The sequence below is a fragment of the Spea bombifrons genome, chromosome 1, assembly GCF_027358695.1.
Source record: "Spea bombifrons isolate aSpeBom1 chromosome 1, aSpeBom1.2.pri, whole genome shotgun sequence".
Taxonomy (NCBI): domain Eukaryota; kingdom Metazoa; phylum Chordata; class Amphibia; order Anura; family Pelobatidae; genus Spea; species Spea bombifrons.
The window spans coordinates 47,996,503-48,140,681 of NC_071087.1; the positions used below are offsets into that span (position 1 = coordinate 47,996,503).

At 40.3% G+C, this 144,179-nt stretch overlaps 4 protein-coding genes across 6 annotated transcripts in view; 2 read left to right on the top strand and 2 right to left on the bottom strand.

Annotated features, from left to right (window-relative positions):
- Positions 1 to 296, bottom strand: part of CISD2 (CDGSH iron sulfur domain 2) — a 4,851-nt gene extending 4,555 nt beyond the window's left edge. The window contains exon 1 of the mRNA XM_053461559.1: positions 87 to 296. Within this exon, the coding sequence (XP_053317534.1) occupies positions 87 to 189 (103 nt within the window). The 5' untranslated portion in view covers positions 190 to 296. The remainder of the gene's footprint in view (positions 1 to 86) is intronic.
- Positions 297 to 17,698: 17,402 nt separating this feature from the next.
- On the top strand, positions 17,699 to 28,795 carry UBE2D3 (ubiquitin conjugating enzyme E2 D3). Its single transcript, XM_053461558.1, has 8 exons — positions 17,699 to 17,784; positions 17,922 to 18,120; positions 24,403 to 24,466; positions 25,168 to 25,199; positions 25,555 to 25,632; positions 25,775 to 25,880; positions 26,494 to 26,587; positions 27,921 to 28,795. The coding sequence occupies exons 2-8, from the start codon at positions 18,097 to 18,099 to the stop codon at positions 27,964 to 27,966; spliced, it is 444 nt and encodes a 147-aa protein (XP_053317533.1). The 5' UTR covers positions 17,699 to 17,784; positions 17,922 to 18,096; the 3' UTR covers positions 27,967 to 28,795.
- Positions 28,796 to 32,266: 3,471 nt separating this feature from the next.
- On the top strand, positions 32,267 to 65,416 carry MANBA (mannosidase beta). Of its 2 annotated transcripts, XM_053461539.1 has the most exons (17): positions 32,267 to 32,674; positions 40,884 to 40,978; positions 42,992 to 43,097; positions 43,623 to 43,790; positions 43,997 to 44,120; positions 44,351 to 44,523; positions 50,715 to 50,822; positions 51,254 to 51,405; positions 52,485 to 52,602; positions 52,788 to 52,874; positions 54,197 to 54,364; positions 54,537 to 54,755; positions 57,433 to 57,597; positions 58,844 to 58,988; positions 60,294 to 60,436; positions 64,120 to 64,377; positions 65,170 to 65,416. In XM_053461539.1, exons 1-17 carry the CDS (start codon positions 32,396 to 32,398, stop codon positions 65,392 to 65,394), a joined length of 2,733 nt encoding a protein of 910 aa, XP_053317514.1. In that variant the 5' UTR covers positions 32,267 to 32,395; the 3' UTR covers positions 65,395 to 65,416. The 2 variants fall into 2 exon arrangements, with proteins under 2 accessions (XP_053317514.1, XP_053317515.1); XM_053461540.1 differs by lacking the exon at positions 40,884 to 40,978.
- Positions 65,417 to 66,807: 1,391 nt separating this feature from the next.
- On the bottom strand, positions 66,808 to 115,573 carry NFKB1 (nuclear factor kappa B subunit 1). 2 transcript variants are annotated; one of them, XM_053461537.1, is made up of 24 exons: positions 115,200 to 115,573; positions 108,550 to 108,586; positions 105,583 to 105,664; positions 103,025 to 103,065; positions 101,215 to 101,313; positions 84,611 to 84,759; positions 82,946 to 83,100; positions 82,413 to 82,571; positions 81,908 to 82,012; positions 80,956 to 81,047; positions 78,697 to 78,835; positions 77,930 to 78,067; positions 75,525 to 75,614; positions 75,258 to 75,419; positions 74,201 to 74,342; positions 73,785 to 73,899; positions 72,688 to 72,889; positions 72,020 to 72,189; positions 71,176 to 71,278; positions 70,077 to 70,201; positions 69,722 to 69,788; positions 68,944 to 69,116; positions 67,825 to 67,981; positions 66,808 to 67,233 (listed from the first exon to the last, which is right to left on the bottom strand). In XM_053461537.1, the coding sequence occupies exons 1-24, from the start codon at positions 115,202 to 115,204 to the stop codon at positions 67,073 to 67,075; spliced, it is 2,868 nt and encodes a 955-aa protein (XP_053317512.1). In that variant the 5' UTR covers positions 115,205 to 115,573; the 3' UTR covers positions 66,808 to 67,072. The 2 variants fall into 2 exon arrangements, with proteins under 2 accessions (XP_053317512.1, XP_053317513.1); XM_053461538.1 differs by having other exon boundaries at positions 115,147 to 115,573.
- Between the last annotated feature and the right edge of the window lie 28,606 nt (positions 115,574 to 144,179).

The following is a 144,179-nucleotide window of genomic DNA, read 5'->3' on the forward strand; positions in this document are numbered from 1 at the left end:
CACGGAACAACATGAGAACACGCAAAGAAGCAATAAAGCAGTATATTGCAGGCCTGAGCAGTGCCACCCACACGCCTGCTACCTACCTGTCAGTCTGATGAAGCCAGCGATGCTGTCCGGTATGGGCAGCCGCTTCAGGTAAGCCGGTAGCTGCACTTTTATAACACGGGCTACTTGCTCCAACACCATGGCTTCTTCGTAGCGACACCAGCCTCAATGGAAGAGCTGTGTGGAAAGAACTCTTCTTCCTGGAGGCGCCAAGCGCTCCAGTGACCTCTTCGGACCTCCTCCTGACAGCGCCGCTCCTCCTTCTCTCTCATTCCAAGCGACGGTACCCATTGCTTGCTGGGTAAGAGCGAGCAGCACCCGGTGGCCGTGAGGAGGAATGCTGGCGGTGTAATACTGTATCTCCTGTAGACAAGCATCAAAGTTTTCTATAGAAACAGCAGAGAATGTAATTGTGCAAATGAAAAGTTATTTGTGTTCTAAATCCTCTACTCTGCTACAAAAAATACAATATGTAGGTCAAGAAGTCTTGAAAAACGCCCTACCGCCTAAAACAAACATCCATCTTTGGCCAAGTATTAGGGATATGAGGTAAACGTGCACAAACAAAATGCATACAAATACATACAAGTGATGACATCAGTCTACACTCACTGGCCACTTTATTAGGTACACTTGCTTGTTAACACAAATAGCTAATCAGCCAATAACATGACAACAACTCAATGCATTTAGGCATATAGACATGGTAAAGACAACTTGCTGAAGTTTAACCCCTTCAATCCCAGGGGTTTTTGGTACCTCAAAGCCCAGAGCAATTTTGCCATTTTTGGGGTATGTCGGTTTAGCGATTATTCTCTGTTCCTGTGAATAGTGTACCCATGTAAACTATATATTGTTTTTTCAAGGAAAGATAGAGCTTTCGTTTGATACCATAGTTGGATGATTAGCTGAAAATTTAGAATGAGAAATTTAGTAAAAGCTAGCGAAGATTAGAAAAATAAACTAATTTTTTTTTACATTTTCCCTTTGAATCCTCACAAAATTAGGTAAAGTGATGCAAAATCCCCTCCAAGTTTATCAATTCAGGTGTCCTGATTTCAGAAATACCGATTTATATAGATTTTCCAGACTTTCCCAGCACCAGGGAGCATACTATTAGGTGTACAATTTTGTATAATTTTTATGCCTATGGCTTAACAGGTTTGGGGGTTGTGAACGGGGGCAGGAGTGTTATACTGGCTAGATGTTATGCTAGGGCAATAGGATGTAAGGTTTTTTTAAGAATTTTTTTTATTATCTTTTTTTATATATTTTTTTTACATTTTTTTTTATTTTAATTTTTTTACATTTTTTTGTATTTTTTATATATTTTTTTTACACAGTAATGGTAAGAGGTCCTCCTAGGGACCTCCTGAACATGCCAGTGATGTCACAGTGACATCACAGCTCACATTATAATTTTTTTTAGTATTATTTATATTATTATTTTAATGATTTATTTAATATTATTTTTTAAATGAATTAACTTTTTTTTTTTCCAGCTTTTCCGTTTCAGGACGGGAGGGGGAGTAAGAGAGATGGTTTCTCGCTCCCCTCCCCGCGATGCCCCTGCACCGATCACACTGTGATCTCTATGCAGGTCCTCACAGACCTGCATAGAGATCGTAGCGTCTCTGTGCCTCATCGGAGGGCAGGATATCCCCGCAGGGGATATCCTGTCCTCCGATGACCTTCCGGGTCATCGTTACGTCAGCAGTCGGGCAGTTTACCGGTCACTGCGCGATCGGGCAGTTTACCGGTCACAGCTTACCGGCTTTCATGCCGGAAGCTGTTACAGGCGATCGGACAGCAGAAAGCCGGCAAAGCCGGCTTCTGCTGTCAGTGGGATGTGTCCCTGACGCTGCACGAAGGGCTGGACGTACCGGGACGTACCGGAAACGTAGGGGTTTCTTTGTGGGCGTTTTTTGGACGTCCCGGTACGTCTATAGGGGAACGAAGGGGTTAAACCGAGCATTAGAATGGGGAAGAAAGGGGATTTCAGTGACTTTGAACATGGCATAGTTCTTGGTGCCAGATGGGCTAGACTGAGCATTTCAGAAACTGCTGATCTACTGGGATTTTCACGCACAACCCTCCCTAGGGTTTACAGAGAATGGTCCCAAAAAGGGAAAATATCCAGTGAGAGGCAGTTGTGTGGACGAAAATGCCTTGTTGATGTCAGAGGTCAGATGAGAATGGGCAGACTGATTCAACATGACAGAAACGCAACAATAACTCAAATAACCACTCGTTATAACCAAGGTACGCAGAATACAATATATGAACACACAGCAGGTCAAACCTTAAAAGCAGATGGGCTAAAGCGGCAGGAGACCACACCGGGTACCACTCCTGTCAATTAAGAACAGGAAACTGAGGCTACAATTCGCACAGGCTCACTAAAATTGGACAATAGAAGACTCAAAGAACGTTGCCTGGTCTGATGAGTTGTGATAGTCAGATGGAAGGGTCAAACATTGAAGTAAGGAACATGAGAGCATGGATCCATCCTGCCTTGTATCAATGGTTCGGGCTGGTGGTGGGGGTATAATGGTGTGGGGGACATTTTCTGGGCCCCCTAGAACCATTTGAGCATCATTTAAACGCGAATATTGTTGCTGACCATGTCCATCCCTTTATGACCACATGGTATCCATCTTCTGATGGCTACTTCCAGCAGGATAATGCACCATGTAACAAAGCTCACATCATCTCAAACTGGTTTCTTGGACATGACAATGAGTTCTCTGTACTCCAACAGGATGTGGTGAAACAGGAGATTCTCATCATGGATGTGCATCCGACAAATCTGCAGCAACCGCGTGATGCCATCATGTCCATATGGACCAAAATCTCTGAGGAATGTTTCCAGCACCTTGTAGAAAGTGTGCCACGGAGAATGAAGGCAGTTCTGAAGGCAAAAGGGGGTTCAACCCGGTACTAGCAAGGTGTACCTAATTAAGTGGCCAGTGAGTGTATATTATTGTTATAATGTGATCTCTGTTTTGTTCCACTGATTCAAATTGAACTTTTTCATCTAAATTTGCAGTAGCAAATGTTTTGATTCCAAAATCAAAGGGCAGTGTACATGTATATGTGTGTGTGTGTGTGTGTGTAAGGGCAGTGTACAAGTATGTGTGTGTGTGTATAAGGCCAAAGGTGGTAAGGTCTAGGGATTGTGGTGGGAAAGCCATGCAAATTACCACTCCTTGTTCTTCCTTGCGCTACAGAAATGCTTGGCATAACTTCCGATGGTGTGGCCAGTTAAGGTTTACCTGGTCTTTCTTTGGGTGAGAGTGATTTGATTTCAGAAAATCTTTTCAGTATGCGCTGTACTGCCCCCTTACAAATTTAGCAATAATTTGGTAGCACTTGGAGACAATAAAGGGGACACCACTAAGTGGTGAAACCAAGAACAGGAACCAGTGCTGGCTGAGGGCATCACATAAATCAATACTAAAGGGGGAGCTGGGTGGTGGGATAAATATACAATGTGGGGCTGGCTGGGTGCATAACACAAGAGTCTGGGGGCATTAGGGTGACCAATCGGCCATGCTTTTCAGGACACATATTATTTTTACGTATTGTTGACCAGCCCAAATAAAATGCTGCCCTGCAGTATGGGGGATGTATAGACTCATGGAAGAGAACCAATCAGTCACATATACATCTCTCATGCTACAGGGCAGCATTTTATCTGGGCTGGTGGTTAATACACAAGGGAGGGCAGCTGGGGCCACTACATAAATCAATACTAAAGGGAGTGGAAGGCTGGGGGCATAAATACACATAGTGCTGGCTAGGGTCAATACACAAGGGGGCAAAAACACAAAAGGGGGGTCAACAACAAAGCAGAGTAGAAAATACATTTTAAAAAAAATCTGTAGTTTAGCCCGTCTGGATGTGGGTGTCAGAGTCTGTTCTGGTGTGTGTGTGTTTGAGTATCGGCGTGGCAGAGCCTGTCTTGGTGTGTGTTTGGGTGTTGGTATGGTAGAGCCAGTCCTGTGTGTGTGTGTTTGGGTGCTTGTATGGCAGAGCCTGCCCTGGTGTGTGTGTGTGTGTGTGTGTTTGGGCGTCGGTGTGGCAGAGCCTGTCCTGGTGTGTGTTGTTTTGGTCATCTGTTTCCTGGAACTTAACTTTCTGTAGGAATAAATTGACATACAGTATTTAATTTTTACTTATCCAGAGATAAAACACCCTCCTGATGTACGCCCAATATAGTAACACATGTAGCATAATTAATGATCATGCATTAACATAAACAAATATTCAAAAGTGTACATCCCATAATAAATAAAGGAGATACTTGCAGATGTTAAAAGAAACCAGTAACAAATATAAAGAAATATATAAAGATCCATATGAATTTAATCCCCAAAAGAATATATATTAATAAAATACCAGAGTATGTGCAATCAGTGTATGTAATTGGCACTTGCAGAGATTTAACCAGTGCAGTTGCATATAAAAACAGTCAGTGTTAATACTCCAAACAAATAGTGTGAATTAAGTGAAAACGAACAACCGGATCGTCAAAAAAATTGCCGATTGAAACAGAAAAATCGGCTGACGTTTGTCAGCATAAAGTGTGGTAAAGTGTGGATGCGCAAGAACATAATCTCTGATAGGGCAGTGATAGAGCAGTGCGAGTGTAATTAAAAGATGTGCTCCCATTGCCAAGTGCAAATATCATCTGGTCACTATTTATTATCTTAAAAACCCAGAAAAGTAGTAAAGAGACAATATCTAACGTGAGTGAATAAATAAATGTATAATATATACCGTGAATAAAACTAAATAAAACGAATAAACGTCACTGGTTCTTATAATATGGATAAAGGACTCAAATATTTACTAAAACCAAGAATGGAAAGGTCATCATAAATTATACAGTGATATATCATAATGTGAAACAGTTAAATAAGGTGCAAAATAGGTGTAAAAACAACCAATTCTAAAACAGGTAGTAAAGTGCATAAATAAAAGAGGTACTAAAGGTGCAACAAATTCAGTAATGAATTTTATTAAAAACAGTGAAAATAGAAAGAAGAGAAAGTTTCCACAAAATACTTTAAAGTGATACGGTGCTATTAAAGTGTTGATGCGATCATGTGAAATATAAGGGTCTAAAACAACATCAGCACATGTAGTCCAGTGCATATAGTGGATTTGTGTTTTGAAAATCTGTCTTTAAAACGCTGTATAGTTTGTCCAATGTATACTAAACCACAAGGACATTTTAAAATGTGTACCACAAACGTAGAATTATAAGTAACATGATATTTTTTACCATCATGAGGGTGAAAAAAAGTGCTTCCCAGGGATCATTGAATGGCAAGAGACACAATTGTAGCAGGGTACATTGCTTTTGTGTATTCGTGTGTCAATGGATTTGGTAATAGAGATGTCAGCCTTGACTAGTTTGTCACGCAAGGACAGGCATCTTTTATATGCCATCATCGGGGGATGACTAAATTCTGGGATATTTGGAAAACTCTCAGAGAGAATATGCCAATGTTTGGGAAGGACTTAAAAGAGATTCTCTTTCCTGGTCATTCACTAATAATAACTGTGATTTTACAACTTCCTCTGGATATCATATGTCAGGCTCAGTATACACATTATTAGTAGTTATACTGTACCACCATCAGGCTCAGTCTATATGTTTGATGTTTTTTGTAGTATATGTTTCTTTTTTTTTTTTTTTTTTTTTTGTGTGTGTTTCTGAGGATAATAAGTAACATAAGTAATAGAGTACTTTTTTTGTACTGTATAATTCACTCTCACTCAATGTTTTTTCTTTTCTTTTATGTAATTTAAATGTTTGTATTATGAAACGCAAATAAAGAATAATTAAATAAAAAAAAAAAAAAAAAAAGATTTTCTTTCCTGGTCATTCACTAATAATAACTGTGATTTTACAACTTCCTCTGGATATCATATGTCAGGCTCAGTATACACATTATTAGTAGTTATACTGTACCACCATCAGGCTCAGTCTATATTGATGGGAGTTATGCAGTATCTCCCTCAGTGTCAAAATGTGAATAAATCACTGGGTTTGAGGAAATTTGTTTTACTAATATCTTTTTAACTCTCTGCAGTTATAATATAACAAATTTCCTTGTTATTTATTTCTCTACCTTCCTCAAAATAACCTCTATAAAGATATAGTGAGGTACAATTTTCTGTTCTTGCCACGGGCGCATAAGGAGCTAGCTGTGGCGTTGACCCTCTCGATTAGAAAGGTAAGTGGGAGGTATTTCAAATCCTCAAAGTGTGCTTTAACCCCTTAAGGACTGAGGATGTAGGGCATACATCACCAAAAATCTGGTCCTTAAGGACCAAGGACATATCCCCGACATCATGGGGTTTTGGCACCAGCAGGGTTAAATCGTTGAACCGAGATCTGGCTGTCAAATCTGCAGCTGGGGCCAAAATTTGATGGTATTCAGGCATTTCCATCTGGCAACATCATCACTGACATCGCTGGGGAATCCCCGTGATACTGCAAGGACTCTCTGGGTCTATAGAGACTCTATTCAGCTCCCCTGCCTGTAAGTCACTGACTGATTGCACAATAAAAACAATGACATTTATGTAAAAAAGATAAATATATATATATATATATATATTTATGTATATATACACGTATACATTTTTTTAAATATCCCATCAGAGCTACCTCTATCTGAAATACACTTTGCTGACTACTGACTACTGAATTAGGGGCAGCTAAACTAACTTGGGAGGCATTCTTGAACATAAAATAGTGTTTTTTCTGCAGTCACTTTTTTCTGGGCAAGAAAATGGTGGTATTTTAACACTTTCCATCCACCACCAAACTTTCCCAAACTTTGTCGACATTCACCGGCTGCCAGAGAGGAGGATCCAGGTGTATAATTGATTTGTGGAAAGGGAAATATGGCACAAGCAGGGTGTTTGAGCCTTGGGGACCAAGATACCAATGCAGAAATAGCAGAACAGCACTCCAATATTTCTGGTACTCGAACTGGGCTCCACCAGCACCCCAAATATCACAAATAAAGTTGCTCAGCACTCCAGTATTAAAGTGAGGTCAGTAGCGTACCTAGCGGGGGGCGAGGGGGGCGGTCCGCACCGGGTGCCGCTCATCAGGGGGGTGCCAACTTGCCGGCACCCGGCACCCCTCCAGAGACGGACAGTAATGTCCGCCGCTGGAGGAGCAGGCTCGCAAGGGAGCGGTATCGGAGGTCTTTAACAGACCTCCGGCTCCCTTGAGTGATTTTCTCCCTTGAACCCAGCTTAAAATCACTCAAGGGAGCCGGAGGTCTGTTAAAGACCTCCGATATCGCTCCCTTGCGATCCACGCGGCAACAGCTGCTATGCGCCGGGGTCTGTTGTCAGATCCCGGCGCACAACACTGAAGCCACGTCCACAGCTGTCAGTGCCCTCTGACCCGGAAGAAGACAGAGAAGACAGAAGAACTGAAGAAGAGCAGCGAAGAGGAGGCAAAGAAGCTGAAAGAAGAAAAGAGGAAAGGTAGGAAAGCATAGAGTGAGAGTGACAGTGTGTGTGGATTGGTATATGTGTGTGCATTGGTATATGTGTGTGCATTGGTATATGTGTGTGCATTGGTATATGCGTGTGGATTGGTATGTGTGTGGATTGGTGTGTGTGGATTGGTATATGTGTGTGGATTGGTATGTGTGTGGATTGGTGTGTGTGGATTGGTATGTGTGTGGATTGGTGTGTGTGGATTGATATATGTGTGTGGATTGATATATGTGTGTGGATTGATATATGTGTGTGGATTGGTATATGTGTGTGGATTGGCATATGTGTGTGGATTGGTATATGTGTGTGGATTGGTATATGTGTGTGGATTGGTATATGTGTGTGGATTGGTATGTGTGTGGATTGGTATGTGTGTGTGGATTGGTATATGTGTGTGGATTGGTATGTGTGTGGATTAGTATATGTGTGGATTGGTATATGTGTGTGGCTTGGTATATGTGTGGATTGGTATATGTGTGGATTGGTATATGTGTGGATTGGCATGTGTGGATTAGTGTATGTGTGGATTGCTATATGTGTGGATTGGTGTATGTGTGGATTGGTGTATGTGTGGATTAGTATATGTGTGTGTGGATTGGTATATTTGTGGATTGGTATATGTGTGGATTGGTATATGTGTGGATTGGTATATGTGTGGATTGGTGTATGTGTGGATTGGTGTATGTGTGTGGATTGGTATATGTGTGGATTGGTATATGTGTGGATTGGTGTATGTGTGGATTGGTATATGTGTGGATTGGTATATGTGTGTGGATTGGTATGTGTGTGTATTGGTATATGTGTGGATTGGTATATGTGTGTGGATTGGTATATGTGTGTGGATTGGTATGTGTGTGTGGATTGGTATATGTGTGGATTGGTATATGTGTGAGTGATGGGTGTTATGATGTACCATTTCCAATGTATTTTTCATTATATAATTCTGCTCTAAAGTACATCATAACTCCCATCACTCTATACTGTTCCATACAGTGGCAGAACTGGGAGACAGGGGCCTTGCACCCCCACCGCAGGACTCTTGAAAGGTAAGTGAACTTCAAAGAGGGAGAGGGTAGATAGTTAGGAGGGGTAGATAGGGAGAAGGGAGTGAGACAGGGGATAGGGGGTAGATAGGGAGAAGGGAGTGAGACGGGGTAGATAGGGCAATCATACTCCTATCATGCCAAGTCTGCAAGTACATCCTGGAATCTGGGTATGCCTGGGCATGATAGGAATGTGATTGCTGTTAACAATCATATATATATATATATATATGTATATAGTGATAAGTGTTATGCTGTACCACCATCAATGTCTGCCTCAGTATATAATGATAACAGTAATGCTGTACCACCTTCAGTGTCTGTGCTGGTATATAACGGTAGAAGCTATGCAGTTTTAAAGTGTGTGTGTGTGGGGGGTGCCACATACAGGATCCGCCCCAGGTGCCAAATACTCTAGGTACGCCCCTGAGTGAGGTGTATTTAATTCAGCAACAAGGGGCTTAGTGCTCAGTGCTGAGCAAACTTTCTGCACCCGTTTGAAGTCATGACGCTCCTGGTACGTCAATTGTTGTAAACCGTTTGTTTTCACGTGACGTGCGCGGACTAATTAATATACTCATTCACAGATACTGATTCATTCCCTCATTCACAGATACTGATTCATTCCCTCATTCACAGATACGTATTCATTCCTTCATTCACAGATACTTCCACAGGGGCGGAATGGAGCCCGGCTCACTAATCACAGTGTGATTAGTAAAAAAAAAAAAAAAATGTTAAAAAAATTATATATTTTTATATATATATATATATATATATATAGGTTTTTTTATGAGCAATTTGCGCCATAGCTTCACAAAAATGTTGGCATTATAAATGCCCATAGGGTGCCTACTTTTAAAAAAAGTATGATTTGATGGGGTAAATTGAATTGGTCAGCTTCAAAGATTTCCCAAATATGGGACGTGGGCACAGACTGACCAGATGTCTAAATGGCAAAAAAATACACACCTCACAAAGGTGGCCTTTTACCTCCCAAACAACCTAAGTGCAACGTGTGTACAACGTGTGTGGAAAAAATACAAAAAAGATTTACTACCATAAAGTTTGACTAAGGCTGGTGGTAGAATTAGTGCATGGAAAGGGTTAAAATACCAGCATTTGAAATACCTTGGCAAAATGACCAGATTTGGGGAAAAATGGCTTTGAAATAGCAAAATGCTACTGGTACTTATTGTCCCATAATGTGCAGAAAAAAGCAAAACAACATAAAAAACATTGGGTATTTCTAAACTCATGACAAATAGACGAATCCATTCAGCAGGTTTTTTTAATTCGTTTTTGCAGATAAGTAAAATATATTTTTTCAAGTCCTTTTTTTTAACAAAAAATCACCATATTTTATCATTTTTTATAGTAAATTAGATGATATGATAAAAATAATGGTATCTAAAGAAAGCCCTGCTTGTCCTGAAAAAAATATATGTGTGTGGGTGCACAAAACGAGAAAGAAGAAAATTACAGCTAAACAGCAACACTGAAAATTGTTAAAAGTGCCTTTGTCCCAAAATGTACTACGAGTAAGAAACAGTCTTGTCATTAGGAGGTTAAAGTGACTCTGATTAATCGCAAATAAAGTTCAGCTGTTCTAGTAGGATTTATCTGACATTTGCTTAGTTGCATCTCAGAGCAGAAGCCATGGTCCACAGAGAGCTTCCAAAGCATCAGAGGGATCTCATTGTTGATCAGTCAGGAGAAGGGTACAACAGAATTTCCAAAGCATTAGATATACCATGGAACACAGTGAAGACAGTCATCATCAAGTGGAGAAAATATGGCACAACAGAGACATTACCAAGAACTGGACGTCCCTCCAAAATTGATGAAAAGACGAGAAGAAAACCGGACACTGAGGCTTACAAGAGGCCTAATGCAACATTAAAGGAACTGCAGGAATTTCTGGCAAGTACTGGCTGTGTGCTACATGTGACAACAATCTCCCATATTCTTCAAATGAATGGGGTAAGGTGGCAAGACGGAAGCCTTTTCTTACAAAGAAAAACATCCAAGCCCGGCTGAAGTTTGCCAAAACAAACATCAAGTCCCCCAAAAGCACGGGGGGAAATGTGTTATGGTCTGATGAAGCCAAGGCTGAACTTTTTGGCCATAATTCCAAAAGGCGCAAAAACAACAAAGCACATCACCCAAAGAACACCATACCCACAGTGAAGCATGGTGGTGGCAGCATCATGCTTTGGGGCTGTTTTTCTTCAGCTGGAGCCTGAACAGCAGGCAGCAGGCCTAACACCAGGCAATTTTGGCACAAAACCTTAAGGCGTCTATTAGGAAGCTGAAGATGAAGTTCACCTTTCAGCACGACAACGACCCAAAGCACACATCCAAATGCACAAAAGCATGGCTTCACCATTAGATTAACGTTTTGGAATGACACAGCCAGAGCCCAGACCTGAATCCAATTGAACATCTGTGGGGTGATCTGAAGAGGGCTGTGCACAGGAGATGTGGCAATTTTACTAGTAAATATTAATTCATGTAAACTATTTTTTCATATTTAATAAAAACTATGATTAAGAAAAATATTTTTTGTTGTTTTTATTTCCAACCTGCCCCCCCCGGTATGCACATCTGCCCCCAGGCTTGCCACTCTGCCTCCAGAAATGCCTTTTAATCCCCTATATGCCACTCTGCCTCCAGAGGTGCCTTATACCCCTATATGCCACTCTGGCATATAGGGGGTTAAAAGGCATATCATGGGACAGAGTGGCATATAAGGGGGTATAAAGCATTTCTGGAGGCACATAGGGGGTTAAAGGGCGTTTCTGGAGCCATACAACACCCCCCCGACTTACCAGTGCTTCTGACTCTTTGGTGTCTGGTGGGGGCAACAGGTGTCCCGCCGGAACATCTATGAGCACCGGAAGGTCATGTGACGCCGGTGCCGTGTCATAGAAGCTACGGCGGAAGTATAAGCAGTAGCGGGGGTTGTCTGCGTTCATCGAGAGGAATTCTCCTCTCTGGCAGCCGGGGAAGGTATGCACGATGCGCGTAGACATCCTCACCAGCGCTAGGTGATAGACGCCCGGTGTAAGTGCCAGCAGCAGCTGAGGTTACCAGACAGGAGGATCCAGGTCCCCTGCAGCACTGCGAGGTTCTGGATCTTAGTCTCATAGTCAGACCTCATTTGAGGTCTGATTAGAAGACGACCTCAATTATAAGACGAGGGGTATTTTTCAGACCGTTTGCTCTGAAAAAACCTTGTCTTATAAACGAGCAAATTCGGTAGTTTAAGGGTGTGCACACTTATGCAACCAGGTTACTGTGAGGCCCCCCCCCTCAAAGATTTCAGTGTGTTTTGCAATTTAATTGTTCACGTTATAGGTCACATTAAAGGTGGAAAAAGTTCTGACATGATTTATCTATAACATCACAAGAACCTGGCATGTTAACAGGCGTGTGCAGACTTTTTATATCTACTGTAAAGACCTTGTTGTTCCATTTGCAACGAAAAAAAAAAAGTTTTAAAAAGCAAATTTAGTTTATTATTTATTGAATAAGCTGTACTTTTATTTCAAGAAAGATACTTTCATATACACTGCATTTTATGCTCTTGGTGTAACAAAATTATTTAAAATTTGTAAAACTACTCCACTCTGGGTTTTTTTTTTATTTTTTTCCAGAAAAAAAACCCTGTTTTCTTCTTGTTCTTTTTTTCCATGGCTTCAAAATTTCCAGAAATGTTACATCTCTAGTGTTCACCGAAGTACTAGTTAAGATTTAGTGCAGGTTTATTGAGAACAGCACAGATTCCTATACACACAATTAGATCAAGAGTATAATCCCATCAACAGCCCGGTGCCTCCATACAGTTCTATGGCCAGCAATGCCCAACCAACAAAGATTCATTCAGGGTGATTCTGAGGTAGCAGCGTCAATCCCAGGTTCCTGAGGATTCAAGGCCCAGGGTCCAAGGATGTTAAGTTCCAAAAGGTGACTTGATCTGTCGTTGGGACCCTGAGTGACAGCACTGGAAGCATCCTGCAGAATAGTCTGCACTGTAGCCAGACCAAAAGGAAGGAGCTGAAGCAGTTTTGCCTTGAAGAATGGTCAAATTTGCAGTGACTAGATGTGCCAAGTTTATATAGATATACCCCAAGTATTGACTTTGGAGCGGGGGGGGATTGCTATGCACGCTCATGTCTTCTAAAAAATATTTTGCATCTTCATAGTTTAGGCATGCTGTGTAAATCAAATGATACAAACCCCCAACAAATCCTATTTAATTCAAGGTTGTAATGCAACAAAAAAAGAAAAATGCCAAGGGGTTGAATACTTTTGCAGGGCACCGTATAACCAAGATGCCTTGAAGTCTTAAATGAGCTGTGACCACAGCAAGCAACTTTATGGCGATCCTCAGTGGTGAAATGAGGCTGAATGAGAGACTGAAATTGCAGATGAAGAACCTCACGGAATGGCCATGCTGGGGAAGCACTGATGAGAAGAGTGTATCAGCAAGTAAAAATAAGCATACTTCAAATCTATGGATTCCATGAAGTTGAAGGTGCATAATGTCTTTGGAGGGGATTTTACAGTCTGCATATTGAATGTAATATGCTTGAGATGTCTGTTCAGGAACTTTAAGTCTATGATGAGACATAAATCTCCTGTAGGCTCTGGCACCAGAAAGATCAGGGACAGACCCTAAGCCTCTTTTTTGGACAGCAACCAGAATCAGAGCTTTCATCTCTTGGAACAGGTTGATACCGTATGCCACCACCCGTGGGTTATCTCCATAAAAGAGCGCTGTGGTCGGGTTGATTGTGTACGGGCTACGAGGGGTTAAAGTCCGTGGGCAGGGCATGACGCACATGGATAGGGTAGGACGGGAGGGAGAACAAACACCACAAATATATAAAGGAAACACACAAATCAAACATTGATATAAGCGGCACTTATTAACCCCGGATGGTCATAATAACTACTATCGACGGCACTTATTAACCCCGGGCCGTCACAGATTGGTAGGAAAAAAGGAAGTTAAAAAGCTGAGAGTTGGATCAAAAAATTAAAGAAAGGGAAAACCACCCTAAAAACTGTATACATTCAAATTCTGGGGCCTGATGAAGTGACCAACATGTAAACACAACAAAGCAAGAAATCGGTGCACACCCAGAAGATACTGTTTAAAAGTTCCTATCCGAGGCATAAATATTGGGGATTCTGTCACACACTATGTCCAAATATTGATTAGCCCGCCACTACCGTATTTGCTCATTTATAAGACGACCCCCCAAAATCTAAATATTAATTTAGGAAAAAAAGAAAAAGCCTGAATGTAAGACGACCCTATAGGCAGTGTTCCCTCGAAGCTGTGCGCGCACATAGCTTTTTTAGAGAGCGCACATGTCCAAAAATTGTGCGCACAATAGTTTTTCCCAAAAAAAGAAAACAATAATAATTTTTTTGAAACTTTATGCGGCGCAGATATTTTGCGCACAAAATGTTTGCTCTGTGAAACTTTTTGCACAAGAGAAATTTTCTGTGCACGCCAACTAAGAAAAATTAGATGGAACATTGCCTATAGGTAAAAAGTTTTACCAGTAAATGTTAATTAATGTAAACTATTATGAAATAAAAGTTATCATTGAGAAAAATATTTTGTTTTTATTTCCTTTTATTTTCCAACCTGTCCCCCCAGTTATGCACATCTGCCTCCAGGCTTGCCACTCTGCCCCAGAAATGCCTCATACCCCCTATATGCCACTGTGCCCCATGATATGCCTTTTAACCCTCTATATGCCACTGTGCCCCATGATTTACCTTTTGACCCCCTATGTGCCACTCTGCCTCCAGAAATGCCTTATACCCCTATATGCCGCTCTGGCATTTAGGGGGTTAAAGGCATATTATGGGGCAGAGTGGCATATAGGGAGGCATAAGGCATTTCAGGAGGCAGAGTGGCGGATAGAGGGTTAAAAGGCATTTCTGGAGGCAGAGTGGCATTTAGGGAGGTATAAGGCATTTCAGGAGGCAGAGTGGCATTAAGGGGGTTAAAAGAATTCCCCACACCGGAACTCTCCTCACTGACAGCCGGGGAAGGTCTGCGCGATGGACGCAGACAACCCCCGCTGCTAACCGCACCTCCTTCCGGCTGCAGAGGAAATTGACGTCTACACGCTGCCCCGGCTACACACCGGGGAATCAGAGGCGCCGATAAGTGGGGGGCATAGGACAGAAGGCTACAGGTCCCCTGCAGCGCTGCGGGAGATCTGGATTTTAGTCTCACAGTCAGACCTATTTGAGGTCTAATTATAAGACGACACCGATTATAAGACGAGGGGTATTTTTCAGAGCATTTGCTCTATTATAAAACCTTGTCTTATAATCGAGCAAATACGGTATGTCAAAGAATCCCAATTTTGGCAAATCCTATCATTTTTTTACTTGGCTATATTGCTTAGCAAGGAGCTGAATCAGTGGGACTGCACAGTTTTTAACCCACTAACACGTGTAATTTAAAGACTTTATGGACACCATTAACCCCTTCAGTCTTCTATGGCTGTACATATACTGTACTCAAAAGCTGTGCTTGGAAGCCCTTTAGGTACGTCCTGACTTTATTGCAGTGGAAGATCAGGCTTTTGACCCCCCGTCAGAAGCCAGCATTGCTAGCTTCCTTCTGATCGATTGTTTGTAATGGCTTCCAGCAGCATTGGTAAGCCGTTACCTAAAGATTGCCTGATTGCAGGATTGATCAATCCATTCCGGAAGACGTCACTGATGACATCAACTGGAAGGTTACAGGAGGCCAGGATATGCCCCTTCTGGCTGATCACATGTATTGCAAGCCCCAATGCAAGTCAATTAATACTTGCTTGGTGACCACAGAGTGATCAGTGCAGGAGGGTCGCAGGGAAGAGAGTGAGAAATAATGTTTCTCTCTATTCTCACAAGTAGAAAAGGTAAAAAAGGATTTTTTAAAATGTATTTAATAAATAAATAATAAAAGAATAAACAATAAAGTGAGCTAAATGATGTCATTGTGACATCACTGGCATACATGTCTGAGAGGGCCCAAAAGAGATCATATGGCACTAAAAAAATAATTTAAAAAAAAAACTATTTCTAGCCCTACATGTAAAAAGTATAATCCCTGTGCCGTTTACTACCACTAAACTTGTTAAGCCATAATTATTATAAATTATAAATACTACACTATAGGGTACTATGTAAAGGATGGTTGTGGCCCTCTAGAACATAAATAATATGTATGTGGGATATGTCTGAAATCAGGTGATGTTGCCGAACATAAATCCGTTGTTCAACAGGGGAACCTAAAATGTATGAGATTCTAGGTAAATCAATTTTTATTGTTTTCAGTATAAGAGAAACTACTGGAAAAATGTATGAGATTCTACGCATCACCAGTATATGTCTGTGGAAATTAAACCATTTATTTAATGTTTGGCCTGTTTCTTACTTAGGTCACACATTTTTTTCAGACTGAAGCTGTGCTTCTTCTGCTGTGAAGAAAAGAATGACAAGTGCTCCCGCGGAGACCAGTGGGCTTAAGGCTACAGGGAGACCAGGTCTTCTGAGGCTGCACTCCACCAAAGAGGATATGCAACCTCTTCTTTCCATCCTAGACAGAGGGCAAGGGAGGGCCAGATCTTCTAGGGTCATCTCAGAATAAGAGACCCACTTTAGTCTTCGAGGGGGAATGATGGCCAAAAGGTTCAAAGAGTGATACAAGTTTAGAACATCAGAGACCAATACGATGCACAAAGAAATGTCAGCGAAAGTAAAAGACCGTTATGAACAATATAAGGTTTGGGATACTACTTATGGGTTTTTTTTAGAAATATGAAACGTAAATGTACAATCGCCCACATTGGCTCCATGTGTTATCTACATGCATCGGCAGCTACCTGTGTATGACACATTAACTAAACTTAGTTTCCTATTTAGTTCAGAATAATAAGGATCTTTGTACTATTACCACCTATATCATGGAACGAGATGAACATTTGGCTTAAACTAGGTATCTATTAATACTATTATTAAAAAACATACTGAGCTTCCTGGGTAAACTGCTTATGGCTTGTCTTCTAAATATAACTACAGCAAAACCATGAAAATCACCTTGGTCTCTCACAAATTTAGCCCTGATCTCCAGCACTATAAGGATTAAGGCAAATGCACCAAGGGGATGTATTGCTTTGTCATGATGTTGCTTGTATACAAGACAGTAAGAAATGTTGCTGTGGGTGTTTCAAATCCATGGTTTGGTCACTGAGCATACCGGAAAATACAGGTTCGGCCTCCTCGGCAACCCAGAGCATAACCTATTCATACTGAGAGGGCACTTTAGCCCTACCTTCTGTACATGATGACTTTTAGTAATATTGCAGGCCTAAGCACTGCTATCCACCAATCATAGCAAGTGAATAGCCATGATCTAAGCCCGCCCCTTTTCCCAGGGCCGCGCATTCAAATTCACAATAACGCTCCGCCCCTTGCGCTTCTCGACGTTTCTACCCCCCCTCATCATTACGTATAGAGAAACATATTGGCGCCCCCAAGCGGCCATCGCAGCTGTATTCGATCTCGACTCGTGCCGCCTGCTACAGTGTGCGCGGGAAAACGAAGGCGCGCGCCTACCCTATGTAGAATAAGAAGTGGTCTCGTGTAATGGCGGCAGTTTGGTGAAAGTAAACCGATTAGTGTTGGCCTCGTATGTTATAGCCTACGTGCTACCATATTTAGCATTTATTTTTATTAACCAGGTCATCGTTCTTCCGCCACGTCACGAAACAAGGTGACGCACCGCCGCGCCTCATTGCATAACACAAGTCTCCGCCATGAAATAGTTTAGCATAAGGGAGCGAAAGAGGATCCGCCGCTTCCGCTCGTACACCTAGTGAGTGACCTCAACCACCGCATATTGCTATTGCTTCATTGTACGCGCTGCACCGAAGTATCTGACCGCCTTCCCAGCCCTCGTGCATGCGCACGCTTGCCCCCCACACACCATTTTTAGCGCCCTACGTGCCCACAGTGCATGCAACGTTGGTTGGGAGGAGTCAACGTGTGGAGGAAGAGCGAGCGGGAGGGAAAAAAAGCGCGTGCCACAGGCAGAGCAGTGGCAGAGCTTGTGACGTAGTGTGGCGCGTGACAGGTTAGCCCGTGGGTTGCGAGGAGCGGGACGCAGCGTGCGACAAGGGGGGGAGGGGCGAAGAGTAGGCGCCCGGCGGGTCTCTAAGTGTTTCTAGTATCGTTAGACACTGACTCTTTTTAGCGCTCGGTTTTTTTCAGGCCGCCTCCTGTCACCCTCAGTGGCCTGTGTGGGCGTCTCCAGCTTGTAGCGTGTCCCGGATATTGTACAGGGGGCCTCAATCACCTCCTCTTCCCTCCTCCTCTTCCTTACCTCCCTCCTCCTCCGCCCAGCTCACCCGAACACCCGCCCGGCACCGGCAGCAGCGACAGCATCATGGCGCTGAAACGGATCCACAAGGTGAGCAACGCCGCGCTCTTTGTCAGGCTGTTTAATGAGTACGCCGCACATTTCGTTACGATATACGCGTGTCTGGTGATGTATTTAAAGTTCTCCGTATACTAGGCGAGGCAGAGCCAGGGCCTCATGCCTGCCCCGACGCCTGGGTGCCATATACAGGCTCAGTTGCCATATACAGGCTCAGTTGCCTCCTAATAGCGATACGTGTTCTTGCTGTTCGTGTAATGTCTGCCACACATTAATCTACGTTCCTCATTCACACGGACTAACACACATCCCCCCGCGGACGAGGTACGTGGGGTAGGTCTGTGCCATCGCCTTCCGTATCCCATCCGTTGATATTAACCGGTGATATCAGATCCCGGGTGAGTGTGGCTCCGGGTGTAGTACAGGTGGGTGCTACGGCGGTGTGATAATGCTGTGTGTATATACGGCGCTCCCCTCCCCCGGCTTCTCCTGCAGTATAAGATGGCGGCGCTTTCTTTCTGTGTTCATGTAATCCATATCCTCGCACGCATATTGTGTTCAAGCACGCCATTCTTACGGCCGCCGTGTGACTGGCCAGTGTGTGCGACCGCCAGGTGTTTTCATAACCGGTTTCTCGGTGTTACACAAGCCTTGGGTGTTGCCTGCGCGGTTGTGACACACTGGACGGGGAGCCCATTCTCTATATACATGGGTCTGGCCTCTTCCCGGTGACATGCCCCGCGTCTATTAACGTATCGCGCTGAACGTGTCATCCGTGTCCGTAACGCTGCACAGAGGCCTCTCTTTGTGTCCCCAGCCTACCGCTAGCTTCCCGTTTCATGTAACATTATAAGGCTGGCTTTCGATTTCTCATTTGATTGGGCCCAGAGCCAGATCACACGTAAATGTACTCGGCGATGGTGCAGGAGAGATCCCGCTGAAGCCGAGCCATCGCGCATTTTCCTCTTACGTTTAAAGGCCTCTGCCGTGGCTGCCTTCCACCTTCTTCCACTCATTGTGCTCTGGGCGTCCATGTTACAGCATTCTGGCATCGATGGCACGAGAGGCGTTTAGTGGATGACTCCCCGGAAAGCTTTGTTTAATGTATAAATATTTTATGGGAGGCTGCTCTGGAACTGTTTACTCGGAGGTGCCAAGTGACAGGATCTGCGGCTGGAGAATAGCAGAATTCCCATTAAAACCCATTCTCTATGTTCTAGATTGTAAGCTGCAGTTCTGTGATGTGTAAGTGTTCCTCTTTATAAACACAGCCCCTGTGCCCATTGGGTGCACCATATTTTTAGGCAAGGCTTTAAGGAACAGTTCACAATGGCTGCTATTCATTAAAGGGAGCGTTGACAGGAGAGGATTCTACTCCCTGCATTGACTTATGAAAGTCCAACTCTGAGCTTCTGCTGCAGTGTGTTCTTGGCCCCATATAATGTGTAGTTAAATCAATGGCATGCCTTCGCTCTCCCCTTCTTGCTGTAGAAACCTGTCTGTTGACCCTTCATGAGAGATAGTGACATGAGGAAACTGAAACCACAACTCTTTACTGAATAAACCCCAATGCATGCAGTGGGCTGGTGATAAATATGTAGCTTCCTTGAATCTGGATAAAATGACTGTGTATTCGTTCATCTTTTTTCTGGATCAGCGAAGATTGTCAACAATTGGTCTAGTCCCCCTGTTAGGGCTTTTTATTTTTCCTTCCTCTCATAAGAGCCATAGTTAAATTATACACTTATGTTCTACCAAGGCCTTATCTGTCTCCTTAGCTGTAGCGGCTCCGCTGCTTGACAAGCTATCAGACCCTAGACGTTGGGTTGACTGTAGTGGATGTAACTAAAGGATCCTATTTACGTACCCTTATTAAAAAAAAACCCCCCCCCAAAAAAACTCTTGCTTAGTGCTTGATCCACAACATTCAAATGCGTAGAATCGAGCCCTAACGTGTCCGGCTTCCTTTACATGAGTTCTTGTCCACAGGTAACATGATGGCGTCTTCACTATTCTGTTGGCCCCCCACAACAATCCTTTGTTTACTTTTATAAGTATTGTCAAAAGTACACATTGGGGGGAAAACTGTCAGCTTTTGCTCAGTTTAGAGGCAACTGATAACTAAAATGACATTCCAACCATCGGCTTAACTCTTAGCCTTGTTGGTCTTTGTCCTCAGATTAGTTTTCGTGTCTTTTATTTTGTGAGTCTGTTGTACATTCTAGCTTTCATATTGAACTTTCTTGATTCTCTATATAGTTGAGCGGCACTAATCTTGATAGCTTTTGAACTTGCTCCACATGACACATCGCTCCACATTTTTTCCCCTCGATGGCAGGACTGGTGACATCGCTCAGATCACCAGCTCTGGAATCTGTTTCCTTATAGTGCACTTGTGTTTCATTTCAGCAAGATCCCAATGAATTCTTTATCGGTGCTTCCTAAAGTTTGTTCTGATAGTCTATGAAGATTTAACCTTAATGCTTCCAGCACTCATGCCTGCGACTAAAGCTTTTCAGGATTGCTCTTCAGTGTTCTGTACACAGAATGAACCCTGTTAATACGCTTCTCATCCAAGTTACTCATATTTACTTGGCCCACTACTCACCCCTGTATGTAAGTCTGGACGTGGATTAGGGGAAACTGTACTGTTTGCTGTCTTTTAGGCCGGTGCCAGCAAAGGCCTGTTAGCATCTTTACAGATCTCCCTAGGTCTTTGTTTACATAGGCACTTATCTTCTAGACATTTTAGGTCAATACTGTGCTATATTGTGTATAATCACTTCCTGTTTTTATGGAAGAGGGGGGTAACATTAGCCCCAATACAAACGCTACAGCTTTCCTGGAATTCTTTCTACATTCAGCATGCATATTAAGTATTATACAATATTTTGGTACATTTAGATCACACCTGATTACACAGCTTTAAGTGATAGCCTGTGGGGTTAATCGGCATAATCTAAGATGAGATTACTCTTTACTGGACAGTGTGATGGACCACACCATACACAAAGCCACCTTAGTTGAATGTCCCCACTTTGGGAAACTGACATCAAGAAGTTCCCTCGATAAATTAAAGCTTCTGTGTGGATTTTTTCACTGCAACACGGCTCTTCAAGAATACAGGTGGTGCAAGAGTCTTGTTTTACCCTGTTAATTGTGGTTCTTTTTCCTGGTAGGTGACTAAGTGCTCTGATCAATACATCTACAGTATCCTACTAAGGACCATTAAGTGTTGTCCCATACAATTCTGCGTAAGCTTTTTATAAAGATTTCTGAATGGCTACATGTGACGCAACATACCCTAAATTCCCTACTCATGATTATTTGTGATGTCCCGTATGCTTCAAAGTTCTGCAGAGCCTAATTGATCTTGGTTCGTCAACGCTGACTACCAGTGTGTTTGGGGGGGGTGTATGATTTAAAGACATACCTTTCTACAAAGCTGTCTTATTGACCTGTTTCAGGCTCAGTCACCTGCACCCAAATATAGATGTTTAACAAGTGTGGTGAGTTACTTATGTTCAGCAGGAGCTGCTTAATGACAGGTTTTAGAAGCCTTGTCCTACAAGTAGTCACTGAGTGGATCATCTCCCTCGCCTGCGTGATTAATTCATAGGTTTGTTCCAGCACTAAGCTACTAGTTTCACACTTTCCTACGTCCCAACATAAAAGGGTTTACGTACTTGACCCTTTGTATGCAGGTGTAATAGTATTTTAGGTGTTGTAAGAAATAGATTCCTATGTCTGTGGCTTTTTTGGAAGGGAGGGGTTTATTGTCGAACTGGACAACACTATTTGTTCCTTAAAACTGCGTTGGACAACTAAACTAGACAATTCCAAGCGCAGTAACAATGCTGTCAGTGTGTCTCCCACGTGGCTTCCCTCTCTGGATCTCCAAGAGGTCTTTTCTCTAATGGGAGAGTGGTTTCAACGCCCTTGCCTCTGGTATTCATCATGAAGGTCCAGCACTGGTCCAACAAGAATGTCTGATCTGACTCTATATAACGCATACTATACATTGTCCAGGGTCACTGAAGATCTTCCTGCAGCAGGGGCTTAATGGCACCCATGCCTTCATAATAGTAAAGCGTTATATTCCACTCTCCCTTTATTGGGTTGAAGAAATTGGATTGTCACCTTTCTGTTTCCTTCCTGACAAAATGATTCTTTCCACCTCTAAAAGAGGAAGTAAACTCGATGCATGAATGCCATTTGCTGTACCTAGAGAAATAAAAAAAAAAAGTGAATGTTCCTGGCTCTTGACTGGTAGCTCATGCGACCTATGCAAAAGTTTTTTTTGTCTCGCTTCCTTGCAAGATGTGCATGTTGTATTCAAGACAAACTATCTTTTTAAGGTATCCACGAGATTAGGTTTAAGTAATTCCCTGATACAATCTTATTATAGTGTGTAATATATATCATTTATAATGGAATTGCTTTCTTCTGCTGTGTATGAGGTTCCAACGTTCTCCAGGTGAGGTGATCCCTGTAATAATGGGACCTGCCGTACATGCATACCCAAATTAATGTATGCAATGGAGTCCAGAGCGTGTATGGAAAATGTACTTAAAGCAAAGCACTATTTTAACTTGGTTTTTGTACTTATTAATCCATGCATCTACTGCCCTGCGATCATTGGGTCATTTCCACCACAAAATCCGCAGAAGACGAACTGACATGCTAGCACCATGGTTGTGCTGCAACTGTGTCCTTGCTCACAAGTGTCCTTAGAGTGGGGTATGGAGTTTTCTATGGCTGCATAGGTTTACACTGGGGTGCACCTTAGTAGCTCATTTTGTTTCTGTAAGATGTAGGGCTAGGTGTTAGGTCCTGGAGCTATGGTCATTTTTCTACAGATGGCGCCTTAAGGTAAACATCTTGCAAGCCGTGTTTAGTAATTTGTATCTGTCAGCTATAATGTCAAACAAGGCTGGCCTTTCATAAGTGAGTGGCAGCTTGCATGTTGGTTTGGCGTGCACACAAATACAATGGTATAAGTTATAAAAACCGAGGAGAAAAAAACAGGCACGTTGGGGGGCACGTTGGCTTAGTGTTAAAACTAAAATCATAGCAAATAAACTAGTCGCTTTCCCCAGGTTCTACATGTTGTCCATGGGATTAATGTATGCATCTAATATGTATTTCATGGCAACAGCCATCTTAACATCTAATTCTATTATCTGATATTTTTTACTTACTAAACTGTCATTTTCCCCAAAATACTCGCTTTTTAAAGTACTTATCTTGTGTTCTAATATTGCACTGTATTTGCAAAAAAGTCTCGTTAAAAGCTGTACGATGGAACTATAAAAAACTATTCTTACCTGCCTCATTCTTCAAGGTTTAGTTGCCGCTTTTGTCTTAGTCCATGTGAATATTTATAAAATGACTATAAGCCTCAATGTAGACAGTGTGCACCATGTAGGTCTAAACATTGGAGAAGATGGGCGGGTTTTTTTTTCCTGTAGTCCAGGAAAACATCCATTAAATGAGGAGCACTTGGTCATATCCCATGCTTTAATGTTCCAGCCATTTGTCTGGACAGTGCATTGATGAACCCTTTCAAACCCCTATACATGTGAGCTACTTTTAACTTCAGATAGATGATGTTTTGTTGATTAGACCCAGACTGTTTGTAGCAGGACTTAAGCAGGCAATACAACACATCATTGGAAAAGGCCGTCCATGTGCTGGTCTTATAGTTGGAAGAGGGAATTTAATGAGACCAAGGACTGAGTAAAGTCTGAGTCTTTATATCAGGAAAATAGGCAGGCTAGATGATTCTTCTTTGCCCTCAAACTCTGTTTCTATGACCCCTCAGAAAGCCTTGGTCGGTGTAGAGGTTTGCCCAGACCACACACACACACACACACACACACACACACACACACACACACACACACACACACACACACACACACACACACACACACACACACACACACACACCCCATATCATTAAGTTTACCCTCCAGAGATTGCTGGAGTTTTGGCAAAATTCTGTACTCATTAGTAGGGCATAATTACTATGCCAGCTACAACAGTGTCTCATAAAATATTAGTTGTATGTGTATATACGGTATCTGCAAGTTGGTGGGTTTTGGTTTTCAGCTCCTCAGCAATGCTCTGTGCCTGTGTTGAGAAATGTAGATGTCTCCAGCACCGGTTAGTTCAAAGTGCGGCTAAACATTAAAAAAATGTATGTATAAACTATTGCTATGCCATGAGCTAAAATATATGAATATCTTAAAGAAACATTATGCGCACAAATACAATATATACTGAGAAATTCAATTTCTCCTGTCTTTCCAGGAACTGAATGATTTGGCTCGTGACCCCCCTGCACAGTGTTCCGCAGGCCCGGTTGGAGATGATAGTAAGTAATTTTACATTTTGTCAAACAGTCCAATTGCGACTTTAAAACTCTGTATAGGAGTCAACTCTAATTGTGCAGTAAAAACCTGACACCACAAGACAAATCATGACGTAAGTGTTGAGGCATACACTACTGATATGTAAACAACCAGTGCATGTGAAAATGCTCAAGGAGATGTGGCTTCCTGCAACCACCAGGGGTTGTCAGATGATTTGCACCATAGATTGGCTGCTTGAAGCAGCCAATCAGTGGTGGGAAAGCACTCCTATTGAAATCAATGGAAGCCGTTTTCCGTCTGGAGCATTTTCCCTGACGGTGCAGTATCTGCGAGTGAGAGGAAGAATATCGTGTGTCAGCTGGTCTGTGCAGCAAGATAGAGGAAACGGGCAAATAAACATGGAAAAATCTGCATTAAAGGTGTACCTTTTAATGGTCCTTACTAGTGAAAGTAAGCACATGCCGGTTTCAAGAGTGTCTATTGCAACCACAAAACCACCCCTAACATTATGTAGCTGGCTTATTTATAAATATGTTAAAGGAACAGTTAGTACATGTTGGAAGCCAAAGCTTACAACATTCTAGGAGGCTTGGGGGGTCTACAATTCGAATTACAACCTACGTAGAAGTGCTGTAGAACACATTTATAAACTTAATGTGGAACACTTCATTCCTTTATGGTAATTACTGGTCTTTCTCTGCAGTGTTTCATTGGCAAGCAACAATTATGGGACCTGTAAGTATTGATATTTCTTCTGGCTGTTAATAGGAAAATGTGGCTAGTGTGCAGTAATTCTCGTTTTTGGTTAGGTTTAACTTAGTTGACATTCTACTGATTTGCATTTCTAATGTCGCTCAAGCATTTGCATGCCTCTGTGGGACTGTGTACCTGTTAATGATTGCTGGAGCGTCCCTTTAACGACAAACGATCCATTCTTTCCCGCTGCACCTTTCTATAAAAATTCATCACACTATCACTCTGGCTTTTAGCAGTGTTGGTATAGTGTCATAAATTACCCAGAGTCCAAGTGTTTAACTTTAATTTGAATGTTACAATTTTAAACGTATTATCCATGTGTTTTTTTTAACAGAATGACAGTCCATATCAAGGCGGCGTGTTTTTCCTGACTATTCATTTCCCAACAGACTACCCATTCAAACCTCCAAAAGTACGTAAATGTCCTTTAAGACCCTCATATTTCGCAGCTTTTTAATGTAATATCTGTTTTTCTAGATACATTTAGCAATAAAACAATGATTCATAAGTTGTTACTTGGCTGCAACAATGAACCTGTGTTATCCCCTTTCCAGGTTGCGTTTACAACAAGAATCTACCATCCAAATATTAACAGCAATGGAAGCATTTGTCTTGATATTCTCAGATCACAATGGTCCCCAGCTTTAACTATTTCTAAAGGTGAGTGAAGACTTTCGCCAAAGCGCTACAAAAGAGTTGTGTGCAGATGCACCATTGTTACAGAACCTAACAAATATCAAACTGGATGGCTCATAGCCGGAAGAGACGTCTTGAATGTAACTTTGGTTTTTGAGGCATCAGATTGGTATTCAGTCAGCCTGGTATGTCAAACTCCTGTCCAGGGGATGGTTCCCATTGATAAATGAAACAAGTGGTTTCACAGCTTGCTGCACTCAACACATTTTCTCCTAGTTGCGAGTTTCCATACTGCACTTGGCTGTGATCATAAGTGCTGTACCAGCAGAGTTTAGTGTGTAGGTAAAACACTGAGGGGTTTACTCACTAAAGGGAGAGTTGTGATTTCAATACTATTCATCAGTAAGGGCCCAAACTGCCCAGTTTCACCAGCAAAAAGGGCTGAGCTGGTCCCTTATAATGTGTAATTTAATGGGTGGGGAGACTGGGGGTCGCGATATCCTGTATCACACGCACCCTAAAATTCACTAATTATGAATTTGTGCCATTCTTCTGTGGAAGTTCTTCTCCACTCTTGGCGCTGTTTGCCAGTGCAAATAGATCTACTAGTTGCCTAACGATCCTATTTCTCTTCTAGTCCTTTTGTCAATTTGCTCACTGTTATGTGACCCAAACCCAGATGACCCTCTAGTGCCAGAGATTGCACGGATCTACAAAACAGATAGGGAAAAGTGAGTATGGTTTGTCAAACTGTGTTTTGTGGACAACACAAACTGATAATGGCTCCTGTTGTAAAAATGTATAATCTGTACATGTAGGCTGCGGTCCTTAAGGCTGGGCAGCATAATTAAGTCGTACTCTGTGAACCCTTCCAAGGCTGTTATGTAATTCGGTTCAGTAGGCTAGTAAGATAATGAACAAGTATGTTATACTATAGGGTAATAGACCTTATGGAGCTTTAAGTGTCTGCAGTCATTTGAGTTGTGTATGGGCTTAGACACAGCCTTTTGTACAGGCTTTTTTTGGTTAATGAATGTTTACTATTAGACCTATAGCAGTGATAGTTGCCAGCAGATTCTGTAGCGCTTTTACCAATGGGTGGTAGGAATTACATTTTTTTTTTTTGTACATGTTAACTTGAAAGGTAAATAGTAACAGATGTCTTATGATCTGTTTAATTCATGTTTGCACATCGTGGGTTGTGTATTGTAATTTTCCTGTGGCTTTAAACCAGGGCATGTATGTTTTATGTAAAACGCTACAATCCTGTGACAAGGATTGAGTGAAAACTGCCCTGTCAAGAGTCTCGTGTTAATAAAATGAAGATTGCAAGCAGTTATTATTATCCTTTATTTATATAGCGCCAACAGTTTACACAGCGCTTAATACAATATATAAATTGAAGGGATGTGACAAGACAAGAATTGACAGACTAAGACAAACCGATACATTTGGTGGAGAGAGCCCTGCTCGCAAGCTTACAATCTAGAGGGAAATGGGGTGACAAACATGAGGCATAGAGAAAGGGTGAGAGGTATTGTGGTGGTTGTATCGATGACAGGGAAGTTCTAGCAGCTAAGATCGTAAGCTTCTCTGAAGAAGTGGGTTTTGAGATGTTTCTTGAATGTTGGGAGGGAGGGTGAATGCTGAAGGTTCCTTGGGAGTAGATTCCAGAGATATGGGGCAGCTCGAGTGAAATCTTGTAGACGGGAAAAGGAAGAGGTGATGAGGGAGGAGGAGAGCCTTAGCCCATGGGAGGAACGTAGGGATCGAGTAGGAGAGTATTTGCTAATGAGGTCAGAAATGTACGGAGGAGCAGTATTATGGATGGCCTTATGTCAGTACCAGTTGTGATTGTACTTAATGGGACGCAATTTACAATTGATTTTTGATAGTCAAAGAACCAGGGATCGTATAAAACACTTTGATTAACTCTTGGGAAGGCAAGTGTTAAGGTCTTGTTGCATTTTGGCATTCATGAAAACAGAATTGGGGTTGGCCTAAAATATTGTACACTTTTAGACACCAAATCATTACTAATGCTATTTGTGTTTCCGTTTGTAGGTACAACAGAATAGCCCGGGAATGGACTCAGAAGTATGCCATGTGATGCTACTTTCAAGTCTGAATAACCTGCATTATAGCTGGAATAAACTTTAAATTACTGTTTCCCCTCCCTTTCAGACCTCATCTAATTACCTTTCCCTCCCTTCCTATTTCGTATTTTCTTTTTGTGCTGCCCCCTTCATGCACATGCTCACATTGGAAGAAGTTTAGTTCAGCAATGGACAAACTGCTCTAGACTGTCAAGTAGTTGCCAGAATACAATTGCCCGAGAATCTTAATATTTTCAAAAGGAGCATGTGTTTGTGTGTGTGTGTGTGTGTGGCCAACATCTTCACGTTAAATTGGTTATACAACTAATCCCATCTTACATTTTTCTCAGAAATTGTGAAGATTAGAGCCTTTGTTGGGGGTAGGGGGGGAAAGGTGTTAGGCAGGAAAAGCTCATTTGTCTAGCATCGTAGGATGCAGAAATGGATATTTTGGTCAAACCTTCCAGTGTTAGACATTTGAGATTTCATGATGTACTTTATGCTCATAACTCATGTTTTGGGTGGAGAGTTGGTGTTAAAAAAATTAAAAAAATGTATAGGAGCAGAACAGAATGTGATGTATTTTATGCATGTCAATAAACATGACAAATTAAAATTGGAAGGTGACACCCGTTGAATACCAAGATAGGATCAAAAGTTTTTTGTAATTTTTTTTTCATTTGAGAATTTTTTTTTTATTTTAATGGACAGAGCTATTAGTTCATCTATCTTCTATAAAACTTTAATATAGCACTGAATAAATGATGCAAGCTTCAATGGATGACTGATAAACTAATAGCTCTGTTAGATTTTTTTTTTCTTCAATAAAGTTGCATAAACCAATTTGTTAGCTGCCTGACTTAATCAATGTTTGCAACATTATTTCTTTGTAAATTCAACAGATCTTGTGTGTATATAAAGTTTGGAATTTTGTTCTGTTTGAAGTCAAATGATGGTGTAAAGTTCAAGCGAACAAACTTTTTTTTTTTCCTTTTTTCTTATGTTCACTTAAAGTTGATAATCAGCTTAGTATATGCAGAATTCAGCAAGTGCCCTTAGAGGGCTGAGATTCCAGCATCTAGTATTGGCATTGGGGCTGGGAGTTATCCATAACGAAGATTGGGTCAGTTAAAAAAAAATTGGGTATCTGTAGTGTCTTATGTCATTTTGCTAAAATTTTGGACGTTCAGCTCCATTCATTCATGAGCAACTTCAGCCATCAGCACACAACCTTACAAATGTGACGGTGGCAATTTCAGGGCTGATGGGTTTAAAGTCCTCTTGGGCATAATAATCTACACGACCCAGTCCTGCTTAGCATGTGGGAGTGTTGTCGTGAAGCTTGTTTAAAGTGATCTACTTTTTTTTTTAATGTGGGATGTTCATTAGATTTGAAAGGATCATTTGCTCTGCTGTTTACAAAATACGTATTTTAGTGCAAACAACAAAGTTTAGTCTCTAGGTGACTTATGAATGAATAAAAAGCAGTACTGTCGTTATCATTTCACAATAAAAAGCTGTCTGTGCCATTTAGTTATTCCCTTTTTGTTCCCGATGTGGACACTAGCCTTATTGATGCTTACCCATTTGTACTTGGATCTGATCACTACATTTGCAATAAGGTATGGTAGATTTCTATTATATCAATTACCTTCCAACATGGTCCTGTTTTTCCATTAGTTAACAGGTGATTAGTTTTCATGTAAGCATTAAGGTGTTTCAGGTGAAAACCTGCAGTTAACAGGGCATGACTTTTATAACCCACCAGTTTTGTCCATCATAAATATAGAGAACACTTGAGAAATGTTCAAGTACTCTTGGGCCATCGCATCTTTCTGAAAAGAATACTGGCTTTCAGTAGAATGGCGAGCAGTTAGAATGTAGTTAGTTGAGTGAGATGTTCTTTTGTTTGGTTCCACACATTTAAGGCTGTTTCTATCATACTATAAAGTGTTTAAGATCGGCATAAAGGCATTCACAATTTGTTGTTTGGCGTGGCGCATGATTTTGTTTCTTCTCCTTTTTCTACTTAAGTCTAATTTTAAACACATGAAATAAAACATTAAAATTGAGGTTTATCAGTCTGTAAATATTTAAATCATTGGGTTATTTTTTTAATGTAACCCCCTTTCATCTTATAGCATTAAACATACTATATACCCATTGAATGCCTTGTGTTAATTGACAAAGCTTTAGTCTAATCTCTGTTGCATGAGGTCAATTTTACATTTAGTGGATGACTTAGGCCTGTAAATATAATGGCAAATAAACATCAGACCTATGTGGGGTGAAGCAGCATGTTTGTGATCTTCCATATGAGTATGTCCAATAGATTCATGCTGGGTCTGAGAGTAAACGGAGCTGCTGTGGAAGAAGGTATGTAAAGGATCCCTGGCGTCGGCATGGAGTCTAAGCACAGACCACAGAAATGTGAAACCGCCTACTAACGAAACTGGAAAAGACCACCTGCAGTGGTTGGGTTGAAAATGCATATCCTCAGATAAGATAGTTGAGGATGGTAAAGGGACAGTGAAATTGCCCTTATTACACCCTCTATATATGAAGTCTTCTACAATGAAAATCAATTAAAAAAAATTTCCTTGGCCCAAAGGAGACTGGCAAGCTGCAGTAGTGCCCTTTCCAACTTTTCTCGGCACATGCTGCTTCAAGCAATTGGCAGGAACGTGCTCTCCTGTAATGGCAGCACTTACCACATACTTGCAGTGAGCACTGAAGAGACCATCATTGGAAATAGTTGTGTGGAAAAAAAAAGTATACCCTCTGGATTCCATGGTTTTATGTATGTGGACATCATCTGTTCCTTAGCAGGTCTAAACATGAGGTAAAGTCAACCACAGATGAACAACACATGACGTTACACTCGTAATTTATTCAACAAAAAGAATGAGAACATGAAGAAGCCAGGTGTGAAAAAACGAAGTACACCAAAAAAGCTAAAGGTGTTTGTTCTTGCCGAAATCGGTGTTTTCAGAAATAAAGAACTGCCTTGACTATTATCCTGGCTGATGTTCCTACTTTTTCCTTATTTGTGATTGAGGGTGATATATTTGTATCCAGTGAGTACCTACTCTTCTGTTTCCCATGTCTGTCACAGAGCTTTTTTTTTTTGTATATTGTTGCCGCTTACATAGTGGAGTCCACGTTATAAGCAGCTCCGGTGATCCTTTGCTATTTTTGAAAAAATAAAGTACACGCTTACAGCATCCATAGGAATTAAGTAAGATGCTAAGCATCAGGTGCTATTAATCAAATGACTGAAGTTTTAGCAGTTTGCTGGTCTGGAGTATTGAGATGTGTGTTCTACAATGCCAAAGAGAAAAAACATCAGCAATGATCTTGAAGAAGCCATTGTTGTCCCTGGGAAGGGTTATAAGTCCTTTTCCAAACAATTTAAAGTCCATCATTCTACAGTGAGAATGATTATTTAAAAGTGTCAAACATTAAACAGTTGCCAATCATCTCAGGAGCGGACGCCCCAGCAAATGCAGCCCAAGGTGAGATTGTGCATGTTAAATATTAAAGTTAATGACAGTACAATTTAAAAAAAAAGACTGAACAGGTATGGGTTGGAAGGGTTGCTAGGTGAAGGTCTCTTCTCTCTTCCATGGCAGCATGGCTTAGGTTTGCAAAGATGCATCTGAACAAACCACAAGACTTCTGGAACATTGTCTTTTGGACGGACGAGACCAAAGTGGAGATGTTTGGCCATAATGCACAGCGCCATGTTGGGTGAAAACCAAACACAGCATGTGAACAGTCAAGCACAGTGGTGGAGGGGTGTTGATTTAGGGTTGTTTTGTAGCCACAGGACCTGGGAACCTTGCAGTCATTGAGTTAAACATGAACTCCTAAATACTAAAGAGCTGTGCACGAACAAATGCCCGCAAACCTCAATGAACTTAAGCAACATTGTAAAGAAGAGTGGGACAAAATTCCTCCACAACAATGCAAGAGACTGATAAAGTCATACAAAAACCATTACTTCAAGTTATTGCTGCTGAAGGTGGTTCTACAAGCTTTTGAATCATAAGGTGTACTCAGTTTTTCACACATGGTTTCCATGGTGACTGCGCCAAATCAAGAAGCCAAGTATGAGTAATTATTACGTTTTATTTGTGAGTTTTCTGGAAAGGTTTTGCACATCATTAGTTAAGGCTAATTAAGCTTCCTGCAAAGTAATCTACAGCCAATCAGATACTCCTGTAAGCGGTTGCTACGTTACTAAACAGCAGCGGAGAGTTCCTTTTCTGTTTTCCTTGATACGAATGGTTGAACGAGCTCCTCCTGGTGCCACACGGGGCCGGGCACAGATGAGGAAGTGAACGCTGACAGGAAAGATCCGTGTAACGCGAAGTGGGCGGGAGATCGTCCTCGGTCCTTGAGACCGATGGCAGGATTGCTGCGCTTTAGTTCAGGGGCCGTATGAATGCAGAGCGGATGGGGGCGGATTACATGGCGATGTACCGGTGCTCCATGTTACTCGGCCCGGTGCGGGGGTCCGCGGTGCTGTGGTGGTGGTTGCTGCTGCTCGTGGGTCTGGTGCCTTTGTGCACCGGGGTGTCCAACACGAGCAACACTGCCTTCCAAGCGTTCAGTCTGAGCGGGAAGTGGGACATCCGAAACTCGGAGAACTCCGTCAGACTGCAAGGGGATGTTCCGGGCTGCGTGCATACCGCGTTATCCGCCCGGAGGATCATCAAGGTACGGTGTGTTCAGTCATTACCATGCCTCCTTACGGCGCCCCGCAGCATAGAATGAAAGTATATTACGGTCCGTTCGTATACACGGCGCTGTTTACAACTCGGGACCGGGAAGTGTTGTTTGAGTCTGATCATGGCATTGGCATCTATCCTAAGATGTCCCCTGATGTGTCTCTATTGAAAGAGCTCCGAATGTTTGGAGGGTATTGGGGTACCAGGGAGTACCCTGATAGTAATGTGTATAGGAACAGCAGGAAGTGTGTTTTATGCATTATATATCTTCTCAATAGGTTACTCCTGTCAGAATTCTAGGCACAGCCCATTGCCTCCTTACTGCACCCGCTGCAAACCCCAAGAATTGCTCTTAAGGGTTGGTTCACTGTTCCTGACAGACTTGCTAAGAATACCTATGGTACCTAAGTGTTCTTTAACAAATGGGGGGAAAGCATTGACCTCGGGTAGAAGCTGCCGCTGACTTAATAAAGTCAAAGTTTAAATGTAAAAAAAAGGTACTTGGCTTAGAGAGAAGCTGTAGCTTCCTTGTACTGCTCTCATTACCGTTGGCTGCTTCAAGCACTTTGCTTGATTGAGTGGCAGGAAAACACTTCCATTGAAATGAATGACCGTACCTGGAAAGCATTGTTTGAATATAAAAAAAAAAAAAAAAGACTTTGAGGAGAAGCTACAGCTCCCCTGCTTTGTGGTCTGCCGATGTTTGAAGCAGCCAATCACTGGCAAGAAAGCATTCCCGTTGAATCATCGGGGTCGTTTTGTTAGATTTTTGATAAGTCTGGCGTTTCTCAATCTCCTTTTATCTTTCTTGATCCACTGCCAAACCCTCTTGCTTTGGTGATACACATACCATAGAGGTATAGAGCAGGGGAAGAAAAACAGGCCTAGAACTTTAAAGTCCAGCGCTGCTATGCTCTTCTACTCATACAGGAGTCCTACCGGGGGCCGCTTGGCAAATTACTGAATATAATAAACGTACGTACACTGTGCCTGATTTGTAAACTTTAAAACACTGGCCGGAGCTTCACTTTCCTATGGTGGTGTTGTGTTGCCCATGCCCTTCCAATGGCTTCCCTTGGTGGCTAGGTTTCAATAGGTTCGCATGTCAGAAGAAGAATTGCGAAGGAGTTGGATGCGGGGTTATCTACAAGAAAAGTAAAGCAATTTGCTCCCTTTTGTGTGAGATGCATTGCCTTGCAAAACTATTCAGGCCCTTGCCACTTCTCTCATATTACTGAATTACAAATGATACGTTGATATTTTATTGTAAAGCACTGAAACACAAAAATCAAATGTAAAATGAGTTACCAAAAATGGTATTTAACCTTTTATACTATATACACTGCTCAAAATAATAAAGGGAACACTAAGATTACACATCCTAGATCTGAATGAACAAATCGTATGACATACTTGCGTCTTTACATAGTTGAATGTGCTGACAGCAAAATCACACAAAAATCCTCAATGGAAATCAACTTTATCAACCCATGGAGGTCTGGATATGGAGTCACACTCAAAATCAAAATGGAAAACCACACTACAGGCTGATCCAACTTTGATGTAATGTCCTTAAAACAAGTCACAATCCTTAAAACAGGCTCAGTAGTGTGTGTGGCCTCCACGTGCCCATATGACCTCCCTACAATGCCTGGGCATGCTCCTGATGAGGTTGTGGATGGTCTCCTGAGGGATGTTCTCCCAGACCTGGACTAAAGCATCCGCCAACTCCTGGACAGTCTGTGGAGCAACGTGGCGTTGGTGGATGGAACAAAACATGATGTCCCAGATGTGCTCAATCGGATTCAGGTCTGGGGAACGGGCGGGCCAGTCCATAGCATCAATGCCTTCCTCTTGCAGGAACTCCAGCCGCATGAGGTCTAGCATTGTCTTGCATTAGGAGGAACCCAGGGCCAACCGCACCAGCATATGGTCTCACAAGGGGTCTGAGGATCTCATTTCGATACCTAATGGCAGTCAGGCTACCTCTGGCAAGCACATGGAGGGCTGTGAGGCCCCCCCAAAGAAATGCCACCTCACACCATTACTGACCCACCGCCAAACTGGTCATGCTGGAGGATGTTGCAGGCAGCAGAACGTTCTCCACGGCGTCTCCAGACTCTGTCACGTCTGTCACATGTGCTCAGTGTGAACCGGCTTTCATCTGTAAAGAGCACAGGGCGCCAGTGGCGAAAATGCCAATCCTGGTGTTCTCTGGCAAATGCCAAACGTCCTGCACGGTGTTGGGCTGTAAGCCCAACCCCCACCTGTGGACGGCGGGCCCTCATACCACCCTCATGGTGTCTGACCGTTTGAGTGGACACGTGCACATTTGTGGCCTGCTGGAGGTCATTTTGCAGGGCTCTGGCAGTGCTCCTCCTGCTCCTCCTTGCACAAAGGCGGAGGTAGCGGTCCTGCTGCTGGGTTGTTGTCCTCCTACGGCCTCCTCCACGTCTCCTGATGTACTGGCCTGTCTCCTGGTAGCGCCTCCATGCTCTGGACACTACGCTGACAGACACAGCAAACCTTCTTGCCACAGCTCACATTGATGTGCCATCCTGGATGAGCTGCACTACCTGAGCCACTTGTGTGGGTTGTAGACTCCGTCTCATGCTATCACTAGAGTGAAAGCACCGCATTCAAAAGTGACCAAAACATCAGCCAGGAAGCATAGGAACTGAGAAGTGGTCTGTGGTCACCACCTGCAGAACCACTCCTTTATTGGGGCTGTCTTGCTAATTGCCTATAATTTCCACCTGTTGTCTGTTCCATTTGCACAACAGCATGTGAAATTGATTGTCCATCAGTGTTGCTTCCTGAATGGACAGTCTGATTTCACAGAAGTGTGATTGACTTCAAGTTACATTGTGTTGTTTAAGTGTTCCCTTTATTATTTTGAGCAGTGTATATATAATATATATATATATATATATATATATATATATATATATATATATATATATATATATATCTCCTTTTACTGCAATTATACCTTTAAAGGTAAACGCCCATGTTTTTTGTTAATAGCAATTCATTTTCAAAAATATTGTGCTGTTTTTTCAAACTATCTTTCATAATATAAGGTTTTCCCCCCATTTGAATGATTCTAGTAGATTGGGCTAAGATAACAGAGCTAACACAAACACCCTGAATCCTCATCATACTGCCTATGCTATTTGGGGGTATGGAGCCAATAGCGCATGAATTGCCCCCACCCAGGGCCAGTTCTAATTCTCCAAACAAAGCTAAACTGCTCCTAGAGGCAGGGCTCAATGGTACGGTAGTAGTACGGGAACACAGGATAAGACTCTTCGCAAAGTAGGTAGGTGTGTGTGTTAGTGTGAATGTGGGTGTTGAGAGTAAGTGTGTGTTAGTGTCTGTTTATTAGGGAGGGAGAGGGGCCAGAATTTGCCAGCCCTCCCTTGATTTTCTTGGGGTGAATATGTTTGCTTTGCACACAGTGTTGTAGTGATTTTGGCCTATGTTTAGCAGGTTTTTCAGGTTGGCTGGATGTCACTTCTGGACAGCAATTTTAAATAGTGCCACAGATTCCCAGTAGGATTGAGACCAAAACATTTCACTGGACCACTCTAGAACCTTTATGTTCTTGGCCTCCTCCACTTTTGTTAATGTGAATATTGGGTCTATTTTCCATGTTGCTATTCAACCATTACATTTTTCGGTTGTATTATTATCAGAGGTAAATATATTTGCCCTTAACTTGGATTTGGATTCTTAGAGGGGATGTTATGAGTTTCTAGACCTTATTCAGAGCCCTGTCCAATGTGCGGCCCACGGGCCAAATGTGGCTCGTCGGACTTCGAGGTGGGACCGGACTGGCTCCCATCATTCAAAACGGCCACAAGATGGCTGCTTTGAACTTCGCGTCCAGGCGGCCGCTTTCAAAGCAGCCGTCGTGCGGCTGTAAGACCGCCTCCGCCGTCTGCCTAACGAGGTTAAAGCGTGCACACATTGTGCCGCCCAGTGGCAGCAGTGCCTCAGCTCTTCGCCCTGCCCCTTTTAAGATGTGATGTTGAAGGGGGGCGGGCTCACAGAAGAGTTCCTCCTGACAGCGAGAGGGTCTTCACGTCGGAGGACAGCAGGGGAAAACCCCCCCCCCACAAATTTAAGTATTACCAAAAGAATAGGGGTTATAGGAATGTGGACCCATATTCAAGGGAGGGGGGAGAAATTCCTTTGGGACAAAAATTAAATAATACAAAAGGGAGGTGGCTGGGTTGTGGCATTACAAAATCGATAGGGGGGTGGCTGGGGGTAATACACATGGCAGTGGGGGCATCACATTAGCCAATACAGAAAGGGTGGGGGCATCAATACACAATGGAGGGGATTGGCTGGGGCATCACATAAATCAATATACAAAGGTGTGGGGGCATAAATGCACAAAGAGGGGCAATACACAAGGTTGTGGGGGGGCACATTTATCAATACTAAATATAAAAGTTCACTGCTTTTTTCATTATCGCCAAATTGACCCCGTATTAATATGCGTTACGAAGCTAAAAGGCCATATTTTTCCCTTAACTTGAATGAGTGCGGCCTACGCACACATACATTTCTGATGAAGTGGCCCACTGCAGAAAAAACTTGGACACCCCTGCCCTAGAGGTTAGAAGGAATAGAATAGCTCCTTGATATATAACAGACCAGGGACCTTCAATAAATATATATCATGAGCTAACACAGAGTAGCCTTCAAGTAACAGACACTCCATCTAAATGAGGTGGTGGAGCATGTATCTCTGGAGTGATCACATTCACCATATTTTCTTATTTTTTTTTTATATACATTTATATGAAATCATCAAAATGGTATCTGAAGAAAGCCCTTCTTAAACCGAATATATATATATATATATGTACAGTAATCCTTAAGCCCTAGAATGCAACTTTTGTTTAAAATATATTTTCATAGTAGTTCTCAAAATTGATCAAGTTTTTTTTTTTCTGTTGCTGATCAACGTTCTAATATTACATGAACATGACCTTCGTGTGTTTTTATCTTTTATCGCCCCAGCCTTGTTAGCTAATTTTATCTCTGTGTCTCACACATACTTAGAAAGCTTGATGTCACAAGTTCCTGAGTCTCTTTCAAGGCTTAATCCGAGTAATCGGTTTCTTTGAGGCTTTAGTGAAAAGATGAATTAATTTTTTGTTAGTTTTTGGTGGAGGATCAATTCTAAATATTTCTTTGCAAACTCCAAGTTTAAAATTTTCCATTCTAATAATTTGTCATAAAAGAAAAATACGGTATACACCACGGTTCAAAAGAATGGGGCGAATGAGCCATTTCCTTGTTTTTGAAAGAAAAGCACATTCTGTCCATTAAAATAACATGAAATGGATCAGAAATGTTAGTTAATGTTCTAAATGTAGCTTGAAATGGCTGATTTTAATGGAAAATCTTCATAGGCGTATATAGGCTCTTTATCTCTCTCAGCACTCCTGTGTTCCAATGGCACATTGTGTTCGCTAATCCAAGTTGAGCCCTATAGATGTAGTTAGACAAGAGACATAATATAGTTATGTGATTACATTCTCTTCTAGGAAAAAGGCCGACGAGCTTGAAGCCCTACTTTAACCCCTTGATGACAATTGCCGGTCCGGGCACGTCACGGAAAATCAAGTCGTTAACGACAATTGACCAAATGTGGCCTTTTAGTTCCCCCAAAAAATGACAAACCCATGCATGTGGGGTATCACTGTACTCAGGAGATGTTGCTGAACACATATTGGGGTGTCGTGTAACAGCGGCATACACCAGGAGCTGTAAATTCATACATAAAGTAGGTGTGTGTGGGAAAAATACACACACAAAAATACTAGTGCAAACTTTGAAAAAATGCTGGTGGTAAAATGTGTGCATGCAAAGAGTTAAAATGCCAGCATTTAAAATACCCTGTGGTGTCTAGTTTTCAAAAATATATGGTTTTGTTGGGCACACTGAAATGGCCCGGCTCAAAGATGTACCAAATAGGGCATGGGCAGTGGATCCCCAAATGCCAAAGTTCAACATTGAAAAATGTGCATGCCCCAAATGTGGCCCTTTTGCCCCCAAACAGCCAGGCAAAATCATTCATGTGAGGTATCGCTGTACTCAGGAGATGTTGCTGAACACATATTGGGGTGTTTTATGATAGTGACATATACCAGAACCTGTTTATTCATACCTGAAGTAAAATGTGTGTGAAAAAACAAATGCAAAAAAATGACTACCACAAAGTTTGACAAAGACTGATGGTAGAATAAGTGCTTGGAAAGAGTTAAAATACTAGCATTTGGAATACCCTCGGCTGTCTAGTTTTCAAAAAGATATGACTTGATGGGGTAAATTGCATTGGCCGGGTTCAAAGATACCCGAAATGGCACATGGGGGGAAGAATTACCAGATTTGGAAAAAATGGCTTTGAAATAGCAAAACGCTACCTGTACTTATTGCCCCATAATGTGTAGAAAAAAGCAAAAAAACATAAAAACATTGGGTATTTCTAAACTCAGGACAAATAGTAGAATCTATTTAGCGGGTTTTTTTATTACCTTTTATAGATGAGTAAAAGATTTTTCAACTAAAAGTTAGAAACAGTCATTTTTTTCTAAATGTTTCACCATATTTTATACTTTTTTTAATAGTAAATAATATGATACAATCAAAACAGTCATCTAAAGAAAGCCCTTCTTGTCCTGAAAAAACAATATCTAATGTGTGTGGGTTCAGTAAACGGGAAAGAAGAAAATTACAGCTAAACACGAGCAGCGCAGAAATGTTAAAACGGCTATTTTCACAAAGGGTACAAAAAGTGAAATCAGCCTTTGTCACGAAGGGGTTAAAAGGACACTCCAGTGTAGTTTGTAAATAGTTTAGTATGCATCCATGAAATCTATTAAAATAAAATGAGTTACCTAACTTTAGTAGAGGTAACATTCATCTCTACAGGATGAATGGACAAAAATTCCCACAGAAACACTCGAAAATATTGTGGAAAGCCTTCCCGGAACAGTGGAAGCTGTTGTTGCTGCAAATGGGGCACCAACTACATATTAATGTCTATGTATTTACATAAAGTGTATATAGTTAGTTTTAATAAACCTGTTCAAAAAAGAATATTATAATGCCTATATGATAGCTGTTGGCCACTATTGAAGAAGAGAGCTGGTACCAACTTTGAATCAGACATTATGAACGTAAATGATCTGTCTTCACGTTTATGGATAGTTGATAAATCTTTAGATTGCCGCCACATTTTGGATATCGGGAATAATCTGAGAAAAAAACTGAATAAAATACAGAATAAAGTTTTAGAATTGTAGAAGTGTTATCGTGGAATATAGAGAATTTTAAATATCAAACATTGGAGAGGACTGGGTATAGAATGTTTAAGGGACGTTGTAAAGGATTGAGAGATCAATCCCTTTTACAATTACAAATTACGATTAGAATTGTTGTTGCCTAACAAGGACATTTTTTACATACGGTACTTAAAATTTGTCAATAAACATCAACTTTCTTTACCCAACCATACCCGACCATCAAAATATCTGAAATTGAAAAAAAAAAAAAAAGGTATTATGACAAACGACCTCAGGGCATTAAAAACATGGGAAAGAAGTCTAAACAAGATTCCGGTGGAGGATATGTAAGCAAATTGATATTATGTCAGGGACCCTGTAGCCTTTTTTCACTTGACTCGGTACTTCTACATTTAGATTGGCCAAATATGTAATTTTTTGCTAAGCACTGTATAAGTGCAAAAGTTCCTACTTGCCATGAAATAACAGCTCAGAGAGCATTATCGATGTAAAATGGAACGAGGTATAAAACAAAGAGGATCTTGGATAGATTAATTAAGAAATTCGAACTTTGTTCCTCGTTTCAATCGTAAATTATATTTTAACCTGATGAAATAAATGATTTTTTTTTTATCAGACTCTAATTTGGGGACATGCATTTAAATGAAATCATTCATTTCCATGATAAAATCAGGCTACACTTGCATCGCCCCTTTTCTACTACAGAACCTAGCATGGTAAGTAGTGACTTCTTGTAATCTAAATGGTAATTAGGGGTATTCTGTGTTACAGAAAATAATTATATTATGAGAAGATCTCTACACCTGAAGTATGATATTATAGTACATTATAATGTTTACTTTATACCCAGTGTTTATTTTTCTTCTATAGGATCCTTACATCCGATTTAATGATATAGCATATAGATGGATCACTCATGATGAATGGATATACAGCAAGGCATTTACACTCCCTCCAAAAATAAGGTATAATAATAAATATATATATATATATATATATATATATATATATTATTTATTTATTTTTTACAATGCAGTGGAACATATGTGGATTTTTGTCATTTCAACTAAAAAATGAGTATTAAATAAGTTGCAAAGCATTCTTTAATAGTTGGGTGGCATGGGGCACTGGAGTGTCACTTTAAATTAGTATAATATGTCTCTCAGTATCAAAAAAAATATGAAATGACTATTCAAGCCTGAAGCCTGATATGTAAGAACCTGTAGTTACTAAAAACTCAGAGTTCTTTTTAATCTAGAAGGGTTAAGTCCCTCGTTTTGAGAAAACAAGCTTTTTAAAATGTTACTAAACCAGGTTTAGCAGATTGGAGTAGAATTCCTCTTACATATTAACAGCACATCTCCTTCTACATGAAGTTGAGGGATACTTTCACACAAAATAAGAAGGGATCCAAGATTTCCAAAGTGTCTGATTTGTAATTACAAATGAAGACTGACACGGCAAAAACAAAATAACTACTACAGACTGGAGACACGTTCTCACATGGTGTAGGTGCATCCCATCTTATCTAGGTAAAAGCCAGTTTGCTCAAAGTCCTCTCACTATTGCCTGCTTCTTTCAGTAATGCAGGAATAGAAGACAACATCGAAATGTGTCCATTTACTTGTAAATCAGCAAATGCATCACATATGTGTGTTTTTCAGACACGTAACCAGCTGACTTTATTTGAAGGAGGACATCCTAACGCAACACAAAGCCAAAGCAAACTAATCAGCATACTTAAAATGTAACATATGCCTATTGTTGGCTATGATTCATCAATGTTTTCCAATTTGTAATTAATATTATTAGCATCTAATAGCTTTAACCCCCATCATCTTGGTCTAAAAAGAAGCCCTCACTTTTTGTTGGAGTGAATAGCCCTTAATGATGTGAGTAGATCCATGATCTATTCTACCTGGACAGTGATGAGAACCTTCCTTGTTTGTACTTTTCATAAGGAAATTGAGGGCGAAGATTGACTCCCAGAACGTATTACTGCTCACAAACCTTGGGCAAACTAACAGGCTTGGAAGGTGAACACCTCGTAAAACTTCCAGTTGCAGTATCATCAGTAATGTGGCCTTCCATATATACATATATCAGCATTTTCAGTAAAGCATTTACATTAATATTAAAGAGCTGAGGTAACTTAATACGTCCTCAGGGTTATTAGCAAGACATGGAAATTGCAGACATACTGGCTTTTTCTTGCCCTGCAACCATAAAAATTCACATAATTTCCTGTGTTTTATCCATTTATACACTTATGTCACTACTGGTGTCACAAAAGTTTAGTAGTCCCTGTACAATAATAATAATAACAATCTGCGGACCTGTAAGTGCAAGGATAATTTGTGGGGCATTGTGTAAGTGTGTGTGTGTGTATGTATGTACTTTGCCTGATTTTTCACTTTGATCGCCCTGCCACCTGCTCACACAATGAGCAATAACAGAAATAGTTTTTACTAAATATTATGGAAGGGGCTTAATTTTTACTGACACTAACAGTCATGTGACTGAATTCTGACAACAGATCCTACACAATCTGTGTGACTTAAATCAACTCGTTGTCCTTGATTTAATTTGTTTTGGAAATGTTAGAAACTAGTGACGTATTTTTTGTATATTTTCTTCCTGGAAGAGATTAAAAAATCAAAATCCCCATTGGGTATTACGTCCTTGACAATTCTATAATATTCGCCCTTCTTCATTTTCATTTTTTAATTATGTTATTTTAGTTTTATGTTTTAAAATATAGATTTCTGTAGCATGCTTTATGTAGTAACATTTTTATTATATATATATATATATATATATATATATATCTATATATATATATGTCAAGTTTGCTTTAAATCTAGTTTTTATTTTCATATCTTTAAAGCTAAAACAGCAGATATTAAGTGTTTGATTTTTATTTCATATTAATTGCATCAAATAAGGAAATACCATAATTGTGTTACTCTCTTTTATAGGCTTTGGAAGAAAGTGGTCTTGGTTTGTGAAGGGATTGATACAGTGTCTTCAGTTTTTCTTAACAATGTCTCTGTCGGGGAAACCAATAACATGTTCAATCGATACGTGAGTGCAAATGTCATGTATATTTATGCCTGGATATGATATGTAGTGTGTGTATGTGTATATGTGTATATATATATATATATATATATATATATATATATATATATGTGTATACCATATATATATATATAATTAGTGGCAACTATAATATATAAAATAGTTCTGGACATATTGAGGAAAAAAACTCTTCAAATAATATCTAATGGGGAAAAAATGCACTTTTCCAGTCTACGACTTTTTTTTATACAGTATTTGAAATAGACAGGAGCACATCCAGTTCGTAAAGTCCAAAGTTTACATAGTATGACTTTAGGTATGAATTAATGTATAACAATTTTTTTGCATATTTTACAGTTCACTAAATCATAGATGATGTAAAAGTAATATGTAAAACTAAAATGCAAAATACGTTATCTATGGGTTGAACGAAAAAGCACTAATCCAAAAGTCAGATAAAATGGTGATAACTAATATGTGCCTTGAAGATTCTATGTCTATTTTTTTTCTCTCTTCTTCCAAATGTAGTCTTTTGACATTACCAAACAAATCATGGAGAAAAACTACATAGAGATCAGGTTTCGGTCTGCTGTAGGTTGGGCAAAAGAAAGAAGCGCAAACCACTCCTATATTATCCCACCAGAATGCCCTCCTGACGTACAAAAAGGAGAATGCCACGTGAACTTCATCAGGAAGGTGAGACAATCCTAGTTACTTGTCATGTATCTATATTTGCAAAAGTGGTGGTCAAGCTGGCTGATCATGGAGCACGACTTGGCTCTCTTGCCAACCATGTAAGAAAATTCCTTATGAGCGACAGAGAAATGAGTGGCTCCCCTGCAACTCCCAATCCTCTAGGCGTAATAATACCATAATATAACAGCACCCCTTTTTAATTTTAGGCACAATGCTCATTTAGCTGGGATTGGGGCCCAGCTTTTCCTACACAAGGAATTTGGAAGGATATCTGGATTGAGGCCTACGACCTTGTACACTTGGATTATATCTCGTATCTTCCAGTTTTTGGTAAGTGCCCTACAAGTAAGTATGTCTTGTTTTCTTCTGGAACACTTTACTGACCAATTTGATATGGTCTTTGAGCTGCTCGGGATCTTATGCCCTGTATGCAGTCACCCAACAAGGATTATCATGACAAATTGAATGAAAAAGCAGTGGGTATTTTATGGTAGGTACAGTATTTTTGTTTATATGCCAATTATACATAATCTCGTTTTATTTGAATTTGCATTTTTTAGATAATGACACTTCCCAATGGATAATCATTATAGAGCCTGTCTTTGACACAGTCACTGACAATCTTAAGGGATGTGCAACAATAAAAATACCAGACCTTAAAGTTGATTATTCCAGTGAAATTACAATAAATCCTGAGCAGAGGGTACTTCAGGTGATTGTAAAAATCCATCAGGTGAGTTTATGAATCATATGAGCAAATGTAATTGGTTTTCTGTTGTCACAGTTTTCATTAAAAGTATTATTATCATGTCTACCTTTTTCGATCTATGTAGATAGAAGTAAGACAGATACAGACTCAGTCAATTTTCTTTCTGTAATGGAAGGTAAATGAAAGCTCCATATTTCTGCCTCATCTCTGCTACCCAAACAATATAAATGCTATGGTTGACTTCATTGTTGCACATTTGGCCATTAACAGCACAACCTCGTGGTCTTGGTGTATACATCTCTACCTAGGAGTCACCCTATGGCAGCATATGCCTATTCCATCCAAAGCTGCTAATATAGAATATCAACACATCATTCAAATGTTTTAGCTGTTCTTATATTTTGGGATGGATTTTCCCTTGCCATTCCAGGTGGCACATGAGAAGTAGGCTCCGCCTACCAGGTAGGGCAGGAAACACTATAAAAAAAGGACACCTCCCCCTTCCTCCCCAGTGTTGTTTCCTGCCCTACTCAGGTAGCGGTTAGGCTGAAGCTTACCTCTTTTTTTGTTTTCTTGGAGCCCCGGGGGGGCGTCCTCTCTCCCGACACCCGGTAGTGGTCCCGGTGGATCCAGGGTGATGCGGCAGCCTCGGAGGCTGTAAACTCCGCGGTAATCGTGGTAACTCGAGGCTCAGTCCTCGTTATACGCTGCCCACAGCCCAGGGGGCTCACTGGGACGTACATCCCCGGGCTCCGGTTCTCTCCGTCCCGGGGAGGGGGAATCCTCAGCGTGCGGCGGCAGGAGAGCGCTCCGGCGCGAGCAGTTTTCTTTAAGCCGGCAGTGCCGATCTCTCGGCACCCGGTTTTATTATCTCCTCTCTGCAATTACTCCGGCTTCCGTCCGGGGTCACGAGAGGTCAATTGACGAGGAATTTCCGGATGTGACGGTTTCCGGGCCTTGGCGCCTAAATGCCTCTATAAAAACGCCAGAATGGGTAAGATCTTTCCATGCTCTTCGACCTGTACTGTATTATTGGATTTTTTACTCCTCTTTTTTTGCCTGCCTGTGCCTGAGGACTGTATATTGCCTTTTCAAGTAGGTGTTTTCTCTCCTAGTTTAGAGAGAGATTTCTATGGCCTATTCCATTGCTTTCTGATGTTATAATTTTTGTGTTTTCTCCTCAGTTATGTCAGACAAAAATCCAGACATTCCTTCTGAGGCCTCCCCACATAGGAAGTCTGTGGGGAAAACGAAACATAAAGCCTGCTCATCCTGTAAAAAGACCCTACACGATCCTACGGCCAAAATGTGCAGCTCCTGCTCTCGGCCTAAAGATGTTTCCAATTCAGAATTTACCTCCTGGTTGAAGGGGGAGCTGCAGTCCACCTTTGACTGTTTTTGTGCCATGGCAAGCTCCGCTCAGGGGCCGGTGTCTCAGCATCATCTTTTCCAGCAGGGTCCTCCAAATGTTCTACCAGATACCCTGGAAGATTATTCGGCACACTTTTCTGAATACGACTACAAGTCTAATGACCCCCAGTCTTCGGATGAGGAGGGGGAAGTTAAAGAAGAAACCTTTTTCTTCCCAGTCGAAGAAACAGGGAAGCTAATCTCTGCAGTCAGATCTACTCTAAATCTACAGGATGATATACCAGTTTCAAAACCGGATCCTTTTCAGGGTCACTCTAGGAAGCCGCAGACCTTTCCAGTTCATGACTCGCTTTCGGCCATAATCACGGAGCAGTGGAAATATCCGGACCGGAGATTCTTCACGTCTTCCAGAACCAAAAAGCTGTTTCCCTTTGATGGCAAGAATTCTGAGGCCTGGGAAGTCCCGAAAGTAGACACCGCAGTAGCCAAGGCTACGAAGAAAACAGCCATTCCGATGGAGGACGCGTCCCACTTCAAAGACCCCATGGACCGGGGGGCTGAGAATGCCGCCAAGAGGGCTTTTGAGGCAGCAGCGGCGAACTTTCGTCCAGCCATTGCAATAGCGTCAACTTCTAGAGCCATTAAGATCTGGCTCCAACAAGCGGTGGAAGATCTTGCAGCTATCCCAGGGTCTGAGCAGGTCGCAAGAAACTTGTCCGACACCTGCCTAGCTATTGACTTCATCTCCGATGCTTCCATTGAATCTGTCCGTACATCTGCTAAAGCTACGGCACTTTCTGCGGTTTCTAGACGAGCGCTCTGGCTCAAGTCGTGGTCTGCAGATAACGCCTCCAAACACAAGCTGTGCAGCATTCCGTTCCAGGGGAACCACCTCTTCGGCAGCGACCTTGACACGATTCTAGAATCCACCACGGGTGATAAGCACTGGTTACCTCAGAGGAAGGGACCACCGCGTTTCAGGTCCAATTATTTCAGAGCTCCAAGAGACAGGGAGTCCTACAGGCCCTCAACATCCTATCAAGAGTACCAGTCCTTTCGGGGTAAACCCTACGCGAGAGGCAGATTCCAGAGAGGAAGAGGCAGAGGCAGGGACGGCAAATCAGGGAAGTTTTGACGCCAGCAGGTTTCAGGTAGGGGGCAGGCTATCCGGTTTCCTGCATGCCTGGGAAGAGATCACCTCAGACCCCTGGGTTCTTCGCATCATCAATCAAGGCTATGCTCCGGAGTTTACTCACCTACCTGCCCAGCGATTCCTGCTGTCCATGCCTCCCACAGATCCTTGGAAAAGAGCGGGATTCTTCTCCACACTCAACAACCTTATTCACGAAAGGGCTCTGGTCCCGGTGCCTCTTCAAGAAATAGGAGAGGGAACTTATTCCCACGTCTTTGTCGTACCAAAACCATCCGGGAAATTCAGACTAATAATCAATCTACAGTTGGTAAATGCCTGCATCAGATACAACAGGTTCCGGATGGAATCCCTGAAGTCCGCCACGGAGGTTGTTTCATCGGGGGACTTCATGGTCACTATAGACCTGCGAGACGCCTATCTACATGTCCTCATCAGAGAAGACCACCAAAGATTCCTCCGTCTGGCCGTTCCACTACCTCAAGGGATTCGGCATCTTCAGTTTCGGGCGCTTCCCTTTGGGATTGCTTCAGCACCACGAATCTTCACAAAACTCATGTCAGTCGTCGTGGCCTTCCTGAGGCAAAGAGGCATAAAGGTGGTCCCATACCTGGACGATTGGCTCCTGATAGCAGCTTCGGCATCATTGCTCCAATCTCATCTAGAATTTTCCCTCAGGACGCTCCACAAACTGGGATGGTTAGTGAACCCCCTAAAGTCAAAGTTTCTGCCAAACAGACGTCGGTCTTTTCTGGGAATGATCCTCGATTCAGAAGTACAGAAGACGTTTCTCCCGCAGGACAAGATCCTAAGGTTACGGGAATTCACACATACAGTCCTGCAGTACAAGTCAGTGTCCCTCAGATCCGTCATGTCCTTGCTCGGTCTCATGACTTCCTCCATCCCGGCGGTTCCCTGGGCACTGGCTCACGCAAGACCCCTTCAACAATTTTTACTGGATCACTGGGATCGCTCCCAGACATCCCTATACAAGAAGGTCCGGCTTTCTCCCCTCGTTCGGGAGTCACTCCGTTGGTGGCTGTCAACCAAGAATCTTTCGCAGGGTCTCCCTTGGCAGACGAGAGATTGGGTGGTAATCTCCACCGACGCCAGTTTGACAGGCTGGGGTGCTGTCATGGGAAGCCATTTTGCCCAGGGATCCTGGTCTCCCCAAGAATCAAGCCTACACATCAATTTTCTAGAACTACTGGCGGTCTGGAGGGCTCTCAGGTTCTGGTCTCCAATCCTGCGGCACAAGTCCATCAGGATCCTTTCAGACAACATCACCGTGGTGGCCTACCTTTCCAAACAAGGTGGCACCAGAAGCAGACGCCTGCAGACCCTGACTGCTCAGATCTGCAGATGGGCGGAGTTCAATCTCTGCACACTCTCTGCGGTTCATATCAAGGGGTCTCTGAATCAGGAGGCGGATTACCTCAGCAGGAAATCAGTACCTCCAGGAGAATGGTCCTTAAACAAAAAAGTCTTCGCCCTCATAACAAGGAAATGGGGCACTCCTCAGATAGACCTGATGGCCACGCACCTGAACGCTCAGGTAAAGGAGTTTTTTTCTCTTTCACCAGTCGGTCATCCCCGAGCACTGGAAGCACTCTCGCAGACCTGGGATTTCGACCTCGCATACGTTTTTCCTCCGCTTCCCCTTATCTCCAGAGTACTCCGGAAAATTCGGGGAAACCCTCAAAAAGTCATCCTGGTTGTTCCTTTCTGGCCTCGCAGGATCTGGTTCTCGGACCTTACCACCTTGTCCATAGACGAACCTTTGCTTCTTCCTCAGGTGAAGGATCTTCTCATTCAAGGTCCTGTTCTCCACCCAGATCCATTCCGATTCAACCTCTCTGCATGGCTTCTGAAAGGGAGATCTTGTCCTCCAAAGGATTAGCTGCATCTGTGGTGAACACCATTCTCTCCAGCCGCAAAATTTCTACGGCCACCAAGTACCAAAAGGTTTGGGAGACATTCATCGCCTGGTGCAATGTGCATGAAGTATCCACTCCATCTATCCGCGAGGTGCTGCACTTTTTTCAAGATGGCTTTGATAAAGGATTTCAACCTGCTACTATCAAGGTCCAGATCTCAGCACTGAGTAACTTCTTGGATTTCAATCTGGCTTCTCATCCGTGGATCTCCAGATTTTCTAAGGGAATGTGTAGACTTCGCCCTAGGATCCGGCCGTCGGTCCCTCCTTGGGACCTTAATCTCGTATTGCATCAACTCACCTTGTCTCCATTTGAGCCTCTAGTAGATACCTCTCTTAAGCTGCTCACCTACAAGGTTGTCCTCCTCGTAGCCCTCACTTCCGCTAGGAGGGTGAGCGAAATCCAGGCTCTCTCCAGAGTTGAACCTTTTCTCAGGATTCTGCCGGACTGCATTATCCTTCGTTTGCCTCCAGAGTTTCTCCCTAAAGTGGTCTCCCCTTTCCATGCGGATCAGGAGATCGTCCTACCTACACTCTGTCCGGATCCCAAGAATCCCAAAGAACTGGAACTCCATTCGCTAGACCTGCGGAGATGTATCCTGTCATATCTCTCACGTACGTCGGCCTGGAAGAAATCCGATTCTCTCTTTCTGTCCTTTGCGGGGCCCCGCAAGGGCAGATCAGTATCCAGGGCTTCCGTGAGCCGCTGGCTTAAGGACGCTATCGCTTTATGTTACGTCTCCGCGGGAAGAGTACCTCCCTCCGGCCTGAAGGCTCACTCGACCAGATCCGTCTCAACTTCCTGGGCCGAACTCTCCGGGGTGTCTCCGTCTCTCATTTGCAAGGCAGCGACCTGGAGGTCGATTCATACGTTCGTAAGGCACTACAGGCTGAACCTTCATCTCTCAGACGAGTCTCAATTTGGTCGTCGTGTCCTTCAGACTGGAATCCTTCCCTCCCTATCTTGCTAATTCTTCTCATGTGCCACCTGGAATGGCAAGGGAAAGAGAGAATTCTTACCTGGGAATTCCTTTTCCTTGTCCATTTCCAGGTGGCACGCTTTTTCCCCGCCCATTAAAATTTATTGGTTTTTGCTATTATTTGTCTGAGTCTTTCTTTTTAACCACACTGGGGAGGAAGGGGGAGGTGTCCTTTTTTTATAGTGTTTCCTGCCCTACCTGGTAGGCGGAGCCTACTTCTCATGTGCCACCTGGAAATGGACAAGGAAAAGGAATTCCCAGGTAAGAATTCTCTCTTTCTTTGTAATTGAATATAAGTTGGGGACTGTTTCTACCATGACTACTGATATCTATTATTAATAAGGAAATGCACAAAGCCATATAGCCAATGTAGAAAAGCATGTAAAGAAACATAAGCTTTTGGGACCTCAGATCATATTATGTAGAAGTTTATTTTATATATTTTATTTTATCTTTTGTTTTATTTTGTGTGAGATATCAGTAATTTATTCACTTATCCATTTATTAACACAAACAATGGAGTTCAGCACATTACTTATAGATTTAGAATTTAGCATTTCTAGACTAGCTGCATATGATCTATGCTGCCATGTCACTCTCAAAGCTTTAGCAACCCACCTCAGGAAGGACAGAGTTGGCCCTTTATAATGAATAGTTATAATGCCATAATAACCACGAACCTCATTATTTTGGGTGGTTGGACTTCATATTTAAGTTAATGAGACAAAATGTTAGTATATATAATAATAAAAAACACTCTTATTTCGCTTTATTTTAGAATGCTTCTGTAGAGTTGTGGTGGCCAAATGGGTACGGATCGCAAACTGGATACGAGTTGACTGCCAGCTTTATGTTTGATGGATACACTATTAAAAAGACGACCAAGGTGCAGTATTTCACAGAGCTTTTAAAACACCTCTCTTGTGATATGTCATGTAATATCTAATATATCCGTGGTACCTCTTGTCAGAGTACTTTGATCACATCCTCAACATTGTAATGAACTAGTTGCAAAACTGGGATTACCACAATCATCTGTAATCCTTTTAATACTGATCAAAGAGGAATGAGATGCAAATCAAAAAATACTTTCCCCCCACTAGATTGCTATTAAATGGGTGAATTCTGCAACACACACCAGATTGTAAGTTTCTGTCCCAATCACATTTCTCTGCTAACATATTGGGCTCTACTTGTGTATTCCAAATCCTAGTTACAGAATAAAATCTTGGTTCAGAGTGTAAAAAAATGTACATAGAAGTTGTCATGGTTTATACAATGCTTTTATACTGGCGTGGCGGTTCTGTATTTGTACAGATTTATTTTCGCACGGTGGAGCTGACCGAGGAACCTATCACTGGTTCTCCAGGCCTGTCGTTCTATATTAGAATTAATGGGGTCCCTATTTTCCTCAAAGGCTCCAACTGGATTCCAGCGGACTCTTTCCAAGACAGAATTACGTCAGAGAGGTAACTGTTGTATTCCCATTGTTGTCTGTACCCCAGAATATTGTACATAGGTGTAAAGAAAAATATGGTATCAGAAGTGCTCAGTTGGCCTTGAACGCTGGTCTTTTGTTTCTGTCATTTTAGTGATCTTGAAAGCTCCAGATCTTTTCAAAGCTGAACTTGCTACTTAATGTTTTCTGGAGTACTAGGGCTTCACTTACTATTTTACTCACTACCTTCTAAGAGCACCCTGTATGCCTCGTAATTATATCACATTAAACGATAAAGTAATTGTACATTAGTGGTAAGGATAACTATGTCTATACACTGCTGGGTCCCTCTGTCGTTGCCTGCTGTGTAGCGCTTCCACTCCCACAAAATGTTTGTTGTATCTAGAGGAATCCAGCGCAACTTGGTTTTACAATGAAACACCGCAACAGTCTGTGCACTCGTATAATGTTTTATTGTTTCATTATTATAGTGCAATACAAGAAATAGAAAATTCCCCCTAACTTCATAATATGCGTATATACAGAGCACAGCATAGTGTCTAATTTAAGGGAACAAACTCTTAAGAGGGAGATATTTTTTTTAAGGTTATGTAGTATATCAACCCTTGGTGTTCTCACGCTATTGTTATGTTTATTTGATGACTTTGTAAAGCAAATTGATTTTTTTTCTTTGTGTTGCAGAAGCATATTCTCTGGTTGCCGTATATATACATACATACTTATGAACTATGTATATATATATACATAGTTCATAAGGTTGAAAAAAGACCTAAGTCCATCAAGTTCAACTCTTCTACCTAACCTTTCTATTCTTGCTCCAAAAGAAGGCAAAAACTCCCTAATTAAGCTACTTCGAATTCTGCCATCAGGGGAAAAAATTCCTTCTTGACTCCAAGAGGCAATCGGATATCTCCTTGGATCAAGAAGCTCTAAAATATTAATGTTATTCTAGTTATATCCCTGTATATTATGCCTTTAGAAAATATCTTTATATGGTATTTGAATTTAGCTAGCAAATATAAGAAATTACTTACCATCCAATCACTTCCTTGTTCAAGCTGTCCATACACAAAACCTCTTCTTTTGCAGGTTGCAGATTCTGCTCAAGTCTGTGGTGGAAGCAAACATGAATACTCTGCGAGTCTGGGGTGGAGGCATCTACGAAAGTGATGAATTCTACAATATGTGTGATGAACTTGGAATCATGGTAATTATTTCAGCATGTGTTATGATGTACTATTGTAAATTTTGTTGTAATAATTGTACAGTTTATTTTATTATTTAGAGAGCAACTTCACTGAAATGTGGGACTCCCCTTATAAAATTGCTTTTGTGTCCAATAGGAACCGCTGGCTGCTCTTCTCACTGCGCCTGTTGTTTGTGTCATTGTAGGTGTGGCAGGACTTTATGTTTGCCTGCTCCCTGTATCCCACTGATGACTTGTTCCTAGATACGGTCCACAAAGAGGTAACGCATCAGGTAGGTGCACATCTCACAACCTTTGTAGTACTGCTGTGCATCACTCTGCACGTGGGATACTGTCACATGTGTTGACATTTCACGATTGGTATCTCATTAATCCAGTCCTGGACAGCTCTGTCTGACTTGTGTAAAGACTGTTTCGCTTTGAGAGTGCAATTATCTACATTTTCACTTCTTGGTTTTGATTTTGGTTTGCCTTCTTGACCTTGATCGTACTCAGCCAGACTGTTTTGGCCTGCTTTTAGACATTGAGTTAGGTTTGTCCTTTAGTCCTATGTATCTTTTTGTCAAGCAGCTGAAGTCCTGGCGGTCAAAGCACCGGGAGGCTTAACTGAAAGGTGGAAATGGTTGTTGTAACAGAAGCCTTTATCTCGCGCGGCATTGCATAGTTGTCCCAGACTAAGGATCCATCACCTGTGTGTGTGTGTGTGTGTATAATATATATATTACACACATCATGTCAGTGGGTATATTAATATAACTATACCTGTTCCTGTAAGAATACATTATCCTACTAGATGATATGCCTAAGGCCTATGCTGCTTTAAATATTAAACATCAATGACCTCTTAGTGAAAGTCTTATCGTTCTAAAAGAATATCTCGTTTGATAAATTCCAGATAATAATCCCATAAACAGACCACAGTGGTTAGAATCATAAAAGCTCCAGTAAAGGATGTTGCTAATTGGCCACTAGACAAATATTTAAGAGTAATAAGTAGTGGTCTTAAAATTGTGGTGACAGAAAACCATTAAGAAAATTGATTTCATTTTCTTATTGGTTTTCCCATCAATAGAACAAAAAAAACAGTGTAGCAGATGCTAGTATCATGCTCAGCAAATATTTCTCCATAGGCAAAGCTGTTTGTCATGTAACTCCATAAGGGCCTTCCAAGCTAAAGCATTTTGTTAGTGGGCAGTTGCCTATCAAGTTTTATGGTGTTGCTAGAGCGTTTGGTTTCGCCCACTTTTAACACCTGCTTTTTAGTGGCATGTATAAGAGAGGTTCTTTTAACGATGCCTTACTTGGTCAGTCAATTTCAGTTTCTCTAGAAGTAGACTAGGCAACCCAGGCTTGATTCTAGGCTACCCAGTAGCTCAGAGGAATCGTAGTTGTCCATTTTTAAATGGACAATCTGGCAGGTTTATCTGGAAGTGAATTCCCCATGTGTCCTACACTAACTGCATACAATTATTAGTTTTTCTACTGGTGGAAAAATCTGCATTGTAAATACCATAAGATTCATTTTGTATTGAAATGTATATCTTGTTTATATTATATATTTTATTTATATAATACTTTTTTAATTGGGTTTTAGATGAGAAGACTTAAGTCCCATCCTTCTGTTATTGTCTGGAGTGGCAATAATGAAAATGAAGCTGCAATTGCAAGTGACTGGTTTTCTATACCTGACAAAATGAGAGCTGTTTATGTACAAGACTATCTCACCCTTTATATAAAAACCATAAGGAAGATTATCCTTGATGTAAGTGATTAGAAGTGACATCTATGCTTAAGTCTATTATATTTATTATTGTCGAACCAGTCCTTATTAAGTTCTGTTTTGGACTACTATGTTACTGCGGTTACAAATGCACCCCTCCTCCAAAAAAACCCACTTTGTTTCAGAGTACTTGGCATTCCTTTTTCCTGTATAGATGGATAACACCCGTCCCTTTATGCCTTCAAGCCCATCCAATGGGAAAGAGACTGTTCAAGAACATTGGCTGTCCAAGAACCCATACGACAATCATTTTGGTGACACCCATTATTATAACTACTTAACAGACTGCTGGGACTGGAGATTATACCCCAGAACTCGTCTGGCTTCAGAATATGGATTCCAGTCATGGCCATCATTTAGCACCATTTATAAGGTGAGTCATTTTTTTTCATCTCCAAAATCAGAGATTTGCTCAAGTATACAGACACTGGAAATACAAAAGCATCAAAAGATCACATAATTGTGAGAACAAGCACAATCCTGACACACGTTTGCTCCTTGTTACGTTTAGCGGTGTCTCACCCATAAAAGTCATTTGTATAGATTTTCATCTGTTCCACTTGTTCGTTTTGTTATCAAGCAGTATGTTCAAGTATCAGTAGCTAAATAAACAGATGCATGATCCCAAGTCCAAGTGAAACAGAAATGTTGGGGAAGAGAGATGGGAAGAAGGGAATCGAAAGAAAGAAATATATTTATTTAACCCCTTAATGACAGTTGCCGGTTCTGGAACGTCATGTCTTTAAACGGGTGCAGAAAGCGATCTACGTTTGCTTTCTGCACCCAAACGGCATTGCTGTAATGCCTCGACCTCGACCACGATCGGCATCAGGGGCCATGTCTGGTCCCTCCCCGGGGCGTCAACATTCGCCATACATTGTATGGTGGCGGACGCCCGTTTTAAAAGCGTTTAGGAGGCGATCACCTCCTAAACTTAAATGGTGTCGCTGGAATGCCTCGATCAGGAGGCATTCAGCGACACCAAATACTTACCCCAGGACGGGCTGTGACCGCTCCGGAGAGCGGTCACAGCCGCAGCTGCATGCAATCTTCACCATCCGCAAGATGGCGGCGGCCCGGGAAAAAAAATAATAAAGATGCAAAAGTTCGCTAGATGGTATCGTGATTAGTAAAATTAGTAAAGTAAAAACAAATTAAAAAATAAAATAAAATTAATAATAATTAGAAAAAAATAGTTAAAAAAAAAAACAGTAAAATGTAAAAATAATTTCCCACTGATGTCACTATCAGGGGAACCTTCAAGTTATTTTTTTTTTTTTTTTTTAAATTTAAAAAAGGCAAAAAAATAAATAAATAAAAAAAACATATATATATATATATATATATATATATATATATATATAAAATATATTTTTGTGAGCAAGTCCTAAAATTAGCACATTAGCTTAAAACAATTCTTGCATGGAAAGAGTTAAAATACTGGCATATTAAATGCCCATGGGGTGTCTACTTTTAAAAAATGTATGATTTGATGGGGTAAATTGAATTGGCCGAGTTCAACAAGGTCCCAATTAACACGGGGGGGGGGGGATGGCCACACATCTAATTTCCAATTAGAAAAATGCACATGTACCAAATGTGGCCTTTTAGTTCCCCCAAAAAATGACAAACCCATGAATGTGGGATATCACTGTACTCAGGAGATGTTGCTGAACACATTATGGGGTGTCGTGTGACAGCGGCATAAACCAGGAGCTGTAAATTCATACATAAAGTAGGTGTGTGGGGGAAAAATACACACAAACAAATACTAGTGCAAACTTTGAAAAAATGCTGGTGGTAAAATGTGTGCATGCAAAGAGTTAAAATACCAGCATTTAAAATACCCTGGGGTGTCTAGTTTTCAAAAATATATGGTTTTATTGGGCACACTGAAATGGCCCAAATCAAGGATGTACCAAATAGGGCATGGGCAGTGGATCCCCAAATGCCAAAGTTCAACATTGAAAAATGCGCATGCCCGAAATGTGGCCCTTTTTTGGGAAGAATTACCAGATTTGGAAAAAATGGCTTTGAAATAGCAAAACGCTACCTGTACTTATTGCCCCATAACGTGTAGAAAAAGGCAAAAAAACATAAAAACATTGGGTATTTCTAAACTCAGGACAAATAGTAGAATCTATTTAGCAGGTTTTTTCATTACCTTTTATAGATTACCTTTTAAAAGTTAGAAAAAGTCATTTTGTTTCTAAATTTTTCACCATATTTTATACTTTTTTTTAATAGTAAATAATATGATACAATCAAAACAATGTCATCTAAAGAAAGCCCTTCTTGTCCTGAAAAAAACAATATATAACTTGTGTTGGTTCAGTAAACGGGAAAGAAGAAAATTACAGCTAAACACGAGCAGCGCAGAAATGTTAAAACGGCCATTGTCACGAAGGGTACAAAAAGTAAAATCAGCCTTTGTCACGAAGGGGTTAATGGGGGAGTTCTCCTCCTCCTCTCTCTTCATTTGCCTTGCCAACCTAACAGGGCCAGGGAGTTCTGTGCCCCCCTTGGGGAATTGAGAGCTCATATGGAGGAGGGGGGCTCCCATGTAACATCTAAACTCGGATGCCACTGGAAAGTCGTTGCCTAAACTTATGGCTCTGTAATAGTTCTAGCAAGTTGAACCATGTGGGTCCCATACTTCTCTGTTCGATCTGTAGCCCTAAGTGAGAGTAATTCAAAGGAATTTTCTCTGCCTTGGTTACCCAGTCCATAATGGTCAGGGGTATTGTAGATCTCCAACAAGAGGGGATCAGAAGTTTGGCAGTGTTAGGAAGGTGTTTGACAATTGATTTCTTGTATTGAGAGATTGACCTCTTAGTCTGATACAGGCGATAAGGCAAGTAATTTGAAGCAACCACGTAAATAAATGGTAGGAAAAGCACACTTTTTCATAAACTTCTACAAAAGTCCTCCTTGTATTGTGTTGACATTTATTGTCCCGGTTATGTGCTTGTTGTATGGGCTCTCAAGAGAGCCTTAGAATATCCAATTGTTAAAAAATGGCTTGACAACACAATTCAATTTGGTTATAGGTTTCGGTTCCTGAAGATTGGTCCTACGGAAGCAATTTTACATGCCATCGCCAGCACCATGCTTCAGGTAACGAGCAAATGATTCTTCAAGCTGGTCTCCACTACCAGATACCAACAAACAGTGATCCTGTTAGAGAGTTCCAGGATATGCTTTACTTAACTCAGGTAAGCAGTGTGTGTGAGCCGTTATGCCCTCAACGAGACCAGCAGAACACCATAGATGATATTTCTGGATTTTCAATACCACTTACGGTTGAGCGTGGAATATCTTGCAGGGGTGAAATTTCACAAGCTGACTTATTGCAAAGGTGGTATCCTATCACTAGCTTGAATTCACTGAGCTCTCTCCGTTTTTTTCCAAATGTTTGTAAATGCAGACTATGGCTAGGTGCCTAAATTCAATAAATAAGTTGTGTGTCCTAATACTTTTGTCCATATAATGCAAAAAAAATGTCACTGATTATATCTAAATGAATACCAGAACTAGAACACATAAGAATGGTTAATATGCAATCACCCAAAACACTATATTTTGCACTACCTAGAACTGTGTTGGCTTTTTTTTTTTGAAAAACAAACAAACCACAATATCATTGAAAACATACCTTTAATCTGATACTAGATATAAAGAAAATGGCAGGAGATCCACTTTAAGGAAAATTCAGCAGAAAATGCACATGCAGGTTGTGTCTGTGATGCAAATTATGCTGTGCTGTTGAGATGTCTAGCTAAGAAAGTGCAAATAATATCTTTATCCAAAATAGCAAGAAAGCCCTGGAAGGCAACATTCATGAACCGAACCTTGCTCAGTGAGAGAAATGCGAGAAAATTCCCGTCTGATATCACATGGACAGAGATCCCAGTTACTAATACACTGCATGGATTCACAAAGAGCTGCCCTATTGCCATGAACACGTGGCAATAAAAGACGTATTTAGCTCTGACACATCAGCGCTAGTGAATTTATAAATGACCCCCTTATCTTTGCAAACTCTCTAACAGGGGCTTTCATAGGAGAACACGCTTGAACCACAACATAACATAACTGCTCCTTTATGTGTGAAGAAAGGTGGTCATTTGCTTTGCAGTGCGGTGTATTCTTCGCTGTCACTCACATTGAGGAAACTGAACCAGTCCTTGGCTTATCGATTGTATATGCTCGTTGTTTCCCTGAATCTGTTGTTGGAATACATGTCCGTTATTCACAGCCATCGAGAAATGGGAGTTGTCATACAACATTACAGGGTCAAGGGTCCAACTAGAGTTTTGTCAGGTCCGTGAGAAAAATAAAATATCTCTGACTTACTCTGATGGATAGGCAAAAAAGCTTTGGGTAGTTTTGATAAATATGCTTAATGATGCTAACAAGGCCTTATATAAGTAATATATCGCATCTTCTGCTTTCCTTCAGGTGATGCAGGCACAGTGTGTAAAACTACAGACTGAGTTCTACCGACGAAGTCAAGCAGAAATAATTGATGGCCTTGGCCACACCATGGGGGCCCTGTACTGGCAGTTAAATGATATTTGGCAGGCACCATCTTGGTCGTCAATTGGTAAGGTCTGAAACAAACAGTTGAGAGGTTCTATTAATGAACAACGACGACAATGATTACTTTCTTTACTTTGCCATTATAATATGTATGTTATATACTCATCATATCTACTTGTTTGTCAGCCACGCATTCATTCTATTCTGCTAATAACTATGACATGTCTTCTATGGGACAGCATTAAAAGTACAGCAGTAACATACTAACAATTGCAGTTTGATTGCAGTCACTGATTACAAACACAGTGGAAAAACTTAAGTCTAAAGGAATAACAAAGAAAACTACACACTTACATATGGATGTAGTCTACAATGAGAAACAGAAAATGAATGACTTACCTTTTAAAGTTCCTTCCCCCACTGGCTAGTACACTATGTGGTCAAAAGTATGTTGACACCTGATCATCACACCTATATGAGATTGTTGGATATCCCATTCCAAAACCATTAACATTAACATGTCTTCACACTTCTGGAAGGATTTCAACAAGATTTCCAATTGTGTCTGTGGGAATTTATGCCCATTCAGCAAAAAGAGCCCTTGAGCTTCGCTCGCAATCCACTTTCCCACTCATCCCAAAGATATTCAGTGGAGTTAAGGTCAGGGCTCTGTGCAGGCTAAAGAAGTTCCTCTGCACCAGAGGGCCACAGTCGTGCTGGAACAGGAAAATACATTCCCCAAACTGATGCCACAAAGTTGGAAGCATATCATTGTCTAAAATGTCTTTGTATGCTGAAGCATTTACATTGCACTTCACTGAAACTAAGGGGCCCAGACCATTATTCCTCCGCCACAAACTTTACTGTAGGTACTGTCAATTCTGGTAGGTAGCGTTCTCCTGGCATCTGCCAAACACATTCATCTATGAGAGTTCTAGATAGTGACGCATGTTTTATCATCTCCACTGCTCCAGAGTCCAGTGTTTCTGTACTTTATACCACTCCACCTGAAACGTGGCATTGCGCATAGTGATCTTCAGCTTGTGTAAAGCTGTCTTCAGCACTCATCAGCTTTGCTCTCTAGAGTGGTCTACCTGAGCTGTTGTTAATCCTAGATGTTTCCACTTTGCAATAAAAGCACTTACAGTGAAGTAGGGCAGACCTAGCAGGGCATCTAATGACAGTGCCACATCTAAAGTCATTGAGCTCTTCAGTATGACCCATTCTACTGCCAATGTTTGTCTATAGAGCTGGCATGTCTATGTGCTTGATTTTATACACCTGCTAGCAATGGATGTGGCAGAAACACAAACTCAATAATTAGGAGGGCTGTAAACTGGCTTATATACTCTGCTTTTATTATTCTTAGAATACGGAGGGAAGTGGAAAATGCTTCATTATTATGCCAAGAACTTCTTTGCACCGGTTGCTACAAGTGGGTTTGAAGACCGTGATGTTTTGTACATATATGGCGTTTCCGACCTCTTGGAGGATCGTTCTTTCAAGCTCACAGTAAGATCGTCTGATTACTTACAGATGTTATGAATACATTCTTCCTCACTGCTTAATGAAATGCAACAATTTGAGAATTTGAAGCTCAGTAAATCATGCCACTAAAAAGCAAACAGTCCTCCTTTTATCGATATCTCTTCTGGGTAAACCCTTGCCTAAGAACACAGCTTTAACAACCACTGATATCAATGATTCAATTTACATTAAAACTGAACAGAAATGTTTGAGCTCAAGAACTCCATTCAAATCTTATTGACCATTTAGGGCAGGTGAACAAATAGGTAAATGTAGAAGTTTAGAGACTTTAATTTTATTGTTTATATATAGTTTTTGATAGAAACAGTTTCATTTGTGGTGTCTACTACCGTGTTTCCCCGATAGTAAGACACCCCCGATAGTAAGACGTATCGGGGGTTTCAGAGGGGTCGGCTAATATAAGCCGTACCCCGAAAGTAAGACATATGTCTTACTTTCGGGGAAACACGGGGGATTTGCCTTTGCGGTACAAAGAGTGGGGCTGCGCCAGAGCCCCCTTCAACCTAAGCTTGTGCGGGAGGCTGCTCAGTTCAGGGGATTCCGGGAGCAGCGGCTGCGGGGGATCGTGTGTTTGAGGCTCGGGTGGACCGAAGCTCTTCCCCGAGGAGGGATGAGTTACCCGGCACAGTGCTGGCTGCTGAGCGCCCGGTTGCAGAGCACTGAAGGGCACGGTGACCGGGGACAGAGGCTGAACCTCCCGGCGGGCGGCGCGTGGCTGCGCGTCCCACGGTCTGTACGGGACGCGGGAGTCCTGCGGGCTTTGAGGGAGAGTCTGTCCCGTGCAGGTGAAGCCGAAGAACAGCCTGTCAGCTGCCTGGTACCCGGGGCAGAGTGCGCAGAGGGCGGCGCGCAGGCGCTGGTTCTCCCTAAGCAGCTCCAGAGCTCGCAGAGCTGGGGGGGGGGTGCGATGTCCGTCTAGTGATGGGAGCAGTGTGAGGGGTGAAAGCTCCGCCCCCTCGCACTGACCTTTCTCCCCTCACGCTGCTCCCATCACTATGCGGCCGTCAGATTGCTGGGAATGTAATCTGAACGGCCGATGCGTGCTGATGCCGCCGGCCGCCTCTGCTTTAATACTTTTTTTTTTACTTTATATGGCAAGCCGATCCAGCTTACCATATAAATAATAAAAAAAAAGTGTTAAAGTAGCTCCGGCCGGCGGCATCAGCACGCACCGGCCGTTTAGATTACATTCCCAGCAGCCTGATGGCTGCATTGTGATGGGAGCAGCGGGAGGTGGAAGCTCCGCCCCCTCGCGCTCAGACTGCTGCAGCACCGGATGTCAGGTCAGGTCCTGTCAGCATAGAAGAGAACAGTGTGCAGCTGCCAAGAAGTCAAAAGAAAAAGGAGAAGGTGAGTAAAATAATGTATTTTTTGTACTGTATGTTTTTTGTATTTGTTAAGAACAAAAAAAATCGGCATGTGTGTGTATGTAAGTGTGTCCCCCTATATGCCACTCTGCCTCAGAAATGCCTTATACCCCCCTATATGCCACTCTGTCTCATGATATGCCTTTTAACCCCCTATATGCCAGAGTTGCATATAGGGGTATAAGGCATTTCTGGATGCAGAGTGACATAGGGGGTCAAAAGGCATATCTGGAGGCAGAGTGGCATAAAGGGGGTTAAAAGGTATATCATGGGGCAGAGGAGCATATAGGAGGGTATAAAGCATATCGGGGAGGCAGAGTGGCATATAGGGGGCATAAGGCTTTTCTGGAGGCAGAGTGCCCCATGATATGCCTTTTAACCCCCTTCATGCCACTCTGCCTCCAGAAATGCCTTATACCCACTATATGCCACTCTGCCACTGGAGCAGCAATAATGTTTTCCGTGGTCCATCAGGACCATGGACAACATACAAAACACGCTGTGTGGGATACTGTATGGGGCTGTAACCTTATGGGAGACTGTGATACGGAACCACAAGCAGTGCTTATACCATATGTTTTATATTTTAGCCCCTAGACATGAGCGCTTCCGGTTCCAGTGGTAAAAGGAAGAGTTACACCGTGGAGTATAAAAAAGCGATTGTTGAAGAATCTTGGGGCAAAAATGTAGTGCAGTTCTGCAAGGAGAAAATGTTGGATCACCGACTGGTCCAAAAATGGCGTGCAGAACACACTAACCTGAGTGAAAAAGTGGAGAGCGGAATGGCTAAAAAGCGCAAGATTGGATGTGGTCGGCAACCAATGTATACAGAGCTGGAAAGCCTGGTCTCTGAGTGGGTTGCAGACAGGAGAGCAAAGACATTGGTGGTGACCAGGGCTCAGATTCAGGAATATGCCCTTGCAGTGTTGCCACAGTTTGACATTTCTCCTGAACAATTCAAGGCATCACAGCACTGGGTGGATAACTTTCTTGAACGCAATGACCTGTCTTTGAGAAGATCCACAACCCTCTTTAGATTGGAAGATGCTGAGATTTTTAAACGTGCATTAGCCTACAAGAAGTTTGTGGATGACATTGACTTCTCTAAATACAGTCTTTGCAACATGATCGCCATGGATGAAACTGCCGTGTTCATGGGCCAAGCGGCTCAAACCACCATTGATCAACGAGGTACCTCCTCAGTGTACGTTCCCTCCACCGCTTATGAAAGTGCACGTGTCACCTGCATTTTGACGATTCGTCTGGATGGCACTAAAGCAACACCGCTACTCATTGCAAAGGGCAAGAAGGAGAAGATTGAGCGGGTTTCTGGCATTTATGTGCTGGAAACTGAAAAAGCCTGGGCCACACAAGATGTTATAAGAAAGTGGCTTGATTTAATGCTGCCGCTTGTAATGCGCGGGAACAAAAGAGGGATGCTGATCTGGGATGCAGCCAGCACACACCGCGCCAAAACCATGAAAAACTTCCTTCATGAGCGGAGAATTGACCAAATCATGATTCCTGCAGGGATGACGGCTTATCTTCAGACTCTCGATATCGCCATTAACAAGCCGTTCAAGGACTATCTGCGTGTGGAAATCAATGACTACATTGAAAACCGAATGGAGAGAAATGTACGTGGGAACTTTGTGAAGCCCAGACTGCCAGAGATTGTTAACTGGGTAAAGAATTCTTGGAATAAGATCACTAACACCTGCGTTGCAAATGCACTGCGAGCTGGCTACCTGGACAAAGCCTGCTCATTTCAGGACAGTGCCATTGCTACCCATGAGAAATATGGGCCAATGATTCGGCAAGAAATGTCGTCCCGAGAGTCCCAAGAAAATCCACAGGAACCTAAGAGTGCGGATGTTTATGATGATATCCCTGAGAATGATGACATGGTTGTCATGGAATAAATCTGTTTTATCTTCCAGTATTCCACTGTTCGTTCTTACCATTTTTCATTGTTTTACATGTTATGCAATGTTGTAACAAGACATTCTTGGCACTTCCTTTTATTAACCTGTTTTGTGGTGAATACAATACTGTTCAGGTTGTTAATAAATGTTAATTTTATGGTTAAAACAAAAAATTCAAAAATTTTGTTCCCAATATAAGACATACCCCGAAAGTAAGACATAGTGGGGCTTTTAGGGATAAAAAGAAAGTAAGACACTGTCTTACTTTCGGGGAAACACGGTAGTTGTATCTTGTTGTTGCCACTGCATACTCTTTTGTATTATTTATTTGTGTAATGAATTGAAATTATTACAGGTTAAGGTCTACAAATGGGACTCATTATCGCCGGTTTGCGAAAAAGTTACAGAAGAAATAGTGTTAACTGCAAGGAGTTCAGTTGGAATATACAAGGAGGCTATTCCCGAATTGCTGGAGAGGTGTCAGAATGTTACCAGGCAGAACAGCGTGGTGCTCTTCTATCTCCTGCACCAGGGGCAACTCTATGGTGCACAAAACTGGCATTTCCTAAGCTCCCCGAAGGAGGCACAGGGCATGCTCAAACCAAACATCACAGTAAGTACACGTTCATTTTCACGGAAGCGATGATTAAGCAGCCGTGTGGCATCAGCCACATGACTCTTACCTAAATTTTATTCAAATTACTTCATATGATTGCAGATGTGTGCTAAGCTTAGACACGAGTAACATAATCTGCTAACCTGCTGAAAATGAAAGCGCTTTTCATAAAGAAGCATTCTGAAACACTGAAAACATATCTTTATATTGGCAAAAAAACATACAGAAACCTCAAGTAGGCAGTTTGAGTATCCAGCCCTTTTCTCATTAATTTAGAGTCTGTTAGGGCAAAGGATGTTGCAAAAATTGTTGGCTTTTGTAACAACATGACAATTTTGCCATCTAATGAATCTTACCAAGATCCACGGCAGCCTCTGTGAAAATGAACTTGCAACTCCCTAGAAAGCTGCTTTTGAACAGTTTTTATTTTGACATGTTGTGTTGCCCTCATGTTCAGTTGCAGTCAGGACTGCCTTAAATGTACTGATTACACAGGAAGAATTAGACACAACCTCAACGGGAAAGTACATCCAAGCTATGTTAAATTTTAGCGACCTGGCTTAGTAACTATAAAAGTATTTCCTGATTGTGCCTGCTGAAGTCATGTTTCCAGTAAGATTTTAGGTATAATATATATATTCATAAACAACTTCTACTGTATTAAGTATCTACACTTATGTTATTACGAGCATGTTCTTTAAACATCTCTAAAACCTGCATTTTACACAGTGCAAAAATGAAGCTCTTATCTGGGACTCATTCGGTTATCATCTGCCTGTTTTCCTTTAGGTATCGATAGCGCAAGAAAATAAAGTGTATGTTTTCACTTTGGTGACTTCTAGTTTAGCACCGTTTGTGTGGCTGGATGTCTGGGACGTTCCCGGAAGGTTTTCGGACAATGGATTTCTTCTGGTCGAAGAGAAGACAACGGTTTATTTTTATCCATGGGTAGAAACCACTATTGAAGAACTAAAGAAATCTCTCCGTGTAACTACACTAAGAGATACTTATTAATGGAAAGTATAGAGGGAGGCGATGGTTAAAATGTTATAGCTTTTCAGACGTGCTTTGCTAGTAAAAAATATTTGTTTTTAATTTCCAATAATAACACCAGAAGACTATGTGGGTGTCGGATGCACAGCTTCTTAGTGCTGCTAAGATTTCAATTACCATCGCAGGTTTTCCGCACAGCATGATGGGAGATGACGCGCTCTTTTAAAACGGAAATACTGTTATTAGAAGGCCATTCTCAAATGTTCGTTTATGGAAGTTACATATTTTGTTTTAACCATGTCTGTGCCATTTACTTTTACTTACTGGAATGAGAACTTCGCACAAGCAAAAGACATTGAATGTCACAATGTTGAAAATGACATATACTGATGGCATTTTTTTGTACTGTAAATATTTTTATGTTGAAAATTAATAAAAGAAGTACAGCTCAGGTGCTATGAGATGTCATTTTTTTCATGGTCATTACTACTTTATCCTTTATTATGATTTAAGGTCAATCACCAAATAGTTTGTTCTAGTTTTTAGGTGAAGATAGTTTTTTTAATCAAGCTCTTAAGATTTGTGTTACATCATATAATCAGTGTTGTACACAAATCTGTTGCTTAGCAACAATTCACCAAAATGTAGGATTACACTTTTTTATTGCTCTTTGTCGAGTGTAGACCTTTTAATTATACAGTCCAGGGTGTTACTCACAATAATCTTAGCAGATCTTTCATTTTACTTTTTTTTCCCCTGAAGATTTTAAGCAAATGAAACAAACGCTTAAGAGGCCTTTTCAGTTTCTATGGCAACAGCTTGCCTCCCTTTGTTTCGCATGATGTAAAAAAAAAAAGTGAAGCAAAATGTTACTATATTACATAATTTCTAGCAATGGTTGGACGTGAATCAGCACTAGGAATGATCTTATCATTATTTTTTTTCCAGCACTATTAATGGTGCTCAATGAATTATCTTTTATCAATCACTTCTTACAGGTATAACCATATCATATAATATGGTTTATTACTTAATCTTTATGAACATCAACTAGTACACCATTTGGACATTATACCAAGACTTAGAACAGTCAGATTCTCAGCTGAACGTTGGCGAGTTTATCTTGATTGGCACACTTAATTTTCAAAAATAAGTTTGACTTCATCCAAGGAAAGTATTTTTAAAAACTTAATGTATCTTTAATCAGAATGCTGCATAACCCTGAACTAAAAAAACTTTTTCACACGTATACTACTAATAATAATTCTTACACAGTGGTTTGCCTTATTTTATTATAAAATGTCAATAAAAAATCTGAAAAATATATAATATTTACTGTATTACAAGAGAGGCAAAAAAACAAATGACTGAAAAAAATCAGACAATGTTAAGTGTCACTAAATTTTTAACTATTCCCCCCCTTTTTTTTTTAAATAAATCCACACACATTTATTCTCAATTCACTAGAGAAATCAAGCTAAATATACTTTGATTTAAATCAGTATACAGTCCAATTAGTTAATGTGCAACAGCTTAGCTCCATTATGATGCTAGACGCGCATGCACACACACGCACCTATGTGTTTTCTCCCTCTTCCTTCTTTATTTTCCTCCCGTTCTCTTCTCAATGACTTCTAGTGCAACTCTTCTGGGATGACAAGGCTTATAATTCTCATGTGGGCCAGTGGGCCATTATCCATCAGTTATTGCAAATGAGATCATTGCTTGGTTGTTGATTCTCCAAACAGCCAATCCCGTCTGATGCTTTCAGAGATTCGGAATACGAAAGACTCATTTTCTGGAAAGATGTTTCCACACCGCTGTCGCACATGCTTTCGATGTCCTGTTGCCTCGGCTCATCTAAATACACAAACAGAAGGTCTCAATGAAGAACAATGAACACGCTATTGATAAAATATATAGAGGAGATACCTATCCTTGGTAAATCTTGTGATGATTTTAAAATATCAGATCTTTCAAATTTACAAACCTGGCAAGTGCTTTCCTTGCATTTCTTGCTTTTAAGCATACATCAGTCTCCTAACTTTCTCTGTATCCTTAACGGCGTCCTGATATTTACCTTGGCTGAAAGCTAACAGTCCACCCCAGCCAGGTCAACATGGCAGGAAGAACAAAACACAAGGTGATCTCACCATACTACCAACGATAATTGATGAACTCATGAAGTTCATAGAGTAAAATGTAGTGTTCCTGGAGCATCTTGAAAAACCTCTTGCTCTATGAACTCTGGTTCACTCAAAGGTATCAAAACTTTTTGATACCATGATTCTCTAAAATCCATGAAATGCCAAGCCCAAATATCAGCTTTCTTTGTAAGTAGGAACTTTTCTGATGAAAAGTAAACCATAATTCCACTTTATTTTTGTAATATTTTCAATTCTAGTGACCTTTTAATGAAGATACACACTCAGAGGAGATAAATGCACTCACCAGTCTTCTCCGTGAAGATGGAGTTTTTAGAATAATTATCCACATCAGTAGATGAATTAGTGATGTTTGCCAATGATTGTTTAACAGTGTCTATGGCTTCTCTGTAACCCATCTGCTTCAAAGCATCTAGAAGTTCTTTTATTGTACCACCGGAAACCTACAGAAAAGCAACAGAAAACATAGCTACTGTATGGAGTAGAGTGAGCAGTGATCATTTTAATGTAGTTATAAACCACATTTTCAGCTTTAGAATGTCAACATGCTAAAAAAGATTCACCAACCAAATCATTACGAATGAGAATTGGTTATTTGTGATGTAATGTTTAAATGATCAGGTGTATGTGAATTAAACCAACAGAGCTTGGTTTGTGTATTTGTATGAAACATGGAGTATCATCTTCTGTTAACATTTTTGATATGTCTTATATGAGAAACCATTATGTAATTTATAGGTAAATTATTAGTATAAATTACACTATATAGACGAAAGTATTGGGACATCATGTCAGAAAAGTCACTGTTGGTTTTGTCAATATAGTGTATATGCTTAGTGGCATTTGGGACGTTTATCTAGCACAGGGGTGTCCAACCCGCGGCCCTCCAGCTGCTGCAGGACTACATCTCACATAATGCTCTTTCAGCTAAGGGGCTGGCTGAGGAGTATGGGAGATGTAGTTGTGCAGCATGTGGGCTAAAGCAAAAAATTAATTTTCCTCTTTGTTAACTTGGTGAGAAATGAAAAAGCAGCCAACAGCCACAAAGGATACCCACTAGGGAAGGTGCAGCATGCCCTGAAATGTTTGTGTGTTATAATTTCAGTGTTATGATATGCCAATACATTTTTGTTGGACACGTGCTTCGCTATTATAATTATCTCTCATTTCTCACTGAATAACTGGTGGACCAACAATGCTGTCTGCTATAAACCACACTCAAAGGAGCGCTGACTGATGGTCTTTTTCGCTTGGTTCTTATGTGTCTCCTTAAACCAGGCTTGCACATTTCTAGTTCACTCCCTTATAGACTGAATTTGCCCACAAGATTTTTGAGCTATGTTGTAAGGAAAAAGTAAAAAGTGAATATAAGGTGACTTCAAATAGCAAATAAAAAAGGACCGACCTCAAAATTGTCAAGTAATGTTTTGGATGGAACAGGAGTCAAGCGAAATGCGTTATTTAATATTCCTAGACCCATCTTCTGTGCTAGCGTGGACCAGTGTTTGTTTGTATCCTCGTGTTCCAGTAACTTGTACAGCTTTTGCTTTGCATCTTCACTGAGTTTGTTCAAGTCTCCTAGCGTGTGAAGAGAAAGCATATTAGACACTTCTACATAGCAAAAAATTTCTGAAATATTTTTCCAAGTTAATGAATAACAAATACACAGACGTAATGAATCAGAACTTTTAGAACAGCTGTGATGTCGACAAAGGGCAATAACACTTGCAAACACCAATGGTTTTGAAATATGACCCTTTATCAGGCCCAATGCCATAATTCCCAAGCAGTAACTCATGGCTTCTCACGCATGGGCCATGTGGAACACTCCGAGGGTTTTACCCCACATGCAAGATACATTCCTAAATATTCTTTCAGCACATCTGAATTCATTTAAATCTCGAGAAACTGAGTTGATTAAAGGGGGGATATATGTGAAATAGACCTGCTTTGTTGGACTCCAAGGCATTTAGAGTTTTTAAAATCCACTTATCAAAACAACCTATAGCTTTTGCAGTTTATTGTGGATATGAGTGGTGGTATATAGAGATGCCTATGGGGTTCTAATAAAAGTACACTGTATATATCTATATATCTATATATCTATCTATCTATCTATCTATATATATATATATATATATATATATATATAATACTCCTCAGCTGGAGTGGAGGTTTGGTACCTTGAGGCTTGAGTTCTTGTGAAGCAACCTCTGATGTATATGTCTTTCCATTCAGTATCTCTAAGACCTAAGGAACACAGAATAGGAGAAAACATTGTTAATCCCTTGAAAATAGGATATTATAGCAAAACAGGAAGGGTAGATATACTAATGTTTAGATCTTTTGAGATGCAGTTCAATAAGGTGGTAAACAAATACATAGAACTTTGTATGATTTGTGAGTCTAGAATAATCAGTATTGGTAAATCATTTTTGGGTTAAAAATGGTTATCACTGGATTGCATCCAGGTTCATTCTATTAAATAACTATGTAAAAAATATAGATGTAACGTGAAGAAGATATATGTTCTCTCACCTCTTCAGTGGTTGCCATATCCAGTGGTTTTGTGCCTGGTACTATTCCTTCATCTATATGGTTTTCATCCTCTGAGGACTCAACACTGTAAAGGGGCTCAAAGTTTTCAATGAAAGGGTCAGCGCCTAGAAGAAAAGGTTTAATGTTTTATGTATTTTCCAAATCCCAGCTCTATTGTACTGACCCCTGCCATCCCCACATACATTACTTTGGTAATCTATATGCACAAACGGGAAGAGAAAGGTTTGCCCTCTTTGATATGGGAACTGTCCCACCTCCCTGTGCACAAAGGTGTGGACCTCAAATCCTCAAAGTATCCCTCCACGGAATGAAACAGGAAAGAAAATGTTCCACATATCCCCCTCCCTCCATGTCTTTTTTTTAAAATAATCTTTACGTATTTGCTTGAACACCTCCAGGTCTTCGTGTATTTATCTGGCTGTGCATTGGCTCCTTTATCTCCCTCTCTGTACTGCTAGCCTCCTCGTTTAGTGAGAGGGCCCCGTTGGCATAAGGCCCCTGTTTTCATATATTCGCTCCATATAATGGTAGTAATCAAAGACATTTAACTTCTGCTTCAGATGCAGAGGTGTAATTTAGGTCCCTGTAATGCAGGGATCCCCCACATGTTAGGGGTCCTCAAGACTTATTGGTGCATAAGTGGGCCCTTTGAAGGTACCAGTAATGATATCTGCTGATGATGATGCCATTTGTAATTATTATCATTACAAAACACTTAGTATTATCCAAAATGATGTTTTACTTTTATACAAAATGGGCACGTTTCACTATTAAAAGTAGATAAATGCAACATGAAGAATGCCCCTTGTCTGTGCAATTGTCACCTGATGACTTTAGTATAACTGGATACGATTTAGAAGGTCTATGGCAGTCAGTTACTGCATTGTTCACCATTGGTTTGGTAAAGTTTACCTGGTGTGGTGTTAGAAATGCTCTGCCAATTTTCTTAATTTATAAACACTCAGATTCCTCGAAGAACACTCATCCATATCATTGTAAAGAACCTTGCCAACCCACATCACATACTACCAACTTAAGTATTATGGTAGTGCTACAACATAATCAAATAAAACTATACCTGCTGCTTTCAAGAGTGCTGTTAGTTTACTGGAACCTCTTCCAGCTGCTATATGAAGCGGGGTGCTCCCGTCATATGTGGTACTATCCACGTCGGCATCACCCTGGATGGAATCAAATGTGATTAGATACCATGATAAAAAACATAAACTTAAGACTTAAAGGCCTATTATTGGCTGTATTTTTTAAAAAAAGTAATTGTGATCAAATGGAAGAGCTGGTGAAATAAACCAGTACAAAGGTGATACCTTCAATTTAAAGGTGATGTTCCACCTCAGGGGTGTCACGAAATCTCACCATATAAGTTCTGCTTTTTGAAAGGGGGAAGAGAAACAGGTCTGGCGTTTTATTTGCTTTTCTCTTCCATTGCCCCTGTTACCTTAAACCACATTTGGAGTTTTTGGTGCAGTTTAGTAACAAGGCCCTCCCAATGCCAATTACATTGCTGAATGAGAGGGGCTTGGCTGGCCGGCCCTGGGGCCAGAAGGTGCCAGCCTACCCTTGTTTAAAATGGGAACATGAAAGAAACATGTTAAAGTAATTATTCTGTAAAGTTATCAAAAAGGCAAACCATTGAATACACATATGTTTTAAATGATTTCTCTAACATGTATAATACAATCATTGAATACGCACAGCGAAGAACCGTTAAGGTATTCACTTTGTGGCTCAATCAAAACTGAATTCTGTTATACCAGATCCATTTTTATTCTCACATGACTCAGCTAAAAAACTCAACACATAAAAGCATAAACAAAAGCAGACTAACAGACAAATGAATGCATTTAGAACATTTTTAGGGCCTCTCTGGAAGAAAAGGTAGGTTACTTAATATATGGGCTCACCTCGAGAAGAAGGCAGCCTGCCAGTGAGATATTGTCCTGTTCTACGGCGAGATGCAGGGCACTTCTGCCTGATTTCTGCTCCTTTGCATTGACGGCAGCCCCTGATGATATCATTAGTCGGAGGCAGGACATGCTGTTTGCGATCACCGCAACATGTGTTGCAGTCAAGCCTAATAACACAATTTTGTTTGTGGTTAGCCAGCTGACCTCTTATGTCCTAGCATTGTACAACCAGAGAGTGAACTACCTGCAACATATATTGTGTAACTTTGTTACACTAGTTAACTTACATGGACAAAGAAATTACTGCCATTCACTTCACTTTAAATGTGGACACAATTGACTTAACTGAATACATGAGATGAAAATTCTCATGCTGTTAGCCAATAATTAATATGCCTTGGGCGTAGGTACATATACTGTATACAGTGCATACATGAGCAACATTTCACATACACTCTTTGTGAGTAAGATATCGTGTGCAATTTCAGCTGGCAAGCGTATTCTTATCAATAAGGCTAGACAATTAGAGACACCCCCCCAGGTGCCGTAGTACAATATCTCTGGCTAGCTGAGTATCATGGGAGATGCATGCTAGCAAAAGATGGAGAGAAAATCAACAATGTGAAGCCTACTATAAAAAGAAAGATTAATAGATGATGGGTTACCATCCCCATTTGGAAGGTCAATGATCTTGCTGATGTCTTTATGTTTAAGAAGTACATTCAAGGTCTTGGCATCTCCGTCTTTGCAGGCAAGGTGCAGGACAGAGTTCCCGTGGCGGTCCAGCAGCATTGGGTCTCCACCAGCACTCATGATATCCTGCACTGTGTCAGCTTGGTGGGTGATAACAGCCAGATGCAACGGGGTCTACAAATAATTAAAGATTGTACCATGCCGTAAAGTAACATTTACTTTCTTTGCCCACTGCCTTTAAGCAGAAATCATACCATTACAAAACATATTGGATTTTGTTCATGAAAAGCATTTCTGGGGTAAAAGTGATAGAATTACCATAGCAACCAGTGGTTTGTTTAGCTGATCTGTAATGTACTGTGTTAACAAACACCCGTATATAAACTGGACACGGTTGCAAAACAGGCTGGTATTTCATAGATAAAATCCATTACTACGCATATATTCACACACAACAGGTCAGCAATAATATGTATAGAAAAATGATAGAAAACAATTCAAAACCCCCCCAAAAAGTTCATGTCAGCAACATTGCCAGGTTTACTGGGGTTATATTATTCTTTATAAAATGTAAGAGTCTTTCATTAAGATGGTAAGATGTCCATTATTCATTTAAAGACTCTATTATTATTATTAAAGACACCATTATTCATATATGATTCCTCTTTACAAAGTGCCAATGTGAGCAAACACATTACTTGGATACGTTCATTTGACACTTAATAGCAAACAGAATATAATTATCCATATATGGAGTTTTTATCACAAAATACACAGGCAAAAAAAACGGATAATAATCTAGTTATTTAATTACCTTTCAAACCGGAGTACAAAATGGTTAGATGTCAATTTACCTTAGTCCTAGGTGAATGAATAACCATTGACAGCTCTCCCGAATAACTTGGGAGAAGCATAGTACTAACCACTGGAGTTAGAGAAATCAAAAAAGCATAATTCATGTATAGAGTCACCTATGTCATTTATTACACATTACTTCCCTTTGCAAGTCCCAGAAAGCATAGGTTATTAGGATAAAAACAACTTCCGTCTTGTTCCTATGAGTACATACCTGATACAGATCATTCCGTACGTTAATGATGTCTTCACATACAACTCCACAGGTCACATCAAGGAAAATCTTCACCAATGCAGTATGTAGATGGATAATAGCCAGGTGGAGGACACTGAAAAGGATTATACAGTCAGATACAAACTTCTGTTATTACACCATTTCAAATATTATAATACAATAAATCTACTGCATTTAGTCCAAGTGTGGACCTCTCTAACTGTTTAGATTAAAAAGCCCCAAAAGCAGCGTATACTGTATTTTACTTTTAACAAATAATAACCTACTTCCCATCGAAACAACTATTGCTATAGCATCTATGGCACACAAAATAATAAATAAGTACAGTACACTGCGCTGCAGAATCCAATGGCGCTATATAATACAATAAATAATAATACTATTTCTCTACTCACTTGTCCCCGTTCTCATCTTGAGCTGCAGCTAGATGGCGCTGTGCTGCTAGTAACATCCTGACATCACCTGTTACAGCATAGTTGAAGAGGGACGCTGCGTGGCGCTTTGCTAGCTGCATGGCCTTACCCAGGAAGTGACAATCTGCAAAGTGAAATCACACTGTCGTGTTTCATGATCTGGATTCGTGATCTGGTTAAACGGTGTCATGCAACAAACATTTAAGTGGAAAGAAACTCAAGAACACATCATGGAGATTGTTAAAACTCATCATTCCATGCAGGAATCTGTTCTCCATGGAGAGACACTGTGACCTGGCAAGGGTTTCGCTCCCAGCTGAAAAGTATTTGAAAGCATTACCAGTAATTTAAACAGTACACGTGCTCCATGGTAACAGTATAAACAGTAAAGTATTTTCATTTGTTAAATAATACTTCACTTTGTCCATAGTAAGTAGACATTTAAACTGCATGGTTTCTTGAGTTTCCTATTAAACACCTACTCCAGAATTGGAAATTTCCTCCAGAAATAATTCTGTATTAAATGGACACTGCAGCCATCATATGCGCTTCAATGCATGCATTGCTGCACGTTCCCTTTAAAATCACTGTGTTGTTTTTGCAAATACATGGGGGATTCGGCAGAATATCCCTATATGCATTTGCCCCTTCCCCAAGCCATTTTGTGTGCAGTAGATGTGTTCTGTACGTGATTTCCGTGGCAAGAAATGTTGGACCACAGAGGTCGAGAGCAGCTGCAGCAACAGGGCTGCAACTTGTAAGTCAGTTTTTACTTTTTCCTCTGTTGGGTGTGTTGAGGACAACAAACTGTCCCTTTAACTGAATCCCTTCAATGAAGCTTTTGTTCCTGTATAAATAAATAACCAGTGTTGAATATTATTAAAAATAGTTGTATGCAATAGGCCTTCACTAATGGCTGGTTGTCTGTACTTCTGTACATTATTGCATTTCATTGGTTGTTATTGGGTGTAACACTTGACAAGTGTATCGGCACATACATTAAGAACTGCAGTTAAGGGAATGGAGCTTGGCCACTTACTATACAGTTTACAGTGAGTCTCGTGCTCCCACTCAGAAGCATCTGGTGGGCCACCCTCTTCCTGGGGAGTTTCACGATGATCACAGTCAGTCCCACTCGGTTTATTCTGGGTACCTCCAGCTTCATTGATTTGCTGCTTTGTTGCACTGTCTGGCACTGCAGCTGAAATCACAAAAATAATATTGCATTTAGTAGCTACAGATACCCTGCCATACCTTTTATGTAGCTCTCATAAGTATTTTGTAAAGGCTGCCCATACAGACTTACTGCGTTTCATGCCTGCACTGGAATTCATGACTCCACCATGAAAATTTAACCCTCCGTAGTTATTATAGTTATATGTAGAATATCCAAAACCTGAAAAATAACAGCATATTATTTTAACATGTATAAATAAGTAGTGCAAACTACTAAATGGCATCTTCAACTTAAATAGTCAGAATTATTAGAACCAGAGATTCTTATGAAAGAGGATTGCCCTGTGAGATCCTTAATTTAACAAAAGTAATTTATTGCATGTTGTGATATAGTGTTCATAATAATAAACGCAATGCGATAATTTTATAGCACCAGGCTGCTATTTCACCCACCGCACAGGTATATACCCGAGGACAATATTATAAACATCATTCTTAGGACTGCTGAATTTTCAGAAATAATTCTTTAAATTGTGAAAAATTTTGCCCCATTCATAATTTTTTCAGGGAATGCTTAATAGTCACGTGATACAAAAGTAAGCACTGACAGGCTGTTACCATAAAAAAATGTTTAAAGTTTTTAACAGCAAATATGACATAAACAAGTTATGTCTCCCCCCGAAGCATGTGTTGTTTAAATAGAGCCCCCATGCTATGGACATTCTAGATAAACCTGTCAATTGTGTCCATGCTCTTTCACCCACATGAAACTAGCATTTCAGTCTCCCATATTTTTTCTCCCAGCATGCTTTACACAACTCAAACTTTACTCAAGGGAATTTGTGTTTACAATCGTTTACTAAAAAAAAGTAGTGCTATAAATAGAGCCGCTTTCCACATGCGAAACAATCGCATTTACAGCTTACCAATCATTTATGGAATGACGGAGAGACGTGGCTTGACTGCATGTCTCGGCACGCAGGATTCAATTTAGGAGCACACTTGGTACACCAAAAAAACCTCTCATGGAATGCGGTGTTTGTCGCAGGTCAGGAAAGCGCCCACTTAACGGTTATTTTTACCATAAAGAAAGATTTATTAAAGGCAGCACAGGCTGCAACATGAAGCTGGCTGGAATATTAGGGAATGTGCATAATCAAAAGCCAAAAAAGGATAATCATAAGAGACTTCTCATACGGTGCTGCGAAAAACTATTTGCCCCTTTCCCGATTTCTTTTATTTTTGCATATTTGTCCCGGTAAATATTTCAGATCATCAAACTTATTTTAATATAAGACGAGAACGACTCACGTAAACAAAAAAATGCAGTTTTTAAAATGATGCATAGAAGGAAAAAAGCTATCCAACTAACCTAGCTGGCCCTCTTAGTTACTAAATCAACCAATTAACCAAATTGAATTTGTAATTGGGTTTCACTAGACACACCCAGGCATGATCACTGCCAGCCCAGTTGAATCTAAACATCAATTAAATAGAACCTGTCTTGCAAAGTAAAATTGGCTAAAAGGTCTCATAAAGCAGCAGATGATGCCGCCATCTAAAGAAATTCAAGAGCAGATGAGATGCAAAGTCATTGACAACTATTATTCTGGAAATAGCAAAAATGGCATCAATGGCAGAGTTGCCAGACGAAAGAGAATACAAAGGCCCGTTTTATATTTGCCAAAAAACATCTTGGGATAATATTCTGTGGACTGATGAGTCAAAAGTGGAACTTGTTGGAAGACATGTGTCCTGTTACATCTGGACAGCACTTCTCAGTAAGAACATCATACCATCAGTCAAGCACGGTGGTGGTGGTTGGGTGATGGTCTGGGGCTACTTTGTTGCTTCAAGTCCCAGGAAATTTGCCATAATTGAAGGAACCATCAATTCTGCTGCCTACTAGAAAATCCTGAAGGAAAATGTTCATCCGCCAGTGTGTGATCTAAAGCTCAAGTGCAGTTGTTGCCCCAAGAGTGGTCCAACCAGTTATTAGGTTGCATGGGTGCAATTACTTCTTCACTTGGGTGATATAGGTTTTGATTAACTCTTTCCTTAAATGAAATAATTTTAAAGCTGCATTTTGTGTTTACTCACATTGTCTTTGTCTTTACAAATACTTTTGCACTATTGCTCTGTTATATATATATATATATACACACACCCCCCGCACATCTACCACAATCATGCTAATCAACACAACAAATCCTGTAAGAATGTCTTTACACTTGAAATAATCTTTTGTATTTATGTTGTCCAGGGCTTTCACTTATATACTTTGGGTTCCAGCCAACAATATGCCTGCTGTATGCCAGTAAAACTTTAATTTGCTTAAGCACTTATTTGTTCTTTTATTTTGGCAAGATCTGAAATTTCCTGCTTCTTACTATGCTACTGTGTCACTACGATCAAGTACTGGTTCTAAACGTTTCTTTGAGAAGTCATACTACTGAGTAGCTTGCCAGAAATGCTACATTCTCAACAATGTAGGCCTCCCTACATTCTACATAGCCAAATGTTTGGTTTACATACCTCCACCAGCTCCTGAGGATCCCGGACTATTTCCATATATTCCCCCACCTCCTCCAGAGCCCGCACCGCTGCCTCCACCATATCCATCTGAGAAATTTGGCATGAGTTTCTGGCGTTTCCTTATCACTTCTTCCTTATCTATTGAAGGCATCCGTGTTAGAACAATACAATGCATATTAAAGGGATGCTAAAAGAAGTGTTTACATGTTACATAAACATATACCTTAGGAGTGAAGAGGTGTCTGAGAGTTCACTTTGTGTTGTGAACTATGCAATAACTGCCATCTGGTTTATGTACTATAATGTAACACTGAGGACAAGTGCGATGTTTCTTCTGCTGTTTTGACATTTTTTGCTAACCTTGCTCCCCATTGTAGCTTATCATGTAGGATTTAGGAATTGCTGGTACTTGCTGATACTTTATTCACATATTTTGGTTGATATTTATGCTGCCATACATCATTTTTTGGAAGCTGCCATTGTTTTCAAATAATCAGTAAACAGTAATATTAAAGGCATATGGTAGTAATTTTCTAAAAAAAACAAAACAGGCAGACCAGACAGGCCAAATGGTTCTTGCCTTCCATGAAATTCTATGTTTCTATCTCATGACTGCAGTCTCACTAGCAAGCTATGGTGGAGAATGACAGCAATGAGAGGCTTAAAAATGCTGTATAAGTACCATGTCTAGTCAGAATACTAGGCCATCCTTACCAACACTTGATAAGTTAATGAAAACAGAAATAAGGGGCCTTTCAGTTTCTTACCTTTAATTTCTGGATAGTAAAGAAATGGTTTGGGTTCGCTAGTTTCAAAATCAGATTTCCTCCGAAGCTGAACAAACACAGACGCTGACTTTGTAATGTTTACATCTCTGTACTTTGGGGTTTTGAAGACGATAGCAAACTTCAATAAGAAATCAAACATAGGGGAAATTATTTTACAGAAACTGTGTTTTTCCCATCAAATTTTTTTTCCAGAAACAGATTTTAACATGCAAACTTCTTCAAAAGTCTACTTTTTAGAAGGGTCAAGGAATTGGGCTCCATTGTAATTAGGGGGTGTTCTGCCCCGGGCGATTTAAAATTGTTCAGAAAGGGCCAGGCCAAGGAGGCAGGAACAGAATAGGGTCACGTAACACGAGGTTACATGAACCCATAGTTAAACGTGAGTCTGCTCACAGCCTGAGGGAAAGCTGCGGTTGAGATAAGGGGGTGTGTGAGGGAAGGAGGGTAAGGGATAAAGTATGCATGTATGACTGTGTGTACGTTAAAGTTAGAGTGCATACGTCTTTGTGTGTGAGCATGATTGTGTATGTGTAAATATGTGAGCATGGATGTGATTGTGAGCATGGATGTGTATGTGTAAATGTGTGAGTATGGATGTGTATGGGTAAATGTGTCAGCACAGATGTGTATGTGTAAGTGGGCATGAATGTGTATGTGTGTGCACGGATGTGTATGTGTATATGGGCATTTATGTGTAAATGTTGGTGTGTGAGTATAGATGTGCATGTGTGTGAGCATGAATGTGTATGTGTAAATGTGTGAGCATGGATGTGTGTGTGTGTGTGTGAGCACGAATGTGTATGTGTAAATGTGTCAGCACGGATGTGTATGTGTAAGTGAGCATGCATGTGTAAGTGTGTATGTTAGTGAGTATGTATTCACATGAGTGTGTAAGTCTGCAAATGTAAGCATGTGTGTAAAGATGTGTGCCAGTGCGTATGTGAGTTACCGGGGGAGGGGCAAGGGGGGTTCCCAAATACAGGATCCCTGGGTGCCAAATACTCTAGGTATGCCCCTGGCTCCATAGATACATAAATTAAAAGCATTCTGTAGTGCCACCTTAGCATGTGCTTTACCGGCCGGCTCAGCTGGCGCTTTACCGGCTCATTCAAGAAAATGTACACAATAAAATGCATGTGTCATTGATAGCGATATACAGTTTTCATGTAATTCAAAAATAAAATGAATAAATCTTCATTTGGATTATTTCTTAAACTTATCCCACACAAGTGATTTAGATGCAACTGGAAGAGTTCCACATGGTAGCTCCACAAAGATGGCACGGCTCTGTATCCGTCAGCTCCTCCCACAGATTATGGCGTTGGAGAAATGTAACAGCAGTCTCTGTTTAATATTATGTTGCAGTAGAAATTTTTGGTCAACATCATTTTGGGGTCACTCGACACACAGTAACTAGTAATAGCTTCCAACTGAAAACCGGTACAGCACATGCTACAGTGGCACACATTCTGGTACATTTTCGAAAATATATTAGTCTTGTTTTCAATTTCTGAAATGATTTTCATTAAATGTCTTAATTGTTAATGTAAAACACTATAAAACGTTTGAAAATGTGGTCTTATCACCCTACACAGTGGAATATTTACATTGGGCACCACTCTAGTCCTGACGCAGGGCAGCATCTTAGCCAGATCCTCCATATCAGAGGGCTAGACACAGGCATCCATGGTTTAATGCCTCATTACAAGCAAGATTTTTGACTTCCCATTGAGCCGAGATCCCAGTTGTCCAATGCTAACCACCGTACCTGCCATCCTTGGCCTAGCCACCTTTGGCAGAATATCTTGCTGACTATAGGAACAAATAAACGTCCCATTTAATTAGATCATTCCCTTGGTTGCCAGGTCATAAGGACCACTTTTCAACCAGAATAATGTGACTGGAAACCTCTGTATGTGTTTGAGAGGGCAGACTGGATTTTTTTCAATTTACAGAAAGTAAAGTTTGTAAATCTAGATTTGTTTAAAACAGTTCATTGCATTCTAATGTTTCATTAAAACTAAAAGTTGCGGGCAGTCTATATAACTAGCCACGTATAAAGAATAATTTTAATGCTAAAAGTGGCGCAGTCAGTTAAATTACTCCATTGGTTGCTGGAGTAATTGTGACACTTTTACCACTTTTACAACGAATTACACTTTAAGCATAATCCCCAAGCAAGAGAGTCATCTGTCCTCAGACATCGCACAGTTCTATATGTAGCCCATCAGTACCTACCTGCCTGTGAACATCAGTGGGTGAGAAATCACCAAATCCTTCCCACAAACCCCCCTTCTCATCCTCTTCATAAAAACGTATCTGAATATCATCTGAAAAAAATAATAGTGTTTGTTTAGCTTCCACACTTTTTATGCTCCATTGAAGAAAGTGTTACTGTTATCAGGGTAAATTACCGTATTTGTTCAATTATAAGACAAGTGTTTTTCAGAAAAAAATCATCTGAAAAAAACGACCTCATCTTCGATGTCGTCTTTTATTCAGACCTCCTGGGAGGGTCGTCTAATAATGGAGTAAATATGGTAATTAAAAGCATTAATATAAGACTCCTGCTGCTGTAGTCTGTACAAGACTCAGAACTTTACTCCAAACAACCTAATTTATCTGATTTTACTTAAAGGGGTCAGTCCAATTACTTTAATAGCATTTTTCCAACGGTATAAGAAAGAAAAAAGATAAAACCATTTAAGGAGAAGCTGCAACACATAGCCCCTCTGCGGTCTGACTTTTGTGCCAGTCTGGCAAGAAATCACTCCCATTAAAATCAATGGGAGATTTTGTTTCAAATGCGTGTTGAGTCTGGTGCTGGCAAGCAGTGAGTATACTACACATGTGCAGTGGAATCAAGATTTGAACCCATCTCCTGTAAGCCAAAGGGCTGGGGTAGGCAGAGGAAGAGGACCATTTATTTGAAAAGTGGAGAAAACTGTTATTTAAAGGGAAATGTGGCTCTTATAAGAGCATATGATGTTTCTGATGACCCTTTATTAATGTCCTTGCCAGTAAAAAGTACTGTAATTGTTATTAAATTATGCATTAGATTTTATATAGGTAAATCCAAAAAATGTATATTATAGGTATATATATATATATATATACACACATATATATGCACACATACACAGCATAAGTGCTAGAATAGGATACGTCAAGATATAAAAGATACACATACCTTTCTGAACTTTATCACAAAGAAGGTAGACTTCTTCTCCTCCCGTCACACAGCCCGCAGTCCGATCCATTCGTACAATCTTTAGATTCGAGGCATTTGGTGCTTCTGTGATTGGAAAACACTAAAGAGATTAAAATAACACTCACGCTTCCAGCTTTCGTGCTGTTTCTCAGATTAAATGCTGAAGCCCCCGACCAAAAGGTTCACATATAATTATGAATTTGTTAAAAACTTAAAAAAATCGCCTCATATACAGACAGAAGTTTAGATGCAGTCTTATACTGAGAACTATATAAAAATACAGGTACATGTTCACATAAAAAATAAATTCAAATCTAAATTTTCATAGAGTCTCTAACCATGTAACACAAGTCACTTTTTGGAGATCTTGTGATCTGATCAATAAAAACACTATGAAACACTTTTTTGAAACATTACTATCATTTTGAAACATTTCCAAACACAAGCAAACTAACACATACATATATTATCACACCACACTTACTGCTGTCATAGATGGGTACAGATATGACAGGGTCTAGGCGCCTGGTGAAGCTGCCATTACTATCTGGAAGGAAGGCTGTGAACATAAGCCGTACCACGCTGAGGTCAATGTCCTTTGACTGCTGGTAGGCCGCCTCGTGGATCAGCTCTCTCTCTCGATCTACAAAGCAAAACAAAGCAAAATCTACATAAGCCACAACACAGCATACACTATTAGCCAACTGTTTAATAGTCACTATATACCGTATTTATCGGCGTATAACACGCACTTTTTAAACCTAAATACAAAGCTGAAACCCTACCTGCGTGCTATACGCCGATAAATCCTAGAGCTGCACGATTTGCAGCGACGTCTCCCTCACTTCCGGTCCTGGGGAGGGTGCGTGTTATACGCCGTTGCGTGTTATACGCCGGCAAGTACGGTATGTGTTTGTCAGATGGGCAAAGGGTTACCTACAATCCTGAACAACTTTAGAAAACTTTATCGAATTAAACGTAGGTGTTTCTTACGGCTTGTGTTTATCTGTCACTAACCAGTTAAAGGCCGGTCTCCTGAATACACATAGTTGAGCTCAGGGTGCACCAGTACTTCTCCATTATACCCCTTTTTAAAAGCATCCAACATGCGTGTCTCCAAAATCTCGTTCACTTTCTTTTTTGTGACATGAAGTATTCCCAAGTTGGCAAACCTACCAGGCAAAAAACAAAACAACACTTTTAATACAATATTTTTAGGTCTTGCTGCCAGTATTACGGAAACCTCTAGCACTTACTTCCACATACTTTCACTTGAAGCTAAACTCAGGAAGGTACTAATATATCTATACACATATGTTATTGTTTTCATTTATGGACATCCTCACAAGTAGCACAAAAACTACTATTCTATTCTAGCAGAAATAACTATTATAAAGAAACAGAATTATAATAGTAAACTGTATCAGGAGTAAAAAAAACATGTTTAAAATATAGCCCTCATAAAATGCTACTTTTTCAATACATTTTCATAGCAGCTCTTAAAATTGTTCATTAATCATAGGCAGCTTTAACTGACACAAGAACAAAACGCATGGTATTTCGGTTAGTAGGGTTACTTTTTTGTCTTCAGAATAGCATTGTTAATGAATGTAAACTCTACATTTCTGAACCAGGAGGTCCATGACGCATATGCTAGGTGTACATCGGAGATGGTCACGGCATCATAGAAGACCTGGCAGAGGTACACATGACAAGGTGTGTGGATGAATCCACTGCTACCCACTGGACTGTTGTGGGTAGGTTACCAGAGATAAAGGAGGTGAAAAATACAAAACAGGAAGGAGATGAGCAGAGCGACTACCTTCAGACTGTGGTTTGGAAGATAATGCAAAACGCAAGAAAATAACATTTTCACATTTACAGCTGCTGTTATTGGGTGTGTTACAGTGAAGATCTTTGCACTCTATGTGGTTTTGTCTGCTTAGTTAAAACAATGTAATTAAAGTTTTTCAGTATTACAGTATCACATGCAAAGACTGAATACGACAATTTAGATTGTAAGCTCACGAGCGGGGCCCTCAAAAGCCCACCATTCGTGCCAGGAACCTTGTATAAAAGTACACATAACGCTAGATGGCAAGCTTACAAGGAGGGTTCTCAACCCCTGATGTGTCTGTATATATTAATGTATATTTATTATAACCCCCCCATTTAAATTGAACAGCGCTGCGTAATTTGTTGCTGCTAAATAAATACAAGATAATATTTAGCACAACATCAGCTACTATTACTACAAATACATGATAACCAATGATAATCTCTAAAAATGTAAATTACATTTTATAATTATTATTATTACAATCTCTAAAAATGTTCCTATGCCAAATTACACTAGTTATCCTAGGACTGTTGAACTGCCATTCCAATGATGCTGTGCAAGAGTTTCTTAACCCCTTAAGGACCAAAGGCGGTCCCTAAACCCAGTGAAAACAATGCATTTTGAGCCCGTACATGTATGAGCTTTGTCATTAAGGGGTTAAAAAAAACAGCTGGAGAGCAGCATATAGCTCAATCATGAGTTATCTAGTTACAATATTCCTAGAAAAATCTGAATGGCATGCCATACATGTGAAACGTGCCTCGATCAGAAAAGCCTCTTTACTGGGGATCTTTCCTTATTCTATATTCGTTTTTGTTAACCGGTAGAAGACTTATACTCACCCAACAACTGAATCTTTTGGCCCCACTTTAACAGAACAGATCCCATCCTCGCAGTGTTTACCCACTAGACTGTGGGCATGTAAACGGACATCTTTGCTATTGGTGACCAGCTGGACAATAATCTTGGCATCACCAATATAATTATTTATCTGTGGAAGAATTAAAATCAAATAGTCATAATAATTAACTGCATATTTTAAGGTAGTTCGCAAGCAAGCAGCTTGATAACTGTAGCCAAACAAAGCTAAGCAAATCAAAGCACAAGTTGAATCAGAGCCACCCTTTCCACCTAGGCTCATCAGACTCATGTTCATGGATCAAAAAAAGAAAAAGCCCTGTCCCAATGCCAATGTATCCCCTCTTCCCCCAAAATTCACAAAACTGCACGGCGTATGTGATAAAATAACACTGCAATGAATTTTTCTGCTCCCTAGTTGGCTGTTGTTCGTGGCACACAGCTTCCCATGTAGCCATGTCCTTAGCCTGTCTTCAGCGCAAGTGGCTGATCCCTGTTTGCAGCGGAATCATCTCCTGCTTACCAAAGCACACAGACTCACAGACAGCCAGCTCCATTACTGCAAGGTGGTCTAGCAAAACCTCCTGTGCTCATGAATGACGATCCCATTGATTTTTCATCTGTGTGCTGTGTTGGAAGCTAGACTCTCCTTATAACAAGAGATACTGATAACGTCAAAAGGGTCCTTATATTTAGGGGCAAAAGGGGTCCATGTAGTAAGTGTCTACTTAGCTCCGAATGGAAAGCATCAAAGCAGAGAACTCTACCGTACAAATACTGTACTTTAGCAAAATTTGTGCAGCTTCACAGAGGAACTGTAGCCAGACTGACAGAGTCCAATTATAGCTCGCTTAAGCAGTGTTTGCTGGTAATACATGCATCTGGAAATTTGCCAAGCCAAGGCTGTTTCCTTCTACCGGAAAGTACACCAACCAGCATCTAGCCTACCTTTCTGTGGAATTCCCCAAATTAAAATGCAAACAATTCCAAAGTAAACCATATAACTGAAAATGTCTATGCAACCTGCCACAAATTTCAAGCTTCTCTTAAAATGTTTGATGATTGTGTGGTTGATATTATTATCATTTAGAATATTATCCATGTTCTAATTTACATAGGAATAACCAATCTGTTGCTGTTATGATGCAGAGTGTCTTACGATTTTATCGCAAGCCTGAATTACTAGACATCTGTATTACTCAAAAAAATGTTTCTGTGATCATGAGATAACGGTTGCCATCATTCTTTTTTTTTTTAAAGCATGACGGTGAGGACTTGCCTTGTTACACCAAGTCTTTCATATGGTATTTTTAACCGGCTCAATCAGGGTCGGACTGGGGGTAAGGAGGCAGCCCTGGCTCTTTATGGCTGTCAGCCTCCTAATGACGTATGTGCGCAGACGGCTAGATATGCGAGGCCGAATATTAAGTTTTTGTGCTCATGTAGAATGCGGCTGGGCATATTCGGTAAGTGTCCGCATACCACAGCACCCGATCTGCTGCTCCAGTGTATGCGGCACTGTAGAAAACGTGTATATCCAGCACCTCTATGCAGTGAGGCAAATTTGTCAAGCCCTATTTTAGTTAAAATTATATATATATATATATATATATATATTCATACTATATATAAAAAAAGTTGTATGTTGTGCCTTTAAAAACAAAAAAATAGCTTGGGCAAGAACAACCTATTCAAGAGCAGCTCAACCTTATTTCTCACTTACAGACAAACTATATAAGAAGTGTGACGGGAACGACCTGTACCCCGACTGGGTACACCCGCCGAACGTTGCTTACTCCGACCCATGGACAAAAAAAGGACAGGGTAACACACGAGGGGAGAATAAAAGCATACCAATAAACACACATATACTGGGACATACAGAATTCATACAATAACTAGCACAGAAGGCACCGATTTACCCGGGACTGTCACAAGAAGGAATACACTTTTAACAGCAATGTCAACCTGAAATGAGACATAAGTTTCGTCTATGCAGAAGACCAAATATCTGGCCTCATTGAGTGAGGTTTAGTTAGCATATCTCTCTAAGCTTAGTTACAGTAGGACTCAACAAATCCCTGGTCGCTATGGTGACTCGAAATCACTGCCTGGTGCCTGGGAGGTATGCCTGGCTGCAGCTCGTCACCCTCAGCTTTCAGGCTACCTGGCTGCTCTCAAAATTGTATAACTTTACTTATGAACATGAAGTAGAACATATTAGCAGGTGCAACAGGAGCATAGAGAGGATTGTTGCCTTACTAACCCCTGCTCTTTCTCAGGCCTGTCAGGCATGTAAGCTGTCTGCTGCTGTCTCTCAGGGCCGTGTAACGTGGGCGCCTGGGTGCACTTCAATTGTAAAGTTATACAATGCAAAGTACAACATTGCATTGAAACCTTTCCTGTATGTCTCAGTCGGGCTGAGAGCAGCCAACGAGCAGCAGCCAGGACATCGCAGCATCAGGCACCAGGCGTCGGAAAGGGCATATCAGATTTCACATGAATGGGGTTAACTTTGCCAGTGTGTTAACCCATTGTGTGCTGAGCAGATTAAAATCTCATTTTATTGGCACTGTGGCGCCATGGGAGATTCATTTCTGTGTGATCTGAGGTCGCTTGCTGGCATTTATCATGTCTATGGCTCATATTGGAGATGCTTATATAAAGACGGATCCTGTGTGTGCCAACCCCCCACTATAATATGTGAAGACACCTACAAAAAAATAATGTTGGCAAGAATACTTATTGCACAAATTTGCAACCTCTATGTCAATTGGAAAGAAAAAAAAATTAACTAAAATAAATTAAGTACAGCATAACTCCTATCACTATATACTGAGCCAGACATTGATGATGGTACAACATAACTGCTATCATTATATACAGAACCAGACATCTATGATGGTACAGCATAACTCCTACCACTATATACTGAGCAAGACATTGAAAGTGTCACAGCATAACTGCTATCATTATTTACTAAGCCAGGGGTGGATTCCCCAAAGTACTTGTATATGCTAATATATTTAACCTTTTAAATACTGCCCCCAAATATTCTGTTTGACTCAGGGGAGAATAGATCATGTGTCATTATTAATTTATAATGAATGTAATCACACACACAATATTTAACAGTACAAGGAGTTAAGAATATTAATACATAACATATTGCTGATGATATTATATTTTCAAAAGACATAATATTTGGTTTCTTTATAAACAAATCAATGTTTGTTTTAAAATCTCCCCCTTATATCAGTTAGTGGTTAAACTTTAAATAAATGAAAACAAAAACATGAATGGGGTAAAAAAATGGGATCCTTCATTTTCTGTCTGGCTCCTAGATCCAAACCAAATTTGTCGACCCCTAAGTTAGAGCATTGGCATGGCAGGTAAGCATGTAATGTTTGGCCCAAACATAGCATAAAGTATCATGCTTATTTAATGTATGCATTTGCATGTATTGGCTTGATTGCTGGTGATTGTTCTTTATAAAATATTGCTTAATTTCACATCATTGCAGCTTTGGATTTAGACACAATATATCCCTGTTTAAAACTTACTAGCTTACTTTAGGGTATATGCCAAATGAGGAGTACCGCAAATACTTTTTGCTCACTGGTGCCACTACATCAAACTAATTAAACTTGCATAAGCAGTTCTGCTAATTATACACGAGCCACCAGAAACGCAAGAGACCTATCAGGAAGGAGTCCACAACTAGACTAACTTTTCACAACAGTATACACAAAAATACAAGGGTAGAGTTTTCAGGAAGACTGAAATGTTCACCCTCTGAAATTATTATTGAGCTTTAAAGGTTTTTGGTCAACTTGACCTCACTCATATTTATGTATTTTTGGGAAGATTCCACAGGCTGCCTAATAATTGGGCATGTCTACTCACTAACATGAGAGTACATGCAAACAAACATGGGAGTTTTCAGCAACCAACCTGCACAGGTTAGGCTGAAGTCCATCTTGCAGATCCACAAAAGGTAATTTGCATTTGCACTCTCCTTACAGAGGCTTGACTGAATGAATAATTAAATAACATTGGAGGGTACAGAGCCCATCTATACCCACTATCTCATTTCCCCTGCTCAATGAGATGGGGTAACATATGTAAGAATAGCATATGGGAGAAACTGAGGTCATCTTGTACTAATTACTGTACTTAAATGCTAAGTGGCCAAAGTGAGTAACATTTTATACAAAAACAAAAAAGATAGCATACCGTGTTTCCCCGATAGTAAGACACCCCCGATAGTAAGACGTATCGGGGGTTTCAGAGGGGTCGGCTAATATAAGCCGTACCCCGAAAGTAAGACATATGTCTTACTTTCGGGGAAACACGGGGGATTTGCCGGGTCCGCCACTCTAAGGGGCCGGGAAGTCCCCACCAAGGCCGGCCTTACGTGTCTGCGGCCGCACAGGATTTAAATTAAAACATCGGGGTTTTTTTTTAACTTTATTTAACATCCTCCATGTTAAATAAAGTTTTTTTAACTTTATTTAACATGGAGGATGTTAAATAAAGTTGAAAAAAAACCCCGATGTTTTTATTTAAACCCTGTGCGGCCGCAGACCCCTAAGGCCGGCCCCTTAGAGCAGGGCCGACCTTTGGGGTGTGCGACCGCACAGGGCGCCACACTCCAGGGGGTGCCAACCTGCGGCACCCCTCCAGAGACGGACAGTAATGTCCGCCGCTGGAGGAGCAGGCTCGCAAGGGAGCGGTATCGGAGGTCTTTAACAGACCTCCGGCTCCCTTGAGTGATTTTAAGCCGGGTTCAACCCGGCTTAAAATCACTCAAGGGAGCCGGAGGTCTGTTAATGACCTCCGATACCGCTCCCTTGTGATCTGCGCGGCAACAGCTGTTGTGCGCCGGGGTTTCTTGTCAGATCCCGGCGCACAACACTGAAGCCGCGCCCACCGCTGTCCGTGCCCTCTGAACCAGGAAGAAGACAGAACTGAAGAAGAGGAGCGAAGAGGAGGAAAAGAAGCTGAAAGAAGAAAGGAAAGGTAGGAAAGAATTAAGTGAGAGTGGATTGGTGTATATGTGTGTGGATTGGTGTATGTGTGTGTGGATTGGTGTATATGTGTGTGGATTGGTGTATATGTGTGTGGATTGGTGTATATGTGTGTGGATTGGTATATGTGTGTGGATTAGTGTATATGTGTGTGGATTTGTGTATACGTGTGTGGATTTGTGTATATGTGTGTGGATTGGTATACGTGTGGATTGGTAGGTGTGTTGATTGGTAAGTGTGTGAGAGTGATGGGTGTTATGCTGTACCATTTCCAATGTCTTTTTCATGATCTAATTATGCTCTAAAAGTACATCATAACTCCCATCACTCTCAATTTTTTCCCAATATAAGACATACCCCGAAAGTAAGACATAGTGGGGCTTTTAGGGATAAAAAGAAAGTAAGACACTGTCTTACTTTCGGGGAAACACGGTAGTAGCTAGCTAGAAAGTAGCCATGTTCAGCTCAGCTTAAATGGCATGTTAATTTAGTCTAGGCCCAAAGCTTTGAGAAGTTTAGTACAAAATATATTTAAGTATATATAAGTAGTTGTTCTGAACTTCTAGATCTAGGTATACCACCTGGTAGCTCATTTGTGTCAAGTCCAGCTCCTAGGAAAGGTCCCCACTAAAGGGATCAACCTGGAAAATTATCTTCTACAATATTGTGTGCAAACCAAGAATAAGTGTTTCCGAAATGCATACTGTTGTATTCTAAAAAAAAAAAAAAAAACTACTGTATTTGCTCGATTATAAGACGACCCCCAAATCTTAACATTAATTTAGGAAAAAAAGAAAAAGCCTGAATATAAGACGACCCTAAAGGAAAAAAGTTTTACCAGTAAATGTTAATTCATTTAAACAATTTTTTTTAATAAAAGCTATGCTTGAGAAAAATATTTTGGTTTTATTTCCTTCTATTTTCCAACCTGCCCCCCAGTTATGCACATCTGCCCCAGAAGTGCCTTATACCCCCTATATGCCACTGTGCCCCATGATATGCCTTTTAACCCTCTAAATGCCACTGTGCCCCATGATATGCCTTTTAACCCTATATGCCACTGTGCCCCATGATATGCCTTTTAACCCTATATGCCACTCTGGCACTTAGAGGGTTAAAAGGCATATTATGGGGAAGAGTGGCATATAGGGAGGTTTAAGGCATTTCAGGAGGCAGAGTGGCATTAAAGGGGTTAAAAGGCATTTCACAGAGCACTCTGCCTCCAGAAATGCCTTACACCCCCCATTTAACACTCCCTCTCCCTTCTCCAAACTTACCGGTGCTTCTGAGTTGGGGGGGGCGCATAACACAGGAGGTCCAGGTCCCCTGCATCTGAGCCCCAGGTGCTTAGTCCGGGCAGCATGTAGAGCTCCACGCGAATCGCGTAGAGCTCTACACACAGCCCGGACTAAGCACCAGGGACTCAGATGCACCGGTAAGTTGGGTCGGGGGTTAACACAGGAGGATCCAGGTCCCCTGCATCTGGGTCCCCAGTGCTTAGTCCGGGAAGCGTGTAGAGCTCTACGCGATTGTATCGCGTAGAGCTCTACACGCTGCCCGGACTAAGCACCGGGGACTCAGAAGCACCGGTAAGTTGGGGGGGGGGTTAACACAGGAGGATCCAGGTCCTCTGCATCGCTGCGGGGGATCTGGATCTTAGTCTCATAATCAGACCTTTGAGGTCTGATTATAAGACGACCCTGATTATAAGACGAGGGGTATTTTTCAGAGCATTTGCTCTGGAAAAAACTCGTCTTATAATCGAGCAAATACGGTATTTTCCCTTTGAGTAAGGCATGTTAAGGCGAAAATGAATCCATTTATTGGACGAACGTAGCAAAAGATGTAGCAATGTTTTATTTACATACATGTGACTGCCTGGTGCTACGTCTGTTGAGAAGAATGAGAGTGCTACTGGGCATATTCAAGCGTACATAGATAAACTTTATGTAAAGGCACCCAGTCAGCTGTCTAATTTTCTCTGATAAGTAAAGAATGCCTGCACTGGTGGGAAACTGATATATATATATATATATATATATATATATATATATATACGCTGATATGCATTAAAAATACAAAAACACATTTGGGGAACCAGATATTTCCTCTAAGCAAAGAAACCTATACGCATCTGCAATTGTATTCTTTCCTGCAAAGTTTTGAACACATAAAAAGGAACAGAAAGTTATTTTTCAGCTGCAATGGCAAAAACCTTTTGGTTTATCAGTGTCCTCTATGTGTCACATGATAACAGCCTAGAATTAAGCTTTCCCTACAAAAATCTCGATTAGGAAAAAGTAGCAGTAATTAAGGGGGTTATGGACAAAGAGAGATACTGGGACAAGATGGCGGTATCACTAAAAACATTAAGGGTTGTTAGACATCTTTTAATAGATGTGATATTAATGCGACCAAGTGAAACAATATTTTTATTAGTAAGTCTTTGTCAGGTGATACTGTTAACTATCAGGATGTTTCTTGAGCATAGCATTTCTTTTTAAATGAAGGTCGCAGCAACCTGGTTTGTAAATAAAATAAATCAGTGTTCTCAGGCATATTCTTTTAGTTATGTATGTGTATATATATATATACACACCCTTAAAGAATTCACATGTTCATGTGTGAATGTTTACAGCAATTTTTGAGTATTGCTCAACTAGATTAACAAATCACTCTGAATTAGTGCAAGTTCTTATGATCCTCATAAAAAAACAAAATTGCATATTGCGGGTCAGAACTAGTTCTTGTGTAGAAATTAGGCATTCTTGATTTACAGGATAGGTACTGCCAACCTCACTGAATTGGGATCAAAGGGAAGTATGAGAGACCAAACAGACCAACCTTTGCAGATACAAAAGTCAGTACGAAACGTAGAACGCTTTTAAACCAGAGGTCTCGCTCTTACTCACACTCTCTGTGTGAATCCAAGGAGCAGAACCTAGTCAGCGGAATGGTGGCAGACAGATGGATCAGGCCTGCAGGGTCTGTGGAGGAAAGTTACCTTCTGCTTTTCTTGGATGTCCGGCTGAGACAAAGAAAACAGGCCAGATGGAAGAATAAGCCGGAAAGACCACGGTATATCTTGAAAGATAATCGGCAGCGGCACAGGTGGGTGGTGAAATACAGACAGCAACCAATAGTCAGAGACACAGAGTGGTGAAAACTGGATCCAGGGAATCTGGATCTTAGTGTTATAGGCAGACATCTATTTGAGTTCTGATTATAAGACGTCCTCGAATATAAGACGAGAGGTATTTTTCAGAGTATTTTTTTAAAAAAAAAAAATGTGTCTTATATTCACGCAAATACAATATATGTATAAAGGGAAGAGCAGAGTTACCCTAAGGGTCTTAACCCCAAGTAGATTCTATGAGCAGTAGTAAAAAAGAGTGAGTTGCCATTACCCACATTTAATTTTTATATATAATATTATCACATGGATGAGATTTGATAGTGATCCTTTTAAAAAAACTAGCTGCTGGTGAGTTTATTAAAATGAGTGCACTATTAAACTGAAATCAGGGAATTGCCAGTACCGCAAGACAGTAGCTAGACCTTCTTGAATGGTTACAGAATTGGCAGTGGCCCAGCTGTACAACATTATTGTTAATGCCATTATTGTAAAATTAAAGCTATACAATGGGAAATTCCAGCATCTACATATACACAACTACCACTGATACCAGGGTGTTTCTAAATGTAAGTATGGTTAACTTAATTAACACCAAATTTCACAATACTTTCACAATACTTCTTCTTAAACTACCAGTAAGAGGAGAAAGTATTATTAGCCTTTTAAAATTGTTATACTATAATTGTATATACACATACACACAAGAAGCAATTGCTGAGGAAAATACAGTATGTAATCACAAATTAGCTAGACTAGACATTAGTTATAGTGAACAGTGTGCTTAATAGTATATTGCATTTTGTATCTCTCTGCAGCACTCAAATGGTTAATGGTAACATATGTGGAAACTTCACACTTCACAGGACAGGCTACCCCATGTTTTATTCTTTTCTGAGGGAGAGGCTTTGCAAGGTGCAAGGATACGCTACAACCGCATAAAAAAACGTTTAGGAGCGGTAGGAGAACTGGGCTGAGAGTGAACACTGCTCCTCTGCCTTGGAGAAGGAGGAGGGTGACCCGGAGACACAGGAAAGTAGCACTTAATCCACAGACTCTGGGTTAACACTGGAAAATTTCCATATATGATGATAACTCATTGTCACAAAAGACAGACAGAAGATCACATAGTCAGGCACCAAACGGGCCCAAGTTGGACCATTAAAAAGGAATATCAAAAGATGCCCCAGATTGCCATATTTGCTGTATTTACTTAGTATTGGTGGCTCCTTCCTGTTTTGTAGAGAAAAGTAGGTCCACATTGCTAAAAGTTGAAGTTCACAAGAAAAACATTTAACTATATGATCACTTTACTCCTAGTTTGTCATTGTTTCATGTCTATGGGGCATGTGGGAAAACAGCCACTTTTAAATTCATGTTTATCATACCTGAGAACGTCCCATGCACGTAGAAGGAAAGCGGGTAGGGAATGAAGAAATCACTTGAAGCCTATGGCTTTGGGCGCTGCACATGGAGACTCGAGATCAAAGCAGTTGCTAGTTACTGTATAATACTTAGGGGTGCATAGAAACCCATCTTGCTAAGATACATATATATATTTTAAAAACTAATTATTGGAAGTTCGAAACATGGCTGCCATATGGACCATGCGTGCATTTGTCCATGCCCATAATCTGTTCCGTAAGCCTGTACAAATTCTATACACAGGCTCAACAAAGAATAGAGGACTGGAGTCCCTCCTTCTTACTGCCCTAACAGGGTTCTCATCATTTATAAGGGGCAGTTAGATATTTGGCAAGAGGGAATTCAAGAGAAAGAAAGAAAGAAAGAAAGAAAGAAAGAAAGAAAGAAAGAAAGAAAGAAAGAAAGAAAGAAAGAAAGAAAGAGAAATTAGATTAGAGGAAGAGCTCCTTTTTGATGATGGTCCATTATCCTGCTTATTAAATGCCATCATGCAAAACAAATGCTGGAAGGGTTCAACCCCACTAGGGGAAAAAGCACTAGGGCAGGACTTGCATAGTCTAGTGACACCAGCTGTGTCTAGAAAGCACAACTGGTGTGGGCACTGTTGGCTACTGTACTGGAGGACTTATTAGGACATTATTGTTAATATTATATTTTTATTATTACAAGGAACGTTGCAATATAATGTAAAATGTATTATGGGATAGTCAAAGAATTAATCAACAAGTCACAACAAGCTATCTTAGAACACAATACGCCTTTAACCCCTTCGTGACAAAGGCTGATTTTACTTTTTGTACCCTCCGTGACAATGGCCTTTTTAACATTTCTGCGCTGCTTGTGTTTAGCTGTAATTTTCTTCTTTCCCGTTTACTGAACCCACACACATTAGATATTGTTTTTTTCAGGACAAGAAGGGCTTTCTTTAGATGACATTGTTTTGATTGTATCATATTATTTACTATTAAAATAAGTATAAAATATTTTTTTAGTTGAAAAATCTTTTACTCATCTATAAAAGGTAATGAAAAAACCTGCTAAATAGATTCTACTATTTGTCCTGAGTTTGGAAATACCCAATGTTTTTATGTTTTTTTGCTTTTTTCTACCCATTATGGGGCAATAAGTACAGGTAGCGTTTTGCTATTTCAAAGCCATTTTTTCCAAATCTGGTAATTCTTCCCCCCATGTGCCATTTCGGGTATCTTTGAACCCGGCCAATGCAATTTACCCCATCAAGTCATATATTTTTGAATACTAGACACCCCAAGGTATTTCAAATGCTGGTATTTTAACTCTTTCCATGCACTTATTCTACCAGCAGCCTATGTCAAACTTTATGGTAGTCATTTTTTTGCATTTGTTTTGCCACACACAATTTACTTCAGGTATGAATTAAAATGTTCTCGTTTATGTCACTATCACAAAACACCCCAATATGTGTTCAGCAACATCTCCTGAGCGCAGTGATACCCCACATGAATGATTTTGCCTGGCTGTTTGGGGGCAAAAGGGCCACATTTGGGGCATGCACATTTTTCAATGTTGAACTTTGGCATTTGGGGATCCACTGCCCATGCCCTATTTGGTACATCTTTGAGCCAGGCCATTTCAGTGTGCCCAACAAAACCATATATTTTTGAAAACTAGACACCCCAGGGTATTTTAAATGCTGGTATTTTAACTCTTTGCATGCACACATTTTACCACCAGCATTTTTTCAAAGTTTGCAGTAGTATTTTTGTGTGTATTTTTCCCACACACACCTACTTTATGTATGAATTTACAGCTCCTGGTATATGCCGCTGTCACACGACACCCCAATATGTGTTCAGCAACATCTCCTGAGCGCAGTGATACCCCACATGCATGGGTTTGTCATTTTTTTGGGGAACTAAAAGGCCACATTTGGTACGTGTGCATTTTTCTAATTGGAAATTAGATGTGTGGCCATCCTTCCCCCCGTGTTAATTGGGACATTGTTGAACCCGGCCAATTCAATTTACCCCATCAAATCATACCTTTTTTAAAAGTAGACACCCCACGGGCATTTAATATGCTAGTATTTTAACTCTTTCCATGCGAGAATTGTTTTAAGCTAATATGCAAATTTTAGGACTTGCTCACAAAAATATATTTTTTATATATATATTTTATTTTTTTTTTGCCTTTTTTAAAAAAAAAATTAACATTTTTTTTCAACTTGGAGGTTCCCCTGATAGTGACATCAGTGGGAAATGATTTTTACATTTTACTGTTTTTTTTACTATTTTTTTCTAATTATTATTAATTTTATTTTTTAATTTATTTTTACTAATCACACTGTGATTAGAAAGCTGGGCTCCATTGACTTGCATGGTGAATGCAGTACCTGTATTCAACCTGCAAGTGGAGCCAGAGTTCTCTAGATGTCTGGAGACCATCTAGCGAACTTTAAAACTTGCTTGTTTCTCTTGCAGGGCGGCGGCCATCTTGCTTGATGGCGAAGATCACCGGCAGCTGCGGCTGTGACCGCTCTCCGGAGCGGTCACAGCCCATCGAAAGGTAAGTGTTTGGTGTCGCTGGATGCCTCCTGATCGAGGCATTCCAGCGACACCATTTAAGTTTAGGAGGCGATCGTTGATCGCTTCCTAAACGCTTTTAAAACGGGCGTCCGCCGCCATACAAAGTATGGCGGATGTTGACGCCCCGTGGAGGGGCCAGAGATGGCCCCTTCGTGCCGATCGCGGCGTTGCTGAATGCCTCGAGGTCGAGGCATTCAGCAACGCTTTTTGGGTGCAGAAAGCGAAAGTAGATCGCTTTCTGCACCCGTTTAAAGACGTGCCGGTCCTGGCACGTCAATTGTCGTAAAGCACATGCTTTTCCGTGTCGTGCCAGGACCGGCAATTGTCGTTAAGGGGTTAAAATACCAAAATACAAAAACAAAATATTCTAATTTCTGTTATTGTGTGAGCAAATCACAGATTTCACGTAACCTTAAAGTGGTTTGAGTGAAAGCAGATGTTAATTCTGGGGGAAAATAGATATTTCTGGAAGCATGGTGTGAAAACTACCACAAAGAACCACAAAAAAAAGAAAAACCACAAAGAACATGTTCTAAAAATAAAACTATAATGGGTATTACAGCCGTAAAACCCATACGTAACACTATGTAATGACAAGATATTGACTTAAACAAGGGATTCTGGTGCAAAGTTGGAATAGTTGTCTAATAACCATAGCAACCAAATTGATTATTCCAATCAGCAGTAGTTACTATGGTGATAAGATCACTTTCCAAATTTTATACAAGAATACATTCTCATACATAGCTCACATAGATTCTCACTTTAAAGCTAATTATTTTTTGCTGAACAAAATTTGATGTAAAGTTTCTTAAACTTACTGTGTGTCAGCTTGGTAATACTTTAGATATATTATAAGTTTGAACATTTTAGAAAATTGGTTCCTTTTGGTTGTATGTCAAATTATTGAAAACCATAAATCATATGTGAGGAAAATGATTCATGGTAGAAATGATGGGTTTAGTGAAACCAAATATTTTATTGCGACAGAGAGTTTTCCCTGTGTAAACTGGAGGATCTTGGGTAACAAAGTAAGCGCAAGAAAACCGGTTTAACAACACCTTAATTATTACTATTATCCATATTGGTTCATGATGTAAAGTAACAAAAAGGTTTATTCACAGAAACATAGGATTTGAAGGCAGATAAGAATTGTTTATCCCATCTAGCCAATTTTCCTGATGCAAGACTCAGGTCTTAATCAGTTTTGTGTTAGATTCAGGATAGCTTTATGCCTATGCCATGCATGTTTAAATTCCCTTACTGTATTAGCCTCTACCATGTCTGATGGGTGGCTGATCCATCTACCTACCACAATCTCAGTAAAGTGAAACTTCACTGAAACAGGAAAGATTGTAAGGCTAATGTGGTTTAAGCTAATGAACACCACTATGCATTTGGAGGTTCCCACCTTGGTGAGCTTGGTTGGCCCTGTATTTTGCATTGTTTTATCCAAACTTCAGGACAAATGAGATATTAAACAAAACAACCCCCTGTGAAGTCTACACCTGACACCTGTACAGTTACTGGCTGGCCAAGGACCAGTGCTGACCATGTTCGCAAGAGGTAAAAATAAAGGGGTTCTCTTTAGATACAGTTGTGCTCAAAAGTTTGCATACCCTGGCAGAAATTGTGAAATGTTGGCATTGATTTTGGAAATATGACTGATCATGCAAATACATTCTTTTCTTTAAGGCTAGTGATCGTATAAAACTATTTATTATCACATAATTATTTGGCTTCTTTTTAAATCATAATGATAACAGATATCACCCAAATGGCCCTGATCAAAAGTTTACATACCCTTGAATGTTTGGCCTGGTTACAGTCAGACAAGGTGACACAAACAGGTTAAAATGGCAATTAAAGTGTATCTTCCCAAACCTCTGGGTTTTTAAATTGCAATTAGTGTCTGTGTATTAATAGTATCTGAGAGTTTGTTGTCTCTCATGTGGATGCACTGAACAGGCTAGATACTAAGCCATGTGGAGGAGAAAAGAACTGTCAAAAGACCGTTACAAGAATATAAAAAGATATCCAAAGCCTTTAAAATGCCAGTCAGTCCTGTCTAATCACTTATTAAGAAGTAGAAAATTCTGGGAACTTGGATACCAAGTCAAGGTCAGGAAGACCAAGAGAGATTTCAGTCACAACTGCCAGAAGAATTGTTTGGGATACAAAGTAAAAACCACAGGTAACCTCAGGAGAAATACATTCTGCTCCGGAAAAAGACATTGTGGTTGTTTGAAGGAGCACAATAAGACAATATTTGAACAACAATAAGGTGCATTGTCGAGTTGCCAGAAAGAAGCCTTTACTGCGCCAAAGCCACAAAAAAGTCCGGCTACAATATGACAACACCTTGACACACCTCACATCTTCTGGCACACTGTAATTTTGGTTACACCGTAATACCCATTGCGGATTAAATCTTTTACTCGCATTTTACCCGTTATTTTCTCCTGAGGAAGCCGTTAAGGCAAAACGAGTTGAGAAGAGTTTGGGATTTATTTCCCTCCACCTCCGGACTTTTAAATTTTAAAGTGCTTTCTCTACACCTGCGATCTTGTAAGTGCATTTCGTTGCTTGTTTAACAGCTGCAGGTCTTTTTATTTATTTAATTTTAGACTTGGAAGAAATAAAGATCCTTGTATTATTCTGAAGAGCCTCTTGCATCGGCTGTGTTTATTTATACACTTTAATTTGGATCAAGACACGTGACTGGTGTTTTTCACCTACCGTGTATAAGATGACTTTTTAACCCCAGAAAATCTTCTCAAAAGTCGGGGGTCGTCTTATACGCCGGGTACTAACCGAGAACCGGGTACTTACCGAGCCAGAGATTCCCACGAAGCCACGAATCTCTAGGGGAGGGGCGAGTGGAGAAGCCGCCTCCCCTGGGCCGGTCTTCAGGGCCGCGCCGAGGTAGGTGCAAAGAAGATGAGAAAGGTAAGAGATGGGGAGAAAGGGGTGTGAGTGCAGTGTATGTGTATATATGTTGGTGTGAGATGGTCAGTGTATGTGTATGGTCAGGTGTGTGTAAGAGCAGTGTAGGTATTTGTGTGTTTTTAAGCTGGTGTGTATATATATATATATATATATATATATATATATATACATGTGTGTGTATATATATATGTATATATATATATATATACATCTACATGTGTATATATATATATATATATATATATATATACATACATACATGTATATATACCGTATATATATATATGTGTGTGTGTGTGTGTGTAAAGGCAGGGGTGTGTGGTGAGGGCAGTGTATAAATGTGTATGTATGGACAGGCGTATGTGAGTATGTGTAGATATATATATATATATATATACATATATATATATATATGTGTGTGTGTGTAAGGGCAGTGTATGTATGTATATGTCTGTATAACAACCAGCCAATCACCGGTAAGGTACATCGCTTGCCGTGATTGGCTGTTGTATGCTGGGTAGAGTGGTAGTCTTATACGGCGAGTATAGCCCAAACTCTATATTTTAACTGGAAAAGTTGGGGGTCGTCTTATACACCCAGTCGTCTTATACGCCGGAATATACGGTACTTTTGGTTTTCTACACTGTAATTTTGAGCGACGAGATCAAAATAGAGCTTCATGGTCACAACCATAAGCGCTATGTTTGGAGAGGGGTCCACAAGGCCTATAGCGCAAAAAAATACCCTGCTCGCTGTGAAGCATGATGGTGGCTTACTGATGTTTTGGGGGTGGGGGGGAGCTCTAAAGGCACCGGGAATCTTGTGAAAATTGATGGCAAGACGAATGCAGCATGTTATCGGAAAATACTGTCAAATTTGCCTTCTTCCGCACAAAAGCTGCGCATGGGACGCTCTTGGACTTTCCAACATGACAATGACCCTAAGCGCAAGGCCAAGTTGACCCTCCAGTAGTTACAGCAGAAAAAGGTGAAACTTCTTGAGTGGCCATCACAGTCTCCTGACCTTAATAACATCTAATAACACCTAGTCACTCTGGGGAGTGTGAAAAGGTGCACAGCCTATCACTTAAAATGTGATGGTAGAACATCATCCACTAAGCATTCATGAGGGTGTTTCATAGCACAGTCGACTCAGGCTGTTACTTATAGTCATTCTCTATGAAGAGCAGTTTTGTAACTGTTTGCAAACACTTTCATCACAGAATTTCCTATGTACCACTTAGTATATACACCGGAGAACAGATGTCCAAAAGCTTGACACATAAGTATTCATAGGCTCATTTCATTCAGCTTTTCCAAGTATTGTCCGCTATTAGGTCATGACTCCATGCTGTAGTCAGCATGGAAACGTCAGTCTATTAGTCTGGCTCTCTGCTATGAGAGGAAGCAAGCTTATGCTGAGGAGTGACCAAGAAAATAGAATCATCTGTTTTTGTGAGTCATATTTAAACTATTGAAAAAACAAACCTTTATCTGTGGATAGGATTTTTTGTTCTTTTCACTGGAGGCACCAGGCAATCCGCCATGTGATGGACCTTCACACACATACCGAAAACGGAAACCCCTCTGTACAGAGAAACAGTGCAGTTAGCCAAGATAATAAAAATAATTAACAATCTGTGTAAAAAAGCAATTCTGGAGAAATCACAATGGAAATAATAAAACACTCCTCCTGACTGCTCATTAAAAATATGGTCTGGTCAAATAACAAAAAATACAAAACACTTAAATCCCTGTATTTTTATTTAGTAATAATTTAATTTAGTTTAATAATTTATTATTTATATTATTATATTATATACAACGATCAGCCATAACATTATGACCACCTGCAAATTATTGTGTAGGTCCCCCTTTTGCCGACAAAACAACCCTGACCCATCAAAGCATGGACTCCACTGAAGGTGTGCTGTGGTATCTGTGGCACCAAGATGTCAGCATCTTGAAGAAGAGGTGGGGCCTCCATGGATGCATTTGGTGCCATGTGTTCTCCAGGTAAGCAACACACACGCTCCTGGCCATCCATGTGATGTAAAAAAAATGCGATTCATCAGAATGAGCCACCTTCTTCCATTGCTCAGTGGCCCATTTCTCATTCTCACTTGCCCATTGTAGGCCCTTCCGGCAGTGGACAGGGGTCAGCATGGGCACCCTGACTAGCCTGTGATGCACTGTGTGTTCTGACACCTTTCTATCAGAACCAGAATTAACTTTTTCAGCAATTTGAGCTACAGTAACTCGACTGTTGGATTTGACCACATGGGCCAACCTTTGCCCCCCATGTGCATCAATGAGCCTTGGCCCCCCATGACCCTGTCACTGGTTCAATGCTTTTCCTTCCTTGGAGTACTTTTGATAGTTACTGACCACCGCAGACTGGGAACACCCCACAAGAGCTGCAGTTTTGGAGATGCTCTGACCGTCATCTGGCCACAATTTGGCCCTTGTGACAGAATGATCTGTCATACAGGGGCCCAAGGTACTCAGAGATGGCTCCAGCCTGGCTGCCAAACAGGCAGGAACTCCATTGTTAAACTAATCCCATTAACAGGATGGCTACCAGGGGGATATTCAGTAGCTAAAGGGGATTAAAGGTTGGGTTGTCTACCTGTTTATCAATGTTAATTTATGTTAATGAAGTTCTGTGGCTATATCAGTCTATGTTTTACAACAATAAACTGTTGATTCCTGCTGTACTCAGTTCAAGGTAGTTGTGTCTACTTATTGGGTACACATAGCAGGGTTCCAAGGTGCGCATGCTGACTGGTGCTGGAAGTGATTCCGGGGACAACAGGAGGATACAGGTGGGTGATCTCTGGGAGTTACTACAACTCTCTTGGTGAACCCGTTACAGCCCTTATCAAAGTCTCTCAGATCCTTACGCTTAGCCATTTTTTCTGCTTCTAATACATCAACTTTTAAGTTGTGAATGCTCACTTGCTGCCTTATATATCGCACCAACTGACAGGTGCAATGTTAATAAAATTATCACTTATTATTATCAGTTATTCACTTCACCTGTCGGTGGTCATAATGTTATGTCTGATCGGTGGATATTATTATATTTTAAAAAGCCTTCACTCTAAAGTGTGCTGCCCCATAACCATCTTTGATTCCTAACTCACCCAGCCACAAAGACTTCTGACACATTTCAAACCCTGAATATAAACCAACAAAATCAAAGCATATAGGGTATAGCTGGGGCCATAATGAACCACGCTATCCATAAGTGAGTAAACCTTAATGCTAAAGGTAGTTATTTGATTTTTTTCAATACCTGTTTAGGTTGCTCTAAGATTTCAATGTATGGTCCATCCACTACAAACAAAAGAACACAGGGGATTGTTAGAACAATTAAAAAGCAGATAATTCCAGGGCTTTCTTTAACACAGGGCAAAAGGGGCAGCTCATTCCTGGGAGGGCCAATAGCAGCTGCCCCTTGAACCTGCAACAGCAACGGTCGCGGGGGTTGGAACACTGTCCGCGACACTTCTGTTGTACTGCACTACTCTTGAGGATGCAGTAACCCAGCAGAGCCACGTTATGTTACTTCACATGACCCTGCTTCCCCTGGGCAGTAAAAGAGAAGTTGTTCTCACAGTGTGCGAGCAATTCAGACGCAAGCAGCGGGCCCCTGCGGAAGTCTGTAAGCGGCACAGAAAATGTATATGAGTGTGAAGAGTATGTGTGACTGAGTGAATGAATGTGTTTTTGTGAACGGGTGAATGAGTAAATGAATAAGTATGTGTGTGATAACATGGATGTGTAAGTAGGGAGCGGTTTGGGGGGAAAATATGCCCTACAGAGGCTGTTTGGGGACAGATATGGCACAGTAAGGCTGTTTAGGGACAAAGATGGCACAGATTTGCTGTTTGGGGACAAAGATGGCAAGTCCTATGCATCCTATATGGGTTCTACGCAGGTCCTGTGGATGCAATCTGGGTCCTGGGACAAGTCCTATGTGTGCAATCTGGGTGCTAGAGCTTGGGTTTGGGTTTTGTGACCTGTGATCTATGTCTGCAATTTAGGGTTTCCATGCATTACCTTCAATGCTGAGTTCACTTGATCTATACCTGCAAGGCTGTGTTTGTCTGTTATTTACTTGCTCTGTACCTGCAATGTTGTGTTTCCATGTGATGTTCATTTGATCCATACCTAAACAACATGAAGGAGGTACATGCGGTACAGTAAAGGAAGGGACAAAGGGACTATGGGGATGATGACAGGGGAAGGAGCACCATGGGGGCCAGCCCTGATCACGACTCGCATTACCGTTTCAGGTCACTTACCGGAACGACACCATTCTTTTGCTATGCAATCTGCATAGCATTTTGCGCCTCTGCGTGTATGTGTGTGTGTGGGGGGGCGACCTGACTCTGAGAGCTTACTCATAATCTGTAGTGTCAGTTCGGTGAGTACTTTTGTTTTTTTGGTGGATTTTTTTTGGTGTTGGAGTGGAGGGAGTGATTGTATGCCAAGGAGTGGGGGGGAAGGCTGAGCAAATGCTTTCCCATGGTCCAATAAATAATAAAGGCGGCCCTGGATAGGTTTCCCTGTAATACTAATGAAGTAACATGCTTTATATTGGGGATAAACGGTATATTTCATTCTCTTTATACCGCTGAGAAGTTGTCTTTCTAAAACATACATATAATATATATACCGTATTTGCTCGATTATAAGACGAGGTTTTTTCCAGAGCAAATGCTCTGAAAAATACCCCTCGTCTTATAATCGAGGTCGTCTTCTAATCAGACCTCATTCTGCTTCGGCCGTGCTGCTTACCGGGCTTTGATCGCGAGCAGCGTCTCTGCTATTAGCAGCAGGAAACAGGAGGCTAGCACAGTCCTCACATAACTCTACCTCCCCCCTCCTTCCTCTGGGGGCGGGGCCAGAGAAGTTGCTCGCACAGCCGGGCCCCTGCAGAGGTCTGCGAGTGGGAGATCTGCAGTTCAGGTAAGGGGGTAGGGGGGTGGGGGGTTTGAGCGTGTGTGTGTATGTGTGATTAATGGAATGAATGAGTATTTAAATATTTGTGAATGAGTGTGTGTGTGTGATAGCATGGATGTGTAAGGGGGGTGGGGGTGGTAGCATGGCATAGGGAGGCTGTACTCACACTTCTAACATCCCCAGGTTCCAGCATGTACTGGCTGCCTTGGCTTGATAGGAGTGTGATTGCTGTTAGCAGTATATATATATCTCCAGAAATGCATTTTAACCCCCTATATGCCAGAGTGGCATATAGGGGTATAAGGCATATCATGGGGCAGAGGGGCATATAGGGGGTTAAAAGGCATATCATGGGGCACAGTGGCATATAGGAGGGTATAAGACATTTCTGATATGCCTTTTAACCCCCTATATGCCCCTCTGCCCCATGATATGCCTTTTAACCCCCTATATGCCAGAGTGTCATATAGGGGTATAAGGCATATCATGGGGTAGAAGGGCATATAGGGGGTTAAAAGGCATATCATGGGGCACAGTGGCATATAGGAGGGTATAAGACATTTCTGGAGGCAGAGTGGCATATAGAGGGTTAAAAGACGCATCATGGGGCAGAGTGGCAAATAGGGGGGTATAAGGCATTTCTGGGGCAGAGTGGCAAGCCTGGGGGCAGATGTGCATAACTAGGTATATATATATATATATATAACATCCACACAACAGGAAAAACATTAAAACCACACCTAGAATTGAAACACCATTGCGCAACAATTCTTCTGCACACCCTTTTCCATAAGCAACAACCTTACAGCCAAAGACAGAACTTCACTGACTCTTGGTTAGAAAATTCTCACTGATACTTCTATGAACATAATATAAGAGCAGTACCTCTACATGTCTGCATTGGTGAGTCACTAGTCATCAGCATTTGATCATGAAATCCAGGCCCTCTAAAAAAGGGATCCAATATCTGTAAAGAGAAAATGGGGAATGTGGGCATGTTGGCAGAATAATCGTTGTTCCAGTGAAAAAACAGTCAGCATGATCATGTCATCATTTTTATGTAACAATACTGCCCTTCATGGATATTCCATGAATATTATATAATCTACAGAAGAGGGAGAAAACTTACATTAAAAACTATGGTCAAGTAAGGTATAACAGGAGATGAGTTTAAAAAGGTATTGAAGTATTTTTTTTAAAAAACCTCAGTTTGTACCAACTCGGAAATTAGCCAAACGGAATAGCACACATACTGTACATCTTTAATATATACACATTAGAACAATTGTGTTTAGTTATTGCCCCTTTGCATCTACATCTAAATTAGGGTGACCAGACGTACCCAGATGCACGGCCAGATTAACGTACGTGCTGATGGAGCTGCAGCTCTAGACCCCTACCTGAAAATAGGCCCAGTCAGGGCATGGCTGGCCCACCACGAAATTTCTCGGTGGGCCGGCTGCGCACTGAAGTAGCCAATGTGGCTGCAAGACCCCCAGAGCTGTCTTTAATGCGGGGCAAAAGCCTGCAGCAACCACGGTTGCAGGAGTCGCAACTGCTTACCTGTGCGTTGCTCTCACACACTGTGCGAGCAAAGTCTCTTCTACCGCCCAGGGGAAGCAGGAACCCAGCAGAGCCACGTCGATTGACGTCACATGACCCTGCTCCGTTGCTGCTTCCCCTGGGCGGTACAAGAGAAGTGGCTCGCAGCCTGTGCACTTTGAGGGAAGCAGCGGCCCATGGGAAAGTCTGCAAGTCGCACCAGGAGATCTGCAGGTCAGGTAAGGGAGTGGGGGAGGATCTATGAACAAGTATGCGTGATTGAGGGAATGAATGAGTATCCGTGAATGATGGAATGAGTATCGATGAATGAGTGAATAAATGAGTATCTGTGAACAAGTGAATGAATGCGTATCTGTAAATGAGTATATGAATGAGTGAATTAATGTTTGTGAATGAGTAAATGAATTAATGTGTCTGATAGCATGGATGTGTAAGGGGGGGCATGGCACAGGGAGGCTGTTTGAGGCTAGGATGCCATATGGAGGTTGTTTGAGGCTGGAATGCCACATGCAGGGTGTTTGGGGGCAAAGATGGCAAGTCCTATGCTTCCAATCTGGGTGTTGGGAAGGTCCTGTGAATGCAATCTTGGTGCCAGGGCTGACATGATACTAAAGGGGGCAATATGCAAGGGTGTGGGGGCATTAATTTACAAGGAGCTGCTCGCTGAGGGCATCACATCAATCAATACTAAACAAGAGGGCGCATTAGGGTGACCACATCGGCCATGTTTTCCAGGACACATACAACGTTTACATATTGCTGACCAGCGCAGATAGAATGCTGCCCTGGATTATGGGGGATGTATAGACTCATGCAGGGCAGCATTTTATCTGACCTGCCAGAATCAATACATAAGGGGGGCAGCTGGGGCCATTAAATAAATCAATACTAAAGGGAGGGGCAGACTGGGGGCATAAATACATAATGCTGGCTGGGGGCAATACACAGGGGGCAAAAATACAAAAGGAGGAGGGTCAACGATAAAGCAGTGTGGAAAATACTTTTTCTTTAATGTGGCAGAGCCTGTCCCGGTGTGTGTGTTTGGGTGTTGGAGTGGCAGAGCAAGTGCTGATTTGTGTGGGTTTGGGTGTTGGTGTGGCAGAGCCAGTCCTGCTGTGTGTGGTATTATTTGTCCTGGTGTGTGTGTTTGAGTGTCGGCGTGGCAGAGCCTGTCCTGGTGTGCATGTTTGGGTGTTGGTGTGGCAGAGCCTGTCCTGGTGTGTGTGTGTTTGGGTGTTGGTGTGGTAGAGCCTGTCCTGGTGTGTGTGTTTGGGTGTCGGTGTGGCAGAGCCTGTCCTGATACGTGTGTGTTTGGGTGTCAATGTGGCAGAGCCTGTCCTGATGTGTGTGTTTGGGTGTCAGTGTGGCAGAGCCTGTCCTGGTGTTTCCTGGCACTTTACTTACTGTAGAAATAATTTTAACTATTTACTTTTTATGTATCCAGAGATAAAACATCTTCTTCAATTTGTAGTCACTTCAGAACACAAAACTTTCTAGGCGCAGAAATCAGTGAGAGGAAAAGTAAAATGTATTGTGTTATTTATTCTATTTCAATCTCCATATTTTATTAAAAAGGATTAGTGGCACTAAATGTATAATTACTTTTTTTTAGTGTACTGATGTACTCCCAATCCCATCACATAAGATTCTGTCCTATATTATCTGCCTAGCACTGATGTCATCTTTATCACATGGATGCTGAGGAGTGAAGATTCTGTCTATTTTATTTATTTCCATAAAAAGGTCCACCAATATCCTCAGCATCAGGCCCATGATGCTCTTAATCTGGACATGCCGAAAAGATTCTAAGAAGTGTTTTTTTTTTTTTTGTCATGGACAAAATGTGAGAAATAACATATATATCATACAATCGCTTCATAAACACATACCAAATACACAGAATATTTAGTTAGAAAATATGCTTATAAAATAGTTTTTTTTTTACTATTTGCTAATTTGAAAAATCTGGTCACCTTAATCTTAATGAAAAACAGACTTATCCGTGAAAAAGAAAATCGTCCATGTTTTCCAGAATTCAGGAAATAAGTAAACATATAACTGAATGACATCTCTGAGTGCTCAAAGTTGAATCAAGATAACCGGTTGTAAAACATTACTTCCTGTTTTTAAGCATGCTCCGTGTGAAAGCCTTAGCCGTATTTTTTTTTTTTCCATAAGTAAAAAAATTCACATGAATATGTCAAGTAAAATTCATATACTCATAAATACTCATAAATGTATATATGAAGCAAAGCAGAATTAAAACAGAAGTAAATAGGTGAATCTTACCTGGTCGTCAATATCAAACATTTTTGCCATCTGTGACCTACAAAACAAACATACAGTGTTTCACCCAATGTGAAAACAGGCGAAGCTTCAAAGTCAAGTTCTTCAAAAGTCCACCATGGAGCTGGACCTGACCCTTTAAATGGCTAACCCCGCCCCTTATCATGGCCACACCCCATTCATGCCTCTTTTAAGGAGCAGGAGAGGAGGAGGAGGGGCCACATTAGTTTCTAGGCATTATATAAATAACATGACTTTAAGGCCAGCACCCCCAACTTTCTTTCTCAACATGCAAACGCAAACTGATTGTTGCACAAAATGATACAGATCTTAAAGCCTGGGGGACAGTTGGCCATGACAAGACATGGCCATTAGAAATCACTCATTAGAAAAACTCACTAGAACATGCCAGTTAAGTACTTAAAAATATGTACATACTGTAGATGTAAGTGGTGCATAATTAAAGAAATCAGAGGTCACTTCATTGGATAATTTATGCCATCTGCTTAATTTGAATGTAGATTTCAGTACACACATATGAAAAAATTCTAGACTCTTGTCACAAAGGAGACAGAAATGCAGTGTTATTAAGTGAAAGTGACTGATTCACTGAAGACTTGTGCAATCAGATTTGTATGAATTTTAACAAAATTTGCCAATTTCGCTAATTTGTACGAACATCCGAAAATGAAAACGTCAGAAAACTAAACGAACGAAAACAAAGCAGAGAACTCAGTTTTTGTTTGCATTTGTTGGTTTCACTCTCACTCTCACTCCCTCTTACTCATACTTTCACTCACGCTCTCTCACACTTTCACTCTCCAATGCTCTCTCTCAATGTGCACCACTGGGACAGGCTCTGCTCTTTTGCAGAAGCCTGGTTAACGGAGCTGATACTGTGGAGAAGCGGACGAAGGAAGAAGAGAGGGAGGTGGTCGGCGGAAAAAGTAGGGAAACATTGAGAGTGTGAGAAAGCGTGAATATCCCTCAGAATTTTCTCCGAACCAAAAGAGAACCAAAAGAGAAGGAAATGAAATCTGTTTTCAGAAAACAAAAGGACCAAAAAGGCAATGAAAAATTTGTCCAGCTCATTTGGTAAAAATCATACCTCTATTGGCTAACTAACGTATAATGAATTGCAAGCTTTCGAGACTATCTAGGTCTCTTCTTCAGATACATTATAGGCATATTACTGGTATAATTTGCCTCAAAAAGAGACTCAAAGCTTGCAATCCATTATACGTCAGCTAGCTATTAACGTATCTTTACTAAAAAAAAAGAAGATGTTACAATACAGGTTTACATTCACTGACATGTTGGGGTTAACAGATACACAAAACATAGGTATATGTTTTAAAATCCTAGAAGTCATCAAAGGCTGTATTGGAAACTATTGGACCTTGCCATCAGACTGAAGTTCTCAGAACACATGGCACAATTCCATGTTTATTACCGAAGACCCCTGCAAAACGTGGTTAATACATATCAGTCTGGAAAAAGTTGGATCATTGAAGAGGATGGCAGCTTCTTCTGGGGGGCAATCACTTCTGTATCTTAGAAGCTAACTGGCAGCGCCAAAAGGAATGCTGTTGTTATTTCCAGTATCGATTTGGCACTCCTAGATAATTATTTTACTTTCATTTTGAAAAAGGCAATGCCCAGTACGTGTAAGTTTTGCAATGAGCATTGACAAAAGTCAGACTTTTAGTAAGCTTGCCTTGGTATATATCTGCCCTAACCTGTATTTAGTCAACAGTCAAGGTGGAAAGTCTTCATAGTCTCATTCAGGGTTGCTTGGTACCCCCAAGTAAAACAGTTTGTACCCCAAATGTTTCTTACAAAGTGATTTTTGATTTTATGTAAGAAATATCATCCCGTCCACTGTTTCTGCAGTACCACAGGTTTATTATCTATGTCTAAAGTCACAAAACAAAGGTAATGAAAGTGTGAAGTGGCACTAACACTGATAAGCAAGATTATGCAAGAGTCTTATACTGTGTCTTATCTCATAACTCGTTAGCTTAAAGAGAAACTCCTACTATCTTTTAAAAATATATATATATATTGTCATTTTCTGTTTCAACAACAAGGTTTCAACCGCTCAATTTTTTTGTATGTATTTGTTCTCATCATACTGTCTTTTGGTAAACAACTAAATATTAATCACCCAGAGGGCCTTCAAACTATTTAAGGCTTATGGGAAAAATGGCATCTTTCCCATAAAGATTGTTGGGACAACATGAAAATAAAACCACAGCTTGAGTGTTACACTACATTAATATGTAAAACAATGTAATTAAAATGCAAGAATAAACATTTTTTATGAGATTTCCTCTTTCATAGACTTATGAAATGATTTCATTTGTGTTTTCTCACGTCTCCATTAATCTGGGCCTTAATGCTCTCAGATCTTTAGAAAAAAAAATAAAAAATGCTGATGTAGAAAAATAAACTTGTCATTTAATAGGCTGTGGTGAAACTAGCAAATTAAGGGGTTTTACAACGTTACCAGAAATGCCTAACCCTCTCTTGACAAAGGGAAATGCTGATGTATCAATGCTCTGACTTGTATACTGCTTCGGAGGAGAGTGGAGAGTAATGATAGAAACATTCCAATATATAAAGACACAAAGTACAGAAATATATTTCAAAGCAGGAGACCGGGGTGGAGTGATGGAGGATTAAGTGCTCCTCAAAAAATAAAATACATTTAAAAAAAATACATTTGGGATTGTTGGTTCACTTATGCTGGAGAAATCTGCCCCACATTTTGGCTCTGGACTGCCACTGTGAGTGGCTATTAAACTAAAATGTTGATCGAGATTTTTCCTTAGTAATGGGACAGGTGAGCTAAAACTTGAGATTCATAGATGAGTTGTGGGCAATAAAAGCAAATAAACCCTAACTATAACCCCATACCTCCAAATCTCTCAGGTGTGTGTAGGGGTGATATCTATCTACTGCAGGGCTCTACAAACTTGGGGTCAGGACCTAGCAGTGGGACACAAGATGCCTGTCACTGGGCCGTATCAGGGCTCTTAACTCTGTCCACTCTTTAATGGACTATACAACCGGATTTAACATTGTATTTGCTGTTATAAAGAATTTATAAGATGATGACATGAAAAACAAAATTAACAATCTAATGTTTGTGTTCTGAAAGTGCTTTAAGTGCCATAATATTACTAGGTAACTTGGCAGGGATTGCTGAATGGGCCAAAACTTCCACTTTTAGCTTCAGAAAGGGGTCCAGTTGAAAAATAAATTATAAAAAGTTTTCAACAAAAAACCTGCTGAAAAATATCCTTTCTGTGCCTAATGGAAGGATTTCCTAAAATGATCACTGGTAGCAAAGGAGCATGGTTTACACTCCCGTGCCATAGCAGCCCTAGAACCCTTAGAGGATGCATTATCTTATTCATTGACTTGAATGCAATGGTTAGAAGCCAATATGGCGAGGGAATGGAAACATACATGGGATAGACATGGGAAGGCAAACCTGAATATAAGACAAGGCTAGAAAACCATAAGGCCGCCAAGATAAATGTAGGTGCAATTTGTTAAGTGACAATTGATAGCTAAAATCTTAACAACAGGGTTTCTAATTCAAACATCAATGAGTGGGTCTGTAATTGGGGTAAAAGGTGCATTCATTGTACTTAAGACCAGAAGAGTTATTATATAGTATAATACTCGGTTTGTTAAATGTAAGTTTTATAAAAAGGAAAGCGGGCTGGAAATTGTTCCTAGTACACAGATCCAAATTACAAAATACAAGGGTACTCAATATTCAAGTAAAGAAATATAATATTATTGCTTCCATTACATCATTTTAGACACTCCATAACCTAATTTTTGTTGAGCAAGAGCAAAATAACACATGAAGTTATTTCAGCATCAACAAATAAATCATCCTCCAACAAATGGAGAGATGTTATTCCTTTTCTTTTTGTTTTCTGTCACAAACATTCAGTATTCTAAGACCATAATCAAATTAAAATTTCATTTATCTGAACTGATTTTGATCAGGGAGCAAACTCATCTCACTATGGTGCACAACTTTTTGTTTTCCACATTTTGTATCATGTAAAATACATTTATCATACAAGTAACAAAACATATGGTTAGCCATGAGGTCAACAAAATTTGGGTTGTCAAGTAATGTTGAGTAGGCTTAGGTTCCCTGTCCTATTTTATAGAGTGCTGTATGCCTTTAGCGTATGTATGACATTTTAGCTTTGCTGCAATAAAAACATAGTAATATCCCTGAAATACATATATTGCCCAGTCTATATTTGCCTAGGCTGTATGGGCCCTGTTAAAAATCAGCATGGATCTCATGAATTATATTCACAAAGTTGACAGTTGAGTCAGACTGTTCAGGCCAACATCACCTAAATCAAGTAATTTGTCTATTTGCTAAAATGAACTTGACTCCCAACAACTCAACGTTCAAACAAATAGCTGTCAAGTTTTCAGTCATGTATCAAAAGGGTTTCAACCCTGCAAAATCAACTAAAAACATTAGAAGGAAAAAGTTGACGTAGAACGTGGCAACCAACTGTACCCCTAGCCTTGCTTTAGAGAACTGACCATTAATTCCCAACTTCAACTCAAATGTCAGACTCAATGATTAATTCACACATTGACTCAGGTACTGTTGAGTTGAATATAACTTGGGGTGACTCACAATGTGAAGACTGACAGCATTTAACACAAGATAAAAGCAGCTCAACTTTTGTGAATAGGGAAATGAGTGCATGAGGACAGTTTTCCCTAGAGCACCTCAACATCTGCCTTGACAATACCAGCAACTACTGCACCAGCAGCTCATTATTCAGTATATGTCTTTATAACCTAAATGTGTGCAGTATTCTACGTAAACAAGCTCTTCTTATACTAATACCCCCACACTACCTCCTCACCATCATTTAAGCACCACAGTTCATTTACACACCACTTAACATGTATATTACATACACCGGACCAAACCCCAGAGCCGAGAGCCCTGGCTTCTAAAAATATTGCCAACCTGGCACCTGCGTTGTTTAAACTGTTATAGGGAGTTTTAAACACATACTACATTTCTTATAAAATCAAGTTTATTCTTAAATGTCTTTTATTTACAATGAGGTTGCCAAACCCTGGAAATTAAATTTGTTACAGCATTCAACATGCCTTATATGTCTGCCAGATACCATAGAAATGTGGACAGCACTTCCTTACAGTACATGGTTGCATCATGAAACATGACATAGCGCAACCAGAAAAAGGGGGCGGGCACCAAATGAAATCAAGAGTATTAACATATCTATATGTTAACTTAAAAATCAGTCGAGCTTGGTTACAATTAACATCCATACATTTACAGTAGGGACCCTGTAGTGGCACAGTGGCACATTTAGAGGAAATACATTAATCTGAATCACCAGATATTTTTATTTCAAACTTTCAGGGGAATTTCTTGTTTGGTTAAGTCTGAATACAGAAAAAAACAGTATCCATTTAACCTTTATTCTTGGTAATGTGCACGGTTTTTAAAGAAAATACACCACATAGGTCAAAACAAAAAACGTTGAACTCAAACGTAAACCATTTATAGAACGGACGTAACATTGTCTTTTCTGCATATTCTTTTATGTGTATTGAAATTGGCTCCAAATCCATTATTCCAGGTATTTGTTAAATATTTTGAAAATAATTGTTAATGCAAAATTACGGAAATAATCCAGAAAAAAATATATACATGTAACAATTATAAAAAAATATTTTAAATGTTTTTTTAAATGACAAAACTATAAAGATAAAATCCGTAACCAACGTGTCAAGGACAATTTATGCCCAATATCCAACTCTGTGTGATCTATATATTTTTAAACTTGGAACCACATTGACATGGTTATGTGTTTCTAGAAAGAACGCTGATAAGTAACTGGTACCTGAAGTCTAAAGTACACATGCAAGTCAAGAAAAGTTCCAGATGCCATCACGTTGCTATCCAACATCTAAGGAATGTGTAGTCTCTTGCATTTTTTCTGTACATAAGCCACATATTGTAGAACTCGCAAACATATTTCCCTGTATGACCGACGTGATTTAGTCGGTTGTTTCATCTTTTATATATATGAATAAAAAGCTAAATTGTCCATGTGTGTCACATGAGGCCATGAGGTTTGTCTATATCCCTGTGGGGTGTGTACCCCCCCTCCCGTACTGTCAAATCTAGAGGGTTAAGATCACTTTTTAATAAAAATATACATGCATTTAAGAAGACCTATGTTATCTAGGAGATAATAATCATAGAAAAGTACAATAAACAGATATGGGGAGAGCAAGTCCCCCCAACACATCATTCTGGGATACACTGAAGCCCCCAAACATTCCACAAAGGAGAGCCCAAAGTTCTAATGGGCCATTATCACCAGTGCTAACATATCCACCACCTCTAGATGTACCCACCATGTTGTTCCAGAACATGTGGCCAGGGGTTTTGAGGAAGTTCCTCTGGTTTGACCAATAATGAATGTATGGCTTCTACTAATGAAATAAACAGTGTTGTGACTTTTCAGACTTTAAGGTACTTGCGAAGAGTCCACTTACCTGTAACTGTCACTTGCTCTGGTCAGTCCTCCCGTCCTTGATGTAATCCTTACCACATATAGTATCAGAGATGATGGGTTGTCTTCTCTAGATGGTGAGTCCCCAAGCACTTCTCCCTGTCAGTTCTCCATAGCATCCAGTGCTAGGAAAGTGCGAATCCTGGATCCCAGTGTGCTTCTTCCCCCGAGAGCGTTTCAGTTTCCTTGTTTCTTTTTTTTTCTGAGCTAGGGGCGGGTAATGCTGGTGAGATCACAGCCGTGAAGGATTCTCCTCCTCCTCGCTGCTTCTCGTTGGGCTGGAGGTGTGTGAGTATGTGTGTGTGTGTGTCTGTAGCTGTGTGTGTGTGGCTTCTGCCTTCACTGTGAAGAAGTAGCTGTTTGTTCTCACTTCCTGGCTGGAAATTCCCGCTTACTGTCGCGTTCGGTGTGAGGGAGGAAGATAATTCATACGGAACAGATGTGATAAATTGCTTTGAAACGAAAATATGCATGTTATGCGCGTTTGTTTTTCTCCTTGCACACACGCACACGTATGTTGTGTTATTGTTTGGGTCAAAAACAACAGCACACTTGTAGCTTGTTTTAATAACTGTGATTTTGTGTAAATCGTGGGCCAGTTCATACCGGTTTCTCTCAGTTTTTTTTTCCTTCACCACTGTCAATCACTTTTAGTTTAGTGTTGTCCATATGAAGAGGAAATACTAAAACCAAGCTCGTATATATGGTTATAATAGTCTTCTATAGGCCTGTAACTAAAAGAATGGCAAATTATGACAGGTTTGTGAGTTTTTTTGTGAGGTGTGAAGAGATCCGGGTTGAATGCAGCAGGGGGACTGTCAACGTCACTACGGGAGCATGATATCATCCATATTCTGAGGTAAATTATCACAATGACCCAAACAGAATCAACCTCCCCTGTTTCTAACTAGGGCAGTTGTCCATGGTACTGACTGCTGCAGTGTTTCTACACCTTTATATAAATACAATATAAAGTACGAATTGTTATTATTTATTGTTTTGTATAGTGTCATCATATTCTGTAGTGATGTGCAATGGGTAGACAGGATATAACAAGTAGTATGTAACATAACAGAAACAACAGGTGAACTTACAATCTAGAGAAAAAAGTTACAGATTCTGTCAACAGCGCCTTCAGTATTATAGTTAACCCAAAATTTACAACATAACACTAGTAACCAATCCTGTCAATATGGACGTTAAGAAGGTTCTCTGGTTCAGGAGTGCCCCTGCATTTACATGCAATTGGGCAGATCTCCCTGTAAGACTCTAAATATGTTTCTCCATTGCAATAAAAGGTATCAACGTCAACTAAATACTCCATCTTTCTGTTTTCTTTTTTTTTGAGCTGCAAATATATATATATATTTATATATATATATATATATATATATATATATATATATATATATATATGGTAGTAGAAGTATTATTAAACACTCTTCTACAGACACCAGACAAGCCAGAAGGCTTGTTTTTCCCTCAGAAATCTCATGGTGCTGCCACAAACACAAGGGATTCTGGGTAGGTGCATACAAATAAGGTTGACAATTACCACCTTTGCCTCTATATCCACTTTATACATGGATCCCTTAAAAGTAATTGCACGCTGTACAAGACAGCCTTTAGACAAAACAAGAGGTGCAATACCCAGATCACCACTCATGGACAGCTGTTTCGTCCTTAATATATATATATATACACACACACGCGCGCATGTGAATTCACCGGAAACGGTTACCTGAAGGTATGCTCGCTATGAGATTTTCCTGACTAATGTCTTACATTCATCTCATGTTTTTGCTAGCCAGTTTTGAAGGTACCTTTTGCGTACATTTTTACAATCATTTCAAAGTAATACATATCTTTATTTGTTGTTAGTACACTGCTAGTTTTATTTATTCACCAGCTTTTACACAGGTTACTTGCGCAGGGCCCACACATTTTATTGGTGGCGTCTCTGATACTTAACTTTGTACCCCAGCAATTCACTTCAGTATATTATGGAATATAATTTAATCTCGCCGTGGAAACTTTATAAATGAACTGATCTTGAGACTCCTCCACCCTGAACTTGAATTCATCAGAACGTAAAGACCTTCTTAATTCAGTCACCCGTGCTAAAGCAGGGATTTCGAGTATAAAAAAACTGGTAAGAAACCCTGTGGTATTTCTCAGTGAGATGTTGCTAGCATTGAAGGCACACTAGACAAAGAAGCAAACACTAATTGTTTTCCTGTGTAGGTATTACACTCCATAAACCCTTCCAAGCTTAGTCCCAATTGCCTCAACTTTTTTTTTTTAACATCTCTGAGTACCTGTGTGTTTTACAACTCTCCTGTAGCTGTTCAAATAAACCTTGCAAGCATGGATAACAGGTCACTAACACTGGAGCTTGAAATACTATAAGGCATGCTTACATTTGCTTAGCACTCTTTTGACATCTTTTAAAGTAAGCTAATCAAGCGTTGAAAAAAATGTAAGATTCTTGTAAAAGCAAACAGTGGTCAAAATGCTGCACAAGCACTGATATATTATGCAAATAGTAGAATGTCAGTATTGCATTGGATCTTTTCATTCGGTTTTTGATCAATGCTCGCATGTTTAGTGGTGTCGTGACAGTATGGAGAGAAGTTAACCTTACAGCCTTTGCAGATGATTTGTTACTGTATGCTTCCAATGCCTCTTCCTTGTTGCCTGAGATTCTGAGACATTCAGGAAAGTCACAGGCTATGTGGTTAACTTACTTTCTATTTGAATCCGTTACGTAAACCCAAATACTCTCTGTCGATGTGGTTTCAATGGGATGTGAGCTGTATTAGAACGTCCATCCCAGTTGTACAGGCTGAATGTTTCCTTGGTTGTTGATTCTGTGCTAGCGGACATCAGTAATAACACTTTTATTTTCCGGCAGAGCATTTCAAACGCATAATACTTCAGGTATGAATTTATAGTTCCTGGCATATGTCACTGCTCAACAACACCCCAGTATGTGTTCAGTTTGAGGGCTAAAAGGTCACATTTGGGAGGTGCACAATTTTTTTCATTTTGACATCTGGTCAGTTTGTGCCCATGCCCTATTTGTGACATCTTCGAAACCTAGACACTCCAGTGTATTTCAAGTGCTGGTATTTTAACTCTTTTCATGCCAAGGTTTTTGAGAAGATTCAGCACAAATTTTAGGGCTTCCTCATTTACATTTTGTGGACATATTTTCTTGAACTGGATGATTCCTCTTATGATATCATGGTGACATCACTGAGGTCTTTTTTATTTTAAAATTTTATTACATTTTTATCAAATTTTACATTTTCAATTTTTTTAATATTTTTTAATTTTATGTCACTGATCACACTGTGATTAGTGACCTGGGCTTAAATCAACCTGTAGCCTGGATAGACCCTCCATCTTGTTAGAGGCAGCATGTCTCTAACAGGTGGCAGTTTGAAACTCTCCTGGGAGCGATCAAACAGGGCCCCTAACTTTTTTGTGTTGCTGAATGTCTCTATATAGATGCACTTCAGCAAGACTGGCTAAGCTTAGGAGGCGATCAACGAGTACTTTTTTTTAGCCTCTGGGCGCCGCCATAATTGAAAGGCATATAGCCTTTCATTATGGTGAATACGACCGCTTCTAGGAACGATCGTACGGGGCCCTTAAATTTTTTTGGTATTGCTGGATGCCTCAATGTTGAGGCATTGCATTTTCCCCTACCTACATACCCAATTCTAAAACAAGCCTAATTACACTCTAATTCCCACAAGAATTTTTTTTCCACAAAATTAAACAAAAAAATTAACCCTTGCAGTGCCAGTAAAAGGAAAGGGTTAATATGTTTCATACTTTTACAGTAGCACACTATCACAGTATCAATCTGTCTCTCTTGTCTCACGAATAACATTGAGTTACAGCGGGGCAGAGCTTGGAGACAAATCCAAGGTTTTAAAAACATTGGCTTTGTCATGTGAGCCCACTCATCATATGCATGGAAAAGCTACGATTAGTTGTTACTGGGAATGCGGAGACGTTGAGGCACCCAGCAACATTAAAAAAAAGTGTAATGGTGCAATCCCGATCGCACTGAAGACTTTTACTTATTCCATGCCGTCACCGGGTCTTCAAGGATTAAAATCTTGTGACGGCATAAATGCTGCATCTTCTATAGTGATTCTTGGCTTGGGAATTCTGTCCACTATATGCCATACCAAATTGACCCATATCATCTCGGCAGTAGTGTGGAAGACGATTCTACATCAGTGGATTAATGGAAACACCCTTACCAAGGTTTTTTTTATGTAAGTAGGGCTGCAACAACTAATCAATAAAATCGATAATCATCGATAATGAAAATCGTTGTCAAAGATTGAATATAAAATGAGGGTTTTTTCAGAGCAAATGCCCCTCGTTTGATAATCCAACCGTAAATGGAGGTTATAACACTAAGCTCCAGATCCCTGCAGCGCTGCAGGTGGACCTGGATCCTCCCCTCTGGCAGCCAGTGAACGTCTGTGAGATGCCTTCCACTTCCGCTGGGGCTTCTATCATGGAGCACCGGCGTGACATGACCTTCCGGTGCTCCATCATAGAAGCCCTGGCTGAAGTATCGGCCAGCAGTAGCGGAGGTTTTCTGCGTGCATCGCACCGGCTGCCAGAGAGGAGTATCCTCCGCAGTGCAGCAGGGGGGCCTGGATCCTCCTCTCTGGCACCCGGTGAACATCTGTGCGATGTGCACAGACAACCTCTGTTACTGCCCTCCACTTCCGCTGGGGCTTTCTATGATGGAGCACTGACGTCACATGACCTTCTGGTGCTCAGCCATAGAAGCTCCAGCGAAAGTGCCGGCCAGCAGCAGAGGCTTGCCTACACGCATCACCCAGACATTCACCGGCTGCCCCCACTAGACATCAGGGAGTTTGGAGCATGGGGTAAGTCTGCAAATCAGGGGGACATAAGGCATATCTGGGGGCACAGTGGCATATAGGGGAGTATAAGGCATTTCAGGGGGTTTAAGACATCAGGGGGCACAGTGGCATATCTGGGGGCATAAGGCATATCAAGGGGTATAAGGCATATCAAGGGGCACAGTGGCATATCAGGGGGCATACGGCATATCTGGGGGCACAGTGGCATATAGGGGATATAAGTCATATCAGGGGCACAGTGGCATATAGGGGAATAAGACATATTAGGGGGCATTATGCATATCAGGGGGCACAGTGGCATATAGGGGAATATAAGGCAAACCAAGGATGGCAGAGTGGCATATCAGGGGGGCAGAGTGGCAAATAAAGGAAATAAAAAACAAGAAATGCATTTTTCTCAATTATAGTTTTTATTAAATATGAATATTTTTTTTTACATATGAATTAATATTTACTAGTAAAACTTTTTTAGATATGAAAACTTAGTTAGAGAAATATTGTGTTTGGGTTCTTGTACCTTAAAAATGCAGCTTTTATTATCATGTCATTGTAAAATAAGAAGGTGGTTAGAGAAATGCCATTATGATAGAGATAAAAGTGTTGTGTGACACACGATAACGTAAATTTATTTGTTTTTAACACCCAGTTTGTTCATGAAATTATTTCAAATAAACAAATAATTAGCATATTGGTTTTTTATCCGATTAATTGAAAAAATAATCAGCCAACTAATTGATTATGAAAATAAGTTGCAATTAGTTGCAGCCCTACATGTAAAGCTGTTTTTTGTATTCCGAATGACCTGGTTGGAAACCAGCACACAAGAAAGAAACACATACAGTCTTGTTTTTAAAGGCTGGCAACTGTGTATTAATCAGCTAAAATAGATGTTCCAACACATAACATGGAATTGTAGTAGGGTCGTTGCAGGAAGGCCAACACTTCCGCAGTTGCAGGTAGGCTGAGAGGCTTGTCTCCGGCCCCTTTTCCTGTTCTTGCTTCTCTTCTCTTTTTCTTCTTTGGTTTTCTGAAAAAGGATGGTAGCACGGATGGAGGAGATCTGAGGTTGGAGGCTAGTAAGGTGCTTCCTAATTGTTATATTTTGTTATAGCTCAATGTTTGTTTATATGAGCTTGTATGTCATTATTGCTAGGCTCTTGATTTCTGACACTTAATGTTCTGGACAGTGTGACAATTCTGTTTTGGTACCTGAACATACATAGAAAAAGTTTTTAAAAAGTAGAATGTCAGATGTTAACATTTAGTCATACCTGGGAAATTTCTAAATGAGCTGACCCTGAGAGAATTGAAGTAATAACCCTTTAATAGCTCATTGGTAAGTATTCTATGTTATAACTCACCAAATGTGTTAACCAAATGGCTCTAATACTACTTCTCAAGGAAAGCTTGATTTGTCGTTTTTTATAGATAAACTTCATTGGGTCACCTGTATTGAAGCAGGGATATCAACCACAACATACTTAAAGGAAAAACACCATTTGGGAGTATTATATACAAGCACAGCAGAGTAGACCAAGAAGGAGTCAGCTCCAGACTGCGTGACACTGAGAATCTGCCCCCTTACCCTTGGTTATGCATGTAGCCCAGTGGTTATAAAATTACCTTCAGGTGTATTGTAATACCTATTGCTTGTTTGGAGATCTTGACCCTTAGTTGGCATTATAGAGTAAGATACCTCCTGACAATTTAAATGCCAAAGCAGGACACTTTTGTTTTAGGGTTGTGGCCAGATTTTTATTTATTGTACTCTGTGACCTATTGATGACCATTTATTTTATTAACTAATTAATTTTAAATACAAATCATATTTACACAATTTAGCGCCTAGAAAATGGACATTAAGGAAGTAAAGGGAGAAGGAGGGATTTGAGCTGCTAGTCCCAAAGAGGGACAAAGTGTCTGTGGTTGTGGGATATTGCTAGCGCTGACCCATTATTTGGCGCTATTGTAGACATAACACTGTTCACCTATAACTGTATCTTATTATATTTATAAAATACTTACAAAATCCTAAACTAAGCATCTAGTTCAAGTTAAGACTACAAGGCCACTAGTCCCAATAACCCTTACTCTTTTCATATAACTAATTTTTTCAGGAACCAACTATTAAACAAAGAATACTAGATAGGGAAACCATATATAAGGCTATACATGGATCCTGTTAGCATGTAAGGACTATTTAATACAGAGTAATCACTAGCATCCTGTAGCAATACTTTCTGTATTCTGAATAAGAGAGCAAACACGTTACCCATAGTGTAGTTCACGAGTCATCACCATCGTAGTCCACGAGTCGCACTGCTTGTGCTCAGTCCTCTGCTATTCCTGCTTGCAGACACTCCATCCGGTCGGCACTTAGGGAGTGTGCAGTCTCTGCTTTCAGTTTGGAAATTTTGTTTAGGAAACGTCTAAGGCAGTGGGAAGCTCGTGTTATTTTTTTAAAACTAAGTTTACCATGCATGTGATGCTTATTACAGTAATACGTGTTTCCTGTTACTAAAATACTAAAATTTGTTCACATTATTTGAGCTGTCTGCATAAAAATCAGCCCATGGAATGTAAGCTGAAAGTGTTTGATGAGGGACAGCTGCTTTTCATTGGTTGATGGCAGAGGAGTTCCCTGCCGGTGACCAAAAGAGTCGCTCTTAACTAAGGACCTTTAAGGACCTTTAACTCCTGACGGCAAAACTTGGCCTGGGGAGACCATTGGCTTTGGCGCCAGGAGTTAAAGGTCCTTAAGAGCAACTCTATTGGTCACCAGCAGGGGCCTCATTTGGCAACAGCCAATGAATGGCAGCTGCTCTTCATTGGTTGATGCCAGAGGAGCTCCCTGCTGTTGACCAATAGAGTCGGTCTTTACAGAACTTTAACTCCTGGCTTGATCCTACGAATTCCTGTTAACCCCTGCTATGCTATGAAGACTTAGGGTAGGCTAGAGGTAGTGACTTGTATTGGGGGAAGGGACCAGGGAGATTAGCTAGGAAATATTTACGAAGACCAACATGATGAAACGACAAATACTACCTCAAAATGATGGAGCCACGGCACCCACAACAGGGACTGCCTCTCCCTGTTTCCTCCAATAGGAAGTGCTTGCAAAAGTGCTCCAGGAGGCCTGGTTATAGAAGCTGAGGACCCATTGTAAAAAAAAATCTTAAAATTTGTCATGGAAGCTACTTCTGTCATTGTGCTGCTGCACTGATATACATAGACACACAAAGGCATACTACACATGCATACACAGATATGCACTTTAATGTATATTCTATAGAATTTTCCTATATCCATTTACCCCTTTACACAACCCCAGCTCAAAGCCCTGCAGGAGATGTGTTTGGTCACACCTCCTTACATGTGATATACTCACTTTCAGTCACCACTAGTGCCAGCTCGGGTGAAAGCTGTAAGCAGGGGTCTGTTCAGACCCCAGTGGTCATTTGTGGAAAATGCTGCCATTGATTTCAATAGCATCATTTTCCTGCCTCTGTTTGACTGTGGCCAATCAGTGACAACAACAGTCAGCATTTCATTTTGAAAGAACGCACAGAGTACTTTAATATGCATTCTTTATAGAGAGTGCCAAGGACATTACCTTGTCCCTTTAATAGACACAGCCATATGCATTAACCCCTTGACGTGGCCCGTCATGGGTTGAACAAGCTTAGAAAGCGATCAACACTGTTGCTGTGATTGTTGATCACTTCCTAAACGATCTTCCCAGCGGCAGGGTTCCACCATATTTAAAAGCCATGCTGCCTTTCAATATGGTGCTACCCTTCTCCTAGCAAGAGCTTCAGAAGGGATGTTGCTGGAACGGCAACATCCAATCAGGAATGTCAAGTGATTGATTTTTCAAATAAAAGTCAAAAGTGTTGTTTTTTTCAATTTTTAAAAAATACTTTATTCATTCTTTTATAGTAAATTAAAATAATGGTATCTACAGAAAACCCGTTTCAAAATACAATATATAATTTATGTACACACCTGTTTGCAAAGTATCTCTTTTTTGCAGCTACAGGTTGATGACTGAGCCCTTCTTTTTTGTTACAAGCAGAGTGCCATGCAGCTTCCACTTACTGACTGCAACGTGTGACTATAAAATAAGCTTCTTACTGGCTGATCCTGTCATATGACAGAAAGTTGGCTTTGCCATCATTGATGCCCACAATGGATTCTGTCTATGTTTCTACAGAAACTATTGATACAGGAGAGAGGCCTCATACATCAAATGCACTCCATATCACCCAGCAAAAGAAGTACTGTATTCATGCTGTGCAGTACAGACACAGGGCCGACCGAAGACTTAACGCCGCCTGGGGCGAAGTTTAAAATGCCGCCCCCCCCCGCCGGGTACTTACCTTTAAACAGTCCTGCGGCGAGTCTCCCTGATCTGCCACGGTACCGGCTTGTAATGCTGAGCGCCGGAAATTCACGTCACTTCCGGCGCTCTGCATTACAAACCGGCACCGAGACCGAACAGGGACACTCGCCGCAGAGGAGAGAGAGAGGGGCGCCGAGCGGGTAAGTGAAAGCCACTCGGCGCCCCTCTCTCTCCTCCGCTTCAAAAAAAAAAACAAAAAAAAAAACGCTTGGGGCGGCAAAGTGCCCCAGTTGGCTCCATTGTAGGGCCGGCCCTGTACAGACACATCCATAAATTATATACAGCAAATAAACAGCAAGTGGGGTTCCCTTGCTACAAGGGGCCCTAGGGCAATTGTTCAATTTGCCCCATTGTTATGCCTTCCCTGCTAGCACTGTTCAAAGGGCCGAACAGCACATAAGAAGTAGAGCATCACATACCTGCTTAAATGTGCTTACCATCTAGAAGAAGCTGGGGTATGTTACACAAAAGGGTTATAGGTAAAAATATATCATTAAATTATTTTCCAAAACAACAGTTATCACAGTTTTGTTTAGATTTTAACTATTTTCCACTGCAGTTGTGATTACTGGTATTATTAGAGTTAGGGTTCACCATGGTAAATGAACCTACTGGGCCTGGAGAACAAATGATCATTCTGTAGTAATTAAGGATTTTTGGGGGATATGTATGCTGGGAAAATTCAGATCCATAATACTATACCATAAAACAAAAATCGTTAGGCTCTTCTTAATAAGCATATTACCTTGAGTTACAAAGTGTGGGCTTGTCACATACTGGGAGCATTAGTGACATGTAGGTGTAAGGGTCCCTTATTGAAATGGCAATGTGAGAAACCTATACACAAGTAGTTAGTGATTAAAGTAACACAAATAATAAATAACATATTGTATATGCATCAAACACAGAAACAGGACTGATTTCCCAGTTGAGCCGTGACTTGTGCTCCTCTCCTCCTGACGAGATCAGCCAAGTCCAGCACAAATGTTTAAAGTTATTAAGCATAACATTTGTTGTCTCATAAGTGGTATTAGCATTTGATTTTTATTCATGCTTTGTACAATATTTTATATGTATATGTGTGCAGACCATTCACATGTTGTAGACCTGAGCTGCAAGTTCAGACAAAATATTATCCACCTACCCACATACCCATTTATATGGCGCTTATTCTGTTAGGCGTAGAACTCCAATTCTTAGTTAAATTAATCAAGGTTACTCAGATGGTATATTCTGCCTACTGCATATTTGAGGCGTGACATGAGTGTTCTAAAATAGTTCTGATATCTATGCAAAATATTTTTTGTTACTATTAACTTTTTTTTATAAAAATGGTTTGCCTTTAATGGCGTTATCCTAATAGAAAGAGGGCTTATGTACATAGTAGCAACAGCTGACGGAGTCAATGTAGCCTACATTACACATGAGAAATAAAATGTGTGGGCCTACAGACATACTGCAAGTGATAGCATTAGCTCAGCTCATCCAAGGTCATGCAAAAGCATTTCTATGCAATTCACTGGAGGTGTGGGCTGTGTGGGGGAGGGTAAAAACTTCTACAATAATGTGGCAAGAAACAACTTGTAACAACATCCTATTTTTACTGTTGAAGTACAAGCCTAAAGTTGCCTTCAAAGTAAAGAACATTGGTTTGGTAATTCATAGTTCCCTCTTAACGCAATAGAAACAGAAATAGAAAGTGCATTTTTTAAATCACATTTTCTTTTATGTTTATCTTGCACAGAGGTCACTTGTACCTTAAAGTATTCACTTCTTTTTTTTATTTTGTTGGTGTTATTTAACTAATTTAAATGTTATGTTGTTATATAATTAAGAAAGCCTGGATTTCTTTCACTTTGTAACCCCTTAACCGCCTTGTGACAGAGCACTTTTTTGACATTTTTAGCATAAAACCATGACTCCTGTTTCCATGTTAGGTATACTTACACTATTCATTTTTTTCAGAGACAGCTAGGGCTTTTAATTTATACCACTTTTTGGAATAGTCATTTAGACCCACTGATAAAAACAAAACAAGAAGTGATTCATGTTCAGCAACACCCCCAAATAGGATAATACCCCATATGCATATTTTGTTAACTTTTATAAGGGAGCAAAATTCTCCCTTACATAAAACACTTTTTTCTTGTTTTTAAACTTTGGCTTGCAGCAAGAACAATATATTTTTAATGTATATTTCAAGTGGGAGGGGCACCAGGTATTTAGGCACCTGTTTTTCCATTTTCTTATTTCTTAAATTATTTTTTACAATTTCTTCTTTATTTATTTTTTTTGAGTGGCGATCCCTTTGAACTGAATGGTACCCTTTATGATGTAATTTATTATTTGTTAATTTCATTGCATTTTGTTTTAATATTTTTAAAATATTAACATTTTTAATAGTTTCTTTTTTTAAAGCAGGGGAACCATAATTTCTCCTTCTTTTCACTTTGATCCCCATCGCTAATGATCCCCACAGGCTTATAGGGACTGAAGACACAAACATTAGCCCCCAAATATTGCAATTGTATCATAGATGCAATAAACAGCATTTCTCATGACACACCTCGTACGTAATTTATCACAGATATTTTCCAATATGATTTAAAAGGCTGAACCCACATCTTTTCACAGCCCATCAAGTTCCCCATGTTAAAAATAAGCCTTTCATACCCTGAAAAATCTGTATTTCAATTATGGATGTTTCGGTACTATGAGAATTGAGTTTTTCCAAGATAGTTGTTGGCAACCTCTCACATTCATCTGCTTAATTTTTAGCTGCTTTGATTTCAACCCTCCTAGATTTAATTTAACTTAGGATAGATGATATCACAGACTATTTTTCCCATTTTAATCATCATTATTGAAAGTTAAATTTAAGATTATTATTTTGTGGAATGAATTATTGATTGTAACATAATACATATGCGGCAAGTGCTATCTGAATGTGCAAACTACTTTAGTGATTCTTGCCTTATAGCAAAATGGCCATCATGTAATTTAGTCATGCTGCTGGCATGGCAGTGAAGAGCACAGCTGGAGTTTACAGAAAATAAATTCATTTTCAAAATTTCATGGAAGTCCATTTAACCTCTTTGCAATGAAGGACGTTCTAAGCTGTCCTCAAAACAATGTTTTTCCAAAGCATTTTAGACACCATAGATACCATAGAACATCCCCTGTACAAAAGGTAGACATAACAATTGGTATATAACATAAAACAACCAGCGCCGGACTGAGCCGGGGGCAAAGGGGGCACCCCATGCCGCCCAGAATGTAAGTTTTTATGCTTTGTATAGATTAACCTGTACTGATGCGGGTGTCAGTGTGGAAGAGCCTGTCCTGGTAGGTGTGTGTTTGGGTGTCGGTGTGGCAGAGCCTGTCCTGGTGTGTGTGTTTGGGTGTCGGTGTGACAGAGCCTGTCCTGGTGTGTGTGTTTGGGTGTCAGTGTGGCAGAGCCTGTCCTTGTGTGTGTGTTTGGGTCTCGGTGTGGCAGAGCCTGTCCTGGTGTGTGTGTTTGGGTGTCAGTGTGGCAGAGCCTGTCCTTGTGTGTGTGTTTGGGTGTCGGAATGGCAGAGCCTGTCCTTGTGTATGTGTGTTTGGGTGTCAGTGTGGCGGAGCCTGTCCTGGTATGTGTGTGTTTGGTGTGTGTCGGTGTTGCAGAGCCTGTCCTGGTATGTGTGTGCGTTTGGGTGTCGGTGTGGCAGAGCCTGTCCTGGTATGTGTGTGTTTGGGTGTCGGTGAGGCAGAGTCTGTCCTGGTTGTGTGTATTTGCCCATCTGTTTCATTTCTGTAGGAATAAATTGAACAAATTTAGTTTTTACTTATCCAGAGATAAAACGCCCTCCTGAATTTGTAGTCACTTCAGAGGACAAAACTTTCAAGGCCCAGAAATCAGTGGGAGGAAAAGTAAAGGTTTTGTGTTATTTACTCTATTTCAATCTGCATATTTTATTAAAAAGGATTTGTGGCACTAAATTGTGGCTTCAGGCATCCCGTGTATGATGACTTTTTTTAGTGTACTGATGAACTCCCAATCCCATCACATTATATCAATATGTATCAAAATCAGGAAAAGACAGGCATGGATGGTGGGCTGATTCGGTGGCGCAACCCACTTGACTAGACCTGACTAGTGTTGCTGTGTTGCGGTATTTGTTTACCAGTGACACCTATCCTATGGAAGAAATCCTATAAAAGCCATACAAAGACATAGCAAAATGCGCAGAAATGGGAATACAAAAGGAGGCACAGGCAGTAAGGGGTTAAATAATATAAACCCTTCTACTCACTGAAATATATAACAATCAGTGATTTTGGTCTGCAGGCTGCTCTTTCCTGATAACTATGTTGTGAGCCTTACAGTGCTGATCGAGTTCATGTAAATCCCCAGTTGTCAGAGATGAAGTCATAACGCCCATCGCATCCAGTAACAGAGCTTTCTGTATTTTCCAAACATGGCATGTAGTGGTAGAAAGTGCTTTGTTCCCTAAAACCAAACAGTGCTATTTGCCTTATTTTAATATGTTAGTAACAAAAATCCTGAACCTTAGGCTTGTGGCAACCGTGTTAAAACACCCCTTTTCTAAAATATGACATAAATGTTTTGCTGGTAACCTTTTTGGTAACCTTTTAGAGTAAAGCTGTGTGTAATTAGCCAGTCATATTATTACCATTTTATGTTGGTGATATATAAGTTTGCTGCCCATTAAATTACAATGTGTTATATTCATAGTTCAGAGGTTTCACCTCTGAAAGTGGTTATGTGTGAAAACAGGATGCTGCATGGTGTACTATTGAGTAATATATAGAAAGTTGTGGTTTACGAGTACTTTGTACCAGTTCAAGATTAATTAGTATTTTCCATTAAAGTTTACACACAAAGGGATTTAACAAAGTACAGAAGGAAGCTTATTTTTGAAGGAGGAGAAATGTGAGAACAAGAAGTAATCTAAAACTAGAGGGTCAGAGATGCCAAATACAGAGTAATGTGGTATGTCATGATACCTTTATTATTGGACTAATATACGGTAGTACCTAAAAGAAAAAACTTTATAGAGTTGTCCTCTCTTCCTCAGGTCTGAGGCAATATCTCTGCTTCTTTATGTGGTTATATTTAGTATCTGCCAAAGTAATTTAAATTGAATTACGTGCAGTATACAAGATGCCAAAATACCTGAGTATTGCAGTATACAATTATACCTTTTTTATTGGACTAACATAATACTTAAAAGACAAGCTTCCAAGAGTTTTCCTCTTAAACTTAAAAGCTTTTCTTTATAGTTTACAAATAAGGGAAAAAAACAGTATTATGTGGGTTGTTCAAAGAGTGCAGATGTTTGCCAAAGTTGCAAACGCTGGCGACAAACTTTGGGATTTTAAAAAGAGAAATTTTAATGATGGCAGGAGATGATTCATCAGTAAAGCTTTATTTCTACTGAGCCAGACATTGACGGTAGTACAGCATAACTGCCATCACTATATACTGACCCAGACATTGACAGTGATATAGCATAACTCCCATCACTATATACTGAGCAAGACATTGGCAATGGTACAGCATAACTGGCATCATTGTATACTGTGCCAGACACTGATGGTGATACAGCATAACTGCCATCACTATTTACTGAGCCAGACACGGATGGTGGTGCCACAATCAGTACCTGGCTCAGTATATAGTGATCGGAGTTAAGGTGCATTATACTTTATGATGAGCCAGGCACTGATGGTAGTACGCAACAACTCCCATCAGTGATTGGAGTTATTGTGCACCACCATCAGAGGGCAATTACATACATGCTTCATGCTTTCTAACACTCTCACAATGTTTCCTTACCTTTCCTGTGTCTCTGTCTCCTCTCCTGCGGCTTTGTTTTGCCTCCTTCTTTTCTTCTTTTTCTATCTTCTTTAAGAAATGTCGTTCTGATCCATCAAATCCTGGTGCACAGCATTAGAAGCTGGCGCTCATCACAACGGAGTGTTATAAGGAGGTCTGTATAAACCTCACCATGGAACATGTTCCACAGTACCACCTTTGCCACCTAGCAGCTAATCAGTGCCATCATAACCCCCAAACACTTTGCCTGTGCTATGTTTTTCGGTAAAGAGTTGGTCTGTGCCATCATTGCCCCCAAACAGCTTGTCTGTTCTTTCTTTTCCCCTTGTAACATACACATACATAAACACACAAAATTAAACATTCTAACATACACATGCTTACATTTATGGTTACTCACAGTACTCACTAACACAAACAACCACACATATTCTAACACACACACACACACACTGCCTCTCACTCCACTTATACATACACATCCTTGCTCCTGAATACAGGACATGTATTCAGCCAAACACATCTGCAATCCATATGAGGAAAAGCAAATGCATGAGGGGTGCTGAACCATATTTTAAAGCGCTATCATATTTATTAAGTTCTGTGTGATGGTTGGAGTTTACCTTTAGAATAAGGAATAATGATTGTCAAAGATTGCTTTAAATATCGAAGTCAGGGTGAAACCCTCAATATTCCCAGGAAAAAAGGAGCCTATTGAACTGCAGTAACTGTCAGGCAGACACATCCGGATTAAAGTGGATTGTACAGGACCAAATTTCTCCAATATTAGAATACCCTTCCCCATATTAGAAAAAAGAACAACAATTGATCCCCAGAGTAAGGAAGAAGAGGTTGGGCACAGGGCAAGCTCTGCCAGACAACACATCTAGATTGTACAAGACTCTACAGGACTAACATTTCCCCAAGGAAGGGCAAATTTTGATTTCCTAGAGTAAAGAAGGAGACTGAGCCACAAGAGAAGCAGGGCATACCACATGGCAAGCTCTGCCAGACAGACATATTCAGTTTGCATAGGATTATACAGGGCCACATTTTCCCCAATACTAGAAGAAAGAAGAATTGATTCCCCAGAGTAAAGGAGACTGAGCTGCAGAAGAACTCTGCTGAGTGCTGTCATTTCAGGTATCTGCCTCTTGGTAATGCATGTTATAGAGGCTGTACCAGTTGGACACAGAATTCCATATAGGAAATGAGCTGCTTAAAAGGGAGATCAGACTACTGGCTTATTAAGTAAGGGATGAACCAGGGAGCCTAATCACCTATCATCAGCCTTCCATTATGTAACAGCTAGGTTTCCTCCTCTGGACCTGCAGATCAAGCTTATGCGTAGTCAGCCTAGACAAGAAGGTGCTACTCCTTGTTGCAAGGAGTTGCTCAGTTATTTAAATTGATGGGGTTTGATGTTGACAGAACTTCTACTAACCACTGTAATATCACTTTCTGCCCTCCATCGGGTGTGGTATCCAGGCACATCTTGCTTCTTTCCCTTATTTGTATTGCACACATTCCTAAATGAATTTAGCCTGTGGAAAGCTATTCAAGTGTCTGCTTTCCTTTAATAGCAGAACTTTTGCATTTGTTCCACTACTGGATTAAACCCTTATTTCTTCTACTCAGCCCTTTTCATCATGAACACAACGTTTCTACTTATTCAGGCACCAATACCTTGTGCTATGGCACTATAGGTTTATATGTATCTGGCTTTTGACTTTAAGGCTGTGCTGCCAGCCTTCATAACACAAGGCCATTAGTAGTCAAAACAAACTAGAATAAATCAAAATGAACATTCTTGGGTATAAACAATTTTGATCTCCCTTTTGTTTTACTTTTTTCCCCAAAGTCAAAGTGACACACAATGCCCCAGGCCGCTCTACCAACAAATATTCTTATGCATTTTTGCATCCTTGACAAAGCAGTTCACTTACATTCTGCTTGTACAAAAATAGGTGTATAGCGAACACAACCATCACCAAACTGTGACAAAAGCAGCACAAAAAAACTGCTAGTGTCTCACTACTAGCCAATACAAATCAACAAAAACAGCAATATGGTAAAAGTGCTTTAAGATATACACATATATAGACACTATACAGTATATTTTTACTTCTGCTTGTGTTATCCTCAATGTCCTATAAGAATGTAGGCTTTCAAAAGTAGGGTCCTCTGTACAACCTGTACCTACTGTATAAATCTTTTGTTCATTTTTGATGACGTTGCTTTTTATGTGTTTCATATCTCAGCATAATGATTAAGCACTGAGGCACTTATAGAAATGTTGTTTCTCTCAAATGTCTTGCCATGGATTGGATCCACCATTATCATGTGTACTTTTCACATGTACTCAGGATCAGTTTTGAATTGTTTCAGTTTACTGAATTATAACCAAGGTTTTCTTTGCTACAAAGTTACTACAAAGTTGCTACAAAGTTACCCCAGCGCAACAGCTCCATGGGATTTTGTGGCATATTTTACCTTATAGACAAGGTATAATACCTTTTGCTCTGATGCTGAGCTGTTTTAGATACAGCATGAACTCGTCATCTGAAAGTAGATCTACCAGTTTACCCAAATGTAATGTTTTTCATTTATAGTCAGAAAATGCAATATATATATCTCTACACCTAGTGTGTAGACTTTGGGTATTTTTTTTTTTATTTGAAACTTGTATTGCTTTCAAGATGCTGCAAATGCATGTTTTATTTTTGCAAGTTGCAGTTGATGTCAGGTTTAAAGTTGCAGTTTTTTTGCCCCTATCCCTACATGGTGTCCCATATGCATTGCAATTGGAGCAAAATAATGCTAAGAATTTGAGAAAAATGAAATAACACACTTGTGTAACCAGGGACATCTACTGGCTGAACACTGAATTAAATGTTCAATCACTGTATGGAATTGCCTTTGCAACATGACTACAGCGCAACAGCAATTGAGTCCATTAATAGTTGAAAAAAACAAAGATTAAAAAGCACACATCATACTCCCAGTTACCCAAACAACTGAATATATCTAACATGTACAATCCTAATTGGAAAGGTATTCTCATGAATAGTATGGAAAACCCAAAAAACTCTGATGAAATCTACTCAATCTGTTACCAGACATCAACCCACCCATCCACGCCAGGTTGTAAATGGCCATATCCAGCAGCACTGAAATCCCCTTTCTTCCCCATGCTAATGCTCCGTTTGAACTTCAGCAAGTTGTCTTGACCACGTCAACATGCCTAAATGCATTAATATGCTGCCATGGGATTGGCTGATTAGCTATTTGTGTTAACAAGCAATTTAATAGGGGTATCTAATAAAGTGGCCAGTGAGTGTAAATGCGTAATAGAAATGTGACCAACACCCTTACCCCACACATTGACATGTTGTACCTTTATCCGGCTGGTGTCATGCAGTCCGTACCATTTTCTTCGTCACTTTGATTTCCACATCACTTCTGGCAAAACACACAGCAAGACAAATAACATTCTACGGTACCATCTAGTGGGCATCCAGGTATACCTACAACCTTTCGCTCAGTTTTACCTCAACATGGATTATGTTTGTTTATTCGTTTATATGTAGTATTTTCAAGACAAAATGCATTTTTAATTATACTGAAATATTCAAGGCCAGATTAAGACGCTTTGGGCCCTGGGGCAATTATAAACAAAGTTCCCCTTCTCTAGTTTTTCTCCCTTTAGCAAGCATTTTGGGAATATTCATACCTTCATATTTGTCACTATACCTGTAATGCAAATAAGTTAAAGGGCTACTATACCGCTCCACTCAGCATACACAAATGCAATTTTATGTCCTCAGTAGTTTAATATGCATTCTAAACTTTTCAAAGGTGCTGTTGAATGCGATGTCAATGCCCTGCTGTTCACAACAGCTTTTTTGCTAAAGCACCCAATCACCAACAAGATTTCAGAGGGAGTGCTTTCTGTGAGTACACATGGGGGTCTTGTTAGACCACCAGGAACTCTTGTATGAGCCAGTGCCGGAGGTGGTTGGTGGTGAGCACACTACACATGCACACTGGTTGGCAGGAGACACATCCAGTCAAACATATCTCCTACAAGGCCAATAGCTGAGGGACAAGGAAACTGAGCAAATGCCAGGTCAAAAGGGCAAGAGAGGCAGCTCAAGTGTATGGCCCACTTCAACTACCAGAAGTGGATGGGATGCCAACAAGGGGCAAGGCCTCTGACCATACCCCAAGCACCAAGAGCCCCAGTTATGACTTTCAGTGGGAATCCCCCTCCCTTCACAAAGACACGCTCTCAGAAAAACAAGAATAAGGATTGGAAACCCCAGGTAGTTTGCACATATGAAGTCACTCTATTTCCCTTGTAAGTACTCCCAGAGTGCCACAAATTGACATGTTGTGCCTTTGTGGGCTGGTATCATGCAGTCCTTACTCTTTTTCTTGTTATTTCCACATCACTTCTGGCAAACTTCTGGCACTTATGCATTCCACCTGTGTTCTGCTTGCATTCCACATGCGCTCCGCTTCTATATCATGTGAGTAGCTACTAATTATCACTTTCATGATTCCAACTGTTTCCTATTCTTTGTTTCTAAGCGAGGAACTATATATACTGAGTTTGTTCATTCTCTAGTGCTTGGTGCCCTGTTCACAACAGGATACTAGCTCCTGACATCAAGATCTACACTTTATGGACAAATGGTCTAGTGGATTACAATAGAATATTTCTGAAATACTATTCCTGGTGTTTACTTTCATCAATACTGCATTTGGGCTACTTCATACTAAATTTCCTATTTCCATATCAATAGCAAAAACTTGGCCTAACAGTTGGGGCATTGGCTATTAAGTGGGTTGATGTAACTCATCAAAAGCTGCACAGGCCATATGATATCGGCATGTATAAAATGGAGTATGGATTCGGGGGAGGAGGATATCATTTTGCCCCTTTAATGATAAGACCCCACCTTGAATATGCTGTGCACTTCTGGGCACCGGTCTTTAAAAAAGACACTATGGAACTAGAAAAGGTGCAAAGGAAGGCTAAATTAATAAAAGAACTCAGTTATGAAGAGAGACTAAAAAAGTACACGCCAATAGCTGAGGGATGAGGAAACTGAGCAAATAACAGGGAAAGAGGGCAAAATAGGCAGACATCTTAAGGTGTGTTGCACATTTCATCTTCTAGAAGTGGATGAGATATCAACATGTGGCAGGACCTCTGACCCTGCCCCAGGCACCAAGAGCCCTAGTTACAGCTCTGGCAAATTCTGATTAATCACTCATGTCGGAGAGAATCCCCCTCCTATTCACCAAGACATCCCTTAGAAGAAGGAGAATACTGGTTTGTAGGCAGTTTCCAGATATGAAGTCACTGTATTTCCTTTGTATATTTATCTAAGGAAACTTACATTTTTATCCCTTGTAAATCTACACATAAATCTGGACTTATTAACACGCCTTTGTAAAACTATCCTCATTTTATTATTATTATTATTATTATTATTATTATCTTTTATTTATATAGTGCCAACAGTTTACGCAGCGCTTAATACAATACATAAATTCAAGGGATATGACAAGACAAGAATTGACAGACTAAGACAAACTGATACATTCGGTGGAGAGAGCCCAGCTTGCAAGCTTACAATCTAGAGGGAAAATGGGGTGATAAACATAAGGCATAGAGAGAGGGTGAGAGGTATTGTGGTGGTTGTATCGATGACAAGGATGTTCTAGCAGCTAAGATGGTATGCTTCTCTGAAGAAGTGGGTTTTTAGATGTTTCTTGAATGTTGGGAGGGAGGGTGAATGCTGAAGGTTCCTTGGGAGTAGATTCCAGAGATATGGGGCAGCTCGAGTGAAATCTTGTAGACGGGAAAAGGAAGAGGTGATGAGTGAGGAGGAGAGCCTTAGCTCATGGGAAGAACGTAGGGATCGAGTAGGAGAGTATTTGCTAATGAGGTCAGAAATGTATGGAGGAGCAGTGTTATGGATGGCCTTATATGTCAGTACCAGGATCTTAAATTTAATTCTAAAGGTAATCGGGAGCCAGTGGAGGGTTTCACAGAGGGGGGAAGATTTTAACAAGTCTTTTCAGGAATTAAAACCAAGGTCTAGTAACACAATCCTGCTGCGCCTATTTGGGTTATGTATAAAGAGTAACAAAGATAAATAAAAGTGGAGAAATCAGCAGAAATGTCCCGTTAGTTGCTGTGATGATTAAGCCACTTTTACTAGTTTGCAAAAGAACCCTCATCCATAGTCTCAGATGCTGTTATTATACTGTACATTTAATATATTATCTCTGTGACTAAAACTTCATTGGTCTATCCACAAGGCTGCACTGCAGGGCAACGATCAACCTTTAGACTTGCTCATCATGGTATATTTATATTACTGTAACAAATTATGGATCTGACTTTTTATACTGTATGTTATATTGTCATTTCCCCCAAAATATGTTTCGTATATTTATCTTCTGTGCATGACATCAGTAGCTAGAATAGACAGCTTCAAAGGGATGAAGTATTTTTATTGATCAGGTATGTAAAGTTTTGTGACTGGAGTGTCCAGCTTTAATATAAGGAGTGTTGCATACTACTGATTCATCGATTCTTGGCAGGTTAAGATAAGGATTGAATGGTGAAATCATTAAAGGGGAAGTCCCATGGAAACCACATATTTTTTTAAATACAGTGCTCTACACAATAATGTAGAATATCATTGAAGAAACTTGTTTTTTTTTTTATAATTTTGCTCCAATAAAGTTTGCTCATCTGCAGACCTTTAAGCTACCATTGTTGGCGGGACTGGGAATTAAAATGAGCCCTGGAAATAATTGAATACCAGCCCTATATTTTATGGTGCCATTTTTTCCCAGAATAGCGACATATAAAAACCAATTGTACTCAGTCTCCCTTGACCTTCTGGACTGTCTCGACCATACTTTTTGCCTTACCCTTGCCTGTACTTTTGCCTTTGCTACCTGAATACCCCTCTTGCCTTAACGCTCCCGACCAGGACTCTGACAAGTATGTAAAGGAAAAAGGTGTGAAACCAGTGTGAATTAGGGTGTGTAGAGAAAAAAAATAAATAATAATCAGTATACTTCCCTTTTATGTTGCTTCAACGTATACCCAGCTGCAACCCGTACAAAACACTCTCCAGGTGTTTTAAATTAGAACAAGGATCACTAGGGGGCGCTCGTGTATACCAGTTGAAAAGAGTGTGGCTGATGAAGGCACAAGGACGGCGAAACGCGTTGAGGACTTGATAGAGCTCTTTTTAAGTACTTTTATTGGACTTTTTATTTACCTGTTAAAACATCCCTTGGTGGATGAGTGTTAACAAGTTTTTATTTTGGCTTGTAGCCTTAAATAAATAGCATATTTTATCCCACTACATTGTGGATTTATATTCATTACAACACCGAGTGCAGCTCCACACCAGCAGACCACTGGAATTCAGCAGATACAGAATCGTTGGAGGAGCAGAGAAAAATTACTTGATGCATACGAGTATTACACCCCTTCAAAAAGTGTAAGTGTTTTTCTACGTTTGCGTACCACAAGATTCATTTGATACAACACTATTGGAGTTTTCTGCTTTTTTTGCATATATATATTGCATATCCACCCGGAGGAGGGGATGTTTATGAGGCCTGAATACGTATAAACACTGTGAGTGCATAATATAGCCATACAGTACTAAGATTTGTGCATAATACTAAACAATCATTTTTTTTCTATTTTTTGTTTCTTAACTCTTTTTCAACTGGTATACACGAGCGCCCCCTAGTGATCCTTGCTCTGACAAGTATGTGTAAGTGGATGGTGTAGGTGTAGAAGGAGCTGTGTGTATATTTATGTGTAAGGTGTTAGCGTGTGTATGTATGTAAGTGTTTGATGTTAGAATGGTGTTTGTATTTACATTGCCCTCCACAAATATTGGCACTCTTGGTAAATATGAGCAAAAAAATGTCTTTATTGTTTAACCTTTGATCTTTTCTTTAAAAAAAAATACACACAAATACTTTACTCTCATTGATATCAAATAATTGCAAATTCAACACATGCTTATCCAAAAAAAAAATATATATATTGTTTGTAACAGGTACATTGGTAAATATACAGTACTTGTGGCATAATTATTGACTACCCTTATGAATCATATGAGAAAAATAAAAAAATAATAAATACAATTATAATAATAATAATAATAAAAATTCTCCTTGATATTTTACATTTTTTTAGTACACCTGAGTTAATCTCCAAGGACCTGAGAATTGCAAATGTCACCTACATCACCATAAGTTATTTAGAAGGGTTTCAAGAAAAAAAGATTGTTCTCTCATCCAAAAAACAAACAAACTGAAACTTCAAATGGGGGTCTATGGTAAGATGAAACCAAGATAGAGGTTTTTGGCAAAAAAACACCAGAGGTGGGTTTGGCGGGCACAGAGATGTAGCCATATGGAAAAGCACCTCATGCCCACAGTTAAAAATGGTGGTAGCTCTTTAATGTTTTGGGGCTGTTTTTCTGCTAGAGGGAAGAGGACCTGGATGTTTTGTAAGCATGTATGACATCACGACAAAAATGGTTTACTGACCACAATATCAAGGTCCTACGATGACCATCCCTGTCCCAGTGATGACCTTGAGATTTGAAGAATCTGGAGAGATTCTGTATGGAGGAATGGTCTCAGATACCTTGCCATGTATTCTCCAACATCATCAGGCATTATAGGAGAAGACTCAGAGCTGTTATGTTGGCAAATGGAGGTATCACAAAGTATTGACTATAATTGCCAATAATTGTGCCACGCATATATTTTGTAAAAGTTTTTATTTTTGGATAAAAAACCAGTGTTGTGTTTGATATGCACAAGAGCAGAGTATTTTTGTGTATTTTTTTGAAGAAAAAAGTCAAAAGGTTAATAAAGACAATTTTTTATAGCCTTCTTTGCTCAGATTTACCAAAGCTGCCAATATTAGTGGTGGACACTGTATGTGTATGGTGTTAGAGTGGCTGTGTGTGTGTGTGCATGTGTAAGTGTATAGCTGCCTCTGATCAGTATCAAACCCATTTACATGCATTTCCAGCAATATAACAATATATAGTAATAATAACTTAGCCAGAGCAGACAAGTTAGACGGGTAACAGGGGCAAACTCTGAACATGCGTTTCACCCAAACGGCATATTTATTATTAGCATATACAGTAGTGCTTTCTCAAACATCAATCAATAAGGCCATTGACAGCCCAGCGTAGATGCACAGGTTGATGTTCAGTAATAGATAGCAGACCTAAATTGATTGGTTAAGGGTTAAATGTTACTGAACATTTTACTTCCCTAGATTTAGCACAAGTAATAAATGCACCTCAAATTAAATCCTGAATGACTCCACAAAACCAAAAACACTTCTAGAAATGACATGATCTCTATACTAACATATTATTTTTATAATGATGAATTGTTATATTTAATTAAAAGTAATTATTATATACAAGTGAGGTAATGTCTGGCCCCTAGATTTAAAAACTAAGACACAATTAGGGAATGAAGCATTGTGTTATTCAGTATGATGTATCCAGTTCACTAAACTATAAAGATTTATGGGAGCATCAGGGGTTCCCCAATAGGAGATGACTGTGACAATACCATATCGCTGTGGGGTAAGTTAGACTTTTTGGTGGAATGCCTAAATGTATGGAAGGCTACATATACTTTGGGTGCTTAAAGGGACGCTCCAGAGTCTCAGGCAGAATCCTAAACAAAGCATGCACATGACTAGAAAACAAAACCTCAATTATTTGCCTCCAGGAGAAGCTGAAACAGCCAGTCAGTGGGAGGAAAGTACTTGTTCTGAAATTGTTTAACCCCCTGGAATGCTTGCTGAACAGGTGCAGAGGCTGACTGGCAGTAAGTATATCAATCAATGGTAGGAATGCTCTTGCATTGAAATCAATGGGAGGACTTTCTGAGAACGCCCTCTGAAAACCTTATCCAAAAAGGCAGTCTCCAGTGACATCCTAACATCCTGATTGTAAAATCAGGGAAAGGACATCACTGGAAGCCTCACTATTTTGCCCTAAGATAGCCCCGTGTCAACTTCCACCTAAATGGAGGATCTTCTGGTGAAGTCCTCTCCCCCGATTGGTTGGCAGAGAAGGGAGGGAGACATTCAGATACCATGAGAGAGAGTATAAACAAAAATGAGAGTGTCAGAGAGCCTGAGAGAATGAGTGAGAGTTAATGTGAATTCTGTAATTCTTCTATGACTACACTTATTACAGCGCCTTTTTTTTTTTTACTGTAAAAGTGCTGAGCAGGCCCATACATAGATTTAAAGTTCCTGGGCTCCCTCGACATTGCCAGTCTGGCCCTGGTGCTAAGTATATCGGTAGTGCTATATAAAAAAATATACATATTCTATTTAATAGGTAACCTGAAAGCATTATTTAATCAGTATCCTGTCCTGTAGTTCTACAATTCTCCCTCCCATTTACAAAGCCATTTGATTCCCATGGCATACCTACAAATGAGTGATCTGTTTAACATAAAATTGTATTGAAACATAAAAAGTACTATAGGAAGCATAGTGGGAAGGATAAATATTATTTCAGACCTTGTTGTTCACCTGTTAAGCACAGACATGTTATTTTTTCTAGCCGTGTGCCTTAGTTTGTTCTGATAATGACATGATACTCATCTACCTGGATATGGGTTCATTACGAAAGATTATAATTATATTTCATTTAGCTGAATTTACACTATGTATAATGGGCAGATAATGATATGGTTTTAGGGAAACATTTTATAATCAGCATTTTTTTATTTTTGCATTAGTCCTAATATTGTATTGACCTTTGATTTTTATTATTACACAGACTATTCATCTTTTAGTAGTATTAGTAATTAAGATTCTTAACTTGTCCACAAATAGAGGTTTGGTAGTGCAAGCCCAGTAGTAACTAATATTTATCAATGAAGAATAATATATGGTAGGAAAGATAATACAACATATTTTGTGTTTTAGCATAAAATAAAATGGTAAAAATGTCTAATGCAGTCCCTGTAAGAGGTATATACATTAAATACATACTCTACTGCTTATTCAGTTAACAAGCAAGGCTCATTGAAGAAAACCCAATTTACACCACCGATTCATGACAGATAATATAATATATAATAATAAGATTATATAATATTAGATAATAATAAAGACCCCTAGAGAGCTTAAAATTCACATGTGCTCTATTGAGATGGAATAAAGGAGCACATCATTTATGAATGCTTTTCTGACCAATGCGTTTTTTCCATTTGGGTGACTGCTTATGGAAAAAGATACTTAGAGCTTGGTATAATCAGATATTAAATCTGGCAAAGTAGAAACATCCAGGTATTAACAAGCTCTGATTCCAGTACACGATACAGTACACCTTAATTTGAATTCCTGTTTGCTAAATTAGACTCACAAATGGCCAAAGAGGTATACAAAGGCACAAAAGGCACAAGTTTAGAGGATGTGCCTTTGTGACCTCTTGATAGCTAATCATGCAACTAAGAAGAACAACGCATTTTTTATATATATATATAATTTAATCTATAAACACATTCCCGGCTGATTCTGTAAACACTATTGTAAATTGTCAACTGTGACTTTGATACTCAGCAAACATCCAAAGCTCCCAGTGGGACCTCAGTGAGTGAAACTTTAAAGTTTCCTGCAGGAACGATAATGGTCTGTTTTTAAGGGTTTGGGCTCGGCCCTTTAATTCCAGTGAATAGCAGCGTTAATGTTACAGCATACAAAGACAATTGCACATTTCCAACTTTGTGGCACCATCATGGGGAAAGGCCCTTTCCTGTTCCAGCATGACTGTGACCCTGTGCACAAAGCAAGGACCAGAAAGACATCATTTAATGAGTTTTGTGTGGAGGACCTCGAGTGAACGCCTTCTGGATGAATTGCAACACTTACTGCGAGCCAGACCTTCTTGTCCAATATCAGTGCTTGACTTCACAAATGCTCTTTTGGCTGAATAGGCACATATTCCCAAAGACACATTTCAAAATCTTGTGGAAAGCATTTCAAGAAGGGTAGAGCCACAAGTAAAGAGGGGGGAGGGGCAACTCTATATTAATACCCATGGGTTTGGAATGGGATGTCCAACAAGCTCATATAGGTGTAATTAAAAGGTATACTTCTGCTCATATAGTGTATATTTAAAAAATGACATGTAAAACAATTATCATCTATCTTAAACAATCATTCATTTTCTTTTATTTTCACTGAAAAAGGCATTATGGAAAATATCATCCATGTTAAAGTTTCTATAAATTATTATTAATATAAATTAATATATATATTTGAGATAAGGTTCTTTTAGTCTTCCTGTACAATTCCGTGTAATCATTCTAGTAATACAGTTTATTAATTAATATTGGTAGATAAAATTCAATGATTATGTTGCAACGAAGATCAATATGGCTTATTATTATTAAAAAAAACTAGTGAAACATTAAACTCAACATTTAGTACGGTTAACTCAATATAAAAGGATCCCAGGGGTGGGATACACAGGTTTCACCAGAAAGCCCAGCAATGGCTTTAGCATTTATTGCAAAGTTGAAATCAAAATAAAGAAAACACAAGGGTACTAGACCACTGCTGTATAAACATGTTCACATAACCATCCACCTGACATATTTTGTACATGAAATGCATTTGACAATAGGCTATGGAATCTCAGGATGTTCAAGCTTGTGTGTGGCAAAAATACATGACTTGAAATAAAAAACACTCGAAGATACATTCTCAGGACTATGGATAGTTCTAGATACAAGTAAGCAGTTGAAGGCTGGCACCTTCTGGCCTGGGGTCAAGTAAACCCAAGTGGCTCCACCGTCCATTGCCCCTCCATTGTAAAGGTTAAGCCAGCCTTAGTACTCGTAGGAAAGGGGAGGAGCATGACTACAGGCCTGTGCTGGTCAAAAAAGTGGACCATTGGTCCATGAGTTCAACGTTGTTCCATGTATGGGCATATATATGAGTGCCAGTGTGCAGGGCCTACCTATTTCCTGCCACAGACGAAGCGTCTCCTGTACAGCAGCCTGCCTAAGAGTGATGGAGATTACACAGCTAGAAGCAGCCCTGAGCGAGTTCCTGGGGTGCAATGATCGTGCCCTGCTCCTAGAGATAATGGTGAGGGCCCAGGCAGCTGATCCTGTGGTGGTGGAGCAGAGTGAACAACCCAGTGAGCGGCACCATGGTGGGAGGAGGGCTAGGAGGTCGAGGCATCATTCCAGATGGAGTCCTATTTGAGTGAGGAGCAGCAGCAAGTGGCAGGATCGTCAGGTACCAGTTGGAGGAGGCCGAGCGAGCAGTGGAGAATGCATGTTTTTAATTATTATTATCTCAAATGTTTCTCAAAAATGTGGGAATACTGAGGGCATGTAGTTTAGATTCTTGCTTCTCTTGCCTTCACATGGGTTGGTGGGAGATATTCCACAAACTTTTGGGGGACGTTTGGTTCGTTGGTTTACCAACAGTGCTGTCTTTGGAGAGATATATAGATGATCTTCGTTTGAATTGGCATGGAGATAAGGAAGATGTGCAACAATGCTTTTACTGAAAATAGTTTTTGCATTTACTAATGAGTTAGATCCAGTTGAAATGAATTATTTAGATCTATCACTGACATATGAGGGCATAATATTTTCACTAGACTCTTTTGTAAACAGTGTATTGAAAACACCCTTTGGCACGCAAGGTCAGTCCATCAATCCCATTTAATTAATGGAATACTTCTGACAACTTGGAAATTGAATTTTTTTTGAATCTAATACCT

Coding starts and splice junctions, on each gene's coding strand:
- NFKB1 (XM_053461537.1), bottom strand. Junction 101,314..103,024: donor TCTTAGAGCAACCTAAACAG/GTATTGAAAAAA, acceptor TTCTCTGTACAG/AGGGGTTTCCGTTTTCGGTA. Junction 67,982..68,943: donor CATTACTTGACAATTTTGAG/GTCGGTCCTTTT, acceptor GCTTTTCTGTAG/GTTTCCGGTGGTACAATAAA.
- UBE2D3 (XM_053461558.1), top strand. CDS start 18,097: ATGGCGCTGAAACGGATCCACAAG. Junction 25,633..25,774: donor ACCCATTCAAACCTCCAAAA/GTACGTAAATGT, acceptor TCCCCTTTCCAG/GTTGCGTTTACAACAAGAAT. Junction 26,588..27,920: donor TACAAAACAGATAGGGAAAA/GTGAGTATGGTT, acceptor TTCCGTTTGTAG/GTACAACAGAATAGCCCGGG.
- MANBA (XM_053461539.1), top strand. CDS start 32,396: ATGAATGCAGAGCGGATGGGGGCGGATTACATGGCGATGTACCGGTGC. Junction 52,603..52,787: donor GTGATGAACTTGGAATCATG/GTAATTATTTCA, acceptor GTGTCATTGTAG/GTGTGGCAGGACTTTATGTT. Junction 52,875..54,196: donor ACAAAGAGGTAACGCATCAG/GTAGGTGCACAT, acceptor ATTGGGTTTTAG/ATGAGAAGACTTAAGTCCCA.